Below are 144,179 nucleotides of genomic sequence, written 5' to 3'. Positions count from 1 at the left end.
CCTAAACAGGGCCCTGTTTAAGCCTTGTAAACACTAAACATAGTGGGCTGCGACCAGCGTGCTGCCATGCTGCTTGTGATTAGCATCTTACAGCAGCGTGATCAGAGAGGAACCACGTGAACGGAAACCAGACAATGTGTTTTATGTGGAACTTATTTTAGCATATACTTCCCAGAATTAGCTCCACTGTGGCGGGGCTAATTTCAGACGCTGGGAATGTAAATGTTAAATATAATGCAGCAAACATCCGACAGATGCAAAGACACAAAACTAATAAAATGCAGCTTTGCATGTAAACATACATATAAGTAGACGCGTACTCGCTTCACGCCGCAGACGCCGTGTGCTATATGTGCTTCCTATAAAGGCGTCCTTGAAAAGCAACGTCTAAAATAATCAACATCATAAACACAAACAAGACGCCCAGAACGCCGCTGTGTGTGCGGAATGCGGACGCGCTATTTGTGTCTCAACATCCATTTTAGCCAAAGGTCCGCTGCGTCTCATTATCGACATCAGAGAGCAGATGTGTTTGTTCGTGACACTTCCTCGCATGCCGAGGTGCTAACTGAGGTGGCGTGAAGGGATCAAAAGATGTCCGGTCCAAGAAACCCACTACCCTCATAAACAACCCATGCTGCTCCGCGACCGCGAGGCCCCCCGCCACCCTTTGTGCTCTTGTGGCCCCGTTGTCGATGTCTGTCAGTGACATCACCTACACATATTGCCGTGCACGCCGGCAGAGCAGGAGCAGCGGCTTAGAAGAAGTCAAAATAAAGCAGTCTGGAGAGAAAAACATGCGCGCAGTGATATCGCAGGAAGGGAAGGATGAAAGAGAGGGAGAGGTTTTATCTGTGGCCATCAGCAGGAGAGAGGAGGTGTTGAAAGGAGGAAGATGAAAATCCTGGTTGTCTATCTGTGGCAAAGCCAGTGGGGAAGGAAAAGCATTAAGACTAACATCAAGTGTGTTAAGGTACAAAAAAACAAAACAAAACAAAAAAACATTGTTGGTAATTACAAGTTGGAGCTAGTGGCGTGTTTGCAGCAGCACTCAGTGAGGCGTGGAGGTGACACCACACAATCTGGATCAGTGATCTATACACAAACACGGAAACCAAAACCGCGACAGATCTCAGAACACTTCAGACATGGTCCCGCACCCACGTGACAGATTTGATTTTATAAGTGTGTAATATGACGAGGTGTTGGGGAATGTGTCCGAGGCAGGGGCGCAGGTAGAATTATGATCAAATATAAAAATAAAAGAACTGCAAACAACGATTACATTCATAATCAATTCATCAGGTGATTGACAGGGGTGTGCTGATCAAACATTTTGGATCAGTGTCGGTCGAATACTGGCCATTGTTGGATTGGATATCAGAAATCTGGAAAAAGCAAAAAATAAAACTTTGATCCAATTAAAGACTGATTTCTTTCCATGAGCGGAGTACAATATAGGTTTCAGTTTGAGATCATGTTTTGTTAGATGAATAGGTTAGTAAAGTCCATCCATACAAATGTATTTATTACAAATAAATTATTTTAAGACTAAGATTATATAGAAATGTAAAAAAATAAATACATAAACTTGAATAAAAATGATAGGATAAGATATAATATTTCATAAATATTTTAAAAGTATTACTATACGTATTATTACTTTAATTGCAAAACCCCATTTTCAAAGTTGAATTATTTCAATAATACAAACATACGTGGTAGTGTGTGATGGCTGTGCATCAAGTGTCGCCTTTAAATACGAGCTTCAAAACTTGATATGGATACACATTCCTAAACTGTCCAGCAGGTGGCAGTGCATTCATTGATGGCTTCCTTTTCATGCACACACACAAAACACTCGTTTTACAAGCTTGCAAAATATTTCAGAGCAGTGTTTTGGGTTTGCCATGAGGAGTTAAAGTAAAACGTTGGTATCGTCCGTAGTTGTGGGCTTTATGTTTTTCTCCAGTGTCTCATCGTAGCTTCGGGATGAGGTGTTGAATTTGCAAACAGATTTACTAACCTCCTAAACTAACCTGTCCTATCTGGTCTATAATTTCTTCATGTTCTACCAGAATCAGTGCCAACAAGAAGAAGGCAGTATAAAAAAAAACACAAACAAAAACACATTTTGAAGGGGTTCATAACTATTAAATATATTAACGAAGTTGTAGTTGTGGCGCAAATTTGGTTGAGACAGCGGCAACACTATGGATTAGCGCCGCAGTGGCCGTGGCCCGCGTGAGTCAGGTCAGACTCCAACCGCGCTGAATAAAAACCATCAGAGGTCGTGTCATTAAAGGCCACTTAAAGAGGGTGAGGGCAAGAAAAGGAGGAAATGAGTTGAAGGGTCTAATAGGAGCCGCGTGAGGGCGGGGCGGGGGGGGGGGGTGACGGCATGTTGGAAACACCTTCAGAATTAACACCTTATTATTCACGCATACATCACTGAGATCTGAGCGTGTGCTTTTTGAGGTTGTGTTATAACAGAGGAGGGAGTGTGGCTAAAATATGGGTCATTATTGGTGGAAGATTTAGGAAACCTTTTCTACAGGCATCGAGCGTGAAACCATAAAAATGAAGGCAGGAAAAAAAAAAAGGGAAATAAAGTCTGTGAGAGTGACAAAGGTGATGAACTGGTGCGTTTAATCCACAGACTGCAAATGTGGACGGTAGAACCACTAAGTGAAGCTAAAATGCCTCTAGCACCCCCTATTGGATGGTTGAAACACAAGCCCTTAACTAATAAAGTCCAAATAATTAAAATAAAATAAAGCTGCAGTCTTGCATTCTGGGTGCAGAGTGGGTCTTTACTACCCTTGACCTGTCTGTGGCGCTGTACCTTCTACACCTTCTGCAGCTGTGCAGACGTCAATAAAGATTAGCCGCATCATTCGCTTGACTACATTCATTCCAATTATTTTGGACTTACATGCACTTTTCTCACCACCCCAGATCCTGTATGCCAACCGACCAGACAGCCCACTGGTCTTTCCGGTCTGTCCACACCTCTTGAAATTAGCATCTGTCCGCAGCAGCCAGGTGAGATCTGGGCGTTCCTTTGGTCTTTTCTAGTTGTTGGGGTCCTTCAGCACTGAGGCACGTGTGTGCTGGATTATTCGCAGAGAAATGCGCCATGTGGTCAAAATGTCCTAGTTGATGTACCCTCACAATACATCGGAATCTCCCAAAATAACTTTCGTTTGACATCAAGTCATTCCAGTGATACTCAAAGATCTTCTGCAGAAACCTAATACCAAAGACATCAAGCTGCCACCAGTAAGAGGACAAGTCTCACAACCATAGAGTAAGACAGGAAGCACCAGCAGCACCCTAAAGACTTGGACCTTCATTCTCCTGCAAAGATCTCACCATCTCCAAACGCCTCTGTCCAGTAATCTCATGACTCCATAAGGTGTTCATGGGCATCTCTGCTGAGATAAGTGAGTGTTTCTGCAGGTTCCACACCTTCACTGCACACAGAAACACTTCTGCTCGTTGAGATCAGGAAGTCATTAAAAGGCTGGATCTTAGTCCTGATCCAAGACTACGGTCATAACTCCAGACACTCCATCTCCTCATTCATCAATCCTGCATCCATCGTTTCTGCAAAGATCACAGCATCAACTGCAAAGTCCAGGTCTGAAAACCGTTCCTCGCTGACAAACAAGAGCAGATTTAGATTCAGGTGAAGTGGGGGCATGCCCCCCTCAGCCTGTGGAAATTTTTACAAATCTATAACTTTTTTCCTGCATTTTTCGGCCATCTGGGAAGCTAAATACTGACCCTCCAGTCATTGTTTTAATACACAATTATTAATTTAAAGAGGTGAAATCTTCTCATTCTGCATGCAGCAGCGTTCATCAGTCATTCTTTGTTTGTGCAGGACCTTTAGCGTATTTTATCACATCTTTCATCAGCGGCTTGGTGAAGAGGGGAGGTTTCCAACCCCTTCAACTCCAGATCCACCACTGAAGAAACCAAAGTTGCTGAACTTCACAGTAACGAGCTGGCAAACAAAACAGACGTCTCGGACATTTCCACAGGCAGGTTTGTGTTTTTACTGATTTGTTGCTGCACAGATACTTGAAGCACCCGCGTCATTCACCACTCTGCACCTATCCATGACAGAAGGTCAGTAAATTTGAATTTTTCTTGCAGCATGCTTCCATAGGATGTGTTGCATTCCTCCACTCAAAATTTACTCATGATATCGATTCTAACATAAATAAAGACTACAAAGTGGTTGTCAGCATTACTGATATTTGCACCCCTTGTGCCAAGTCACAAACTCTAGGAGGTGATGCGTTATAAACATCTAGAACGCCGTGATACAACCATCAAAATCACATCATACGCGGATGCACGACTTTGTGACAACAGCAGGAATCAAACACACCAACGGAGATTTAACACCAGAGTCCTGCTTCTAAACGCTTTGATTTACGCCGATCAGGTGACTGTAATAATCGTATTACGGAACGTTGCGCTGAGATATTTGTAGAGTTGCCAAACTGTCACACCGGCTGCTATCTGGGATCATAGGATAAAGTTCCAACCTACTCCCAACTTCCTCTCATCCTGAAAGTCATAAATAACAGCAACTCAACAGTTCTGCAACTCCTCTGCTCCCGCTCGTCTCCCCGCCGCCCCCCTTCTGTCCATCTCCTCTCCTCCTCTGCCCTATCGCTTCCTCTCCTCCTCCCCGTCCGACCTCAGTCTTCCTAGGCTGAGAAGATAAGTGATAAGTGTGCGTTTGTGTGTATAATTAATGAGCTTGCGGGGGTGAGGACATTCCATCAGACGGCTGACTCCGTGTGCAATCAGTCGTCGCCTTGGAAACGTAAAGAAAAGAACACACATACACAAGAAGGGAGGCAGGAAAAAAAAACGACACCCATCAAAATCCAGTCTTTTTTCCTATCTGACCTTTTAATTACACACCATTATAGAGACTAATACACACATTTATCTTCTTCTTGGCTTTGCTCCGCCATCCGCAGTCATAACTTAATGCAATCACGTTTTGTCTTTGTACTCATTTGGCTCTGTCCGGTTTCTGTCCCGTTGACAAGGTCGCCGTTATTTATCGCCTGGCGGTGAAGCACAAGGGGGCTCGCCAGGCGCCCGGGCCTTATTAGTGAGATTTACAGTGTGCAGGAAAGGCTCCCATGAGGAACGCTCTGCCATAAGCACCATCAGCTGTTCATCAGATAACACCCACATGGCTCAAGTGGCCACGTGCACGGTCCACACACATGCACAACATCTCATGCACGTGCACAAAGGTACAGCAGAAACATGGCGGTTTTCCATTCCATTCCATTCCAGGCTTCATACATGCACATGCACACACAGGAGGGATCGTGCACACTGTGCATGTTGGGTACTAGTGAAAGCGTGATTAACCAAACTTACAAAAATGTTATGAATGCTAGAAAATAAGCAAAACTTCCTTCAGGTTTGCATAAAACCCATTATTTCAATTACACATCTGCCACAATGTGAAGCAGAAATAGTTCTGCAAAGTTTGAAGTACACCTGGTCGTCGCTGAGGGTGAGTACTTTTTAGTCGCTGTATATTATACGCTAGTCATTATCTGTTTATTGTTACAGAAACAAATCCTATATGAAAATGCTTAAACTGCTCTGATGAAGTGTTTGTGTGCATTTTCCTAGCGCTTTTCTGCAAGAAAGAAAAAACTTTTATGGAGATGGGGCCAAATAGCTTCAGTCAACCGATTTATAACTTTAAAAATCTGACTGCTGGCTGGTTCATAGTGCATTTAGATTGATCCAGTGGTCCACAAATCAATGTAGTCTAATTGTTTCCTGTAAAATATATTTTTGATTCATATCACTGAATTGTTAAACACCTATTAAAATAGTTAGGCCTTATAACCTCCACATATACTGAAAAAAAAGTCTGCTGAATTTAAAAATCTAATTGAGAAACATAAGAAAATTATGTAATTTGGACATATTCTGATCATGTGCGACCAATGAACAAATTTAAGACATGTTTCCTTTTTTCAGTGTAGTACCTATGGTGTAAGGATCAAGTGTATACGAGGTCTGTGAGAAAAGAATCTGACCTTTTTATTTTATGCAAAAAATATATGGATTTGATTCATATGTTTTTACATCAGCCAAGCTTGAACCTTCGTGCGCATGCGTGAGTTTTTTCACGCCTGTCGGTTGCGTCATTCGCCTGTGGGCAGGCTTTGAGTGAACACTGCTCCACCCCTCTCATCGTTGTTTCATTGCGAGGAAATGGCAGACTGATTTGGACTTTTTTTCCATCAGAATTTTTTCAGAAACTGTTAGAGACAGGCAGCTGGAAACCATTCAAAAAATTTATCTGGCTTTCGGTGAAAATTTTACAGGCTTCACAGAGAATAAGGAGTGTTACTACAGCTTTAAGGACTGCCCACAATGGCACATGGCGCGCCGCGCTCCAAGCCGCCATCGAGAGGCAGAAACCACCACATCATTTCTAAACGGATCGCTGTGTTGAGCCGGGACCGTCATGTGCAATTTCTCTGGTTATCACAAGAGCTGGACATCAGCCATTTTCCGGCAGATTTCACTTTTAACAAGAGATTTTGTCATGGAAAGCCACACGGAGGCTTCATGCGTCACGACCGATTCGCTGATGAAGCGAGACAAAGGAACACCTCCGTTTCGGAGTGTTAAAGGACAAGTTGGGACAAGCCCAGCTCTCCACAATTTCTCTTATACTCACTGGGCTGGTAAGCATTGAAAGCCGAGATAGGCATGTCCCAACTTGTCCTTTAACACTCCGAAACGGAGGTGTTCCTTTGTCTCGCTTCATTACTCATCACTTTAGAAATGATGTGGTGGTTTCTGCCTCTCGATGGCGGCTCGGAGCACGGCATGCCGTGCGCCATTGTGGGATGTCCTTAAAGCTGTAGTAACACTCCTTATTCTCTGTGAAGCCCGTAAAATTTTCACCGAAAGCCAGATAAATTTTTCAAATGGTTTCCAGCTGCCTGTCTCTAACAGTTTCTGAAAAAATTTGGATGGAAAAAAAGCCCAAATCATTCCGCCATTTCCTCGCAATGAAATAACGACGAGAGGGGTGGACCACTGCTCACTCAAAGCCTGCCCACAGGTGAATGACGCAACCGACAGGCGTGAAAAAACTCATGCATGCGCACGAAGGTTCAAGCTTGGCTGACGTAAAAACATATGAATCAAATCCATATATTTTTTGCATAAAATAAAAAGGTCGGATACTTTTCTCACAGACCTCGTATGTATTATGTAATTATTTTGCTCAACAAAAATGTGTCCACAAACACCAGCCCCAGGGTCGAGGACCCCACCCCAACCACTGGACCTGGACACAAACCAACAACATATCCCATTCATTTCAAGGCACACAAAGTGCATTTTAAATCACCGATCAAATATAATCTAAAGCTAAATGAAAATAACTCTTCACACACATCTTCTTGTAGAAACCACGGTTTCCTGGCTGGTTTCACGTTGGTCGCTGTCTTTGCAGTTTACTGCCGTCATGTTCACACCTCATGATGCCTCTGTAGTTCCTGTTGAACACAAGCTGGCCTGTGCGCGCTTATCGAGCCTCTAAGTGCTGGAGTGGGTGACAAAAGCGGGACAGAGTCTCTGTCGTGCGTCTCCGTCGCGGCCTCGGGGTTCGGGATGTGGTCTGATAGCAGCAAAGTATCTGGGACCCGTCACTTATCACGTACTGCAGAAGTGCTGCTTGACAAACTGACATGCCGACAAAAGCGGTCGCACGTTTGTCTATTGATGTTTACACTTTTACCCACAAACCACTGCTGCTTCCTACGACATCGCAGCAGATTCTCAAACCACGTGCATCCATCCGATGAGGCTTTTAAGTGTGATTGTGATGATAATTCGTTCCCGATGAGTTGAAAATGTGTGTATCCTGTCAACAACGTTCCAGATGGCTCCATAATTCCAGTCTGTCAGGAAAACATTCTTCATCAGACAGTCAATCAAACTGGGAGATTCCAACTCTGGCACCTGGTACGTCTTTACATCAGCTGTGACATCACTGTGATGCTGTGATCATGTGATGAGAAAAAAATGAATAATAATAGATACTGTGACAAAAACAGCCTGTTTTTCACAGATTCTAATAAGAAATATGGTGAATAACTGAAACCACTTCATGAGAATACGCTGCATGTTGTAATATGCTTTAAATTTTCATGCAAGACTAGTAGAAAATACACATTTTTATCCCCAACAGTGGAATGAACAGATCTGTGGACCCGTTTGTACAGACAAGCTTTTAGTTCTTTACCCAAGACCAAAATATGGCCAATGGGTATAACGAAGACTTTACGTCCATTTGTCTGTCCGTCTGTCTGTCTGTGCTCAGCAGAACACCAGTCCTACTACTGACAGGGTATGTATTCTATTTTAACAGGGAACATTATTGAGACACAGATCCTGAACAACTTCAAAAATGAGTAATCTTGACCTATTCTAACGGGCCCAAAGGTCACATTCTTTCTACAAACTCTTTCATTGATTACGTGCTCATATGGCCGAGGGTATTTTAGCATTGCGTTATATTTTTATGTTACTGTGGTGTTTCAGTTACCCCAACAAGAACTAATTTTTATGACTTCTCTGACATGAAAATTCAGTAGGTATCTTATATATTATATTCCAATTCTAAGGTGGAACTATGCTGGTATACTATGGTATATCTAAATATCTAAAAAGGAAGTGTAAAATAGAAGAGTAGAGTTGAGCCACTTAGGTGTCTGGTCTTGAGAACCAGGGATGGTAGGTTAAAAAGCTTTGTTATCCCATAGGAACTCTCCCTACCCACCCAAGCAGCTCAAGAAAAAAGATATATATAATAATAAATAATTTGTAAATCCTCTTTTTCCCCTCTTCCCCCCAGTAGGCTCTCCATTGTTGTTTATAGTTCTCATTTCATTTTGATCTTTCTTGAAAACTGTTATTTTTTTTTACTCCTCCCCATTATGTATGTATGGAGGTATATGTGTATATGCACATATTCATATTAATATGGAGATGGGTAGTTTTTGCACCAATGGGCGAGTGAAAAAAGAGTGTAGTTGTAAGGGAGGTAACACTGTTAGTTTGGTCAAAAATGTCCCTTAAAAAATTCTAAAAAATGGAAGAATGCTGTCTTTATATATATATATATATATATATATATATATATATATATATATATATATATATATATATATATATATATATATATATATATATATATATATATATATATATATATATATATATATATATATATGGAGACATGTATGTATGCTTAATTTTGTTTTTCTTCTAAATAAAAATAAAATGAGAAAAAAAGTAAAGCAGTTTGTTATTTTATTTTGAAACTTGCTATATAAATAAAATTTACTTACTACTTACTGAGTTTTATAAATTTCTAATGGACCGAAATTGAAGTGTTCAAAATAAAAATAGTAATAATAATAATAATAATAATAATAATAACTTAAAATTCACTGATCACTTAGATCTCAGTAACCACTGGAAACAGAACAAATTTGGGGGGATTCTACTGGATTTGATGGAAACTAGAAACTTACAATTTACCATTTCCGACTCAGAAAAAAATCTGTGAAAATGTCACCAGAAGGCAGATTTACTCTCAGCTACAAGCTCTGCATTGTATTCTTGAAAAGATGTTGATTAATCATAGATTAAATTTTTTATTTTTTTGAAGACCATTGTACCACAGAGGTTGCTTGAGATGAAAAATTAATAACTCAACATAATGAGTTGTAATTAAAAGACCGTATTTGCTAAATTAGCTCAGTGCAACACACACACACACACACACACACACCACACACACCAAAAACAAACAAAAAGCCAGAACTGCAGTTTAACTGGAGTAAGACTGAAGAACAAAACTCAAATGCTCACAATCACTCAGACTTTTCAATGACATCTCTGGTTTGGGACATGTTCACTGTCGGACGCAGAATCTTTCTTTCACCGACGGACTGGAACCTTCTGGCAAACTCCGGCCCATTTCTTCAGATGTTTTCTTGCCCTCTGCTTCAAGTACAAATGTTAAGGTCTTTTTTTTGTTGTTTTTTTTTTTAAATGCGAGTTTGTGTGTGTTCATGTGTCTTTGTCTTTGCATGTTTGTGTGTGAATATGATAAATATAATGTGGTTATTTTAGATTCAGTTCCTCAGAGGCCGACAAAGACAGCGAGGCCGGATAAAAGGCCGGGGAGAGAAACCGCAGAGGAAGAACCCAGCCAGATTTACATGGCAAAAGTTCACGCCAGAGCTTTGAAGCGGGAAGTATCGGTGTCTAAAGAAAACACGGCGAGGAAAGTCCAGCTGACTGCGTGTTTGTGGGTGTGAGGAAACAGAAATGAAACCATTAATAACGCCTTTATCACAGAGGTCCCTCTTTGCCTTCATCCCCTTCTCATCCTCCCTTCATCCTTCTTTTGCAATCTCTCAATCCCTCCGTCAGCCTCTCTTTCACTACTTGCCTCATATCAGCAGACTGATGGGACTCGGTGACTCCGGTCCGCAGAACGCTGATGATGATGAACCTCTTGGTTAATGTGATTCTAACTCTTCCCATCTCTCCTCAGCCGTATCTACTGTGCCGGCAAAAAGGCCAAATCTCCTTGGAAAGGGGAGAGATGATGCGCTCGGAAAACAGTTGGAAGGCCAAAGAGGGCGGAAGAGGAATGAGGATGATAAAAGTAACCTCGTCTCCTCATCAGACAGGAGACGAGGTGAGTAGTGGAATGCAGAGTTCTGCAGGTTTTAGCAGGCTGGTTGAAGAACATCATGACCTACGTGCCGTTCTCACGGACATGCAAACCGGCGTGTTAAGACCGCCGCTTCCCCTGAGTGTGATCTAGCACAGTTTGATGAAGTAACACACTAGACTTGTACGATGGCACGTGTGCACAATTTTGACAACTTCAGAACAGATCTTTGGCACCCTCCTAAGATAGGATTGTCTATTTTTCCTTCTCTTGGTTTGCCATGTTGAGGTGTTTGTGTTTGCCTTCTATTTGCACATTTTACCCTCTGGTGCTTCCAGAAAACCTCCTGCTGATGAACATGGAAACATGAGGAACTGCTAAAGTATGTCAAAGTTTGTGACAGAATATGGTCATTTTCAAACATCTTCAAAGTCTTAAAGACGATGGCACAAGGACAAAATGTCCCGGTTTTCCGTGAACACCTTCGACCTTTATTGACACACCAAGTTGGGCAAAAATCAGCAAAAGCATGTGGGAGGGGTCAGCCAACAAACAGGCATGAAGGTGTCCCCAATGATTGACCTATGGCTAATCTGACCTTAAAACATTTACCTTTGTTCCAATGACTTAGACCCCATGGCTGACCTTTGCTAAATTTGATTTCCCTTGTGCAATACCAGAACCATGTGTGTGCCACATTCGAGAATGCACAAAAAATGACAGTAATTAAGAATAAATAAAAAGTTTAATTTTGACATTTGACCCCACTGATCTTGACCTTTGCTGAAATGAACCCTTTAAGGGTAATTCTGGTATCAAACCATCTGTACATCAAGTTTAGTGGAACTCACTTGAGGACCTCGGTGGAGTAATGTAACAAACTGACAAAAATTGGTCAAATTATAGTATGATTCTCTAAAAATAGTTACTTTATCCACTCTTTTTTTGTTGAATATCTCTAATTCTAATGTACAAATTTTCATTCCAGACATGTTTCTTAAACAATCCATTCCAGTGCCTGTCTATCCCAATCACGACCTTTCGATTTCACCCCGTCACCCCGTGACCTTCGCGTCATACCTAAAGATTGTCCATAAAATTTTGACCGGCAGCCATGCAACCCCCCTCAGATGGCGTTACCGCACCATCATGTTTTCTTACCATCAAACACACACTTGTGTGTGCACACCGACACAGCCTGAGTGTTTTACTAACTTTAAGGAGCCTCGTAATAGTTTTATGAAAAGCCAGCGAGGGGCAGACAGATGGAGACGGAGAAGCGGAGTCCGCGCTCCATCGCCACCGCGTCTAGAGGAGTCGATATCTGCAGATAAAATAATCTGGTTCTTCTCAGCAGCAGTGGGAGGAGACATGCCTTTAGCGTGGCATGGTTGTGTGTTAACTACACCCACAGGGAACAGATGCAGCATGACACCAGAACGTTATTATTCTGACTGGAAAACTACATTAAAGACAAGGTAATATTTCTAAAAAAGACATCTAACCACTTTAGCCAACATGGAAATATATATATATATATATATATATATATATATATATATATATATATATATATAGATAGATAGATAGATAGATAGATATAAAAAAAATTGTACATTTATTGTTATTAACATTAATTATTAAGCTCCTACTGTCTTACTTACAATATGTACATGTTCAATAAAGCAACTCAATTAATCAATCAATCAGTCATAAACAATATTTGCATTTATGAGCTTTTGACAAGAGTGGAAGTTAGCTTTGAGTTAGCGGAAGTTAGCGTGCATGCTGACATATACGAAATGTAAATCAGTCCAGAGATGTTATCAGGTTACAAAAACAGCATTTTCAGATTTAAAAGTGCTTATTTCTCGCTAGATTTTACATAATATATGGCAAAGATGTAATATTTACACCCAAACGAAACAGAATTTGCAGCTAGCTACCAGCCTGTGACGTCACCAGGCTAACGTCTGCTAAATGTCTTGTAAATCACTTCAGAGGTATTATTAGGTTCCAAAAACAGAGTATTCAGTTTTAGAAGTGTTTATTTCGTGCTAGCTTTTACATAATATATGACAAAGACTTTATATTTACACGCAAACAAAACAGAGTTTGCAGCTAGCTACCAGCCTGTGATGTCACCGGGCTAGCGTCTGCTAAATGTCTTGTAAATCACTTCAGAGGTATTATTAGGTTCCAAAAACAGCGTATTCAGTTTTAGAAGTGTTTATTTCTTGCTAGCTTTTACATAATATATGACAAATATGTTATATTTACACACAAACAAAACAGAGTTTGTAGCTAGCTACCAGCCTGTGATGTCACTGGGCTAACGTCTGCTAAATGTCTTGTAAATCACTTCATAGGTATTATTAGGTTACAAAAACGGCGTATTCAGTTCTAGAAGTGTTTATTTCTCGCTAGCTTTTACAGAATACATGAGAAGCATGGTATATAAACACATAAATGAAGCATTTTTTTTAGAGAGACCAACCACTTGCTTCACGGTGCCATGCTACTCTGATTGGCTATCACCTGCAACGCTAAAAGAAAAAAAACATAACAGAATGAAACAGAATGTGACTTTTTAACCGCTTACACTACTTCTTAAAATGGGTCAAGGTTAGCCATCTTTGAACTTCTCCAAGGACTGTGTCCCAAGAATGGTCCCTGTGAATTTGAAGACTCTGGCGGGAATATGACTGGAGTTATGCTGAGCACAGACAGATGGATGGACGGACGGATGCAAAGTCTTTGCAGTACCTGATGGCCATATTTGATGGACTTGTGTAAAAACCAAAAATGTGAAACAATATAAACTGAATAGAAAAACACTGCACTAGTCATATTGCAATAAAAACCTTCTTTAAAGCTACAGTGTGCAGGATTTATTCATAGTAGGCATGTGTATTAGCAGAAATGGAAAAATCAGAAATCTATATGTTCATGAGTGTATAATCACAATGCAACAACAAACCAATGAGCTTAGAATACCCTACTTCACTCCAACAGGTAACCCTATTTTATCCATTACCCAGGTGCCACAATGCAGACGAGGGGTTGGATTTTGACACCCACATTGCTAATCGCATCAGAAGGCAAAGAAGCATGAATCCTCATCACCAAAAAAGCTTGGGAATGTCTGGTTTATAGGACATGGATGAAAGTCCCTTTGGAACTTCTACTTTCTTGATTACAGCAATATGGACACGAGGGGCAGCACAGTGGTCTTCGGAGTGAGATTGCATCAGAATTTTGGCTCTCTGTTGGGACTGTTTACACAGAGACTGCTACCTGCTGCTTTGGACTTGAATTAACAGTCTTTTTCAAGACTTTTTTACCTTTTTACTTTTTTTTTTTTTTTTTTTTTTTACTTTTTTACTGTGCTCCAACGCCTAAGGAAGACCTCTAACGGTCGAAACATCGCGACGGAGCACTTTTATCAGCTAACTTTCATCAGCGTTGGCAAGCTAACTAGCTTGCTAACGCTTTCGTTTTTATTTTTTTTATTTATTTTTTTTTTTAGCACTGTTGTCGTGCGTTATCTGTGCTGCTCCACAGCGTGTTTAGTCGATTTTTATTTTATTTTAGCACCGTTGTCGTGCGTTCGCTGTTGTCGTGCATTGCCTGTGCTGCTTCATGGCCTGTTTGGTGCCTTGATTGGGGCACTCCTTCTGCTGAATCACCTCTAAATTATTTACACATTATTCACTTTGTGTGTTTTTAGGAATCCGCTAGGTTGCGTAGCTACTAGCTCTTAGCCGATTTAGCATGGCGGCTTCTCCTGTCTCTCCCGTACTTTTCTGCTCTGGGTGTGAAATGTTTAGTTATTCCTCGGCCTCCTTTAGCAGTAACGGTACTTGTAATAAGTGCAGCTTATTCGTAGCTTTGGAGGCCAGGCTGGGCGAATTGGAGACTCGGCTCCGCACCGTGGAAAATTCTACAGCTAGCCAGGCCCCTGTAGTCGGTGCGGACCAAGGTAGCTTAGCCGCCGTTAGTTCCCCCCTGGCAGACCCCGTGCAGTCGGGAAGGCAGGCTGACTGGGTGACTGTGAGGAGGAAGCGTAGCCCTAAACAGAAGCCCCGTGTACACCGTCAACCCGTTCACATCTCTAACCGTTTTTCCCCACTCGACGATACACTCGCCGAGGATCAAACTCTGGTTATTGGCGACTCTGTTTTGAGAAATGTGAAGTTAGCGACACCAGCAACCATTGTCAATTGTCTTCCGGGGGCCAGAGCAGGCGACATCGAAGGACATTTGAAATTGCTGGCTAAGGCTAAGCGTAAATTTGGTAAGATTGTAATTCACGTCGGCAGTAGTGACACTCGGTTACGCCAATCGGAGGTCACTAAAATTAACATTAAATCGGTGTGTAACTTTGCAAAAACAATGTCGGACTCTGTTGTTTTCTCTGGGCCCCTCCCCAATCAGACCGGGAGTGACATGTTTAGCCGCATGTTCTCCTTGAATTGCTGGCTGTCTGAGTGGTGTCCAAAAAATGAGGTGGGCTTCATTGATAATTGGCAAAGCTTCTGGGGAAAACCTGGTCTTGTTAGGAGAGACGGCATCCATCCCACTTTAGAGGGAGCAGCTCTCATTTCTAGAAATCTGGCCAATTTTCTTGGATCCTCCAAACTGTGACTGTCCAGCGTTGGGACCAGGAGGCAGAGCTGTGGTCTAATACACCTCTCTGCAGCTTCTCTCCCCCTGCCATCCCCTCATTACCCCATCCCCGTAGAGACGGTGCCTGCTCCCAGACCACCAATAACCAGCAAAAATCTATTTAAGCATAAAAATTCAAAAAGAAAAAATAATATAGCACCTTCAATTGCACCACAGACTAAAACAGTTAAATGTGGTCTATTAAACATTAGGTCTCTCTCTTCTAAGTCCCTGTTGGTAAATGATATAATAATTGATCAACGTATTGATTTATTCTGCCTAACAGAAACCTGGTTACAGCAGGATGAATATGTTAGTTTAAATGAGTCAACACCCCCGAGTCACACTAACTGTCAGAATGCTCGTAGCACGGGCCGTGGCGGAGGATTAGCAGCAATCTTCCATTCCAGCTTATTAATTAATCAAAAACCTAGACAGAGCTTTAATTCATTTGAAAGCTTGTCTCTTAGTCTTGTCCATCCAAATTGGAAGTCCCAAAAACCAGTTTTATTTGTTATTATCTATCGTCCACCTGGTCGTTACTGTGAGTTTCTCTGTGAATTTTCAGACCTTTTGTCTGACTTAGTGCTTAGCTCAGATAAGATAATTATAGTGGGCGATTTTAACATCCACACTGATGCTGAGAATGACAGCCTCAACACTGCATTTAATCTATTATTAGACTCTATCGGCTTTGCTCAAAAAGTAAATGAGTCCACCCACCACTTTAATCATATCTTAGATCTTGTTCTGACTTATGGTATGGAAATAGAAGACTTAACAGTATTCCCTGAAAACTCCCTTCTGTCTGATCATTTTTTAATAACATTTACATTTACCCTGATGGACTACCCTGCAGTGGGGAATAAGTTTCATTACACTAGAAGTCTTTCAGAAAGCGCTGTAACTAGGTTTAAGGATATGATTCCTTCTTTATGTTCTCTAATGTCATATACCAACACAGAGCAGAGTAGCTACCTAAACTCTGTAAGGGAGTTAGAGTATCTCGTCAATAGTTTTACATCCTCTTTGAAGACAACTTTGGATGCTGTAGCTCCTCTGAAAAAGAGAGCTTTAAATCAGAAGTGTCTGACTCCGTGGTATAACTCACAAACTCGTAGCTTAAAGCAGATAACCCGTAAGTTGGAGAGGAAATGGCGTCTCACTAATTTAGAAGATCTTCACTTAGCCTGGAAAAAGAGTTTGTTGCTCTATAAAAAAGCCCTCCGTAAAGCTAGGACATCTTTCTACTCATCACTGATTGAAGAAAATAAGAATAACCTCAGGTTTCCTTTCAGCACTGTAGCCAGGCTGACAAAGAGTCAGAGCTCTATTGAGCTGAGTATTCCATTAACTTTAACTAGTAATGACTTCATGACTTTCTTTGCTAACAAAATTTTGACTATTAGAGAAAAAATTACTCATAACCATCCCAAAGATGTATCGTTATCTTTGGCTGCTTTCAGTGATGCCGGTATTTGGTTAGACTCTTTCTCTCCGATTGTTCTGTCTGAGTTATTTTCATTAGTTACTTCATCCAAACCATCAACATGTTTATTAGACCCCATTCCTGCCAGGCTGCTCAAGGAAGTCCTACCATTATTTAATGCTTCAATCTTAAATATGATCAATCTATCTTTGTTAGTTGGTTATGTACCACAGGCCTTTAAGGTGGCAGTAATTAAACCATTACTTAAAAAGCCATCACTTGACCCAGCTATCTTAGCTAATTATAGGCCAATCTCCAACCTTCCTTTTCTCTCAAAGATTCTTGAGAGGGTAGTTGTAAAACAGCTAACTGATCACCTGCAGAGGAATGGTCTATTTGAAGAGTTTCAGTCAGGTTTTAGAATTCATCATAGTACAGAAACAGCATTAGTGAAGGTTACAAATGATCTTCTTATGGCTTTGGACAGTGGACTTATCTCTGTGCTTGTTCTGTTGGACCTCAGTGCTGCTTTTGATACTGTTGACCATAAAATTTTATTACAGAGATTAGAGCATGTCATAGGTATTAAAGGCACTGCGCTGCGGTGGTTTGAATCATATTTGTCTAATAGATTACAGTTTGTTCATGTAAATGGGAATCTTCTTCACAGACTAAAGTTAATTATGGAGTTCCACAAGGTTCTGTGCTAGGACCAATTTTATTCACTTTATACATGCTTCCCTTGGGCAGTATTATTAGACAGTATTGCTTAAATTTTCATTGTTACGCAGATGATACCCAGCTTTATCTATCCATGAAGCCAGAGGATACACACCAATTAGCTAAACTGCAGGATTGTCTTACAGACATAAAGACATGGATGACCTCTAATTTCCTGCTTTTAAACTCAGATAAAACTGAAGTTATTGTACTTGGCCCCACAAATCTTAGAAGCATGGTGTCTAACCAGATCATTACTCTGGATGGCATTTCCCTGATCTCTAGTAATACTGTGAGAAATCTTGGAGTCATTTTTGATCAGGATATGTCATTCAAAGCGCATATTAAACAAATATGTAGGACTGCCTTTTTGCATTTACGCAATATCTCTAAAATCAGAAAGGTCTTGTCTCAGAGTGATGCTGAAAAACTAATTCATGCATTTATTTCCTCTAGGCTGGACTATTGTAATTCATTATTATCAGGTTGTCCTAAAAGTTCCCTAAAAAGCCTTCAGTTGGTTCAGAATGCTGCAGCTAGAGTACTGACGGGGACTAGCAGGAGAGAGCATATCTCACCCGTGTTGGCCTCTCTTCATTGGCTTCCTGTTAATTCTAGAATAGAATTTAAAATTCTTCTTCTTACTTATAAGGTTTTGAATAATCAGGTCCCATCTTATCTTAGGGACCTCGTAGTACCATATTACCCCATTAGAGCACTTCGCTCTCAGACTGCGGGCTTACTTGTAGTTCCTAGGGTTTGTAAGAGTAGAATGGGAGGCAGAGCCTTCAGCTTTCAGGCTCCTCTCCTGTGGAACCAGCTCCCAATTCAGATCAGGGAGACAGATACCCTCGCTACTTTTAAGATTAGGCTTAAAACTTTCCTTTTCGCTAAGGCTTATAGTTAGGGCTGGATCGGGTGACCCTGGACCATCCCTTGGTTATGCTGCTTTAGACGTAGATTGTGGGGGGGTTCCCATGATGCACTGTTTCTTTCTCTTTTTGCTCCGTATGCATCACTCTGCATTTAATCATTAGTGATCGATCTCTGCCCCCCTTCACGGCATGTCTTTTTCCTGTTTTTTTCCCTCAGCCCCAACCAGTCTCAGCAGAAGACTGCCCCTCCCTGAGCCTGGTTCTGCTGGAGGTTTCTTCCTGTTAAAAGGGAGTTTTTCCTTCCCACTGTGGCCAAGTGCTTGCTCATAGGGGGTCGTTTTGACCGTTGGGGTTTTTCATAATTATTGTATGGCCTTGCCTTACAATATGGAGCGCCTTGGGGCAACTGTTTGTTGTGATTTGGCGCTATATAAGAAAAAAGTTGATTGATTGATTGATTGATTGCTTCCAAAACAAAACATTCTGAATCGAGGGACCTCATTCCCTATGTAAATGTGGAGTTGCGTCATGAAGGGCATCCAGCAGAAAACATGTCCCAAATCAACATACGGATCCATTGCTGGGATGCAATTTGACAAACATTACATCTGACATCCTTTTGCTTCTGCTCCAGTTTCCTCCTGCTAACACATTTTCAATGACATTCAGATGATCTAAAGACGCCATTTCAAGGTTTCCGTTTGCTTGTGACCCAAATGAGACTTTGGCCAACATGTCGCTGGAGGCCAACCAGCAAAAAGGCCTGTAACTTATTGTGGGCGCAGAGTCGCATAAATAACCAGTAACAGCCTTCTATAAATCTATTTCCAACTCCAACTTTCACTGCCCCACTGCAAACACATTCTGTGGTTAATGCCAGAAAACTCAGTCATACTTTGGAAGTTGCATCCAGTCATGATAGAAAGTTCTCAAGTTCTCCAAGTGCCACTTCTGGTGACATAACATAGATGCAAGTCTCAAACAGACCAGGGTTATTAGTTCTAAGAACTGTTCTGCAGGATCACATTTATGTTGCAACAAGTGGACCTTCAAACTGGGCACGTGGGGGGAACCTTCTTCCTAATTGCTATTTTATTTGGCGCCCCGTGATGTATGCGAGAGGCATCCCTTGGGTTCTGAGGCAACGTGTGGGGAGATGTTTGGCATACGTCTGCAAATGCAGCTAAAACGAACCCAACCCTGAAACCCTTATCCAAACCCTAAACAATGGAGTCGTAAAATGAGCAGCACATAATTACTTCAGACATTTCGCAAAAAGACCAATCGTCCGCGTTCCACCTCGCGGCTATGAAGGACAGCCCGATGGTCACAGCGGCGGTACTGGCATTTGTATCTACAGTCCAATTTAAATACCGCAGTGACATACTGGAGCCCCAAGACACCGAGATGAAGACGGAAAAAGGAAAACTGTGTGAATTTCCATTAGAAAATGTTATATTGCTTCATGAACCCACAGAATTAAATGGTAGCAGGCGCAAAGGCATTGAAAAGTGAAGATGACTAATTTTTCTGACCTCAAACGTGTCCTGGTCTTTCCTTCAAAAGAACTACACACATGCGCACGAACACCAGTCTTTCACACACCTACAGGTTCAGGTCCTCAAGCTTTAAAACGCATTAACTTCTCCAAAATGGACGCGTGGGATAGAAACAGAAAACCAGGCCTCAAATACTTTAAAGTCATCCATTTATTTGTTTGAAATATGTATTACATTATCCGCCTCATAAGATTTAAGATGTCACAAATAAAGAGGAAAGTACAGGACCTGCAAAGTGACTTTATTTTAAACCACATAATCACATTTGTGAATTCGTGATGAAAAAATTGATAGTTCATCTTACGCCAGATACATCCAGCAGGAATTTTCAGTGGGAAAAAAAAAGGAGGAGGAAGAGATGAGGAGCAAGAGAAAGGAAGACAAGAAGAAGAATAGCAAGAAGAACAAGTAAGTAAAGTATTTCAAAAGCAATTACTGATTGGAAAAGTATATCCGGAGTGTCCTGCAACTGCAAACGTTAAACATAAAGTTGGTTGTAAGACCACCAATATGACATTAGGTTGAGACGTGGGCACTGAAGGGAGTGCAGGAGAAAAAAACAAATAGTGTGGAGACCATTAAGAAAGCAAATATGGAAGTTTGGACATCCAAAGTTATACGGAGCGAGTAATAAGACAAGAAAAGTAAGAGAAAAATCCAGAAAAGCAGGTTGAGATGGTTGGATGTGATGGGAAGAAGTGTTAAATGCTCATAAAAGATTGATGAGAATGGGAGCACAGGTGAGGAGAGAGCTGAAGGGAAGGAAAGGAAAAGGAGTTGAGTGGAGAAGAAGTGACGGGTGAGACTGTATGGAGAAGACTGATCAGATGTATCAAGTCCACAAAGACGTGAGAAAAGATGAATAGCAGCGTTTGCTGAACCCGTCATACACCAAACCATCCCTGAGTAAACTCGCCGTAGACTGCTGTAAACTGTGCGAGGCTGCATACATTTCATGCCACTTGCGTGAATGCTGCGCAACCTATTTGCAAACACTGCGTGTCAACGAGTGTCATTGTACGCAGGGCAGTTTACGAAGAGTTTGGAACGGAAGATTGCGTGTCAGTGCGGGGATCAAATTCGTTGAAGTGTCAAGGTGGCTTTAGACTGGTGTCCTGTCCAGGGTGCACCCCGCCTCACACACCCCCCCCCCCCCCCATCCCCTCACGACAATTAATTGGAGTAGGCGGGTGTAGAAAATGGATGGACGGACGGAGATGATGATGACGATGATGAAGAATGATGGATGCTGCTGCAGGCTGCAACTAAAGAAGAAGAATGTCTGTCGTCACATGCCTTTGAGCACATCCTTGGCGGTGTCCGGTGGGCGTTGTGTTGCGTTCCTGACTGCATGTTGCTTTTTTGCCCCACACGTATGACCAAGATCAATCATGCCTCAGCAAAACGCTGCCACGACATCACGAGAAGATGCCCGATATCATCCACACGACTCACGTTACATTTAACATCATAAAATTGGAGGTCAGCCTTGTTCGTGCACTCCGCGGTAACTCTTGAGATTACACGCAGAATAGTTTGTGGATAGCACCCAACAGACGGGCACAACTTCATCGTGCGACCGTGACGGGTTCGGTGTCAGGGCGGCGCTATGAGCAGAAGAATGCACCCTCGCATTGTTTAATTCTTTAGTAACAAAGTCTGTAAAATAAACAGATTTAAAGTTGATACGAGTAAAAAGGGGCAATCATCACGTTGGTTGAACCGCATCGAGCAGTAAAGTTGTTCTCCTTCCCTCTTCAAGCCCGTTGAGCCTGTTCCTTGTTCCTTCGTTGGGTGAAGCGGCGCTGAAATGTGCTGACAATCAGAATAGCATTTGGTTTGTTTTCTCTCCTCAATATACATGAACATAAAACACGCCGAGCAACGACTGCATGCGCGTTTTCCCTCCGCTGGCTTTCAGGTTTATCTTGATCGTTTCCGTCCTCGTCTCCTCAAAAACGTTTCATGTTCCTCGTGGGTGAAACTTTATGTCGATTGTGGTCCCAGGGTTTGGCTATTTTTGAAGTCGAACGCAGAGGAAATATCTCAACCATTTTAATGGGTGTTCTTCAAAACAAACTCGACTTTGTTGAATTTAATTAACAGACAGAATTTAGATTGGCTTTAAATAGCTCGGCTTTTCTTTACGAGGCATTTCAAAACTGAAAACATCAAACCACATTTAGCAGTCATCAAGTCTGCCCATCACCACCTCGGTTTATTTAAATACAAAATTAGGCTAAGATGAGAGAAATCTTTACAAACAAGAGAGGACGCTTTTTGGGAAATGCTTAATTTGGGTTCGGCGATTCAAACCACATCTACTGCTTTATCCTGAAAAGTTTCATATGGAAGACATGAAATTACAAACTAATTAATAGTAATTAATACAGTGTTTTTCAGAAGTGCATGCAAACCAACAGAACAAATGATTTGATATGAAATTGAATTATTAGAATATAATGTTTAAAACTCGTGCACATCAATAAAATATCTCCAGATTTACTTTTTCTGTCTTGTACACAATAAACCACATAGAGGACAGAAGTGAGAGAGCGAATCTGTGCAAGAACACCAGCAGACCTCTTTTCAAGATGAGAAACAGCGCCACCCAGAGACCACTGTCAGTACTGCAAGGCCAGAGGAAATAGGTATGTCTGGATGCATAGTAAAGGGAAGAAAAGGAGGAAGTGAGCGACAGAGAAAGGAAGGAAGGAAGGAAGGAAAGAAAAAGAAGAGAAGAAGGAAGGAAAAGAAATGGACAAAAGGAAGGCAGAAGAAAGGAAAAGTGAATGGAGGGAGACAAGAAGGAAGGAAGGAAAGAAAAGAAAGTAGGCGAAAGAAATGGAGGAAGGGAGACAAAGGAAGGAAGGAGAGGAAGAAGGAAAGAAATTGAAGATAAATAGAAATGATAGAAGGGTGGAAGGATGTGAAGAACGAATTTTAAAGGATCAAAGGAAGAAATACATTGAAGCACAAAAGAAAGGGAGAAAAGCCAAAACTAGAAAGGACAGAAGGAAAAAGAAAAACAGAAAGGAAGAAAATGAAATTACAGAAGGAAAGGAAAAAGAGTGAAAGAAAGAAGGTGGGAAGGAAGGAAGGAAAAGAACGGGACACAAGGAAGGTAGAATAAAGGAAAGGGAAAAGAAAAGTAATAAAGGAGAAAGAAGAGGGAAGAAATGAGGAAGGGAGACAAAGGATGAAAAGGAAGAGAGGAAAAGAAGGAGAAATAAATAGAAATTATGTAAGAGTGGAACAAATTATAGAAGGAAAGAAAAGGAGTGAAGGAAAGAAAGAAGGAAAAAGAATGGGACAAAAAGAAAGCAGAAGAAAGGGAAAGGAGAACAAAAAGAAGGGAGGAAGCAAATAAAAAGAAAGGAAAGAAGGAAGGAAGGAAAGTAGAAAGAAATGCAGGAAGGGAGACAAAGGAAGGAAGAACAGTAAGAAAGGATGAAAGAAATAGAAGAAAAGATAAATAGAAATGATAGAAGAGTGGAAGAATGCAAGTAAGGGAGAAAAGACAAAACTAGAATGGACAGAAAAATAGAAAAAAAAATTAAGAAAAATTACAGAAAGAAAGAAAATGAGTGAAGGAAGGAAGGAAGTAGTCAGAAATTCAGGCGTGTCATAAAGTGAATGCTTTAAAGGAAGTGATGTCATCATGTGATTCCTTCGGATGCAGTGGGCAGAGTCTTGATGTTTGTCCAGACGGGCGTCGATTTTAACATCGCGCGGATCATGATTATGGCTCCTCGGAGGGAGAACGATGAGAAGAGACCAGCGGTGCTGTCGTGCACGCACACATCACTGTGCACACACATCTGCTTTGTCCTTTCTACCCAGCAGCTGAAATCCCCATCATGACTTCTACATCATAAAGTCTCATCACCGTCACCACCACCATCATCATCATCATCCTCTGAGCATCTCTTTATTCCTCAGTCTGATTCTCCACTCCTCTGTCTGGAGGCCACGCACTCCTTTTTTTTTTTTTTAAACGTGTTTAAAACTGCATTTGCAGCGGAATAGAATTTGAAAAATTCACATTGTTGAGTCGCTGGAAACGCACAGCAGTAAAGATGTCAGCAGGTTTGTGCGCCCGCATGTGACGGCTTCCGCACAGAGACGTCCCCTCAGGACAGCAAATCCAGCACAGCGTTAAAGTTTTATCCCTCCACATGCAAAACCCGCAAAAAACATGCACACGAAGGGGACAGATCAGAAAACAGTTTTGAATGTAATGAGCTGATGGTAAAAGGCTTTGGGCCCCTTCAGATGGTAATGTAAATGTAGCCACATGCATGTCCATTACATTTTACAAGGTTTAGATCATCGAGTGGAACGCTTTCAGGACGGCGGCTGAAGTGTAAAAATAAACACATTTTAAAATAACAGCATGGAATGAGCTGCTGTCACTCTTCTTCCGCAAAATAAATCAAGATGAAACTAATGGTATTGTAAAAAAAAAAAAAAAAAACTTGAGCGGAAAATGTGAGCCCGGAGTATAAGGTCAAAGGTCACAGGTCAGGGTTAGGGCCTAGTGACATGCCGCTGACTGCTCCTTCAGCCAATCATCAATCAGCTTCCATCGTCAGGCCGCGTAACTGCGGCGACCAACTCTGTCAGCAGTTGGTCGAGGGGCAAAAGGGAAGACGTGTGCATTCCAAATACTGAACTGGTGCAAAGGGTCAAAGGTCAGCTGCATGCCGCTGCTCATCCTTGGGGGGATGGGGGGGGGGGGCAGTTCTCACAAAACACATGTAGGCACACTTGTTGACCACTCACTCTGTCCGAGTGACATGAGAGATCCAAGGATGGAGTGACGGCAACATGCATGACCCACGTTATCAGCAGCAAGAGCTTGACAGATGTTAACCAATCACAGTGCGTGCTTTTAGCTAGGGTTCGGGGTCGGTAATTCTTCCACTTTATAGGAAATTATTGGTGGACATTGACTGCAGTGAAAGTAGGCAGCTATAAAAAGCTGTAGAGTGCTTCCTGCAATAACTTGGTTTCTATTTGTGCAGGCAAACAATTAGATCCAAACATATTGGGGGGGCGGGGGCAAATGCCTAAAATTCTGAAGGCAAAATCTGCGTTTTCGTGCTGAAGACCCAACCAGCCTGAGTCTTAATGCCCAAAGACATGCACGTAGAAGGTCAGGGTTTTAAACCTTGTCCATACCTTGGAAACCCAGAGCTTCCAGGATGAATCCGGATATTCTATCCATTACGCTATCTTGTTTTAACCACCACGGGATTTTCAAGATGTTTGAAAATTCTTTTTTATTCCCCTGTCATGAGCTTTGACATACTTAACCTGGTGTGTTTCTGTGCTGTCCGTAGTGTTATTGTTCAACCCGTGACATCACTAGGAGGCTTTCTGGAAAACCACAAAGCTGTGACGAAGTGACACCACAGGCATGTTACGGTTGTTTTTGCATGTCACATGGTACAATCTCAGTGTGTAACATCACCAAAACTGTGCACGAGACCACCTTTGTGCCCTTCTGGGATGTATATTTGTAAAAGCGAAAACAAGTCTGTCCCCCGAAAAAAGGGCCCACCTGCACTTTTTTCCCTCCCTGCTCCTTCATTCAATTGACTTTTTGCTCTCACTGTTCCTCCTTTCATCCTGCACTGACAGTGCGAGTGTGCACGCTGGCTCACGTGCACGCGGTCCGCTTTAAAGTGCAGCCTATCCAAACAGGAAGGTGGCCTCTGCCCCGGCAGCAGTCCGGGGCACAGCGGTGGAGATTTCATTAGTCACAGCTAACAGGCTAATTATCCGCTTCAGCGCACCTGTAAAACTTTACTGTGTGTCAATCTCACACAGTCACAGACATCGCACGTAGGTGTGGGCGGGGCGGACCCACCCACAGACACGCCTCTGTGAGCAGTTCGTGTGCAAATCCACAACTTTTTGATTTAATGTCGACCGATAGCTTCGGTACTGCAGGAGAGTTTTGCGCTAAAATGTCTCTCAAAGTTTCGTAAAAGAGATGCAACAAGAGAAACAACGTAACAGAGTGATAAAGTGACAAAAATTGGGAAAAAAAACAGAAGGTGCATTTAAATCAAAACCACATTCTGCTTGGATAACATACACTTTAACCTCTAATGACACCAGTATATACATATAAATAAGCAACCGGACAAATAAGTATATGAATTATTGTCAGTAGAAATGGATTTCCAAGTCATTAAATATGTTTTTGATTTCATTTAAATTAATCATTGAGAAATGGTACTATAGGGTAAATCTGTCTGCAGTTGGCAGCTCTCTAAAACTGAACAAATGCAAAGTGAGGGAAGCCACCAAGACCCCCATAACAAGACCCCCATAACAACTCTAAATCAAATCAAATCAATTTTATTTATATAGCGCCAAATCATAACAAACAGTTGCCCCAAGGTGCCTTATATTGTAAGGCAAGGCCATACAATAATTACGGAAAAACCCCAACGGTCAAAACGACCCCCTGTGAGCAAGCACTTGGCAACAGTGGAAAGGAAAAACTCCCTTTTAACAGGAAGAAACCTCCAGCAGAACTCTAAAGGGGTTACAGGCTTCTGTGCAGGGTGCAACAAATTCATAGAGGAATGGAGACGAGAAGAATTTCAATCTGAAGAAATAGATCAAACGTAGGCTCAAATCACCCATGTGCCTTCTAGCAAACGAGCTGAAATGTCACAACTTCCTTTGAAGAAAATCCTTTTTTGTCGTGATGCACAGAGGCAAGATTACAAAAAAAGGGGTCACTTTCCAACTACTTCTGCATATGACTGAAAATATAAAATAAAGAAATAATGCAGATTTGATTATTATCAATCAGCAAGTCCAGATCAGCCAGATGTGATGCAGTAACAGACTCTCACCATGTCGCTGATACTGATTTTTTTTTTTTTTTTTTTTTTTTTTGTGGTGCGGAAAGACACTTAAATTTAACGCCAATTAATCAGTGTTCTGCTCTTTAAGAATGACCTACAAATTAACCTTACTGCTCAGCAACTGCAGCCACAATAGTTTGCTTCAAAAGCAGACGGACATTTTCAGCATCTGGCGACTCCACATGAAGATTTTTTTTTTATATCTTTTGATCTGGCGAGATTTGCCTTTGCAGGAGAAGAAAGATGAGAATACAGAACAGCTACAGATACACCTGACTAATCACACGCAATACAATAATAACAGTATTTTCCCAGATAGGGGGTTTAGAGTTTCTTAAATAGAGAGTTGGGGGTGGGGGTGGGGGGGGTTAGTGAAGAGTAGAAACGTCTGTGACATTAAGAGGTTTTCTCACCAAAAACCCACATCCTGTCCTGTGAACACACACACATACACACCGGTACCCCCCGGCCGGCGGCAGCTTTGTAGCCGTGTTGTGATTGTATCAGATGTAGAGCGATGGAGGCTCGGCGTGCTGATGGGGGGGTCGGTGGGGGGGGATGTGTGAATTTGTAATGTGCTTATGCTGGAACCACAAAAGTCAGAGGAAAGGGGCACTAAAGCGGGGTTGTCCTATAAACGCACACACAGCGTGGCATAGACGGACATAAGCGTAGAGTTCCATGGAAGTTTCATACTGAGACTGTCCACTCTTCGGCAGAAATCACTGATTCTGCCGGCGTCTGTCATCGTGAGACATTTTACCGATGTCTCCTGAATGCAACTTGGTCAAATCAATACCAGAAAACAAAGAAATATTCAGGAAGTCAAATTTGGATGTGATATGGGAACAACAATAAAAACGCACTTTTTAATAAAATGCTATTTGTTTAATTTTATACATGACATGTTTAAAATGCAAGCATTTGTATTTTTACAGACCACATTTTCTGGACTATAAGTGACACTTTTTTTTCTTTTTACTTGTTTGGACATTCTTGCAACTTATACTCCGAAGTGACATATACAGTATGTGTAAAAGCTACTGCATTATCATCTACAGCCACAAGGTGGCTAGTAAGTAAGTCCCACACCAAGGAGCAGAAAGTGGCAGTAATGCACCATTAAGCTGGATGCAAACCACTGCAAAACAAAAAGAACATGACCTGAATGATGTGCTGCATCTTGGAGAATGAGTAAAATTAATAAATCATGCTCTCAAACTGAAAGACCATGCTCTTGAATAATGGGAATAGCCTTCATACTACTCAGCACTCCGCTTGTTTGCATTTTGTGGAATGCTGGAGAACAATGAGAAGGATAGAGGATAGGGTAAGGTAAAGATCACTATAAGGATTTTAAATGTATAATCAATTCAAACATTCATCACCTTTTGCTTAGTGAAGTAAACATGCACACATTTTGCTCTGCTTTGATGTTTTTGTCTTCAGTGGGGACAAGAAGCAGTTTACTTTTAAGTTCTTTGTGACTTGTCCAATAACATAAATTATCCCATTAGCTTCTGCTTGCTAACCTGGTGTTTGCATTAATAATAATGCACAGATTAAATTCATTTTAATTCTTGCTGTATGAAGCAGTAGCACTAAATTTCTAAAATAAATCCAACTCTATCATAGATTACTTCCCCAGCTAAGGTCAGTACCCATTTACAGGTGGGTGGACTGAGAATATGCAGACGAAGAGACTTCCAAGAAACTCAGAAGCCCAACTCCTACCTGCTCTGTCCTCACCTAAACTAAACAGGGTTTTTCCCGTGGATGACATCACGTCAAACAAGGACAGTTTCCTGTTGTGTGCTACGTGTGTGAAAGGACAATTCCAGACAGTTTAATTTATACCATCAAGGTGACGCCATAAATCTGTGCATGAAGTTACAACTCAAGACAAACAGAAACTTAAAAGGCTGCTACAATTTTGTTTTTCTTGGAAATGAAATATCTGCACCAACAGCAGAGGCAGTGCAAAGAAAAATACCCCCCCATAACAACAAGTGACATCATGAGTCAGACATGACGCCGCACTAATCTGCCCCCTGGTGGATAAAACTACAGATACATCGTCACACAAGATATGCATCCAAAGATGACACGTACAACTGTGGCATCTCTGTGTGTGGTGGCTGCTAAGGTCCTTCAGGGTCACCAGAGGCTCCGGCCTGTGCAGCAAATGGTGCCCCTTCACTGACCGCCAGGTTAAAGGTCAAAGAGATGACATACAGTCCTTCCAGCACACCGAGTCCCATCAAAGAAGGTTTCTCACAAACGCATTTGCTGTTTCGATAACTGACTGAACTGATGATGTGTGTTGATTTTTGTGTGTGTGTATTTTTCCTCCCGGTAACGATTTCCTCCATAACATTTAGCCACTCCCTCCCTGAGGTTTGGTGGCGATTTTGTGCATTCAGTGGACCGTGACACACCCACAGCCCCGTGCGCGTCCAAACGCACACATGTGGGCGTGCCTCAAATGAAGGGCATGCAACACGACTGTTAACAGCATTTATTGTTGTTGTGACTGTAGGTGCTCGACTGTGCACGCCACGTCAAACAAACGGCAACGTTTGAATCATTTCTATACCAACTTTTTTAACGCGACTGCCAACGTCTGAGCAAGACGAACAAAAACAATGCGCACTTATTTGTGCTGAAAAATGCAACACTGCTAGATTTGACATGTGGATGAAGCCCAGAATTGCCCTTAACAGGTTTGTTTGGGCATTAGTCAAGGTCATTGGGTCAAAGGTCAAAATTGTGACACATATACAGACATGTACGTGATAAGATCAGAGGACGTCCTGCTGCTGGGCATAGCTGCATGCTGTGTACGCGAGGGCAGCTTGTGGTACGGTGCCAACACCGGACAGCATGGGGGGTAAGAGGAGTGTTTATACACACACACACTCACGCTGCTGGGTCCGGCTCCCGTCCCCCTCTGCTTCTCCATATAAAATATCAAAGCGTCCCTGTGTTGTCGAAGGATCTCAGAAATTCCGCCCTCACTTCCTCGACCTGCATACTCAATTCTTTGTCGTCGCCTCTCTCGCGCACGTGTGGACACACTTTGAAGGTGATGAAGGATGGGACCGCACCTCTGTCCGGTCTCCAGCTGGTAGACACACATTGTCCGTGGCAAAACACCTGCAATAACACCACAAACTCGTACGCAAACGGTGGCTCGAGACTCTCCAACGAGTCTAAGCCTCTGACCTTATGCTAATGAGGTATCGCTATGGAAATAAATTAAAACGATACCTGCACATGAGATTGGGAGATGCTTGAAAAGAGCCTATGGAATCACGAGGTTGCTGGACAGAGGTGTTTGGAGATGCAGATGTCTTAGAAAAACAAAGGTCCAAGTCTTTAAGGTGACTCCAGTCTGCAGCTTTTTAGATAAATTCTGCACAACAGTTATCTCCTTCTTTCTATACAGTGCATGAACACCAGCGTGCATTTGTGCACATGTGTGGGTGTAAAGACACAGTTTATCTCCGTCTGCTTCCTGGTCACAGAGAGGAGGAAGAGGAGTTGGAGGAAGAAGAACAGTTGAGATTAAACGTGGTGATTGATACCTAGAAAAACACAGTTTGTGGGAGAAATGAGAAGAAACTCCAGATTTGTCCAAAACTGGTACCAGCAGAGCGTGTGAGAGCGACGTGCGCAGAACGCCACGCGTGTGGTCTTGTCTTCTCATCCTGTGTGGGAACCAGAGGGACCCCCTGTTTCCTCTGCCTCTGAAGTCTCTGGTGTGCCTCCATCACGACGCAGAAACTTACAAGTCCTTCAAAACATAAAGCCGACACGAACATTCCTTTGGAAGCGAAAATGAGTAATTTCAGCTGCTGCGTTTCTGCCTTTTTCATAACTGTTGATCACCCAAGAAAATAAGTGAATGATTTATCAAATAAGTTGACATAATTAAATAAATAAACAACTGAAGGCTCAACTCGTCAATATCAAAATGTTGTCACTTTAATATAAAAAGAGGAAACACACTTGGCATTTAAACAAAAAAGCAGTCGTGCCAATATATATTTAGAGCTTTAAAACCTCACTAATCAAAATAGCAATTGGTCAATTGAGCAATAAAAAAAATTTAAATAAAGTCCACATGTTTATATGAAAAACTTCATTTTGCTCGTGGGCGGATAGCTTCCGTGGAAGGCCTGGGATGTGCCCCACCACCACCACCAAAAAAATAAAATAATTAAAATCTATAGCCTTTTATTTTGCATTAAACTGCAAACCAGGAAGCCCAATACTGACTCTCGTCATCATTTTTAATACATAATTTTTTTTTATTTGAAATACTATAATTCTGCATGCAGCAGTGTTCATCACTCAGCCTTTGTTTATGCAAATTTTAATCACATCTTTGCTCGGCAGCTCAAGGAGAGGGTTGCAACCTAATCAACTCCACCCCCCACCCCAACAAAAAAAACTTACTTTTTGCTGTCTATCATTAGGCTTATATTGTTTTAACTAAATCTGTTTGCAATTTTTACTTACAGTTGACATTTAATTTGAACTGTTCTTATGAATGCAGAATTTTGTTTTATAGTTGTGTTTTGATGGTTTATTATGTTGAACACTCTCCAAAGTGCTGTGCAAATAAAATATTAAATATTTGGGAGATGAAATCCTTGAACAACGACAGGAGCAGTATTTTTTTGTTGTTGTCGTTGTTTTTGCAGCGCATACAGGGATTATTAATATTATTTTTATTTACTACTACTACTTTTTTTATCGTCCAAGCAAAATAAGTCAATGAGTTTTTATTTGAGTTGCACCAAATTTGGGGAAATAAATGAGGGTCAGCCAGGGACAAAGTGGTTCTATTTCAAGGGGGGATCCATTAAAACTCAAGGTCAAAGGCCAGTATTAGTTCAAATCTTGGCCAAATCCTTCTATACAGGGGATCTGTAGGTGAGGTATTTTAAGGAACTGGTTAAAGATGCGCCCATGGTGACCATGGGGCATTGATATGAAGTCATACATATATCACCTGACTGTTGGTCCCATGATCTTTGACCTTGTAAAGTCAGGCTCAAGGTCATAACAGTGTAATTCAAACAGTTTGGAGCTAATATGGATTCATCACGGTGGAAGGGTTGTGCATTAGACAAAGATGAAGCGGCTTGAATTTGGACCCAATGAATCAAATGTCAAAGCCACACAGAAAGATAAATCATAACATCAGCGAATCACACGCAAGGTGTGGGTTTAAGTCTCGTTTCTTAGATACGATCACTTACGAAGAAAAAGAATAACACCTTTGTCTTATAACCAAACATACACTTATAGATTTGACATGAGAATCTTTCCAGAAAACCTTGAGCGAATTTGTGAACATTTATTTAAAATATTTAGACCCGATTCCACCAATCCCAGCTGACCGTCGATAAATCCGCCAAACAGACAGGCGAGGGCGCCATCGCAAACAAGCCATTACACGCATGTGCACGGCAAACCAAACATCCTTCCCCCCAGGAGGTCCAGATACGGCAATCCTGGACGATGCAAGTGCGTGACCCTGACTGCCAGCTATCTGGGATGTGTGTGTCCACAAGAATGAGTATAAAAACCTCGTAACAACACAAAAATCAGGACAGTGAGACCGGGAATTGAGTGGAAAACAAGTGGACCCAAAACTAAACACAGACAACAATTAATACAATCTGCACATCAGATCAATTCCACCAAGACGGAACCGGATCTGTTCTGGTTCAAGAGGAGAGTTTTCAAACAAACCGTCTCCATTCTGCACATTTCAAACTGCTGCAGGACCCCCAAAGTTTAATTTCCTCAGAAACCCAAAAATACCGGGACTGAAGGAAGGGGACGATAATGAAACCATGAGGGTGAGTATTTTTCTTACCAGTGTGAAGAAAAACAACGTCGCAGCATATTGGACTAAGTGGTTTCTGCAAGAAGACCAAATTGTTAAAAAACAAGCCTAAAAAGAGAATTTATTAAATGTTGATGGTGGACAGAGTGTTGGACAGGTTGATGGAGTCCTTGGATGGCGTCCAGTGGAATGACTGAGATACTTAAAAGCTGCAGAGAGCAACATGTTACTGGCCGACTGCAGCACTGATCATCTTTACACAAAAAGCATTTGTAATCACGTTGCATGCACATGTTGGTTTACAAGGCGGTTCTACTGCAAAGTGTTCCCAAAAATAAAAACTGGCCTCATGCCAGTTATCCAAGATGGCGTCCAAGATGACCGCCAAAATAGGGGTTTTTTTTCACTTAAACACCAATGATTTCTGTCATTATTAAGTCTATTGTTTGTTCCTACTATGTATTTTAATGATAGGGGTCTATTGGTGGCCATTTTGGACGCCATTTTGAATCTTAAACCCATGAATGAATTTACCCTTACCAAAAAATAGTACTTATAAGTATATAAAAAGTAAACTAGACGTATACTTGAAACATACTTATGTATATACTACTTTTTGGTAAGGGTAGTTTAGGCACAAATGAGTTTGCTGTGACCTGCAATGGTCTTCCAATTGAATCTCTGTGATATTTATGTTGTTTATATGTTGTTTAAGGGTGTTTTAGTGAAAAACCCTATTTTGGCAGCCATCTTGGATAACTGGTCTCAAGCCAGTTATCCAAGATGGTGTCCAAGATGGCCGCCAAAATAGGGTTTTTTTTTTTCCACTTAAACACCAATGATTTCTGTCATTATTAAGTCTACTGTTTGTTCCTACTATGTGTTTTAACGATAAGGGTCTATTGGTGGCCATTTTGGACACCATTTTGAATCTTAAACCCATGAATGAATTTAGTTTAGGCACAAATGAGTTTGCTGTAAACCTGCAATGGTCTTCCCATCGAATCTCTGTGATATTTAAGTTGTTTAGATGTTGTTTAAAGGTGTTTTAGTGGGGAAAAAAAAAAACTATTTTGGTGGCCATCTTGGACGCTATCTTGGATAACTGGCTTGAGGCCAGTTTTTATTTTTGGGAAGATCCTGATTGTGTCTTGGGTCATCTAAGGAACCTAAAATAGTTGGATTGGTTTAGTCCTGGGGGCGTGCAAAGGTAGTGGTTGTAGCTCCCCTAGTATTAACAGACTGTGCAGGTAACATGATCTCACCAAACTCTGTCTGGCAGCTGGTACAGAGATTTACCTCATAAAGCAGGAATATAAATGCCAAATGTAAGATATTGCCATAAAAAGGACAATTTCATCTCTTCCTTCCTCTTTCTGTGTGCATGGGGGGGAGGGGGGGCAGGAGGAGCACAGCCAGCTGTGCAGGGTGAGAGGGCGGGGCAAGCAGAGAGCAAATGCAACACATCATCAGCATAAAGCAATCGTATGAATTGGGCGAACATGACGAGGTTCGTTTATGGGCCGTGTCCTGGAGGGAGTAAAAGCAGGCGACATGCAAAAATACACAAAAAGCGAAGCGCCGTCTGTTCTACAGAACTTCTACACTTCATTTAACAATACAGATGATGCTCCTTGAACATATTTCAAGCTGCAGATGCCTTTTCCCCACTTTCCTCTTATTAAGATGATACAAACGCGAGCTAACGCGGTTCCAGCCTCCATAACTGCGCTGACTGTTCTCCTCAGAGTCCAAACCTGCTTTCACACATCATCAGGACTCGGGAGTTCTTTCAAAGGCCCCTGGAAGCAACAATTCACTCCTTTGGCTTCTGTATTTAGAACGCGGTTTTAAAACCGTGTTATAAAACCGCGTGGCTGCTGGAGAAGCGATTTCCTGAAGGTTGTTGGATTGCGCTCGGCAAACGGTGCTTTTTACACTACCACGTGGAAACATGAGGCGCTCGGCGCCGATCGCCTCCGTTTAAGTGCGTTCGCTCTGGAATCCGTTTTGGTGGTGGCTCGTCTTTTTTCACAGAGGTGCAGTTGACAGGAGTCCAAACGGTAACCAAAGCGTTTTCCAACCTCCTCCTCCGCTCTGGAATTCTACTCTCTCCGTTCTAATAAATCTGAAGCGGCCATTTCTACTTTTACAGGAACAGCAACTCATTAAATGGTTGATTTCAGATGGCAGAGTGTGAATGTTTTGAGTTAACTTTATTGATCTGTGAGCAGGTCTGCAGGCCAGAGAGGAATGAGCGTCCCGTAAATTTACACCTCTGCCACATACATACAGCCCCAAAACCCTCATCTGCCCCCCAGCAGGGACGCAGCAGCCACCTCTGCTGCGCACACGCTTAAAACACTCAAGAAGAGAAGATTTTGTTCACTTACCAGAACACACATCCAGCTCAGGGATCCACTTCAGGCCAAAGTGGACTGAAGTGACGCCAAACAGTTCATGGCGAGTTTTTGTTTCAGCTTTTTCTACTCAACTGCAACACAACAGAAGGTTTTACAGTAAAGAACAAAGTTAACAACATGTCACAATGTAACAAACATCTTACTGTGATGATCACTGTGCCTTTACTGTATGTGTCTGACATACACACACACACATCGGGCAGGTTTTTGTTAGTATATATAATAATGTACTTGTAGTTATTATTTTGTCGGAGATGCTTCAGCATTAAGTCAGCGGTGTGAAACTGACTTTTTACTTTAAACATGACACAATTATGAACATCTGCAAATAAAGAATGAAATACTGAGTGTGAATGTTGGTCCCAAACCTGCAGAGTCAGAGGGTCCATATGGAGCGGGTTCTGATCACAACCGCCGCCAGGCTGAATAATTTACACTCTGTGGCGCAAACATGTTTTTAACTGACGATGTCCTGAATGAGGAATTTTTCGAACAAAACAAGAAACGGGTTCTTGAATCAGTCCTGTTCACGGTTATCTGAGTCTTTCTGCAATCGAGAAAACTCCCACGTTCCCGCGTTTGTAATCAAGAAAGTCATGATCCTTGACATTATAACCAGTTTCCTCCACAAGCAGCCATGATGATCTGTGCTGTTTCCAGAAAGGTGCAGGTGCCACGAAAAAAATAATATTACAGTCAGCAAAAATCTGACGAACATGCAGAGGGTTACATAACAGCTACTTCTGCATTGTAACTATTTAACTGTGAATTTGTAATTTATGTGTTGCACCACATGTGCGTGCATGTGCATGTTGCACCACACTCCAAAACTATTTTCTCATTTGTATTTTTCTTCTCTGCACAAATGTTACTTGTGTTTAATTGTTAAAAGTGCATGGGCGTGCCTTTCACTAACAATCGTGGAGAAAAGCCTTTCAGATCCTGATTTCTGGAAGTCTTACATTTTACTGAGTTTGATCAGACAGAATTTAAGGCCCCATGAGATCCAAGCTCAGAGGAACCTGAGGGAGAATTAAGCGTCTGGCGGTTGAGGTCATGCAGCTCCTCCCTTCACCGTATCAGCCAGGAGGCGTTTGGTCTGTCTCATTGGGCTGACATCACTCCCGTTTCCCACAAACCTTTGCGGTCCCCAGCGATCACATCAGAATTACTTTGCATCTTGTCTGATAATTCGGAGTCGAGCCACTGTGAGAGCCAGACGCGTGAAAGATTTTTGCAATAGTTCTGACTCTCATCCTGGCGTTGTGTCTCCTGGCTGCGGACGGTGCTGATGCATTTAAGCTCCTCTCTCTGTTTCACACTGCAAAATTCCCCCCTCAGGGAGAAAAGCTGCGAGTGTGTGGAAGGTCTTCTTCTTCCCACAATCACTCAGCTGTCAATCACCTCAACATCAGACCCACGCTGAGCACATCGACCCCGCTGGCACAGGCAGCCGAAAGGAAAGAGAAAAAAAAAGAAAGAAAGGAGTGTGTGTGTGTGGGGGGGGGCTCTGTCAGCACCTGCTGGCCTCACTGGAGAATCCGTGCACACACACACACACATGCACACCGCAGGGCACTGGTTGTGAAGGTACCCCTTTAATTTAGGCCTTATTTACTCAGCCTCCCTGACATGGCCTGCAGACGTGCCTCAACGTGAGACCCTCTGAGGCCCCTTTAACTACATGAACCAGAAACATGTCACCAAAAAACACAATAATAATAAACCTGCATGGTAACATGCACCATAACGTGCACGTACAATAAGTGAAGGGAAATCCGGGGTCGGCCGATACCTACGAGTGACACAACCTCAGTGAAAATCCTTTCCAGCCTCCTGATTAGAATTTCATCTGTTTCTGCCCAAAACCACATGGGTGCATGCGCACGTACATGCACACGCACACACAGTCCATTAGGCTCGTGCGTTAGGCTCAAACCGCCGGCCCGGAGCGCTCTTTCATGGCTCCATCATTACATCAATAAGTCTTCACATTAATCTCGCAGAGTCAAACCGGAGCGGCCGTGCACTGCAGAGCGGGGCCGTGCACGGCTGTTTGTCTCCTCCGGCGGCGAGTGGACGTGTCGAATTCGAGGCCTTTTCGAAAGCGAAGCATAGATGGCGTCTTCCTGCGGCGGTAATCGTATCTGGATAAACGTATCGGCCGGCGTTTGCTCAGAATAGCTCTCAAGGAAACACTTAACTTGCAGACATTTTTTATTTTCTTGCTGGACTTCTGATTTAATACAGAACCCGAAATTATTCTTGGGGAACTAATGAGAATCTTCAGCCAAAGCTTTTTAAAAAGCCATGTAATGTAAGATCGTGCAGTTTTAATAAAGCTCTTGAGAGCACTGAAGGGGGAAAAAAATTAAAGATGGTGATTTTTCAAAGATTTGCGGTCGGATCCTCAGTCACTGGATTTGGTTAAAGGAGTCGTATTGTGTTAAATCTGTTTTGATCCACCCTCTTTAGTTACACATGGTCGGGGAGTCATGTTGAATATCATCAAAGTGTCACATTTGTGTGTGTATTTGCAGAATAAACACTCATAAGTAAAATTCTGGCCTGAAACAGTTCATTTTACATTTGTGTGACGTATGTCACAGATGTCCATACCTCACTGGGAGACTATCACACTGCAGTCCGTGTGATACGCCGACACACGATCTGTGAGAGAGATACAGATGCACACTGAAACAAAAAGGGGGCGTGGCCTTTGTGTTCTAGAAGACACTCTTACAAAACTATACTTAACTATAACTAATACTTAACTACACTTAATAAACTACAATATCTGATTTTAAAGACACCTGGTGAGCAATATTGTTTTGCTGCAAAGTGCCCACTTTAATAATTATTAAAGCTACCGTTTACAGGATTTAGCATCATTTAATGGTGAGGTTGCAGATTGCGTCATGCCATCGCTAGTCACGATTTCAATTCCCTTCACATTTTTGCCTCCTTTGTGAAAGATATTCATGCTCGTGCAGCTATGCTGTAAAATGCAAAAGGTGACACCCCCTTTTACTCCACCAACATGGCAGCATTGATGAGGGGAGCAAATATAAACAGCTAATCTAAGCTCATGAAAACTTATCAAGTCATTACTGCAGATAATTATACAGTAATGAACAGATGATTAGCAATGCTATATTCCACTTCTGTTAACATCTCTAAATCATGCAGACTGTAGCTTTAATTTGAAGCCTTCTATCCCAAACACAGTATCAATCACATTCTCCCAAAACCTCATTTTTCTTGACTTCAAAGAAAGAAAAAAGAGGAAGAGGAAAAATGAGGAAGAAAAAATGAGTAACGGGCGGTGTCGAGTCCTCCTCTGCCAGGACAGGAAATGCAGTTCTTTAAACCTTGACCCAGGCCCGCCGGTCTCCGTGTGCACGTTTATCCTCCTGCATGCGCTTCAGAACACGTTAACAGGTTCTTCCAGGCACCGGTGGGGCAGATGGCGGTTTATGCAGGTGTGCGTGTGCAGCATTTCCTGAATCAAAGTGCAGGAGGGGGAGGGAGGTGGTGTGTTTATTACCCACAGTGTCAATGGGTTGCAGGATCCTGATGCACCCAAGAGCAACAAGAGCAAAAAAAGCAATGAAGGCAAAAGTGGAGGCGGGGGGGAACGTAGAGGGTGACAAGCTGAAAAACACTGGAGGAGCGTCCACTTTTATCGCCCTGGATTTGTTCTCGGGTGAAAAAAAAAAAGCTGTGAAGTATGTTTTTCACTCCGGCCTCATTCTCTGCAGTCATAAAAGAATCAAAGAATACGGGCTCAGAAAGCCTTCCCGGAAAGGCCGCGTCAGTGCCCATGACCTCAGATATTGTCCCGCCGTATTCTTTTATTCTCTTTACAACGTTTTTTGGGCCGCAAATGTGAGACGGCTGGGGGGGGGGGGTCAGAGCCGAGGGTCACTGCTGGAGATTCTGGCCTAGAGGCAAATCCTCTGCAAACGGGGTAATAATAAACGCTGCTCGTTTCGAGTTACTGAGTTAGCCCTCCCATCCCGAAGGCCGACGAGCTTCAGCCGGCGCTCAGTCCTCACATTTATTATCGAAAACTAGATCAACGTCAAAACCACGTTCTGTGAGCTGAAAATAAGAGGAAAATAAACTCTGCTTGGACCACATTTGGTCCCAATCCAAAGAGTTAAATCAACTCTACCACTGTATAAATGATGCTTATAAGAGTTCTACTGTTTGATTGGGGCACATTTTACCTCGACTTCAGCGAGGCAAAATCCCGCCGTGTGCTGGTTTCTACCTGTGCAACTGAAACAGGCGATTTCACCGATTCATCCGGCTACTTGCCTGAAGAGTTGAACTAGTTAGAATGAGCTGGTTTACTGAATCCGGGATTAACACCTCTGTGTTTTACTCCAACGTTTAACTCTGTCTGGACCAAAAATCGACTCTGCTTTCATCACGATTCATCTTACTCCAAAGAGAGTACAATAAACTCTAGAATAGTGTAAGTGAACTCCTACTACAGTTGATCAACTTCACTTAACACTCTGATAGAGTTGATTTAACACTTCCTGGAGTAGGACTAAATGTGTCTATTTTACTCTGCAAAAATATTTACAGTATCAATCTCAGTTTTAAACCCATCCTGACATCAACGCAGTAACAAGAGAAGCAAAACATTGTGATACTTCAAACCGAATTAACATACTGCCTCAGAAAATGACTCATGGGATTAAACTGCACAAAATTACATGTTTCACATGTTTTGAAAGGCTTAAAAAAATGCTTCAGAAAACAATCAACTGTTTTGCAAGGATGAAACTATAAATTTCTGATACCGCGCTCACAATAATAAACAACTTTCTAAAATTACTGTTTTAAAATGATAGAAATGCTACAATAGTGACACTTTGTGGTGAGTTACGATTCCACAGGTAAAATAATTATAATAATTCTACATATGTCACACCTTTCAGGCAGCCATCAAAGTGATTTACAATAAAAAAAAAGTATTTTACAAAGGAGAAATAAAAGCAGCTAAATTAGTCACTCTTCCAAAAAACAAAAAACAAAAAAAAAACTAATCACTTAAATTAACTAACTTTGCTTAAAAAATAACTCCGTGTTCAGAAACATTCATAACACAACACTGCAACCACAGCTTGACAAAAAAATAAATAAAAAGTTTAATTTGTGATAACATGAACGGTGCCCCCCTGCCCACCCCAAGAAAAGAAATCCCTGCTTACACCTCTGAATTAAGAGAAAGGGCATTTTATTATTATTATTATTATTATTCAGAAAAAAATGTATATACCGTGAATATACACAATTTGCATATCGGAAGAAAACTGTTCTGAATTTTTTTTTTTAATTATCAACAAATTGGGGAGGTGATGGTCTAGTGGTTAAGCGTCGGGCTTGAGACCAGAGGATCCTCAGTTCAAATCCCAGCCTGACCAGAAAATTACTAAGGGCCCTTGGGCAAGGTCCTTAATCCCCTAGCTGCTCCCGGTGTGTAGTGAGCACCTTGTATGGCAGCACCCTGACATTGGGGTGAATGTGAGGCATTACTGTAAAGCACTTTGAGCATCTGATGCAGATGGAAAAGTGCTATATAAATGCAGTCCATTTACCAAATTCAAAACAAGACCTTTTTGTTGATTTTTTTCAGCAGTGTGCATTTAATTACACTTCTGGCATCAATCCATTCATGTCACATTTTTCTCATTTCTACATGTAATTCAGCAAAGGGCGGTAAGAACAGGGTTGGTGAGAGATGTGGCCATTTGATTGTAATATTTAAACAAAGCTCGTTCATCTGTGAGGAACGCTGGCTGGGAGAAAGAAGAGAAAGAAACGAGGGAACAAACAGGGCCGGAGCGCTGAAAGGGCTGTTTAAGCGCGTGATAGATCTCTGGCACTCAAAAAGACACGAGTCGTGCAGTAACTTTGTGGGGAATCGTCCTGACAGACTCATGAGGGAAACATGTGTGGCTTTGTGTGCACATGTATTTTTGTGTGCACACTGGTGCACTCATTAGTGAAAAGCCTCGGTGCAGACTAGCTCCAGTTACAGTAGTAAACGCTGCCTTTGAACTTTTAATAGAGCCCTGAAACCCAAGCAGGCCTTAAAAAGCACAGAGCTGCAGGAAAAGACAAAAACCGAGAGAAAGAACAGAGAGAAGAGTGAATTAAAAACTGCATTCTCTTTGCAATTAAAACAAAACAAAACAAATGTGTCGATGCAGGATGTAATGATTTTTAATAAATGTGCACAACTTTCTTCATGTGTGGGCATTTAAGTGTTTTGTTATTATTTAAGCGTTGCAGAATTTTCAGGCATGTGTTGCAATAAACTGATGTTGAGTCTTTATGAGGTCTTTACAACAGGTTCAGCGGTGTCTCAGGCGTTGTCAGGCATAAACCATGGAAACCTCTCATCGCCCGACCGTAAAAGAAAACACAAATGGAAATGGACGGGAACAATGCAACACGCTTCCATACGCGCCTCAACGACAAATTTACGAGTTTCACTTTCACATCTTTAATTGTAACTCCAGAATACTTGGGGGGGCATGCATACACCTGCTGAAGCCAAAATGTTAGTGCGTCCATCTACAATTCTAGGTGGGGAAAATGTAGCATTTTGGCAAACTCTATATTAGCAGTGGTGGCCGCCAGACCTCATCTTTATAAATTTCAAGCTACATGTAATATCAAATGACGTACAACTCCTCACTCGGGGGGAGGAAGAGTAACAGGAAGACAGAGGAAGGGAAGGAGAGGAACAGTAGTAGCCAGGAAACCAGTAGCAAGCAGTATTTCTGGTATTTGTATTTGCAAATTGTTTTTTTTTTTTTTGCTTTCACTTTTGATAGTCTGTGTGCTTCTTACCCTGTGTGCTGCTATACAATACTGCTGGAACCTCAACTTCACTGAGGGAGTCTTCCCATGGGATTAATAAAATTCTATCTCATCTAATCTAATGTAAAACATATATTGAGAGACAAGGAAGACATGTCTGCTTCACCTATATTCATACAAAATCCTTTCTCCAGGATTGTGTGAACTTGACTGTTTGATTTTATGATGTAACCAAATGTGAAATAATCAGGAAAATAACCTGATGATTTCTCAAATTTAGTCTACTTCTGTGCAAAATCTCTCTCTCTCACAGAACCCATTCACTGCATACCTCACTCAACCGTCTTCCTCTGTGTGTATTTTATTATGGTTAAATTCATACAAATTCCTTTCTGCAGTCCTGTGTGGAGGTATAACTGTGTTGAATTTAAGAATATAAGCACTGTTTAAGAAATAAATAAAAATAAATTAATAAAATCAACAAAATAATAATGATAATATGAACTTTGTATATTTCAGTGTGATAGCAGTGTGTCTCCCTCAACAGGTTGGTTTCTACTACTCTTAAAACTGCAAAATTTGAAATAAATTGAAAATACTCTTAATGGAAACAGGAGTCTTTTGAAAAAAATTTAAATATTGCCAAAACAAAAAAAGAAAAAGAATTTTACTCTCACTCGAGGTGGTTGCTCAAGCAATTCGAAAAAGTCATATTTCATAAAACTGCAATAAAAAAAATACTTTCCACAGGTCACACGGCGTACAAAGTCATGTGACATTCCAAAGTACATGGCACTGTACATATGGATGGACGAAGAGAGCAGGAGCATCTTAAATCTTATAGGAAATGATGTTATGGCAATATTAGATTAGAAAATGTCAATACTGAGCATGATTTGCACATCCATCGCTATGCCTATTGGAATGACGATAACTCCAAGAGGAAAACCCTAGTAATTACATAACATCACTCAATAGAAACGTTTCATTATTTCATCATTTCACAATTGTGTTTTGTCGGCATCCTGAAAATAAATCACTTAATTTTTTTGCATATCTATAACGGAAATCGGTCTACTTAGAGACACACCTGCTCCTAATTCCCCACCAATCCCACATTCACTAACCATCCAGCAGGTGGCAGGCATGCATATGCAACATTACATAGTCAAAACAAAGTGGTTTTTTGGACTGATTTGGAGCATCAGATTTCACCAAATTTTAATGAGTTTGCCTTCATTATGTGACTTTTTTAAATTGGTGAGTTATAGGATTATGGTTTTTGCTGTTTTTGGGTTGTGTTAAAAAGTTGGCGGGACTGGACTCTGTCCACTCACAATACATGCCACGGCATTTCCCAAAGCCTTGGAATTAGAAGCATGTCAATGAGAAAAAAAAGTGAGGGTTAGTGAGAAAAGACTGTTTAACAGCAGACTCGTGTAAAGCATGTACTATAAAGTATTCAATATTGCAGCTTCAGCATTCATAAGAAGAAAAAGGTAAATTAGTCAAATATTAGATTGTGAAAAAAACAAGTCTGACGAAGTGGTCACACTGAAAAAAAGAGAATTGTTGGACCAACTTTTAAAAAGTGCTTTGATTGGGAAAACTCAAATGAAGTTGATTCCTACTATTTTTCTCAACTTATTAACTTGGTTTACACTAACTTAATCCATTTGTTACCAAGTAAAGTAATTTCTTTACATTTTGTCTTTTCTCACCGCACCCCCTGAATGACAACTCAGGTTATTTTGTGATGAAATAAAGAGTCAAGAGGTAAACAGAAAAAAAGAAAAAAAAAATTACAAATGTCATCAGCATCTGTTTCTAAATGGGCAGTAAGATTTGTGCAGGGACATAAAAATGAAACATCTTTTCTTTTTTACAGATGACAGCTGTGGACACATGGAGTGAACGCTGCATGTTTTATCGCCTTCTACTATAATAGACTCCCCCCCCCCAAAAAAAAGCATCGCGGAAGAAATGCAGTCAAAACATGAGATTTACTGCAATAGGCGCAGGAGGGAGTCTGGAGATTTCTCTTTTTTTTTTTTTTTGACAATAAGAAACTAAAACTGCAATAAAACTGCACGGACCTTGATTGTGGTCTATGGAGGGCCTCCAACTCGGCTAACTTTATTACTTCATCTAAAAGAGCAAGAAAGACATCCAGAGATTCAGAAACCATTAGAGTTAAATTGTTTTCCCCTAAGTGGCCCCAGTCCTCATTGAAGGACCCCAGACCCTTTTTAGTCGACAACTGAGGACACGGTGGAAGGGAACTCTCCTTGGGCTGCTTTAAACTTTTTTTTAGTATTATATAAATCTTTACAACACAATTTCATAGCTAGCATCACTTTAAGTAGCGTTAAATTGATGGCTGTTGTATAAACAAGAGGGAGAACAGTCAAATCGATTATCGGTAATCAGATTACAACCATTAAATCAACTATGGTTGCAGCATTTTCAGTCACCCAGCATTTGCACCCACTGTTGCAATCTGGTTGCTATGGAGAAACAAAAAGGTTAATTACACCTTTGTATTGTCTGTCACGAAAATAGGCCACTGGAGCACACTGCTTCTTTTTTTGGATCAGATCTGGCAACAATAGCAGCAACAACAAATACAGTCATGCATTTTTAGGTGGTGATTATTAAATTATTCTTAATGCACCAGGGAAACAGGAAACTATTTATGCAGCAGTTTCTTTTGGGGAAATCATCCCAGAAATAGTTCAATTCTCAAAAATCAGTGTGTTAAAGGAAAATGAATTACTGTACACAGAATATTAAAACTATGGCTTTCAAAATTTGTTAATTCGTATTTCATGTGCTACTTGACAATACAGAAAAAGTGCAATAATAATAATTGTAATAATCTGAATATTTGTTTAAGAAACCCTGAAATTTACACTGAAAACTGATTAAATCCACTTTTCACTACAGAATATTTACTCTGTACTATTGACTCGTCATGAAATGCTGCTTTAAACATCCTTTAACATAAATAAGTTGACATACCTGCAAAAATTGTATTATTTTTAATAAAATAACGTATGATGGAGACTATTGAACAAATGAAATTACAATACGTTTTTTATTATTAAAAAACAGTATTACTTTTATTAAACGTTACACCAACTGTCAGTCATTCTAGCAGCTAGACGTACTTAACATATTTTAAACGATTTGAATAATCCCGTATTTTTTTAAAATTGTCAGACTGTAGGCTCGTAATGCAATTTGTAGTTGTGCTATACTGCCATCTACTGGCCATTCCATTTAACCCAAATAATCCTCTACATTTTAATTAGTTTTAATTCATACGGAATATTTACCACCCTGGCGATTTAAGGGAGTTGAAGGGAGCTTGTCGTTCTTGTTTGTTTATAATAATAATAATAATAATAATAATAATATTATTATTATTATTAAGAATGATTATTTTCAATAGTCAAAGCCAGAAAATGAGGCTGGCTTTAAAAAAAAGGTATAATTTTATTATTTGTCAATGAACAACAGTGTTATAAACCTTAAAACAACAACAACAAAAAGAAAGAAATAAAAATATATTTGGTGCAACTACCCCACAATATTTCACGAAATCAGCGTGTGTTTGTTGTTGTTTTTTTTTTTTTTTTATGAATGAACATTCAAAACTAGTGAGCAAGAAAACAACTTTACCCAGCAGTGGACAGTTCAAGTTCGACAAAAAACAAACAAAAAAACTTCCATAATTTGCTCACAAATTGTTCTGACACTCCGTGAAAACGTAACTTTTTAAAGAACACTGGAAACAAAACTGAGCTGTACGCAGCTGCAGATGATTAGCCAGCAGCTAAATCCGCTCATAAGAATTAATAAAAAAAATTGAATTTACCTGCGATAAGAAGCATGTCGAGGACCTATAATAGAGATATAAATTATTTATTGCGAGACTACTTTAGTGATGAAAACATTACTAGCCGTAATAGTTTTGGTTTAGACTGTTTTGGTTTTCACGTGTGGTAAACGCTACTTTTGTAGTTCCTCGGCTCACGCAGACTACAAATCCCGACGTGCACCTCGCCTTTTCGTTACCACAGCAGCGCTGCGCGCAAAGTTTCCGTCTTCAACATGAATTTCGTGCCGTCTTCTGACGAGCAGCCGCTCCAACAGCGGACGGTTACACGAGAAAGTGCCGGTCAAAGTAGCAGGACCAGCGAGGTCCAGGTTACAGGGACAGCAGAGGTTTGCTTCCCGGCGGACCGTGTGTCCGTGCGCGTCAGCGTGCGCAGCAGCAAGGAGTCAGTGAGTGACGTCAGCAGCAGCGTCTCACGGCGGATCCAGTACATCGTCCAAGTCCTCAGGTAAAAAAAAAAAAAAAAAAAAAATCAACCATCTGTCAGTTTCTGCAATAAAATAATAAATAAACAAGCGCATTAAATTAAACTATAATTTTAAAAAAAGGTTCATTGCTTTTGTTTCTAATGAATAAAAATTGACAGGGGCGGAGTCAGAATTTCTGTTGGGCGGGAGGAGGGTGGCACTTGAATTTAAATGCAGAATCCACGGGTGGACACTTCTGAAATTTGACCTGGACTATATTAGAACTCTGTTCCTACTCGTAATTTCTAGATGTTTGTGAAGTTGTTGCACAGATATGGAAGTGCGCCCCCCCACACCAAATTTTTAGACTCTATATACATTTCAAAGAACTTAAATATTCCAAAAAGGAAAAGCATTTGCAAGGATCCCGGAGACCTGAGCCTGCTTGCAGCAGTCTTCTGGAAATGGTCAATTTTTATAAAGGCAAAAATCACCCCACCCACCTTATATATGTATATGCAAATTCTAGTAAATGTTGACCCCCCCCGCCCCCTGTTAAATAAAATTGAAATGTGCAGCCTTCCAATTCCAATCAAAATTAAGAAATGTATTTCTTGAAATATAAAGCGCACTTAATTTTTGAATCTGCAGTTAGCAAGTTGACAAAGATGGTTGGTAACCACTGTATAATTACCAAGAGTGCTCTGAGGGCTGGCAAATGCTGCTTTGGTTTACGTACTTGCTGATTTCAGAATGCAGACACCAAGTCCTGAAACTGATGGAGTCTACATTTGTTAATCAAGGGTCATAACTCTGGTAAAATGGGCCCAACATGAACAGTATGATAATATGCGTATTACCAACCTATAACAAGGACTTGTACCAAGTTTCACAAAATTCCTTCGGAAAGTGTGAGAGGATTTGATTTCATAACGCTTACATCCAGTCCACTCTGATCCCATGATTCCTTCATTCTGTTTAGACAGCATGGCGTGAAGGATGAAGATACTTCAATCAGGAAGTTCCTGAACCAAGAGTCAGACGTCTACCGCATGGATGCTGAGGTTGAGTACACGGTCAAACATTAATCAGTGTGCTGGTTTTTTAGGGTACATCATGATTTGGTGGTGTTGTGGTTTGTTTCTGGCAGGTCACAGTCATGTTCACGAACTTTGAGAAGATGGAAGAAGTGTGTTGCGTCCTCTTGGATAAGCTGGACAAGAGCGTGTGCATGGGGAAGCCTCAGTTCTTCCACAGTGCCGAGTGCCTCAACCGAATGAGGTAAAGTCTTCTTTATACCAGCTGAATTAATTTAAAGTGGCTGATGCTGCAGCGGTTTTGTTCTGGATTTTGGGGTTTCCAGGTGGCGTGCGTGTGTGTTGGCAGTTGAAAACGCACAGCAGAAAGCCAGCGAGGTCAGTCAGCTTCTGGGGCAAAGTTTGGGTCCCCCGTTACTGGTCAGAGAGGAGGAAACAAAGGAGTGGAGAAATGAGGAGGATGGGAGCAGAGCTGTCCTCCATCCTCAGTGCGCCTTTATTCCCACCGTCTCCATCTGTTCCCGAGTGTCCGCGTCCTTCAGCCTCAGAGCCACGAACAGGAAAAACCTCTGAAGACTTTTGTCACAAACTCACCCAGTTCATATTTTAGTCAGAACATTTTATTGTGCCATTTTTACGCCTCAAAAGTGCAACAATAACCTTCAAATACAGAAGCCACAACAGTCATTAGTTAAGAAAAAAGATAAAACTTACGTTTTAAAGAGGTTTTTCACAGTTCTTAATTTAGAACATTTTTTCAGAAGGTCAGTGTAACTTATTTATAATATTTTTCATCTCACTCCAGTTTATACAGATTCAAATTAAAACAAGGATTTGTACAAGTCAAAGATTTAATGTTTGGACAGTTACAGTCACGAGAGAGTAAAGCCGTCAGAGTGAAATTATACAGTTTTGTAAATATCCTGAAAAGACCTCAGGTCACCCTGGAACTGGAGCTGTGGATTTGGAAGTTATGACCAGTAGGCCTCTGGAACAACCTCAAGAAAATTTTATTTCTTAAAACATGAAATATCTTAGTGAGACATGATTCTGACAGCAGGGGGCGCCTTTGGGTCAGGAAAATACTTCTTTCCAGTTTCTCCAGGTATAGTTTGGGCCTTGACATCCCATGATGCTTCACTGCCAGCATGCTCTGTGTGTGTGTTCCCGATTCAGGAATCCTACAGAAGCAAAAATGTGTTCTTGCCACTTGTCCAAACAGTTGGTGTGTAATTTTGCTGCATTTTTCTCAGCTGATTTCAACAAGTTCATGCTTTCAGCTGCTGTGCTTTTCTTGATGCAAATTAATGTTATTCACATAATTTATGAAAAACTTTTTGTAGGTACTGCAAAGTACTATTGCAAAAACTAACTATTGTCTGAACATTGCAGTTCCAGAGTCTATGAAAATGATGTGCTGTGCTGCTGAACGCTGCCACCTGGTGGATGGCTCATGAATGTTCATCCGTATAAAACCGTTTCATTTTCAGAGGTCAGTTTAAGAGGTCCACGTGGAAATCACAGCATCGACTCCACCTATCTGCAGTAACACTCCTGGAGAACACACATCTTCACTCTGGGGGTTTCTAGCAGTGAAGCATCATGGGATGCCAGCTTTGGCGATACACAGTAGAACACTCAGGACTCATCGTCCTCGTCTTCAGGGAAGATCTCCCTGAGCCAGGGCTGCATGATGAAGCGTTCTCCATCAAAATGTGTGAAGTACTTCTCTAAAGTGGGGATTTCCGGCTGCAAAAACGAAAAAATGCTGAGCACAAAACACGCAGCGAGTCGCAGCACTGTGGCTTTCAGCACTCACCTTCATTCCGGTGATGCGCTCCAGTTGCGTCTGAGGCAAGTATGCAACGAGAAGAGAGGAGGGGCCGGGCCCGCTGAACAGCACCTTGTAATGAGGTGTCATCACAGCTTTTAATTCCTATATGCACACGGACAAAACATCACAAAGACCTCAGGTCGCCAATTTGTCCAGCAGCAACGTTAGCAATCAAGGATGTCTGAAAAGGACAGACTTTGGTGTTTGCGCACAAAGTGGCCACCAACCTCTGAGTTAGAGTACATCCTTTCAACCCACTCTTGTGGAGCTTTCATTTCGGAATCCCAGCTCACCACCACCCCGACCATATGACCTTTCCTCTCAAGCACCACCTCTCCAACCCGCAGGAACACATAGGGCGGCCTCGGCCTGCGCACTGCCTTGGAAGCTGCAGCGATACAGAACGTGAAGGGGTGTGGCTTCACGTCAGATCTGGTCCAGGTGAATATACAACTGGTGCGAGAGCATCGGCTTGCATCACCTACTTCAAGAAACCTTTTGGGTCCTGACTGGGGCTATGGTAAACAAGTTCCCCCCCACCCCCACTAAAAGCTGTGTGTATGGACACAAACCTCCAAAGAATCCTTGGTCATTGTCATACATCATAGTTTCTATGGGAGGCAACTCTCCAGTCGCTTGGTCCTCCTGTTCTACACCAAATAAAGATCTTTAAGCACAAAGAAAAATGCAGTCAGGACAGTTGTTACTATTAAAATGTAATCAGTCAGTAAAGAGGATGCTTTCACAAACCAGACTGAAACAGGAGTCCTTACAGTTTGTAGCAGATAAACCAAAAGGGGTGATGTCATGAAATGCAGATGACATAAGGCATGGCTGTAATTCCTTCAGAATATGATCAAAATTTGTATTGTCTAGAAAATAAGCAGTTCCCCTGAAGAGGAAAATTACAAAAAAAAAAAACAACAAAAAAATAGATGACATGGAACTACTTAAGGGAGGGAACCATACAGTCTATGACAGCAACGCCATAGATCATGTGGGGTTTACCCCAATGTCTGTAAAGGATGCTGGGAAACACAGCAACAGCCAGTCAGAGTAGAGAGCCATGGTGACAATTGTTAACTGCTCTTGAATAAAATCATCCAAGAAGACAGAAAAATGCTCAGAAACATCTTATTTCTGTAAAAATCTAATATGTTTCTCATATTTTGTAGACGTTAGAGAGAAATAATCACTTCCAACTCTAAAAACACTTTCTGTAACCAGATAACACCTCTGAAGTGACTTACAAGACATCTTACAGATGTTAGGGTGCGCGCCCCATCTATGCGCATCAGAGGAGGTCAAAGGTAACTTCCAGTCATGCATGTGCACGTCCTCCTCCAGGCAGTGTTAAAAGGAAAATAAAATTTTTGCTATGGAATTCCCCTCAGGTAAAGGTTTCTTTTCATTCAAATAAGCTGTAATTTTGCAACACATTTCAAAAATAAACTGACATTATAATGCTTGGATTTCAGCAGAAACAAAATTGTATTAGTTTAGTGAAATTGGAAAGCCTGTACAGATTTAATGGTTATGTTCTTGTTAAAATTTCCCTATAAATATCCTCACTGTGGGACTATTAAAGGATTATCTTATGTTAAAAATGTCTTTAATTCAAATTGAAAGTTTAAAATGACAAACTTCTTCTAATTTCATGTGATGGGATAAAGATGTGAAATTACAAAAACTGTTGCACTCAGAACTGATAACAGTTGCTAGTTACCATGTGAATCAGTACAAACTACGAGGTCTATTAGAAAAGTATCCGACCTTATTATTTAAAAAAAAAAAACCATATGGATTTGAATCACGTGTGATTACATCACCCAAGCTTGAACCCTCGTGGGCATGCGAGAGTTTTTTCACGCCTGTCGGTGATGTCATTCGCCTGTGAGCACGCCTTGTGGGAGGAGTGGTCCAGCTCCCTCGTCGGAATTCCTTTGTCTGAGAACACTGATAGACTGGTGCTGTGCTTCATCAAAATTTTTTCAAAAACTGTGAGGCACATCCGAGTGGACACCATTCGAGAAATTCAGCTGGTTTTCGGTGAAAATTTTAACGGCTGATGAGATTTTGGATTGTTTCTATCGCTGTAAGGACTTCCCACGGAGCAGGACGTCGTCATCCTGTTTCAAGCTGAAAACCTCCAAATTTAATCCTCTGTTGACCCAGGACGTCGTGAGAAAACAGAGAACTTTCAGAAGAGGTCAGAATCAGCAGTTTATCCGGACATTCCACTGTTAAAGGAGATTTTTTTAATGAAAGACGTGCGGACGGATTGGCGCGTTGGCTCGCAGCTGGCGCTACGCAGCTGGCTCTGCGCACCCGCCACAGGAAAAACACCTCCGTGTTGATAACCATTTGTAAAATCCAGGCGGCTTTTGGTGGCTTTCAGTTGAGTGAGTATCTGAGAAATTGTTTAACAGCAGGACATGTTCCAACTTGTCCTTAAGGCTTCCAACGGAGGTGTTTTTCCTGTGGCGGGCGCGCTGCACCGGCTGCGAGCCGACACGCCAATCCGTCCGCACGTCTTTCATTAAAAAAAATCTCCTTTAACAGTGGAATGTCCGGATAAACTGCTGATTCCGACCTCTTCTGAAAGTTCTCTGTTCTCTCACGACGTCCTGGGTCAGAGGCTTAAATTTGGAGGTTTTCAGCTTGAAACAGGACGACGACGTCACCTCGGAGCGCTGCGCGACGTCCCGCTCCGTGGGAAGTCCTTACAGCGATAGAAACAATCCAAAATCTCTCATCAGCCGTTAAAATTTTCACCGAAAACCAGCTTAATTTGTCGAATGGTATCCACTCGGATGTGCCTCACAGTTTTGGAAAAAATTTTGATGAAGCACAGCGCCAGTTTCTCAGCAACTTCTCAGACAAAGGAATTCCGACGAGGGAGCTGGACCACTCTTCCCACAAGGCGTGCTCACAGGCGAATGATGTCACCGACAGGCGTGAAAAAACTCACGCATGCGCACGAAGGTTCAAGCTTGGCTGACGTAAAAACATATCAAATCCATATAGTTTTTTAAAAAAATAAAACGGTTGGTTTCTTTTCTAATAGACCTCGTAGAGCTGCAATGATTAACTGATTATTGACCAATGATTGACTTAATCAACAATTATGATATTTGATCATTTTAAGTAATTTTTTTTTTTTTTTAAGTAACACCCAGATTCCTTGATGTCAGGTTCTTAAGTGTGAACCTCTGAGTTACACAGAAAACATTTGAAGGAATAATCTTGGGCAATGGATAACACAGATCAACCTTTCAAACATTTTGGGGCAGATTATGGAACAAATAACTAATTGAGAAAAGGATCAGTTGATTAATTATGAAAATAATTGTTGCAGCCTGAGCACAAACTGAATTTATTGGTTTTTTTTTTTGCATACATCCATTTCCAGAACACAGCTTTGTGCACTTACACAAGTCAAATAAGGATTCCAATATGTTCCAGATTCAACTGAAAAATATTTCAGGGAAATATCTGCACTTAAGACTTTTTTTTTTTTTTTGTACCAACTTCTGCTCACTTTACTTTGGACATCTGCTGGCTTGTCCAGTCCATCCACACCGTTACGTTCAGGTAAGATCTCCATTCTTTCCAAATCCTGAGCAACCTGAAACACAGCCCATGCAATAAATAAATAAATCCAGATTTAAACCCACATCACGAAGAAGTCTGTGCACACTCCTACCGCGTGGTGGCGTGGTAGCGATGCGCCGCCGTGGAGCCGCTCCATCTGGAGATGAAGTACTGTGCGGGCACGGCGGAGAGCAGCAGCACCACCTGGAGGAGCGCTGAGGTATTGATCTGAGGCATGAGCGCGCGGACCTGGGGAGGGACACGCGCGTCAGCTGCATTTTAGCCCAACTTCCTCAAAAAAAATTCGAAGGCAGCGTGTTTGTATGTTTGACCAAAACAATCTTATGACTATTTTAATTCCAGCGATTATACAGGAAGTAAAACCGACACACGGAAAATCAACAAAAAATAAAAACGCTGCTGTAAATTTTAGGCAGGTTCCTCTTACCTCGTGTCAAAAAAGCCAAAGTCCGACTAGCTGCCGAACATGTCGTCTGAACGCGTCTGTGTAGCAGAGTGACACAAGTTTCGCTTCTGTTTTATTTACATAAAGGCACAAACTCACCCATTGCGCTGGATTTACATTTGGAGGCAAACAAACACGTCGTGTCCAATCGAGACGATCCACGAGGGAGCGGCCGACCTTTAGCCGCGCGCCACGTCAGAGCCGAGCGCGAGAACCCCGGGCTTCCACGCAGTAACGGCTGAACGACGCCAGGTGGCGGTGTTTCCCTTCTTTTAAAGCGGTCGTCAGGGGGAAAAAAAATTGGAAGAAGTGTTCAGCTTTGTTATAGTAACAAGCACAAAAACACAACAGTAGATAGCTTTTTTTTTTCTTTTTTTTTTTTAAAGGAAAAAAGTATTTTTGGTGTTGATGTTTGCTGTTGGAGGTGAAATGAGTCACCACAATGTATTATTATTATTATATTATTATTATTATGTCACAAATTTGAATACTTTGTTTTTCAGAGACCTACTGACAAAGAGAAATTTGTAACTTTAATTTGAGGAACCTGAATGGAAGTGAGAAATTTGTAACTTTAATTTGAGGAACCTGAATGGAAGTTGTGTATTGCTGTATCAATTTGGTATGTTTATTGCCGATAAACATATTTATAAATTTCCTGATCCACTCCTAAATTTGATAATAATAATAAAATTTACTTAATTAAATGATGTTACTGGCCCATGTTTAAATTCTCCACACAAGTTTCATGAAATTTGGTTTGGCATTTTGTTTTGTCCCCCCCAATCTTGGAAACAATGGAAATGAGAGAAAACATAATGTTCTCAGCAAAGGCATGATAAAAAATGTATTTGTTCATATGACAAATACACAGTAGCTTATTAACCCGTTTGTGCAGTTTATCTTTCCGTTCTGCTTTTTGTCAATAGATCCAACAGAAGTAGAGCAGACATAATTTAGTAAGTCCCTTCGGCTGCTCCCTTGTTTTGCACTTGGGGTCGCCACAGCAAATCCAAGGTGGATCTGCATGTTGAACTGGCACAGGTTTTACGCCAGATGCCCTTCCTGACGCAGCTCCACATTACATGGAGAAATGTGGCAGGGGTGGGATTTGAACCCAGAACCTTCTGCACTGAAACCAAGCGCTTTAACCACTTGGCCACCACCCCTGCCAGATCAGACATAATTTGCTCTGACAAATATGGTAAAAACATCACACAGAAAAAAAAATGTATGTATAATTCTCCATAAAATAATCCAGTTGATAAGAATTAAACACTAGGAAGTAAAGTGGATCTGGAAACACAAGTTTATTTACTTAAAATATTGGCATGAACTAACAGGACAACAGGACCCCCCCACCAACACATACATTCTAGCTTTATGCATCTTTTTGCATTTAACCATTTGTGTTTATAAAAAAGGATCCAAATTAATAAAGACACCCTCTTTAATCAGTTTACATAAAAATGGGAAACCTTCCCTTTGTTTCTTTTCCCCATACCCTTAAAACTGAAATAGTTCCAGAACATCTCCTTGTGGCTCACCAATTCTACAACCTGCCGGACTCTGGGTCAGATTTCTGGATATAAGCTCCCCGCCATGTGGAACATCACAGTAAGAAAGTTAATCTGAGCTGTCAACTTTAGACTGAACGTGACTAAAAGCTCATTACAATCAAAAATGGTGCACCAGTTCTAGCCAGAAAACCAAATGAGGTCCATGTAAAGCAGGAAATGTGAGTCATGTCTGAAATAAATGAATACTGGTAATTTCTTTTTTAAGGAATCTTTTAAATGATTTGGGTTTTTTGTTTTGTTTTAATTCCTAAAATATGCTTATTGTAAATAGGAAATTAATAGAAACATGTAATACAAAATAAAATGTAGAAACCTTTGAGATTCTCACCCCCCCCCCAGTAAACATGTTTTTAAAATGAGCTCCTAGCTTAAATTTGAGACTTCTGAATCTATTCTGATCTAGAATTATTTGTGCCTGTGAAGGTTGTTGATCTATTTTGTTTATTTTAAATTATTGTTTGGCCCTGTGATAGACTGGCACCTTGTCCTGTACCCTGCCTTTTACCCAGTTACCGTTGGAACAGGCACCAGCTTAATTGGAGCCCTTTATCCTCTTAATTGGAATAAGTGGGCATATAAAATGAATGGAATGTTATTAGTTTTATTTTGATTCAAAGTTATGAAATATTTCAGTAGAGGTTTTTTCAAATACTTAATTTTTTGGGGGGGGATGTTTTCCCTAAGCGTTGAGAAAGCTTAGCAATGGACAGCATAAAATGCAATGAGTGAATGAATGAATAAATAGTATATTATTGAATGAGTCTAGTTTAAACAATAACTATCACCTTATAAGTCTTGATACATCAGATCAATGCAAAATGCAAGTTTGTTTTGCATATGTATAATATGCATAGACCTGCCTGCCCCCTGCTGTTTGAGTGGATGATGAAAATTAGGAGCAGGCGTGATTGAAGGTGCATGTAGTTTGAACTGAGCTTGTTGGTCAGTTTCTTTCTAAAGTCTTGGTGTGGTGGCCATCAAGGCCAGCAATGCTTGTTTTCATAGAAACCTTAATGACATTTAATTTCCTCTTCAGTCACTTAAAGAGGGAGGTCTCAGATTGAATTTGGAATAAAACTCTTCATATACACAACATACAGCCATTTGCTCAACGGGGAGATCCACCTTTAAAACTGTATAAAACCACATTGGAACAACATAACTGCACAAATCCAGCAGCTGAAAACAGCTGTGTATGGCTGGAACAGGAAAAAAAAAAAAAGGTACAATACATGTAAAGGAGTTCAACGCTTTCATTGTGGCTACAGTCAACAGACTCAGAAAATAAACACATTCAAAAGCCGTGTTATAAAACTTCAGTGCCCAACAACAAAATTTTGGCATTAAAAATCCAGACACACTAACGTAAAAAGCTTTAAAATGATAAACAAATATATGTTCAGTATTATGTGACACCAAGAAAAAAAAAAGAACCGATGACACGAGCATAGAGGTGGTACCACCAAAGACCGCCTTCACTCAGTCGCTCCCACAATGCAAGGCATTTAGTTCCGAGAAGAGAAATGACGCAGTGAATACAGACCATTATGGTGTGAGTGCAGAGAGAGCGACATATCTGTTTTTAGTCGAGACCCCAGGTGAGGTCCAAGTCCAGTTCAACAAGTCACCAACAGAACCAGGACAACAACAACAACAACAACAACAACAACAAAAGGAGAAGCTGAAAAGGACTCAATATGCCAAAGTTGTGAAGGCACACAATAAGAAAGAGGATTACGCGCCCTGTGTCTCTGTTCGTCCAAATTCAGTCCACTTGTTTTCTGTGGTTCCATCCTCCGCTTCAGGCATGAGAAAGTGCATGCGAGACTGAACTGTGTGAGTGTGTGGTCACCATAGAAACAGTTAAAAAGTTTATGTTAACTGATTTAAAAAGCTGTATTTTACTGCCTATTCCTGCACTAAAAACCTGTCTGTGGTAAGTGCTTCTCAAAGCTATGACCACCCAACGCTCCAGCCGCCGTACCTAATGTATAAACCGACAAAAGGTTGGTTATAGGATAATATATCGACAAGAAGAATGGTACGTTTACAACTGTAAATTAGGTTTTTTATCTGCTATAAATACATTTCTTTGAGAAGTTTCACAATGATCAGTGTGTTTTGCCACTGTTTGTACGCTGAAACAACAACCGCACTCGCATTCAAAAAACCCACTCACACAAGCGCTCACTACATGAGGTTCATACAGGCACATGTACTTTGCAGTGCACGTGTACACACGCACGCACGCACACAGACAAAAAGGCACAAGGTATTGCTAATGTTGAGGACACTGAAATGTTTGAGAAGTAAAAAAATTTACCCTTTCACTCAGTCACAACACTTTCATCCCCACACTAAAAACAAAAAGAGCGTCGCCTCTTTCTGATGGGAACTTGTTTCCGCTGTGGGAGGTTAAAAAAAAAAATACAATTATAGAATGGTAGAATAAAAATCACAGAAGTTGAAATCATGAGATAAAATTGAAGGTTTGATTTTCAAAGTCAAAATTATGATACCAAGTCGAAATTGCTGAGCCATAAGTATGATGAAGGAAACTTTAAAAAGTCAAAATTCAATTGATTAAAAATTCAACTGAGTCAATTACGAGATAAGTCAAATTTTAACTCTTCAAATAATAAATAATTTATGAGAATAATAAATATTAATTTATTATCTCCAACTCAGTTATGAGATTAAAAAGGTGAAAGTCAGATTTTGAATGCTAAACAAATCATGAGATTAAAAAGTCAAGTTAAACATTTCAAATGTCAATTATAATAAGTAATAAATTAGTAATAAATAATGAATGTTTATGTTTCTAAATCAATTAAAAAATAAAAAGCAAAAGCCATGACCTTTTCTAAATGAATAGTGTAAGATATTAAAAGACACTATTTCAACAATCTACATCAGTCACACAATTATTTAATTCATAACTGCAAGTTGGACATTTGGATTTCTAAATGGAACGTTCGATTAAAAAGTCGTAATTATGAAGGGGAGAAAGGCAAAGGTTTGACATTTGTAATTTGCAATGGTGAAATAAGTTAACGTTTACTTTCTAAAATAAATATGTCATATATTAATTAAGTCATTCGGATAACTTGAAATTTTGACTGTCATTTATAAGAGGATTTAACATTTTGACCTGAAGTTATGATTCTCAATTTAACATTTGAGTTTGTAAGTCAATTACAAGATTAAAATATCAAAATATAAGACCATCCAAGTTATAAATACACAGAAGGGAACAGTTGAAAACCAACTTTTTAAAGCCCTAATTATTATTATCATTACCAAAGCAGGAATTATTCACCTTCTATTTCATTCCACTTTCTACGTCAATTATGAGATAATTTCAATTATAGGATAATTGACATTTTGAATTTGGTACGTCCATTACAATCATTCAAAAATTGAAAATTTCCACTCACAATTATGGGTGACTAAGTCAAAATAATGGCTTTGTAATTTATAATTATGACATAATATGTTGAAATTTTAAACTCAGCTTTCTGTGGTATTTTTATTTACTCTATCGTCCCATAACTGACATATTTTTTCCTCCCGTTGGTTGAAACTGGCCTCTAAACTTCCTAACTGGCATGCAAAAACAAGCACACACATCCACACATATTGAGTAAAACCTACACGTCTACAGTACCGGTGAAGGTACGACATTTGGTATTTTAGCACAGACAGACACACTCAGGCGCCCCAACTTGTAAGACGTCCAAAACCTCATCACCAAGTAGAAATCCTAGAAAAAGCAGTGTTTGTTTTTGTTTTTTTGTGGGAACGATGAAGAAAGCGGAAAGACGTCGGCTGTCTGTAGTCGAGCTACAGTCGGTCACAGAACTCAACCGGGGGGAAGATGTCCACACAACTTAAGTTCGATGGACATATTTGACCTACACATCCAGACGCTCCTCCAAAATACAAAGCAACATCCAGCTCTCCTCATTTTTTCAAGTACTAAAAGTGTTTCCGACTGACACCAGAACTCTTTAAGGTGAGACAGAAGACGAAAATAAAAACACCACCAAGACTGGAGTCTCTAAGCGTCCATGGGATCCAACATGGACCAATAAAGTAGGAGGTGGCCATGGACATGCTGTGTTGTCAGACAGCCATCAGTGACGTGCTTACTGGAGTAAGACACAGGTGGCGTCTGGAAGAAGCCCCGCCCTCCTCCTAAGTGGATAAAAACTTCTCATATCTGTCGAGGCAGCGTGACAGGAGGCGTCTCTGCTCCTCTCGTCCTCCGTGTCTGTTACCAGCCGATAAGATTGGCTTTGGCTTTCTCGGTCAGTTTGCGGACACGTCCCTTTGAGGAGGTGCCAAAGGTGATTGATGAGTCCTCAAACAGCAGCTGCCTCTGCTCCTCCTCAGAGTCCTCTTCCATGTACCAGGCGGACCGTCGTCCTTGGTTACGTGTGCGCATCAACCCTCCTGCCCCGTCCCCTACGTCTTCTTTTGGAGAGTCCCTCCGAACGGAGCGCTGAGGAACCGACTGTGTAGGAGGCGTGACCTCCTCGTTGGCTCGCCTGCTGCTCCTCCTCAGTGGAGAAGGCTCAGGTGACTCCGTTGGAGGAGCACTCTCTTCAGTTCTTACAGCTCGGGGCCGACCGCGCCGTCTCGGCGTAGACGCCACGCCAGAGTCTGACAGCATGGATGTTTCCTGCGCTGAGGATGTCCCGCCTTCGTCGCCTGTGGATTGGTCGAGCTCCTCCTCAGGAGTGGAGCTCCTGTTGTTGCTGCTCCTCTGCTCCTCCAGCTCCTGCTTACTTTTTCTGCCTCTCTTCTTACCAGGAGGGCGGCCTCTGGGTCGGGAGGGGCTCGGTGGGGTTGTGACCCCCGGAGGGCTCACCAGTTGGTCCACCTTGGATTTCCGGCCCCTCCTCCCTATACTGAGGGTCACATGACTACTGTGGCCATTCAGGTGTGCTGTGCTCTGAAGAGAAGGGCTGACGGGAGAAGCTGAGAGGAGGGACAAGAAAAAGAGGAGGACTGAAATCTGGCAACATTAAGAAACTATTTTTTGAGCTGATCTGACTTTTTTGTGTTCGGTCGTTCATACCGGCTGTGTGCCGAACTGGAGTCCTGTGTTTCCGCCTGGCGCTTCCTCCACTGTTACCCTCCGAAGAAAGCGAACTATCAACGGCTGCGGGAGTCGAAGCTGGCGCAGAGTTGTGTGCTCGCAGCGAGCGCGTTATCTCTGATTGACAGAGAGAATTTTAATTTTACGAGACGGTTTTTACTAAAAACAGAGATCAGATGTGCTGTGACCTCACCTGTGGTGTTCTGCGTGTTGGCTGTGGAGTTATGAGACGAAGATGAGGAGGAGGAGGGTGGAAAGTGCGCAGAGTGGCGCGCGGCGCTACGTGTACGCCCTGCAGCTGCAGTTTCTGCCTTCCCGTTGACCAGGTGAGCGGGGTGTTTGAGGGGGATGGTCTGTCTCAGGGAGGCGTGGCGAGGAGGAGGTGGCGGTGATGGCTCCCTTTTCCCCGTCCCTCTGGATGATACACGTCTCTTCCTGTCTGGACTAAAAGCAGGGACAGGAAATGTTGGGATTATGTCACCAAAATCTGAGTTTATCTCTTACACAGGTATAAATGAATACACAGAATTTATTTCACTTGACTGAAAGAAAAGGAAATTTCCAGTCGTGTTTCCAGCCCCATTTGTTTATCAGACTCTTTAAAAAAAAAAATGCATGAACAGATGTCAACAAATTCACTGAAGCCATATGTGCTGAATTAAGGAAAGGGTGATTAGATTTTTTGGTAGATCGACACTGAGGATTTTGTTTTTATAACTCTGAAACACCCCTGCTGACGGTTATGTTATTTGTCCTTTGGTTAAACAGCACCCTCCCTGTACTCCACCTCAGTTAGGCACAGATAACCAGTGTTAGCAGAGGGAGTGTAAAGAATGATTCAGGTCAACAGTCTTCATTCTACAAAATAACCAAAATCATCCACTTTACCTAGATGCAGTGCTGCTGGTGGGAGATTCACTCCTCCTCCTCCGCCTCTTCATGGCGTGCCGTGTCTGTCTGTCTGTTGTGTGTCGTGTCTGTCTGTCTGTGCCCTGCCTGGTCAGTTTTTCTGTCAGGCCGTGGATGGCCTTGTAGTCAGCCAGGATGGAGCCGATGTGCTCCTCAAACAGTGCAGACAGCCGCAGACTCATACTGTAGATCTGAAGATGCAACGACATGAAACTCGCAGTTTTAGGTTCTCAGATAAAAGGAGCAACACTGGACACGATGACAGTAAGAGCTGATATGTTTGCACGTCTGGTTAGTGTTTGTGAACATCTCTCACCCGTGACTTCTTACTGGGCGTGTAAGCTTTGGAGTTACTGAAAATGAGCCGGACATCCTTGCAGAGATCAATGGGAGACTGGTACTTTCCTTTTGTTAATGTGTTGAGAACGGTACCAAAGTCCATGGGTGAGTCGACTATTTGGAGATAATCCTGAGAGAAAAGCAGAGACGTGAGCTGGAAGACACCAAGTAGAAATCTTATAAGAATAAAAGACCCTATTTCCCATAAAATTAATAAAGAAGTCCTGGCTTTGTTCCTTTTATGAAACAAGCTGAATTTATTTGACTCTACTCCAGTATGTTCAGCAGGTTTTGAGCAAATTGAGTGAATATAATGATGCATGATGCCACAAGCTGAAATAAAATGTTCGCTTGCATAAACAAGCACGCAAAGTACCGGGTACTCGTGGAGGTCCACAGGTTCTCTGAAAGGCTCAGAGTCTTCACACTGAAAGATCAGGTCCAGCAGCTCCTTACAGCGAGCTTTCCATGCATGAGGGTCGTACGAATGAGGTCGAGTCCTCAGTTGGCGCTGTGCAGGTCGACGACCCTACACAAAAACCGCAAGAATGAAGACTGACCTAACCTAAAATAAGCTTCTCCGAGCATATGCTGAATTACAGAATTGACTTCTGCATTTACTGGGTTCTGTTTGATTGATTCAATCTGGCAGCAACAATAAGCACAAACTTGTGGCTCTGAGATCTGTTACCTTGTGGTTTTGTGTAGATGTTCCTGGGGTACTGGTGTCTTCCTCATCTTCATCTTCATCCTGTATAAAAAAAACATAGATTATTCCCAGCTCCATTTTAGGTGCATTTAAGGCTTCATGAGTACAAATGTTTGGGCCTCGCAGGGAAAATCAACATTTTTATATCATAGGAAAAAAGAAAAGGTTGTTTAAAAAAAAAAATGCAAAAATGATTAAAAACGTGCCATTTGATTCTAAAATGACAATCTCAAAATTCTAGATTCTATGTGATGGCCACGGGACATCTGAATCCAAACTTGGTACTTTAACCACATTTTGGTCAAAACAGCAGCCGTGCTACTCTGTGTGCATCTGATCCAGTCAGATCCAAGATCCTAATCAAAGTAGGTCCTGATTAGCACTTTGCTGGAATACTGCTTATTAACACCAGGAACTGCACACATTTCTCCATGTAGAACTGGGTCTTGAGTATACAAGTTTAAAATGTTTCTATGTATAACATTAAAACAAACCTCATCTTCAGTGTCAGAGAAAGTGGCTTTCTTCATAGTTTTGTAAAGGGGCATGAGGTCTGTCAGACTTTGATCCCTGAGGATAGAAGATACAATCAGGATAAATGCAAAGCGTCATTTCTAATCCTGTTGATCTTTGGTCATTTTTTTGGTGGCAAAATTGTTGTTAAGCATATAATCTGTGTGTTTTAACAGGTTAAAGTAAATTCTCTTGACATATGGCCAACAATTCACATTTTCCAAGGATAACGCATCATGACACGCTTAACATACTCACTTAATGAACTGCAGCATGAGGTCAGAGACAAACTTGGCAGTGGTGACGATGAATGCCCCCGGCTCGTTGAAGGTTTGTGCGTTGTGTTCAATGTAACGAACCTCCCACATCAGAGACGACAGTCGCCTGAAAGAAAAAAAATCAAATAAAAATCACGTGTACTGTGCGTGAAATTCTTTCACAATGACGCACGCTTATATCCTAGCATACTAATCCAAGCTGACATACCTGTAGAATCGGTTGACGAGCCTCTGGCGTATGGTGCTGAGGTCGGTGACATAGGCTACCGCTGTGCAGTACGTGGGGTATGCTTGGAGGTCCACGGGAAATGCAAACGGCGCTGCCACATCTGACAGCAGTGCGTTTGATTGGGGAATAAAAGAGATAAGAGACAAATGGGATAATCACCTGCACCGGTCACACGTAAAATATTCATTTGTAAAAACCTGCTAAACATGATGACCTGCTCATGCTCTTACAAATTAAGAGATATGATGACACAAAGTTCATGGTCTTTGCCTTGTATGAATGAAGGCTGTTGTGTATTTGTTTCCACTATAAAAACAAAATGTTTTTCCCCCTCAGACAGTCTCTGCTGACCCACACTTTACTTGTTTCTCTAAGATATTTAAAAAGACCGTACAGTGATTTGACATCGTGTCCTGTGAGCTAAAATGATGTTTGTCCACAAGCTGTCACTAGATGGAGCCCTCAGACTAAATCCCCACCCCCAACAGCACATTGCAGTGATACAGTCTGTGCCGAATGTGACATTACGCCATTTACAAAGACTCCAAGCCACATCTCAGTATCTGGCAGAACGTGTTTTCAGCTTGTTCCTGAAATGTTATGATCGGTGGCGTTTCTCCACGCTCATGCACGATGAGCTCAGAGTGATTCACGCTGCTCCTTTATTACAAACAGACCCTCACGGGCAAACTTTGCTACAATATCCTGAACAACAAAAGTTAGCGTGATGTCATACCGAGTGTGCAAAGCTGGTCGATAGCGCTGATGATGCGTTCGCACTCCTCTGCGCGGGTGCGGCAACCCCATTCGCCATCCAGAGGCACATACAGCAGCTCCTTCTGCTCCTCCTCTGTCAGCGGTACACTCAAGCCCAACTCATCCGGGAACATTGCTACACAGAGGGAGAGATGAGGAGCAACCAAAAAAAATAATAATTATACAGAAAACAGACTGGTCAAACGACAAAAAAACGAGTGTTTGTACACATCTGTCCTCGACGACGCACTCTCAGCAGGTAAAATTCTATCAATCTTTTGCAGAGAATTTTTGGAATGATGCAGTCGCCCCTTCCAGAGAATTCCACAGACATTCAAGTGAAAAAGCACTGAAGCCATTGTTACAAAGACAATTTATGTTCTTCTAATTCGATGTGTAATATGACAGGTGAGTGTGCGGTGTTAGCCACACCCACCATCGTCAGGGATGGGCTCCATATCCCAAGGACTCATCTTCTCCGTGTCTCCGTTATCCCAGCTGGAAGGGAGACACAGCAGTGCTACAATTATTAGCATTTTTTTTTTACATCCATTTGTTATTACAGAACTGCTGTTCAAATAAGAAAATTTTGAGATTGAAGCCAAAGATTTTAACAAAATGAAATTATAAGAAAAATACTGCGTTTGGAATAAAAACTGCCCCAGTTTGAAAAATAAAATTGTAATGCAGTTAAAGGTGTAATCACTTCAACATTTCCTCCAAGACCATATGGTTCTTTCTTTTAAAAAAAAGTTTTTGCATAACACTGAAACAAGCTGTTTACAACAAATTGATAAAAATTCTTTAAAAAAAAAATTGAGGTTGAAAGTAATGTTTTTAACTAAATCTTTGCTTTGCATAAATTCCTTTAACTGATTATAGTCAGTAATAAAACTGTTGTGTTTCTTTTTCTATCAGTGCTGTATAGAAACACAGGATGAATCAAATCTGTGGCTTCAGTGATACACCCTTTTTACCAAGAGAACACACTGCAAGTACACAAAGTACTCTGTGGAAACAGAGTCTGAGGCCAAAGTGTAGCATGTAAATTATTTTTCTCGGACACAGAGTTACATCCAAGACACTGCTGGTACACTACAGCATGACAATCACACAAAAATTGTTGTTTTCTTCTGTGATTTTGAGGGAAGCATTTTAACCTTTTTGTATTCCATTTGCAAGAAACAGATCTGTTATGCTCCTTTATGGAGTTCACATTGTGGGTGTTTGTGTGGTTGCACAGAAAAGATTTGTAATTCACTTACAACATTTTACTTTTTCAGGTCATTTCAGCTGTTTTAACATTATTGTCCCCTAGTGCTGCCTGGTTGGATGCAGCAGATATTCTTACTAATTTAGGCTTCAACTTTAAGCATTTTACAACATTTCTGAAAAAGGACTCATCGTACACTTGTAATTTTTTTTTAAATGACAACAAGACACAGCACCAAAGGTATAATCTTCACATTGACAAAGTTTCCATCTGAGTATCCTTTCTATCTGGTAATGAACAATAAAGACTGTAATAACATTTGTTGTTACACAAAAATTGTGTTAGGCTTGTAATATGTGGTAATAGTAAATTTGATATACACTGTTTGGCCAGTAGATGTCAGTAGTTTATAAAGAGCTGTAAATAATAAAAAACTGGCTTGGAGGCTCCAAGTATCAAGGCTTTGACATTAAACAAAGCTTCATCTTGCTATCATTGTATGTTGTTTAACCCGAGAACACCAACAATGGGAGATTTCCACTCACGCCATGGGTGGTCACACAACATAAACTAAGGGTTAATGTTCTAGGGTTCACAGAAAGTATTTGTGGAAATTCCATCTTCCAAGAGATCCTACAAGCACATACTCCACCAGCAGGTTCGTACATATGAAATGGTTTGGATTTTTGTCCTTTGTTGGATGGAACAGTGGCCCAAAAATTACAGGAGAAAGCTGAAGGCAAAGTAGTGTTGTTGGGAGATAAGAAGTAGAATGCCATTATCCATCAGTAGGTTCTGTGTTGATGATGCAAAGAAAAAGTGCTTCAACCGTTTAAACAATAAATTAATGCTTCTCTTATTTGGACACCTGTTCTCCAAACAGCTTTTCTACTAATCCCAGGCAATCGGGTAAATGTTAAGATCAAGACCTGAAACAGACTAACTCGAGTCACTGTCATGTAGCTTAATTTATATTTTTATGATGTTTAACCACACAGGCTTTAATCAAATATAATAAATCCAAGCTCTGATCATACCAGACATTGTAGCATTGAAACAAGCTGTCAGGATACTGGAGCTGGTAGGGTTCCTGGCTCTCAATGGTCCCAAACCACCAGGCATCATCGATCACCGACCGAAACCTGTCACCTTCAAAAAGATCACACAACGATTAGGATCTTTACAGACAAGAAGAAAAGCTCATTCGACTCGCACACCTGAATTTGTAAATGCATTTGTCAGATTTTGGACTGGCTAACCGATACTCCACTGCCTCTTTCTGGCATTGTCAAACTGCTGCCGCAAAACCAGGAAGTCGATAACATCAGGCATATCATGGTACCTGCAACAAGAAAAAAATTAAATAAAAATGACAAATAATGAGCCAGAATATAACAACCACATGACAATGAATCAGGTGAGGGTACGCAAATAAACTGCTTTGTCAAATTTGTTCAAACATTAGAGACCATCTGAAGCAGTGCAAAGTGAGTTGCATACTTCATTGAGAAGGATCCTCCTGTCAGTTTTCCAGTGTCAGGATCCAAGAAGGAAAGCTTCAGACAGCACAGTGTGGGCAAGCCCACCTCGTACTTAATTCCAACGATCTTCATCAACTCCTGCTCCTAAACCCAACAGGAAAACAGAAATGTAACTCTCACCATCATCACATGACTTCACTGCAGCTAAGCATCAGTGGGCAGAAATAAAGACATTTTTTAATCCGTCTCTGTCACACTACTCCTTACCCGTAGCTCCATCTTGTGCCAGGGCTGCTTCTTCGGATTGATGCTGTAAATCTTCTTTTGTTTGGCCATCTCCACGTAGGCTTCGTGGCCCTGCCTGAAGTAATATACCTGTAAACCCGCATAGAAGAATCACACTAAGAAACAAATCAACATGGCACAAAGACTGTACACAGCACAATATGACAACTCCTATTTTATTAACTCTGCATAGGGCTCTCCCGGTGTGATCGTGGCTTTACTATCAAGAACTGGTTTTTGTACTGCTAAAAAAAAAAAAAAAAAAAAAAAACTATAAATGCTCTTCTGAATGCTCCCACTGGCGTGCTCCACAGTACCATGACTGCTTTTCTGTCAGGAAGCAAACACTATTTAAACCTGGGGTTTCCACAACTCAGAACCCAAAACTTTAAACCTACGGTGGTAAATGTACCAAACAAACAACTCTCATGCAGCCATGAAATGACGGTGTGATAAGAGTGTAATGTTACAAGATGAAGAGCACAAAGACATCTTCAAAATGCTAACGGTCAGAAAAGCATGCCATTATCCAAAAAGCAGTGCTTCCAAAATATTAACAGGTGAGTGTGTTCGTACAGTATGTGCTTGAAAATATGAATTAGGAGATTATAAAATGAGCTTTATTGGCATTCTTTTAAACTAAGAGCATTTTCTTTATTGCAAAACAAGAAAGACGTTTCAAAAATATGTCTTGAGAAGGGGTTGTCATATTAAAAAATACAGTTATAGGAAAGATTATCAGAAAACATGCCTTGAGTGGAAACCATTGGAAGTGAAACCAAGTCAGAAAATTTGAGAATATTGCTTGTTTTATCAATGCAAGAAGGGGAGTTTTTACAAATAGACCTGATTTTCAAGAAAATTTGTGAAACAATTTATTCCATCCTGGGAAAGAAACCACTGATGTCTGGTATGGAGACACAATTTTTTTTTTTGTTTTTTATATCAATCGGAAATCATTGTGAGCTTTTTGCACACCAGTGAGAATCATGTACCTCGTCTCCCATCTGGGGTATGTAGGGACATCGCCGAGGAACTGTGTCTGTGATCCAGGCCGAGGGAAGCCACTCTTCCAGAGTTAGCCCTTGCTCCTGAAATTCGGTCCTCTAAAAGACAATAAAAGGTTCACAATGTAAAACAGATTTGCATCTGTGATATATTCTGGTTACATTTGTTATTTCTGCTCCATGCAGCCGCCCATATCGAAAACCTATATTTTAATGACAAACCTTCCTCTTCTCCTTTGGCTGCTTTTTCTTTGGTAATGCACCATCTTTGTCTGCTTTTTCTTTCTTTCTTTCTTTCTTCCCCTCCCTCTTCTTCTCTCCATCCTCCTCAGAGCCGCTGCTTTTCTTTTTCACTTTCACGCTCTTTTTGGGAGGCTCCAGGTTGATTCCAGCATCTGCTGTCCAATCAGAATAATCGCTGGAGTACTCGCTGCAAGCAAAACCCACAAAGATGACTGAATAATGCGCCTGATGCTTTGATCTGAACGTAGTATCTGTGGGAGAAATGCTGCATTTATATTCACACCTTGAACTACTGTGGTCATCTGGCCAGGGTTCTTTTTCCTCCTCCTCCTTCTCCTCCTCCTCTGAGGAGTGTCCATTAATTTGCCTTACTTCCACCTCTCCCTGAAAATGCACATCGTTTTATGTTAGCACGCTAATGCGCACAAACGGAAGAACACAAAATCAATGGTAGTCTATAATTAAGACTACAAGCTGCATTTATCTTCTGCATTTGACAGTACAGCAGCTGCTATCAAGAGCCAATTATGGTTTGAGTAAAATAACTTGGAAAAATGATGAGAGAAAGAAGCAGAGACAACATCTTTTACATCTGAAATCTACTACAGTGCAAACCTAAGAGTTTGCAAAATATTGCATTTTCAGAAATGCACTGATCAATTTAAACATCTGGTACTGGATCGACCTCAGACGTGCTCTCGTCGTCATCGGCGACCTCAGCACTCTGACGACTCGTCTCCTCCATGGCAGCACGAGTGTGGTAACCGTGGTTACCCTGGCTACGCCTTCCCTCGTCAACAACACACTCTGATGTAGGATGAGCCTGGAACCGCAGAGAACAGCGCTGAGAGTTAGACTGCTGGCTCGATGACATATAAATACACAATCTGTGGTGAGTCATGGTGCACATAAATCAAGCGAATTTTGCGCTTTGTGTGATGTGTGATGTATTTATTTAAACGAAGTTGAAATATGGTTATATGTAAAACTACTATACAAAGCACGCGGAGCAGCTGTTGAAGCCGTATCGTGTAAAAGCTTAAGTAGAGAAATTCTGCCAGGGTGTCCACCATGTGGGCCATTACCTAATGAGGTCAAGAGGACAACGGCGGCACAAATCATTCATGAGATTTTAACATGAATGGCACGTGATAAGTAATACTCAAATAAGAACCTGAACCATGTTCAATGCTTAAAGGTTTGGGGGGGGAAGAAAATTCTGGATGTTACTGTAGATGAAGTCTCTCTCTCTGTGTGTGTGTGTGTGTGTGTGTGTGTGTGTGTGTGTGTGTGTGTGTGTGTGTGTGTGTGTGTGTGTGTGTGTGTGTGTGTGTGTGTGTGTGTGTGTGTGTGTGTGTGAGTGATCATTTACATACTCTGCTCTCTTTGGGGAGGGAGTGGATGGTGCGTCTCCTCCTTTCTGACTGATAAATATTGATCTCCTCCTCCCCTTTAGCCTCACGCCAGTTCACCTGTCTCCTACACAATGAAAGCATGGTGACGAGATGCAGAAATACTGGTTTTATTTGTGTGTGTGTGTTTAAATCTCTAAGTGTATTTGTGTGTGTCACCTGACTGAGGCATCCTCCAGCTCTGGGACCAACACTCTGCGGCTCCAAGCCACCAGATCTCCCTCCGTAGCCATCTGGCTGCGGGGAGCATTGCTGTGCATTTGGCGGACACCCTCGATCTGCCCGCTACGTCGAAGACCCACGTTGGGTGGTGAGTGGACCTCTGTGGGTGAACCCACTGATCCTGTGGATGAGAAAGTAGTTTACTGTTACATTCACAGACTGCAAGTTACTGCTGCGCTTCAGGGTGAAACTGGGTAAAAAAAACTTGCAGCCAGATAAGCAGGAACAAAAGGAAAACATTAAGTTGTGAATTCCCTGTCATTTCTGAGTCGTACCTCTGTTGGACCTGGTGTTTGGAACAGTAGCAGCAACATCATTGGCTCCCAATCTTTGGTCTTGTTCCTGCTGCAGCCTCTGGATCATAGTGTCCAGAGGACTTGGGCCATCTACCGCCTGCTCACTGACCACCTGGTTCAGCCCTGATACAGACACAAACGGTTTCAGAGGGAAGAGAAACCTGTCGTGAGCCTGCCATGGTCACCACAGTGGTTTAATGAAGTAAGAAAGGGTGACAAGGAGCTCCTGCATTTCAGTAAACATCAAGAGGAGAAGTGCAAAAATGGTGGAAAAGTAATAATAATTGATCTAAACACTCACATTATCAAAATCAAACTCGCCTACAAGCGTGTTCTAGGACTGAAAGTCCACCATACTTCCTGTCAGGCAGTTTCTAGTCTCACTTTTCTTCACTGTGTGGACTACTTCTGTTGCTTTAACTAGTTTGTTATCTCAGCCAGGTTAATGCCTTCATCGTGCATGTTTTCCTGTTTGTTTACAGAATTATTCGAAAGGTTCTGAGCCTTCCTCTATTATACTGAATGAAGCCCAGTGATGCATTCTAGGCCACTGTAAGGTACAGATTTTCTCGTGATCATCTCGTGACCAGCAACCAGAATGCACAGGTATCAACAAAGGTGCAAGAAGAACAAACACTGCTGAACAGCTGTATGTGAAAACTTCAGACATCCACTGACCACATTATCTCAAGCTCAACAGCTGGTAGAATTGTTCTGTCTCACAAACACTGTAATTGTAGAGCTGGGAGCCCTCCAAAGTGCCCTATAGTTTCTGATTTGGTTTCATACTGCAGTTTTTCTGAAAGCCATTTAACAAACCTGATAACATACTTGTTAAGTAACAGACTACAAGAGGAGTGCGATCATCTTGACAAAAGCATCTTTGATTAGTACACAGACAGGCTTTGATTAGAGAGAAGACAGAGTCACCTCCAGCTAAAGATCAAATACAAGCAGAGTTCGTGTTACTTTGCCCTCAGTCTGTGCAGAGAAGAGGCTTTTCTGTACCTGAGGAAGTGACTCCCATCTGTGGGATTAGCTGCTCCTCTCTGCAGTCTTCTCTGCCAGGAACCAGCCGCTGGTATCTCGGGGGGTGAGGGTTCCCATCCACGTCCACCAAAAAGGGAGGGGGCATTAGATGTGGTGCCTGCTGAGTCTGCTCATCCAACACGTAATTGTTGGCGTCCCGTATCAACGGCCGGTAGTCAGTATGAAAGAACATCTGATCTGCTATCTGGAGCAGAAAAGCAACATCAAGTCATCAATTCAAGGGCTTTGCATTTTGGAAGAAACAACATATTTGTATTTTGAACATGATGCATTTTTGTGGATTAAAGCTGAGACCAGTGGCATTTGTGACTGCTGTACCTTGTCATACTTGCTGCTGGAGCCAAAACCAAAGATGAGCAAGTGTCCATGGGAGTCAGTTGCTGCAAAATGCTGCCCGTCTGGACTGCATTTGCAGTCAAACAAAGCTCCGTGGCCCTGACCCTCGATCTAGTCACAAAGAGAAGAAAATGACACCAAAGAACAGGATTTCTACATGAGCTCAGCAGTTGCAAAATGTCAAAACTACAATTGTAAATGCAGAATGCAATTAACTACTGACAAATAATCCAGAAAATAAATTTGTGATCTATACTGAGAGCAGGTTGAGATGAGCCTGTTGAGGTGGAGATATGCTCTGGAGAGAAGGGGAATGAAAGTCAGTGGGACCAAGACTGAGTACGTACATGTGTGCCTGGTGGAATAAGGGTTTCAAGAAGCAGAGGTGGTAAAGGTAGGTGACCTTAAATCGTTGGGGTCATTTGTCCAAAGTAATGGAGTTGTATGGAGGAGTGACAAACAGAGTACGAGCGTGGATTAAAGTGGTAGGAGTGATTTACGACAAAAAGGACATCTACAGTTGTGACTTACAAAGTTTACAAGATGGTAGTGAGACAAGCTGTTGTACAGCTAGGAGTGACAGAAATTAAAAGACAGGAGGCAGAGCTGAAGATGTTGAGATTTTATTTGTGTGTGAAGAGGATGAACAGGACTGAGAATAAACATAACCAAAGGACAGTGCAGGTAGGACTGTTTGCAGACAAAGTCAGAGAGTTGAAACTGAGTTGTTTTGGTCATGTGTAGAGGTGGGACACAAGGTATTTTAGGGAGATGGATGCTGAGACTACAGCTGCCAAGCAAAAGGAGAAGAGGGAGGCCAAGGAGGAGGTTTATGGATATGTTGAGGGTGGACATTAGTGGTGTAAGAGAAGACAATGAAGAAGAAGTAGTAGAGCAGTACCAGTAGTACTTCCATCAGCAGGACACTCTTTGTGACTGCAAACCCGCTGCCAAGGTTAAATCAGTGACATATTTTGAAAGCCATATGGCTTCCAATTCATGTTCAACAGGAGCTATGGGTCTATTTAGCATCTTTAAGCCACCATAAATCATTAAAGTATAAATCATATTTATTTTGGGCCTTCAATTCAAATTCCATGGTATATTTTGAAAGCCTATGGTGACTTCCTACTCATGCCTGATCACAACGATAGGTCTCTCACCTCTGATGGAGGAATCAGAAGCCTTGGAAAAATGTCTCCCATTAGCATATCTGCCATATTTGCATTGGGCAAAAATTCTGACCTTCTGGCACTGTGACCTTGACCTTTGACATGCCTGAGACGTGCACACAAATATGTGTGCAAGAAATAAGCAATGAGATTTTAATGAGCTAAATGCAACACCTAGTGTTCAGAATAATAGTCGTGCTATGTGACTAAAAAGATTAATTCAGGTTTTGAGTATATTTCTTATTGTTACATGGGAAACAAGGTACCAGTAGATTCAGTAGATTCTCACAAATCCAACAAGACCAAGCATTCATGATATGCACACTCTTAAGGCTATGAAATTGGGCTATTAGTAAAAAAAAAAAAAGTAGAAAAGGGGGTGTTAACAATAATAGTAGCATCTGCTGTTGACGCTACAAACTCAAAACTATTATGTTCAAACTGCTTTTTTAGCAATCCTGTGAATCACTAAACTAGTATTTAGTTGTATAACCACGGTTTTTCATGATTTCTTTACATCCGCGAGGCATTAATTTTGTTGGTTTGGAACCAAGATTTTGCTCATTTACTAGTGTGCTTGGGGTCATTGTCTTGTTGAAACACCCATTTCAAGGGCATGTCCTCTTCAAGTATTTTGACATATCCAAACTGATCCGTGATACCTGGTATGCGATATATAGGCCCAACACCATAGTAGGAGAAACATGCCCATATCATATCTTGTACCACCATGCTTCACTGTCTTCACTGTGAACTGTGGCTTGAATTCAGAGTTTGGGGGTCATCTCACAAACTGTCTGCGGCCCTTGGACCCAAAAAGAACAATTTTACTCTCATCAGTCCACAAAATATTTCCCCATTTCTCTTTAGGCCAGTTGATGTGTTCTTTGGCAAATTGTAACCTCTTCTGCACATGTCTTTTATTTAACACAGGGACTTTGCGGGGGATTCTTGCAAATAAATTGGCTTCACACAGGCGTCTTCTAACTGTCACAGCACTTACAGGTAACTCCAGACTGTCTTTGATCATCCTGGAGCTGATCAATGGGTGAGCCTTTGCCATTCTGGTTATTCTTCTATCCATTTTGATGGTTGTTTTCGGTTTTCTTCCACACATCTTTGGTTTTTTGTTCATTTTAAAGCATTGGAGATCATTGTAGATGAACAGCCTGTTGTGTGGCTGGGGGGGCCTGGCTGCCTTTTGTTTCTGTTTTCTGTCCTGTCTTTTGTTTTTCCTTCCAGGTGGCTTGCATTTGGGACTGAGTGGCTGTGTAGCTGAGTTTATCAGGACCTCACCCTGATCACCTGAGGCTGATCACCTGCGGCTTGTCAGGACTCACAGCTGTGGTGCATCTACATGGATTGGAACATGGTGGCATTTAAGACTGGAGTACACAGTGTGTATTTGCCAGAGACTCGACCTTGTGACCAGACGGGTGAGATCGTCGTCTCGGGAGCCATCTCATCATCAGTGGATGCAGAGAACGTCCAGGTTTGATGCATGGTCTGTGAAAGAGGAGGGGGTGAGGTCTCACGCTCGTCAGCACACTTCCTGAGGTACGTTAGCTTTTGTGACTAACATTTATACAGTCAGTAAATGTGGTGTCCCTCACACCTTATTATATTGAGCTGTATGTTGGTTGTGTAATCAGCTTCCACTGCAGTGGAGTTTTGTGAACTGGATGTTCCATGCCTGCAGGGTGGGAAGCTGATTAGTAATTAAGCCAGGAAGTGTTTGCTGTTTGTGCACCTTTGAGCGTTCTCTCTGTGTGTTGAGTGTGGACTCACATAATGATTCCTTCTTTCACAGACTCGGTTTGTCGCGGCCACCTGGGGGGTGTCGGCGGGGTCCTTGGGTCCGAATTGGTTCTGGCTCCGGACCGTTGGCGCTGCTGGGAGCGCACCGCAAAACCACCACGCCAGACCGCGCACTTTTATATTTTTTCACATCACTGTTATGTTCATTAAACTCTGTTATCCTTTGTACCGTGCTCTGCTTATTTTATACTGGGTCCTTCAAATGCTGGTCGGTTCTCCGGGCTGCGTCCGACACATAACACAGCCTATAATTTTTTGCACCTGCGTATAGGTTTTCCCCTCTCCAATCAACTTTTTAATCAAACTACGCTGTTCTTCTGAACAATGTCTTGAACGTCCCATTTTCCTCAGGCTTTCAAAGAGAAAAGCATGTTCAACAGGTGCTGGCTTCATCCTTAAATAGGCGACACCTTCACACCTGTTTGTTCCACAAAACTGACGAACTCACTGAATGAATGCCACACTACTATTACTGTGAACACCCCCTTTTCTACATTTTTTTTTTTTTACTAATAGCCCAATTTCATAGCCTTAAGAGTGTGCATATCATGAATGCTTGGTCTTGTTGGATTTGTGAGAATCTACTGAATCTACTGGTACCTTTTTAGTCACACAGCACTACTATTATTCTGAACACTACTGTACAGTTAGCATCAGCATCACGTGCAAGAACAGAAACATTATCAACAGGAATAGAAAGAAGTTACTCCAGTAACAGGTTCTTTTTATTTAGTTCTGAGTGTTAAAAAGGAAAAAAGAAGAGAGAAAGGAATTCCTTTGTAGTTTGTGTGTCTTTGTCACTGTTATTTAGTGTGACACATGAGCTCTTTTCACCTCAGATGAACCGACAAAGTTTGGTTTCCACTGCCCCTACGTGGGAATTCACGTATTGACAAGAAAAGCCTTCAAAATAGAAGCAGACTCTCAGAGTTCTCCAAAGGGCTACAATGCATTCTCCTCTGACAGGTTTAGTCCATTCAGTCATGCTTTCACAAGACAGCAACAACATGCTGTCGTAATTTTGTCAAATGTGATATAAACCTTCACAGAAAATGTCTTAACTACAAGGTGTCACCTTAATATGAAGCCTATACATCAGCCGGGTCAGAGAGAGAAAAACACAAAAAAAAAAAAACAAAGGTTGTCCAAGCAACAACAAAGCAAACTATTAAAAAAAAAAAAAAAGTTTAACAATAAAAGCATGTTATCCTGCAGTCAATAATCTAGTTATCATGCATGAATCAGGGTTTGGAATATGCACCCGTTCACCACGACAGACGTGCATCAAAAACGATCTCCACTGTCTACGATAACCACCACAAGTGGCCAAATGATCAGATCAGTGAGTGACTCATTTCTCCTGTGACTGTGGTTAATGTTAAACCTCGTCACTATAGTGATGCAATCAGAAAATAAAACTGAGATCATGCAAAACACGCACATCAGTCATGTATCGTGATTTTACTCTCTGCACGGCTCACGTGCCCGGACAAAATCCATGAAATGGCAGAGGAAGAATGGAGATTAGACAAAAACTAGCAGTGAGAGGGAAAGCATGTGACAAGATGTGAAAGACAAATGACGAAAATGGAGGAAAGGAAATGATTTAAATGAATCTAATAATGTGACACAACTATGTACCCCATTACAGCAATATTAACAATTTACTTCTGCAAAATGATACTCATAACTGATGCTGCTTTGCCTCCTCTGTGGGGGGAGATTATTAATATTATTATTATTATTATTAGCTGCAGCCAATGTAAAGGAATTCTTAAATGAAAACTTCAAATATCTATCTCAAAATTTAACAAGAGTTATATGCAAAAAATGAAAAGGGCTGTGCAGATGGTGCATTCTTTTATTTGTATGACATTAAATCAAAATATCACACACATTATGTTTTTAATTTCAAACTAAACACAATCATCTGCAACATTACTGAAGTTGAATAAAAACAAAACCGAATTTGGCTCGGAAATGTTCTTGTATCCATCTCCCTGAATCATCTAAAACTATCAAGCTGTAAAAGTGATGGTTTAATTAACAAAGAGTCTGTTTTCTAACATTTAAATATACAGTATTTAAACCTGCACTCTATATTGTTTTCAATCCTGTGTGTCTGTTCAAATGTGTCTGAATAAAATAGTGTTACAGCTGATTTGGAACAAACTCGATGGAATGACTGAGGGTCAGCCAAGGCCAAAATAATTAGACCTTGAGAAAAATTGGGTAAAAGTCACAGGTAAAGGTTAAAATATGAGCCGATTCTTCTATGTTGTATGGAGGATCTTTAGAATGGCTATTTCAAGGAACCTACACTCATTAGTCAACACTAAGTCATGCATTATCTGACTACTGGCAATATAACCTTTGACCTCGGATGGCCTTGAAATGTCGAAGTTATAACCGTTTAACTCAAACAGCTGAATGCAATACAGATTAAATGTGGTCGAAGGTATAAAGTGGTCTCACCATGTTGAAATAGGAACGGATCTTGACTCCTCTGGCCAGGTCCCACACAATGCAGTTCCCATCATGTCCGGCTGAGAAAAGGATCCGTGGATCAAAAGGATGTGGCTCCAGAACAAATACTTCGTCCTCATGACCCTGTTATAATATGGACGCAAAATATAAATTCCAATAATAAGAAATACATACTGAAAGTTACAGAAAGTGTTTTGTGTGTGTGTGTGTGTGTGTGTGTGTGTGTGTGTGTGTGTGTGTGTGTGTGTGTGTGTGTGTGTGTGTGTGTGTGTGTGTGTGTGTTAAATCGTGCATACCATCAGGACATGGACCAAGTTTCCGGTGATGGAGTTCCACACTTTCAGGGTGAGATTATTGGCTGCTGTAATCACTGTGCTGTCATGGCGGTCCCATGCTACCATGGTAACTTTTAGCTTGGTCACCTTGTCTTCCAGAGGAGGAGGGTTGTACTTCCTACATGAAGGAATAGCAAACTAATTCACCTTCTTAGAGCCCTGAACCATAGTCCTTATTATTTGCACCAACAAGGAGCTTGCCTGTTTGCTTGCTAGCAGCTAACTGGTACTGTGGAAAATAGCACATATAAACCATAACTTTAAACCATAACTCCAAAGATAGACACAAATGATGGAAGATTAGAACCTTTACCAAATCCTGATTTTGAGATCTGATGGTGTTTTCTTCAATAGGCAGGAGCAACTTTTGAATTTTTCTTTACATCCTGGTTTCCACTTACACTGGGTGCTGTTGTGTTTTGAATTGTTTATTATAATATATGAAGTGCTTTTAGTACAAACTTAAAATAAGAAATAAATAACTTTTTAGAGCCGATTACTTATTTTCCTTGCTGTGTCGTGTTGACTCTGGTGTTGAATGCAATAAACAGGCCATCTTTGAGGATCCTCCATTCATTCACACTCTGCAGCGCCTGCAGTAAATCTATAATCTCTCTGGCAGTCAGAGGAAAAACAAAAATCAATCACCGTGTCACACTTTATGACACAGGTTTGAAGGTATTTGCTCTTTAAATTATTACTTCGCTGGTGATTTCAATTTCACTGATCTACCTCTGCTATGAAACTAAAGTCTTCAAACGGGTTCAGCTGCAACCCAAATCACAGTCTTTGACATGTGGATGAGCAAAGATCCTGAACTTGCCATGTTCAGAAACCTGTGTGTGTGTGTGTGTGTGTGTGTGTGTGTGTGTGTGTGTGTGTGTGTGTGTGTGTGTGTGTGTGTGTGTGTGTGTGTGTGTGTGTGTGTGTGTGTGTGTGTGTGTAACCTGAAGAAACCAGAGTATTTAATCATTTGAACTTTAAAATATGTTATGAAAAAAAATAGTATAACAATGTAAAAATTTAACTGTGTAAAAAATATTTATCTGCCTTAAAGCAAAAATGCTGGCCTTCTTTTAACTTATTAAAATACATGTAATTAAGGCTATGAACAATCATAAATTATTTTGGCAGGGCAGAAAACATCTCAAATGGTAGTAGAGGTAGATTTGCAGTTAGAAATGACATGCACTTTGACGTGCAAGCCAAAGTCGCGCTGTGTCGATATCGTGTTCTGTTGTGACAGAAAAGCACTGAGGGCGTCAAGAAACACTTTATCCCCATGCCTCACCTCAGCACTTTCTTAAAAATAAAAACACTCCTCGTCAGATTTGTTTCCATAACTATAAACCAGGAATGACTATCTTACAATGTGTACGATGATAAAAGCACTCACTCTCAGCAGGAACAATGTGTCTGCCCAATCTGCTATTACAGATGAACTTTGCTGTTGCTGTCGTTGTCATCGTTGTCTACTGTGACAGATTTTCATGAAACTGAAAAAACAAGCTTCTCCTTCTGTGATGTGACAAGTTTTGCTCCATTGTCTTAGTTGCCTGACAAGGTACTATAGTGACGACACAGCAGCTTTCTGCAAAGTTCAGATTTATTTATTTTATGTATTTTGTTTCAAAATAAAGTGCTCTAATTGGTCACGCAAAAAAATAAAATAAAATAAGTCGAAGGTCTGAAAATTGACCCAGGGTGCAACGCTTTTTTCTCTCAATGGCCGCATGCATTCCTTTCTCATTAAGAGAAAGAAAGAAAAAAATGGACACAGAGTATGAGACAGGCTGTTAGATGTATCCATATTGATTCCAAGATGGCTGCCAAAATAGGGTTTTTCACTAAAACACCTTTAAACAACATATAAACAACTTAAATATCACAGAGATTCAAGGGTCTATTGGTGGCCATTTTGGATGCCATTTTGAATCTTAAACCCATGAATGAATTTAGTTTAGGCACACGAGTTTGCTGTGACCTGCAATGGGCTTCCCATTGAATCGCTGTGATATTTAAGTTGTTTATACGTTGTCTGAAGGTGTTTTAGTGAAAAACACTATTTTGGCAGCCATCTTGGATAACTGGCTTGAGGCCATTTTTTATTTTTGGGAACATCCTGATTCTGTTTTGGGGTCACCTAAGGAACCTAGAAAAGGGGGGGGGGGGGGTCAAGGTTGTGGTTGTACCTCCCCTAGTAGTGGCACGTACTTATATGAACGAATCTCAGGTTCTGTGCACGCGGATTTGAAAAAAAAAATAAAAAAAAACTGGCTTATTTTTTTGTTTTTTTAGTCCATGTCCCACCTCTCCACCAAGAATTATGAAAATAATAAATATGTCTTTCTGTAAATGTGATGACAAACTATTCAACAAACAGACACTGGTGAAAACACTGCTTCCTTAATGGATGTAAAAAAGTGCCAGAAATACAGCAACTGACATTGTTCCAATTGCCTATTTTTCTGCCCTCCTCTTATCACAGCACAGCTTTTACTACTTTGAACAATCTTCATGTGCTATAAGTTCTCTTCCTTTCCACATGACATGAAAGATTTGCAAATTTAAAATGACCTAATCGACCACAGCTCAGCCAAACTGTGACAGCCGTACGTGAAAACACATACCCGGGTAATTTGGTCTGCATGTCCAGCAGAATGCTCCTCCAGCCCTGAGGCTGCAGCTGCCAGATTCGTGCAGTACCATCCCTGCTGCCACTCACAAACCTACAACACATGCGCGCGCGCGCGCGCGCGCGCACACACACACACACACACACACACACACACACACACACACACACACACACACACACACACACACACACACACACAGTGAGACAGAGAGGGGGAAAAGTGGTGGGGGAATTGAAGATTCATGCAGCAGCTAAACTGTAAACATAATAATAGATTGGTTGCCTTCGAGCTGCCTGCAGCACAAAGTATGCTTCATCTCCAAGCACCGGCGTGCGCTATTTGCACATGTGCGACAAACAAACTGCATCCTCCTCCATCTCCATCTCCTCCCTTTTGAACACAGTCCAACTCCCTCACTGCTGAGATTACAGCAACCAAAGGGAATTAGATCTGAGCTTGTTTTCTGTAAACTCCACATGTGCACGCACAACGTAGCACTCAGCAGAGTGCACGAAAGGTGCTTGTGCACATGTATTAGAACAGGTATTAGACAGGAAGTGATGGTGGTGGTATCTGCTGACACCATCAAATCCTCTTACAGCACCCTGAGGTTCCATTAAAAACAAGCAGCTGTGCACACTCAAAAAAAATTAACACAACAGTTCGGTAGCTTAAACACACAAACTTACCTGTCGCTGCAGTGTGAAAACTGGATGCTGTCCACTTTGTCCTAAGTGAGAAAAATATGGAACAATCAACACAATCCAGAGTAAATACTGTACCATTTGTTCTTCTATTTCCAGAAACAGTAAAAACATTCTAAAAAAAGGTGCAGACGCCAGTGGAAAAGAACCATAGAAGAGGCCCTTCAGACACACAAAGTCTTTGTTCAATAAAACAAAAGTGTGGAAAACTATGTGTGCTGCTTACGGAACTTTAAACTGGAAAACAAAGCAGAATTTCAGTCTAACTCTAAGCGAGTGTTGCAAGTTCTTTTTTATACATAAATATTTGGGCTTTGTTTCTTCTGTTTTGATGGGTTCATTTGCTGAATGCTTCTCTATAAACCCAAAATCAAGGGAGCACAAACTTTTCCAACATATATTTTCATTAACCAGCCACAGTCCAACTTCCAAATATAGCTTCTTAAAATAGGTGAAAGAAAGTAGATGAAAATACTTTAAATTTTGAGATCAAGTCACAACTGTTCATTGAATGACCTTAAAATAATAAGTTTTTTTTGTTTTGTTTTGTTTTTTTTTACTATTTATGGTATTGCATGATGTTTTAATTCTATCCTCACACGTCAGGGTCGGAGCATTTTGACACTGACAACAACTTTTAGCCATGGTTTCTATACATCACACCTTCTTTGCACTAATCTTATTTGAGATTGTTTAACTAATGTCTGCTTTATCTTCTTAAACACATACTTGATCTTTATAATTTGGTTTGTATGCAGTGACAGGCTCCACCTACACCACAACCATTAATAGGACAAGCAGCAGGAAACAGACTGAACAATAAATGGTATAATAAATATCCCACATGTGTTTGTCGGGTGATTGAGGCTCCCGTCATAAACCAGGTACAACACCCGTCTGCCAAAATGCCTTTAAGCAAGGCGCTAAATCCCAAACCACACCTGGTCCAAATATTGTAAGAATCACAGTAAGTTCATGTCCAAAAAAAAGGCATTAAAATTAACTGCAATGCCACAGAATGTGTTTTTCAACAAACTTACTATTTTAAGTTCACTGAACTAGCATCTGTGAGTTGATATGAATCAAAGTGTTAAAGTTGGTAAAAAAAAAATAACAGGAATTTGCATTTTAAAAAGTAATTTAAATTGATGCATCTAATATCTTTAAGTTGAGAAAACTCAAAATGCCTAATCGGTTGCGTTATATTTTCTCAATTTCAACTTTTTTCTTTTTTTTTTTAGAATGTACCATTTGCACATCAGGAAATAGAAAACACAGCAGACAAACAAATCTAGCAAATTCTATGTTTCTGCATAGAGGAAATAACTGAACTCACTGTGTGAGACTCCAGTTCGGAGATCTTCTCTGGCTGGCCTGAACCGAAGTAATAAACCCTGATGATGTGATCGGTGCTTCCTGTGGCCAGGAACATACCACCTGCCCACATATAGGTAGCAAACGCAAGTATTTATTGTGTAGTTTTCTGAAAATATGTGATGCAAACAGCAGCAACAGCTCTCTGCATGCATGATTGTCTCTTTGGTGAATGCTGGATCATTTGTTAGTTTTGCTCCAAGTCTTGAGGCCACAGTGAGCCATGCTCACCTGCACTGAAGGATGAGCAGATCATCTGGACACCCGGTCTGGAGCGCTCTGTGAACTTACTGGGTCTGTGACTGTCGGCACACGCACACATAATAATGAACGTATTAACCAAAGTGCTCCATCACATAATGCAGTAGTTACACATCATCCTTGAGTCCATTTCAGATAAGACATTCAGCAAAACTATCAAATCTGATTACAGACCTGAAGCTAAGTGTGGAGGCGCTCTATTAAGTACACTAACACACTGTATTTCACTCAAACAAACTACAGAATAACACACAGTGGTTTCAAAGTACAGATTTCTAGTCCTACCAATCAAATCAACACTTTAAATGCCAAGTGCTCTGCCCCTTTCCAATGAGAGCTATAGCCTCTGTTGTAATTCAGTAACCACTTGCAGTGGAAGACGGCACAGAAAGCTTCACGTGTCACAGAAATATTTACTACGTTGCTATGGCAGCTGAAAGTAATCCATTAAACTTTACATCAACACCATGTTTGCAGAATGTGAGAAAGTGGAAACAGAACTCCTCCTTAGGTTCATTCTTCGCTCCTCTGTGCAGAGGAGCCAAAATGATCCATTAGTTTTGAAGCAATTCTTGCGAAAACAATTAAAATCCCACAAAATCACAAAAATAAAAATACAAGATCGTTAACGGAGTGAAGGTTTTTCTGGCTCAGAAACATTTTCTTTTTTAACCCACAGGGCATAGTGACATGCCCTGAGGTGCATGGCGGTTGCTGACAACCTGCACCTTCACAGCACTTCAGGGGGAGGTGATGATCTAGTAGTTAAGGTGTTGGGCTTGAGTCCAGAAGATCATGGGTTCAAATCCCCGCCTGACTGGTAAATCACTAAGGGCCCTTGGGCAAGGCCTTTAATCCCCTATTGCTTCCGGTGGTGAGCGCCTTGTATGGCAGCACCCTGACATCGGGGTGAATGTGAGGCATAATTGCAAAGCGCTTTGAGCGTCTGATGCAGATGGAAAAGCGCTATATAAATGCAGTCCATTTACTTCATTAAACAGCGTGGAGCCCATCAGTAAGATATTTGTTAAAAAAATATATATATATATAACTATGAACTCTGTTCAGTTTTTAAATCAGATATCACACTATATTATATGATCTATAGAGGACATTTTACCATCAATAAATCAATCAATCAATTTTTTTATATAGCGCCAAATCACAACAAACAGAACTTTTAGGACAACCTGATAATAATGAATTACAATAGTCCAGCCTAGAGGAAATAAATGCATGAATTAGTTTTTCAGCATCACTCTGAGACAAGACCTTTCTGATTTTAGAGATATTGCGTAAATGCAAAAAAGCCGTCCTACATATTTGTTTAATATGTGCTTTGAATGACATATCCTGATCAAAAATGACTCCAAGATTTCTCACAGTATTACTAGAGGTCAGGGTAATGCCATCCAGAGTAAGGATCTGGTTAGACACCATGTTTCTAAGATTTGTGGGGCCAAGTACAATAACTTCAGTTTTATCTGAGTTTAAAAGCAGGAAATTAGAGGTCATCCATGTCTTTATGTCTGTAAGACAGTCCTGCAGTTTAGCTAATTGGTGTGTGTCCTCTGGCTTCATGGATAGATAAAGCTGGGTATCATCTGCGTAACAATGAAAATTTAAGCAATACCGTCTAATAATACTGCCTAAGGGAAGCATGTATAAAGTGAATAAAATTGGTCCTAGCACAGAACCTTGTGGAACTCCATAATTAACTTTAGTCTGTGAAGAAGATTCCCCATTTACATGAACAAATTGTAATCTATTAGACAAATATGATTCAAACCACCGCAGCGCAGTGTCTTTAATACCTATGGCATGCTCTAATCTCTGTAATAAAATTTTATGGTCAACAGTATCAAAAGCAGTACTGAGGTCTAACAGAACAAGCAGAGATGAGTCCACTGTCCGAGGCCATAAGAAGATCATTTGTAACCTTCACTAATGCTGTTTCTGTACTATGATGAATTCTAAAACCTGACTGAAACTCTTCAAATAGACCATTCCTCTGCAGATGATCAGTTAACTGTTTTACAACTACCCTTTCAAGAATTTTTGAGAGAAAAGGAAGGTTGGAGACTGGCCTATAATTAGCTAAGATAGCTGGGTCAAGTGATGGCTTTTTAAGTAATGGTTTAATTACTGCCACCTTAAAAGCCTGTGGTACATAGCCAACTAACAAAGATAGATTGATCATATTTAAGATCGAAGCATTAAATAATGGTAGGGCTTCCTTGAGCAGCCTGGTAGGAATGGGGTCTAATAAACATGTTGATGGTTTGGATGAAGTAACTAATGAAAATAACTCAGACAGAACAATCGGAGAGAAAGAGTCTAACCAAATACCAGCAACACTGAAAGCAGCCAAAGATAATGATACGTCTTTGGGATGGTTATGAGTAATTTTTTCTCTAATAGTTAAAATTTTGTTAGCAAAGAAAGTCATGAAGTCATTACTAGTTAAAGTTAATGGAATACTCAGCTCAATAGAGCTCTGACTCTTTGTCAGCCTGGCTACAGTGCTGAAAAGAAACCTGGGGTTGTTCTTATTTTCTTCAATTAGTGATGAGTAGAAACATGTCCTAGCTTTACGGAGGGCTTTTTTATAGAGCAACAGACTCTTTTTCCAGGCTAAGTGAAGATCTTCTAAATTAGTGAGACGCCATTTCCTCTCCAACTTACGGGTTATCTGCTTTAAGCTACGAGTTTGTGAGTTATACCACGGAGTCAGGCACTTCTGATTTAAAGCTCTCTTTTTCAGAGGAGCTACAGAATCCAAAGTTGTCTTCAATGAGAATGTAAAACTATTGACGAGATACTCTATCTCACTTACAGAGTTTAGGTAGCTACTCTGCACTGTGTTGGTATATGGCATTAGAGAACATAAAGAAGGAATCATATCCTTAAACCTAGTTACAGCGCTTTCTGAAAGACTTCTAGTGTAATGAAACTTATTCCCCACTGCTGGGTAGTCCATCAGAGTAAATGTAAATGTTATTAAGAAATGATCAGACAGAAGGGAGTTTTCAGGGAATACTGTTAAGTCTTCTATTTCCATACCATAAGTCAGAACAAGATCTAAGATATGATTAAAGTGGTGGGTGGACTCATTTACTTTTTGAGCAAAGCCAATAGAGTCTAATAATAGATTAAATGCAGTGTTGAGGCTGTCATTCTCAGCATCTGTGTGGATGTTAAAATCGCCCACTATAATTATCTTATCTGAGCTAAGCACTAAGTCAGACAAAAGGTCTGAAAATTCACAGAGAAACTCACAGTAACGACCAGGTGGACGATAGATAATAACAAATAAAACTGGTTTTTGGGACTTCCAATTTGGATGGACAAGACTAAGAGTCAAGCTTTCAAATGAATTAAAGCTCTGTCTGGGTTTTTGATTAATTAATAAACTGGAATGGAAGATTGCTGCTAATCCTCCACCCCGGCCCGTGCTACGAGCATTCTGACAGTTAGTGTGACTCGGGGGTGTTGACTCATTTAAACTAACATATTCATCCTGCTGTAACCAGGTTTCTGTAAGGCAGAATAAATCAATATGTTGATCAATTATTATATCATTTACCAACAGGGACTTAGAAGAGAGAGACCTAATGTTTAATAGACCACATTTAACTGTTTTAGTCTGTGGTGCAGTTGAAGGTGCTATATTATTTTTTCTTTTTGAATTTTTATGCTTAAATAGATTTTTGCTGGTTATTGGTGGTCTGGGAGCAGACACCGTCTCTACCATCATGCTAGAAAAATGTGAGAGCACCACTATGTGCCCCATCTTGACAATCTATTAAACCGCAATCTAAATCACATGGTCCAGGAAGGTTGGGCATAGTGCATAAGGGGTTTGTGTTGAGTCAATTAGTCAAGGGTGTGTTTTAGGCATAACATGGATTAAACCAAACAGATCAGGGTGATGTCTGCCCCTGTCCTGTCCAGGGTGTACCCTGCCTCACGCCCTATGACTGCTGGGATAGGCTCCAGCCCCCTGTGACCGTTAATTGGAGTAAGCGGTTGAAGATGAATGAGTGAGACTGTCATGTCATCACATCGAAGAGTTGGGTGCACCAGAACGTGGTGTACTGATATTTAGATTCTGGACTAAAGTAAGAGGTTTTCCAGCTGAGTAACAAACAAACAAATGTCTGCAAATCTTTAAAGCGTGCAGGCAGATTGTTTACTGCAGCAGCCACCAAAGCTCCCTCAGGTGAAGCATCTATATGTCTCCTTACTGCAACACCTCCACCTCTATCTCCGTCCACCCAACACCCCACCATCCCCCAAAAAACAGATACGCAGAGTATGAAATCCAAAGTTTTTATAAATTTGTACATTTCCCTTAGTTTTTATTTTTTTGAGTGTGTATTCCATTTCGTTGTAGTAGGATGCTCTAAAGCGCATCGGTTGCTTCACAATACCAATGCACCCACATGGTGCCTGACCACACCTCATGTTATGACCAACATGCCTCTGGATGCACATTTGTTACTTGCACATTGTCGTCACTGGACTTGAAAAGGAAACCAACGCTGGTTGAAGACTAGCAATAACACTAACAATTGCACCAAACAGATAGGGCCCTACCGTATGTACAGTTTATAGTGTAGCTGTGTTTCTTACCCAAACTTCAGCGTCCTTGCATCCCACTGCCAGAAGCAGATGGTCCCATCAGCTCCAGTGGACGACAGGTAGCGCTTGGAGCCGCTACAAAGAGGAGAAAACTGCAAAACACACCAAATTTAAAGTGACACCTCTGAGTAAAATTACATCCCTAATACTACAGTGGGAAATGACAGAAAGTGAACAAGACTTTATTTCACAAAGTGAAAGCATAAAATTACTGAGAAAGGATTGGCAATATCTTAAAGAGCATATATGCATATATTGTGCTAAAACACCAATTATTTTAGTTAGATAGCAGTTTTCAAAGCAATCATACAACATATAACATAATAAAAAACATTATAGTAATATTAATTTGAAACAAGTGCTTCAATCACAAAACATTTAATTACATATAAAAATAAATACTGCAGAGAACAAAATATAACAACAGCAGTGATTAAAGTGTAAAGGGCAGCCTGTAAAATGGGTCTTGGACAGCAATTTGAAAAAGGACAAGTTCCAGTGTTTATCTTTTCAGAGGAGTCATTCCAGAGGTTTGACCAGATAAACTCGGGCACGTTCAATACTTAACTTTGCTTTTGTAATGACTAATACGACTCTCTTTGGATAGCTGAGACTTTCCTCGAGGTTGTATGGGGTGAATTCTGCGCAAGATTATAAATATTCTTCAATTCTTAAAGCAAATCTTGCATTTAACATGGTGCCAGTGAAGAGACCCAAAGATGTGTGGTCTTTCTGGAAGAGACTCTATATACATGACCATAACACACAATCCTGCAACTTTGTGACTGTGAACTCAATGAGCCTGCAGCTGGAGCCAATGTTAACTTCATATTAATATAATTATCAGACATTATGTAGCCAGTATTGTCATCAACTGTGAACATGCAGCAGGTTTAACCATGACCTCATCTAGTAATCATTTATAGTACTATTTGTCTTCAATAATACGTGGGGTGATGATAAGGTGTATGGAATCAGCAGGTCCACTGGCTGGGACCTTTTCAGTTTTCATCATAATGCACTGTACGAAATACTTACACAGTAACCCCACAGGGGCAGTTAAATGATATTAATGATTTTTATTTTTTAGAGACAGTTTAAAATGTGCATTATCCAGCAAAACCAGTGCAAAAAAAGTCAAGCGCACACCATGACAGTCCTCATACCTGTAGTGAGGTGATGGAGGCCGCATGTCCCTCCAGCACAGCCAAAGGGGCGCAAGTCTGTAAGCACCACACTCTGATGGTCTTATCGCACGAACCAGCAGCAATCATGGTGTTTTCATAGCTGACGGCCATGTCAGAAATCTCAGCAGCGTGGCCGCGCAGCGTGGCCAGCAAACGCCCGTCATCTGTTCCCCAGATCTTCACCAGGCAGTCGTCAGAGCCCTGAGGAAGAAAGAAAATACAGGCAACACGGCAGACGCACAAATAAGTTGATTTTAGATGGGCACGCCATGTTGTGTGTCGGCTTCGTAGGCACAGTTTTAGAAAAACAAATTAAACATGTTGAATTCAAGAAGAGTTTTTAAAATATATCTTGGCACACGTCAGCACAGTGGCAAACATTGAATACAAAGAAGAAATAAGGTGGTTAAGATGCAACATTGAGAGATTCTTCTACACACTGAGAAATGACTAAAACTGAGTGCATTACAAGACAGCAGACATGTACTATTAAATACATACATAACCTATTAACTATGCCATTATAGAAAGTCACCAAAAACGTAAAAAAGATCAGATGCAGTATTGTTTCTATAAGCCAAAAGATGACAGACTTGTAACTGTAAAAATGAACCATAGGTTTCTGCTCAGAAATACAATAAATTAATTAACATCACAATCACTGATCAAAAAAATCTCTCATGTGCCTGTGATCGTGCATGCACTAACCGCATAATCACAATGATCAGGTTACACTGAACACAAAGTGACTCACTCACTCTCTGGATAGTTTCTTACACTGAAATGTGATGAACAGTCCTGTTCTATGAGCAGAATTAAACTATACTGCAGTGAAGAAGAGTAATCTCACACTGTAGAGAAACACTGCTGATGTGTCGGGCTGAAGGTGCACTAATACAGTAACTCAGGATGTTTCATTTTCAACAAAAACCTCTGTGCTCCCGGAGACCTGAATACAAGCCACAGTGAAGCTGTCGTCCCAGGGTACATTTTAAATTTTAAAGCAAAGACAGTGTTTTACAATAAGTAATGCATTAAAATGAATGTCAGGGAAAATTAACAGATAGTAATCTGGAACAAAAAATAAAAAATGATTTGACAGATGAGAATTCTTTAGCTACTGTGTCAAGTGCAGACTCTTACATTGTATTTATTCTGGATTAAAAGAGCCTTCATACACCCAAACAAGTCTTTACCATGTCATCTGTAAGTGGTTAATAATCATCACTAATATAATTTATTTATGAACATAGCACTTTAATAACACCGACACATACTGCTTCAGAAATGACGTTCAATGTATTTATTTATTTTAGAGCTAGTGGCCAACACGTATGGGCTTCTATGTGCGATGGTGATTTTTAGCAAATATTTTGAATTATTTATTTATTTACCTTTGCATACAACACAATAAAACAATATTAACAAATAAGACATAAAATGGATGTATCCTGCATTATACTGGAAATCTCCAGTGCCATGTTGAGTCAAAATGTAATTAGTTGAAGCCACATCCAGCATTTTCAACAATTTTCATAAAAAAGATGTTTAATTCATAATATAGTCTATCTTGCAATGTTAAAATAAATTGAATAAATAATCTTCCAAAGCAGTGTGGCTCTGTTTATCCAGATCCAGCCAAAATGTAATAACATAGATTACAGTAATTGTTTCACAATGTCTGGAAAAAGTGGTTCTACTAAAATACCATATAATCACAATTTTAAATAAAACACTAATAAGACTAACTACAAATTTCTGGTTCCACGACTTGTGAATCCACCTCAAAATCTGAAGCCTTCTACATTAAAACAATATTGGAAGCTGAAATTAACCTTTTCAAAAAGGAAATACATTTTTTTTTTAATCTACCAATTAAAAGAAGCAAGCAAAAGCTTAATCTTAAAATATTTTAAACCAACAGTTAGTGCAAATATGGTTTAAAAAAGTGGTTTTGTGTTTGTAATTAAATAAAATAACCATAGCTTATGCATGTTTGGACAAGGAGGAGATAAAGATTTGACACAGGAAACCATAATAAAATTCATGAAATATGATTATTAAACAGCAATGTTTTGTGGAAAGCAAAGTGGAACATTAGAAGAATAGGTGATGTTTTATTATTAAATGCCCTAATTAAGACTGGTACCATTCTACTAATGTGATCACCTTTATTCATAGTCTAATCACAAATTAAACTATCAGACAAATTTTCCAGGTCGGCTCCAAATGACAACATCTGATTTGACTACAGTTGATTATTCAACATAGAGCCCCTGAAATCAGCAATTTTTCTGACAGGCAACACAAGCATAGAATTTAGAGGAAATGTGAGATGAAAACTCCATCACCCTCCTTTGAATAAAACATAATCAGTTGGTCCATCGCCATTCGAACAGAATCTGACGGGAGCAAGCATTCCCGCAGTGATTTAGAGGGAGAGAGAGGGAGGTGGGAAGAGGAAGAAGGGAAAAAAAGGCTCAAGGACAAATTACGGCTGTAACAAGATGGAGCAGTAAAGTAGGGTTCATAATTTGAAAGTGCCAGAGACTGGACAAAAGCTTTGCTGTTCCTAAATGAAAAGTTATCGCAGCCGCAATGACATGGACAAACAACTCCTCCTGGCTAATCCAGTTTAATTTTATCATGATAATCAGCTCCCTTATAGTTCTATGTAAGGAAGCTTCGCAATTAGTTTCATAATAGATTAATTAATCAAATATCTGCAAGTTCATAAAATGAGAAAATGCTACAAAATGTCCATTGTGGTGTCAAGAACCCCGAAAAGATGTTTTCAAATTACCTGCTGGGATAAGCAAGAATCCAAACTCCATCATAGTAAATTTTGCAGAGTTAAATTTACTCTGCAGTGCGCACATGGTCCCAGTACAAACCGTATAAACTGGAGTTGACTTAACGCTGTTTGGACTGGAATCATATGTACTAACTGCAGATTCCAGTTCCAGTTAGGAACCAGTTCCAAATTTTTAAAATCCTCTTATCAAAGCTGGCATGTTTTCTGACAGTTCCACTTTGCAAAAACGCATGCATTGTAATGTCAAGTTCTACGAGGGCTGTCAATAAAGTATAGGTCCTTTTATTTTTTTCAAAAACATATGAATGAAATCCATATAGTTTTTGAAAAAAATAAAAAGGACCTATACTTTATTGACAGACCTTGTATGTCTAGCAACAAAGAAAACAGCTGCATTAATGCTGAAAACCTGTATGTATGCTACATTTATCCACACTGAAAACTGATCATGATTTTCCATGAGTTGAGTTCCCATGGGATAAAAAAAAAAGCTTTTCAACCTACCATCCCTGGTTCTCAAGACCAGGCACCTAAGTGGCTCTACTCTACTCTTCTAGTCTACTCTTCTTTTTTTTTTTTTTTAGATATACCTTAGTATACACTAGTAGAGTTCTACTTTAGAATTGGAATATATTATAGAAGACATACCTTACTGAATTTTCATGAATCAATAAGGGATCAATACAGAATCAGTCTGATAAGGTGACAATGGCATTGATATAGATAAAGCCTTATTAATTCTCATCCCCATTTTCCACATGGAATGATGTACTCTGATCAAGCAATAGTTCAACGATATTCAATTTAACTGGTGAAAAAAACAGCTTATCCTATGGAGACCTGACCAGTTTAAATCAAAAACATCACTAAATTAAAGCAGGTTAAACCACATCAAAAATAGCAAACATCTGGTAATATTTTTCAAATCCTTTTTAAAACAAGTCTGTCCTCAGTGGAACAGTTTAAAGCCGGATCATCTCCAACGTCACCCAAAAAGCATGTATCAAATTTTTGTTACATTTTATTTCATGATACTCTTCATCAAGCAAATGAAATAAATTACCCACATTATCATGTTGACAGATATTTGTTTGTGAGCCAGCTAAACATTTCACTTTTTGACATGTGCTCACGGACTGACAATAATCACTCCGTATCGGCTAATAGCTCATCCAAAGAAAACATCAACTGCCCATCACTGCAGCAAAGACCAAAAAAGAAGAATCATCAGTGAGCAGATCCAAAAATAAGAAAATATATGAATAAAAATCATCTTGTGATGAAAAGATATAGCAAGCAGGAGGGAAAAGTGAGCACAGAGGAAGAGAGAGAAGAAGAAAGTGAGAGACAGAGAATGAATTTTAATTCTGGCACTTAGCCAGCGCCTGAGAGAAAACCTTTTCTCCAGTTTATGATGAGAAAAAAAGCAAGAAGCGGGAAAGAGACGGGAGAAAGGAACAAAGAAGCGGCACCGCAAGATGACAGAGGGAGAGCAAAAGAGTAAAAATGGTTTAAAAAAGAAAGAAGAGAGTGTATAGAAGCCCCCTCCCTCTCAGCAGCCAGCCATTTTTAGAGATTTAAGAAGTGAAAGCTGAAAATGGTGTGTGGCAGCAGGCCGTGTCTCACTGAGACAGCCATTGTCTCGCTATTAGTTTACCGTTCAACACATTACCTACACAGCTCTCGTTACAGAGTCACAAACACAAAACAACCACTAAACACAGGGGGCATCCAAAGGGCAAAGGTCAGCTTTCATTTTATACCATGCTAATGCCTGCTCAGTGAATGCTAATTACAATGTTATCTGCAAAATGTGACAATTTTATCTTTGTAACCTACTGCGGAATTTACCCGTAGCTGTGAGTCATCTGGTTAAAACAGCCCCACCACAGCAAGAAAATCAGTATTTACCTCCAACTACAACTCAAACACAAGGCTTGATCCGACCGCCATACAAAAGACAGCTTGTAACAATCAAACAAGCAGACTCACAGATGAAACACAAAATAATTGCAAAGAAAATGCAGCCATACAATGTCAATAAACTCACCATAAGCATGCACATTACAAAGCAAACATGCACACGCAGAGTGAACAACAGCATTCTCAGACTTCCAACTCCTGACCTGTTCACCTTGTTCCAATGTCGCTACACCTCCATTAGCAGTATATACACCACACACACGCGCGCACACACACACACACACACACACACACACACACACACACATAGTTGGGTACCTAAGTATTTGGACAGTGAGTGAACTTTTGTATTTTAGCTACTGCATATGATGACAGTGGCTCTGAAATGAAGCATTCAAGATGTGCTTGCCATGTAGCTACACTTTCTGCGTTAATTCAAGGGATATAACAGATACATAGCATGCTGAAATAACTCATAAATAAAGGGACAGTTATTGGGCAAGCAGTTCTGTGGACAAGTCTGGCGTGTTCCCTTTTTATTTCATGGCAAATTATCAGACAAAAAGGCTTGGAATTGATTCCATTTGGTAGCCTATCATAAGAACTCTCAATCAAAGAGGTGCTGATGTAAATTAAGGAAGTCACAAATGGAATCAAACATTTAAACATGTGGCACATAATTACAGAGAAGAAGAGATTTTAACAAAATTCTCTACCAACTGAAACATGATTGAAACTGTGGAAAATTTCTGTGTTCACCTGAGTGTTCCACTCCTGCTCAAATTTTAGCAGCCAACAGATTTTAGCTCACATTAGCGAAATGTCAAATTACAAACAGTCATACTGAACAATGACACTGAATTTCACAGTTAATGTTTCTCGCCCTGCTTTCATGTTAAAATGATTTTACTGTGAAGTGCATTTTGGAGCCTCAGATACCATTCAACTCACTCACTCATCTTAATCCGCTTATCTGGGATCGGATCGCGGGGGCAACAGATCCAGTAGGGGATCCCAAACTTCTCTTTCCTGGGCCACATTTACCACCTCTGACTGGAGGATCCTAAGGTGTTCCCAGGCCAATGTGGCGATATAATCTCTCCACCTAGTCCTGGGTCTTCCCCGGTGTCTCCTCTAAGCTGGACATGCCTGGAACACCTCTCTGAGGAGGCATCCTTACCAGATGGTCGAACCACCTCGGCTGGCTCTGCTCAACGCGAAGGAGTAGGGGCTCTACTCCAAGCTCATCACGAATGACTGAGCTTCTCACCCTATCTCTAAGGGAAACCCCAGCCACCCTCCTGAGGAAACCCATTTCAGCCGCTTGTACCCGCGATTTAGCTCTTTCGGTCATGACCCAACCCTCGTGACCATAGGTGAGTGGAGGAACAAAGACTGACCAATAGATCGAGAGCTTCGCCTTTCGGCTCAACTCCGTTTTCCATCAAAACTGTATGGTAAAGCGAATGCAACACCGCCCCTGCTGCGCCGATTCTCCGGCCAATCTCATGCTCCATTGTCCCCTCACTCGTTAACAAGACTCCGAGGTACTTGAACTCTGTTTTACTTTCTACCTAAAATTCTGATTTAATTAACTTTCTTTACTTTATTAAAATTTGAATTTTAGTAAGAGGGTGCAAGCCAAAAGTAAGAGGATGCAACCAACATTACCCAGTTTATAAAAACCCCCTGACAGACAGACAGGTTTATGAAATATACATAAAGCGTAATTTGTAAATAAATCTAAACTACTGTGTCTGTTGTTTAACAAATTTCTAAACACAAATATACAATGACGCCATATAAACCAAAAGAGCAAAATAACTGCCCGACGTATGCTGCCATAAAATTGTAACATTTCATTTGTTTTGATTGCTTATGAGGAACGTATTACGATACACATATTTTATTTAGGAGGTGTCAGTATTTTTGCATAACTCTTGTGGCTCTTTCTGTGCATATTTTTTTTCTAAATGTCAAAAACAAAAGGGCCCCCTGGGGGATAACAAAGATTTACTCCTGCTAACCTGCACGTCTTTGTGCTGTGTGAGGAAGCCCTGAAAAGAATATGCAAATGAAAAAAAGGCCCCAGGGATGTCCCTTCGTTATTTAAATTTCAGGATTAAGCTTTGTAGAAGCCATCTTCATTATATTTAAATTTGTAAAGCCACTTTGGATGCCTCGTTTAGGTTCACTTTGACTTGTGTTCCATAATTAAATCCAAACTTATTTTGAACTAAATTCCACATGAAGTTGAATAGTTCATAACCATTTAATTAAGATCTCTCAAGGATATAATCATTCCAAAGCAGAACAGGTGCTTGCTACAAAAACAGGCTGCTGTATCAGAAAATTGTGCACTACCAACTTGCTTTATAATCCTTTATGACACACATTAAATTGTATAATTATATACAAACACACCAAAAACCGTAATAATTAGTCTTCAATTCTGCATTAAAATAAAAACATCATAGTAAAAAAGAAAAACATGTTTGACCAATGTAAAACTTTGATTCATATCAACTCCCAATTGCTTGTTCAATGAACTTAGAAATGTAAACAGGGGGAGGTCATGGGATCGATTCCACCCTGTGGCCTTCCTGTGGAGAATTTGCATGTTCTCCCTGTGTTTGCATGGGTTCCCTCCAGGTGCTCCAGCTTCCTCCCACATCCAAAGACATGCAGGTTAGGTGGACTGGAAACTTTAAATTATCCATAGGTGTGGGTGCAGCTGTGAATGTGTTTCTTTGTCTATATGTAATCCTGCCTCTCACCCTATGACTGCTGGGATAGGCTCCAGCCCTCCCGTGACCCTTAACTGGAGTAAGTGGGTATAGAAAATGGATGAATGGACAGGGTTTTTTCCTAGTTTGGAAGGTCCTGCGACATACTTTGGTGCGACTTCTGCTCCGAAAAATATGGTAAATAAATAAATCAAAACATTTTTATAGCATTGCAGATTGTTTTAGTCCCTTCTCTAATTTAATCTGATTTGTGTCAAATTTGGACCATTAGCAATTTGAGGGTTAGTGCCAGGGCATTTGCACAGATAGATTGAGTCACCAACCTTTCACCTGTGGGCTAACCTGCTGAAGTACTTGAGCCACAATCATCTGACAAACCACTGTGGAATATCCATTACACCATTTATCCATCCATTCAATTCTTACTGCTTTGCCTATCCCAGTAAGGGTCATGGTGTGGGTGGAGCCTGTGCCTCTATTCAAGGCAAATTATGAAGTTGAATGCATTTTTCACCTCAATAAAAGACAATCAAACAGGCTCACACAAGATTACTGTAAAGAAGATATACTGTGAAGCAACCATGGAGATCAACTTCTATATAAACCAAAAGGTTGGTAGTTCAAATGCCAACTACTTTTACATGTCAAAACATCTCAGACTGCTCACAGTCCTACCTGATGTGTAAGGACAGAGTTAATACAATCTTCAATATCATAAAATGCTTATTTTTCTGAACTTAATTTAGTTCATTGAAAAAAGAGTGATTGCTGTGTGTTTGTCTTCAAATTTGACATTGGTCAAAAGTAATATAGCAGTTTTGAGCGAAGTTTTAAAATCTAAACTGATACAACTAACATCTTAAATTGAGAAAATTCAAAAAGAAGCATAAAAACCCTTAAAAAAAAAATTCTTAGTCATCACTGGAAAAGCACCAAGCCACAATCACACTACACTTAGTGTAAAATTTAAAGTCTGTCGGAACAGAAATGTTCTCAGACATAATCATAATAATATATTTCCACCATAATGAAGCAAAAAGAAGCATTGCTGCCTTCTTGGGCAACCAAAACAACAAGCTACATCCCCACTTCATTCCAGAAATGTGAAACAGCCTGTACGAGAAAGCAGGCACTGAAAAAGCCACACACATACAAAGACCATAGGCCTTACGGTAAAGATGCGTCGTCCTGTCCTGTCGAAGGTGACACAGTAGACAGACGACAGGTGTCCCAAAATCCTCTTGTGCATCTTCATATGCTGGTACACCGCGGTAGGCACCAGCTGTCGGAGACGATAGGAACCATTCAATCGACGGCCGTAGCTCGTCTCCACTGAAGGGCAAAGCAAAGAGGTGTCGCGTAAGGAGACAATCTTATGATGAAAACAAAAGTAATTACTCTGAGAAATCATACTCGATTAATAATTTGAAAGAATCTGAATATTCCTAGCGGTGATGTCAAAATACTCCAGGAAAATTATGTCACTATTCAGAAAGACATATTCAATTTCAATTCAATTTATTCTTTTTATATAGCACCAAATCACAATAGAGTCGCCTCAAGGCGCTTCACACACAACAAAAATAAAAAATAAAAAAATAACTAAATAACATGAATTAAAAGATCAAAAAGGCAAGAATTTGGATGGAAAGTTATGATTAGATTTTTAGGACCCCCACTATCACATTTGGTTTTGATAAAAATAAATCAAATTTATGTTGGAGAAACTGCAGACAGATTGGTGATCATACACATATGTTTTAGGATTGCCCAGTATTGGGACCATTTTGGCAGGGGGTTTTGAGCGAGGTTGAAACTATTTTGAAGTAGAGACTGTCTCTGGAAATAATCAATTGTGTAATAGGAATATCCCCAAAAGTGGAGACATATAAGCATGCCAAATTGATACAAATACTACTATTAGTGGCAAAAAAAATTATAACAATCTTGGCTTAAAGTCCAACCCCATACACTTAAGCAATGGAAAGAGGGTCTAAAATCAGTGTATCACATGGAAAAAAATACAGCTCAACTTCATTTGAAATTTGATCAATTTACAGATCAATTTAAAGAAATTTATGGGATCCAGTAAGCAAATATTATGGCTGGACGCAATGATGCTATAATGTTATGGTATAACATAGTACTAGTATTATTGTACACGCCTTCATCCATGTCCTTTTGCTTTTGTTCTCTTTTTTGGGATATTCTAACTGAAACTTTGAAAGCTGTATTTTGTGACAATTGCTCATTACCACTGAGATGCCACTTGTTTACATATGTTCCTATTTGTGATAAAGTTTATTGAACTAACTATGAAAAGATGTAAAAATTTTGTAAACTGAGATACATTTTTGAAATAAAAATTGTTAAAAAAAAAAAAGATTAAAAGGCACAATAAAGGGGTAAAAAAGTAAAAAGCATAGTAACATAAAATTCAAAATATTCCAATATGCTAGCCATACGAAAGGGAAAACAAGTGTGTCTTAAGTCTGGACTTGAAAGTCTCCAGAATCTGGCTGCTTTATTGACGCAGGAAGATCATTCCACAGAACAGGGGCACGATAAGAGAAAGCTCTATGACCCGCAGACTTTTTATTCACTCTAGGGACACAAAGTAGTCCTGCATCCTGCTAATGCAAAGCCTGGGCCAGTACGTATGGTTTAACTAGATCAGCTAGGATGTGCTAGTCTGTGAAAAATTTTATAGGCTAATAGCAGAACCTTAAAATCCTATCTCACAGAGACAGGAAGCCAGTGAAGAGATGACAAAATGGGTGTAATATGGTCAAACTTTCTGCTTCGTGTCAAAAGTCTGGCAGCAGCATTTTGAACCAACTGGAGACCCCTAATGCTGGACTGCGGCAAACCAGAAAATAGAACATTGCAATAATCCAATCTAGAAGAGACAAATGCATGAGTCAGAGTGTCAGCATCAGCCATAGACAGGATGGGAAGAATCTTCGCTATATTTCGCAGATGGGAGAAAGCAGTCTTCGTAATGTCGTTAATGTGGAGGTCAAAGGACAACATAGGATCAAAAATTACCCCAAGGTTCCTCCAATAAGACCTAATTTGTCTTATTGTATGTTTGACTACAAATCCTTCAGCATTTAGTGTTGTGTTGTTTGTTGGTTTTTCAAAAAGAAAATGTTCTATTTACCAATATTTGGTGGGCTCCCATAGATAATTGGTGGCTCTGGGGGCCGTCCACAGTGTAGCGCTGCCAGTGCTGAGCCTTTCCACACAACATGTTTGCAACCTAGACAAATACAAACATACATATGAAGTAAAACAGATGCAGAAACACACATTCACCATATATGATTATAAGGCTGGTCAGGCTGAGTGGTTATGTACTGACGTGTGTTTGTGTCTGCGCTAGCAGATGAAACAATAAATGCGAGTGAGTTCTGTTGGACACAACCGTGTGGCAAGAGGAGTGCTGCTGTGTGGACATGTGCATGGATATCTACTTACTTTTGTCGGTCCGGAGGAGATTCTGCCTGCCAGCCCCAAGTAGGCTACTGAGTCCGAGCACGCTGGCAGGAACTTCCTTTTCCAGCAGCGGGCAAACTCTGGAGCAGATCTGGAGAAGGTGGTCTGCACCAATGTGCCGGTATAACTTCACCTGAATCCAAACACACACACAAAGCTTTGATTAGCTCCATTCATGCTGACCAGCAACCATAAAATACCAGTCAAAAGAGGAACACTGTGGCATTAAAATAGGTAAATAAGTAAATAAAAACAAAAGATGCACATTAAACTGGTGGTTCTTGAAGTCAGTCCTCACGGGTCAGAGCCTTGTGTGTTTTCCATTCCTGATTTTCTGGATCAGTTACACTGAGCAAATACACCACTGGGACAGTTGAGCATAGAGCAAAGGGAAAAAAAACAGATAACACTCCTGGCTCTCACCCATGAGGACCATGTTTCAGAACAGCTGCAAGAAAAATCCACTCTGTGTCCAAATACCAATGTGTTGTTATGCAACACATTAACCACCTAATAGCTGGAGAGGCGCTGTTCAGGAGTTCACTTCTAGCATGAAAAATGGTAAGAATAATCCTCCAAAACATCCTGCTGTGTCAAAGGTTTATGAGATAATAAAAGTATGCATGTGTTCAGTATGTCCTGATCTACCCCCCAAAAAGGCCACAAAATGTCAAAGCAGCAAAAGCTAAGATTAGTAAACAGCTGTGTTCAGTTTACTACTAATATCAAGCTCATATCCACACAGAAAATATATACAGATGAGACCCAGCCCCCGCACCAAAAAACCCATAGCAACACTTCTGTTATCTTGTGGTTTGCACCAAACTTTTAGAATCAGGCGTTTCCTTGAATTAACAATTTAAATAAATAAAAAAGTATTTTCTCTGTAATTACATTTCTTGACAGAAGAAAAATAATGAGGCTGAAGATGAAAACTGACAGCCCAATAAAACACATGTAGGGTTGCATGTAATATATTATTAACTAATTAGCGCTTTTAAATAATTATTTGGCTAATAAAGAAAATCACATAAGACACAAAAACGCCCAATTTCTTGGAGCAAAACCACCACTAAAAATTTGTTTGTCTTCAGCCATCCAAAATGCAAACAACTCATTTTACGAACATAAAAAACAACAACATAAGGGAGGAAAAATCCTCACATTTAAAATTGTGTCAAACATAAATGTACAGCATTTCTGGGATGAACAAGGAAGCAGCTTTAATGATGCATTAAATGCTCACTTACGTATATGCTGTTAAATTGCATTCAATTCAAAAATGTGAGAGTCAACATTTCTAATGCATGACATCCACTGAACAAAGCAAAATGAGCACATCATACTTCTTAATAAATAGCCAGCATCATATATAAAGAGCCAATATGCCAAAATGATAAACTGACAAAAAAAAATATGTGCAATTGTGAACTGCCTTTATCCAAAGAAACTTAAAAAAAAATACAATTTCAGTTGGGCTTCCATGCAACATACTGCACCTGCACACCAGGAACAATTGGTGATTTGGTAGCTTGCTCAAGGACACTTCAACACACAGAGGAGCAGCTGACCCTTCACTTCTTGGATAATACCATCTGCCGACTGAGCTGCAGTCATCTTAATTGAAAAATGACTGAAAATTTTTCCTCATGTGGAATTCAGATTGTTACACTGATTGCTTTACATCAGTGTTGAGCCCACTCAAAAACTTTGGAGAGTTAAGAAAGACTGGACTATTGTAGTGAAAACTGGCACTTTCTGAATGTTATTTATATTCATGCGACATTTTTGTTGGAGGGACTGACTGAGAAAATGAAACTAAACAGTTTACAATATGGTTTAACATATACAAACTATGTATATAAAATGCACGTTCCTTTATTTCATGAATTAAAAAATAAGAATTTAGCAATTATTTAGGTACCTTGCCACTTTCATTCATAACAAAAATTTCAAATATTATTTGTTTCTAGCTACAAACAATGCAAAAACAACAACAGTAGTCTTATATCTTTGCAATTAGCAAAGAGACATGCCCACTGATCCAACATTGCCTTTTAAACAATTAATGCATATTATTATGTAAAAATATGCCAACATGGCCCAAAACAGGACGTTCACTGGTGCTCACTTACATCTATCAGAACCTAAAATTTCTGCCAAAATAAGGGAGACCCATTCACCCACTGACTCAGTTAATCCAACACACACTCTTTTAATAGCAAATAGCAGAGAATAATAGTCTTAGAATTGAATAATTAGCTACTTAAGAATAATAACAAATAGTATTTGGGTTCAGCCTCCAATAAATAATAACAATAATAATCTTATTAGGCACTTTAACACTGATCAAAAATGACAAATATTATTTGGTTGCAACAATCAAACGTGATAATTTCCCTTTTTTTCTATTTGTTATGTGAGTGACTTGAATATTCTTGAATTTTAGAGTGTGGGCCAGACAACAAAAAAAAAAAAAAACATTTTTAAGATGACACTCCACATGCTGATAAATTGCAACTGGCAGTAATTCAACATTTTCTGACAAGATTACACAGTAATCAATCAGCCATAAATAAATTAAATGACACAGAAAATAGTGCTACATACATTTTTAAAGTGTAAAGTGTAACAAAATTAAAATGTAAGCTCAAGTTTTTCCTCCAATTTGACTTCTGCTCAAAATGGATTTGACACTGTGGATTTGTAGTCCAGCAGTACCGAAAGTGGGCGCAGCATGTGAAAATAGCTGCGAAGCAGAAAACAGAGCTGCAGTCAGATGTGTCTCTAATGCCACTGACACATGGAGACAAATCCTGCATGGCCTAATTCTGAACAAACAGAGCCCGTGCAAGGCCGGGAGAATGAAACATCGCTGCAACTGGTGTAGCATGCAGGATGCAGTCTTAATCCAGACCCTGTGACACGTTTAATTTAAATATATCAGTGAAGATAAACATGATTTTTCTCTGAATCTTAAAAAAAAAATCTGTTACTTTCTTTTATATTTTATTTAATAATGTTCTAAAATTTCTGCAAATTATTTTAACATTTGGTCATTTCAAAATTGGTCTTTTATTGACATACCAATGAAGAAAAACAGATCAAAATACATTTATAACCTTTTGTACAGTACTACATGTAACCTAACAGCAATCCAGGTTCTTCCTGATGGATGTCAATTTGTCCTTATATTTCACGTCACTGCTCACAAATAATCAATAGGATCAATACATTCTCATCAAAAAAGATGTCATCACGCATTAGTTACATGTAAATCCAATAATTATTGGAAAGTTGAAATTAATTCTATTTAGTAAATAATGCTTTATAATAGGTAAACATGTCATCAAGAGCATATATGTAAATGTTGGTTGTGCATTGTTTTTAAAACTAAAATAATCACATCTAATTAATTATCCTAAATTAATTAGACACAATTAACGCTGTTAATTACAACAGTATCACAGAAATCAGCGTTGATTCCTGCCCAACCCCCTTTTGTCAAAAGCGCAAACAGCAAAATACGCAATAATAATAATAATAATAATAATCAAACGCAAACAGAGATCCAGCATTCAGGCTTCAAAACATTCTGCTCCAATCTGCTCAAACAATTAAAAACCGTCCGCAGCATTCCTTTTTAAACAGAGGGAATTATGCACAATAGACAGGAGGAAGGCTAAACGACTGGGGATGGGAGGAGGGGGACGAGAAGAAGGACGCAGAGCCAAGCAGGAAGAGCGAAAAAAAAAATCAGACGCAGGCAGAAAAACAGTCAATAATTTCTTTAAAGCAAAGATTTACACCTCGTTCGACGTTCACCTCATGTGATCTGAGCTGATTTTCTGTCTGTCAGTACGTAAAACACGACTTCTCCAAAAGCTTCGGCGCGTTTGGATGAAGCAAACCGAAATGCTGTTCTAATTAAGTAGAAATAAAACCGATAAAATCACATAAAAATGAGAACACACTCTCAACCAGCAGCCTGGCACAGAAACAAACGTGAAAGCGTGATTAATTCTCTCCACGCCCCCATGCGTAAAAGCGCGCAGAGCCGAGCCCGGTCTGTTTACATGACAATTACGCACGTCAATTAATAAAACGGTTACAAAATAACATTTACCTCCGGCTGGGCACACAATGAGAATCTTCGTGCTCAAAATCGCTGCTGCACAAAAAATAATAAAAAAAAAAACCTGAACCAACACCATTCTCAAGCAGACGCTCCTACTCCAGCTTTACTGAGATATACTCCTATAATCTAAAGGAAAAAAGGAAAAGAAAGTGCTGTTTTCTAACTCTTAACCCCCCTGTCATTTCAAGCCATGCACACAAATTATCTTGCAGGACAAGAGCGCCTCCATCGCTCCTGCGTGGCGCACGGAGTCCCTCCTCCGGATCCTGGCGCTCCTACACCACAACACTCATGACGTATCAACATTTCAGACTATTTTTTTTACAGCTATTACAACCTTTTTGGACATGCATGTCACCAAAGTTACACCCAGCTGCACAGTAAGGACTCGAACCCTCTGTGCAATCCCCAAAAAACAGCCCCGATCAGCAGCCAGCTCGCCTTCCAAAGTCCTATTTCTTCCACTCTCGCCACCTGATTTAAAAATTGCGGGAAATTCAATTTTTATTTTGCTCTCTAAAAACTTTTTCCTCAGTTATAGAGCCGCCTTACCAAATTTTTGTACGTCCCGGGGTGCTCCTGCCCGGTCCAGTCCAGCCTTTGGGGGAGCAGCTGAGATGGAGGGAAAACAATGCAGATTTCAATCAATCCGGTGGTATTTATTTTAAAAAAGAATTAAACGATAAATGATAGTAAAAGCGACAAAGTGTAACCAGGGAGCAGCATCTCCCTCACTGCCGACTGCTTACCTCCTTCTCCTCCACCTCCTTTATCAGGGTCTGAAAACAGCGTTAAAAACACAAAATTACACCTCGGGACGATTTGGGATACATTATAAATTAGTACTGAATATTTAAAAACCAACCTCGGCCGCGATTTTACACGGTCCAGCTTCGAGAAAGCGGGCTATTAGGAAGTACAGTTCTGGTTGAAGGGGGAGAAGAGCAGCCTGCGTTAGAAGGGCGCCGAGCTCATTTTGTGGGGCTGTTAAAACAAGCCGCGTGACGTGTTTTTTGCGTTCTCGTTTACTCACCAGAAGTCAACTGCGCGATGTGAGCAGTGTCTGGAGCCATTTCGGCGTTGTGGGCCAGGGCAGCGGCGGCAGAGCCGAGGTGGCTGCCCTGTAGCTGTCACTGTTTATCCACCAGGAAGAAGCTGCCTCCATTCAGCTCCGCGCGACGACAGAGAGTCCCGGCCGCGCTGTGGAGAGTGTTCCTCCGCGCTGCGGAAAGTAGTGCGCACTCACTCTCACACACTGACACAAAAAAAAAAAAAAAAAGCACGCACGCACACATTCGGTGCTTCCGTTTACACAGATATAAGCCACACGCGAGAAATTCGCACGTTTTGTTTTTTGGTGGTGGTCGTCCAGTTTTGTGTAAAAGAGAAAAAGCGCAAGCTCACTCTGCGGAAGAATACCAAGTGGTGTGCTCACCGCACGCCACAGGAGAGAGAGAGAGAGAGAGAGAGAGAGAGAGAGAGAGAGAGAGAGAGAGAGAGAGAGAGAGAGAGAAATGGCAGCCTGCGAAGAGGTTGCAGGGCTTCAAATTTTTTTAAACAAATGGCGTTTAACTCCTTTTTTATCGCCTTATATTTGCTTTCACATCACTCTCCCGCGGATTAATACCGCTTACGTCTCTGTCTGTTTTGCTGTCTTCACACACGGATGTACAACATGGCTCCCGGGCGGATTTACAGCGGTTTCAGCGCCATTAAATAACATTAATGTCCGTTTTAGCTCGTTTATTTTTTCGCTGGCCGGTTGTTATTAGTGTTTTGTTTTGTTTTTTTCCTGTGTGTGTCAGACCGCCTCAATGCGCCCGGTCACGGTCTCTTTCTGAGGCAGCCGTTTGGTGGAGAAGTCGTCCATTTCTCTTCCAAATAGTGCCAGGCAGTAAAATGGGGGAAGGGTTGGACTAGAAGGGAATTACAGCTTAATGAATGAAACCTCATGAGTTACAAGAATTTAATAGGCATCAGCTAGTTTGAGATCTACCTATGATGGTTAGAATCAGGCATGTAAGTGGTATACAATAATTGTAAAAAGAAAACAGATCAAACCTAAGCTTCTCCCATGTGCCTTCTGTCAAAATGTAGCTGAAATTTCACAGCTTCTTTTGAAAACCTTTTTCTGCACTTTATAACTTGGAGTGCAAAAGATAAAAGTTTCCTTTTCCCCAATTAGCTCCCTGAAGCCTGTAACTGCTTCACAAATGTCTTGGTGGCTTCCCTCACTTGTCTCTTTGTTGCACAAACACTCCGTTGTTGAGACCTACCTACCCCAGAGAGATTTAAAACACAGTACCATGGTGTTTATATGTAAAGAAAATGGGATTTTCTTACAAGAAAACATCAACTCTAGGCTTGAGTCTCCCATATCACTTCTGCCAAAGTGTGGCCAAAAATTCACAACTTCTTTTTAAGTAAATTCTTCTGTGTACTGTATAACTGACCATGTAGCAGACAAACGTTGCACTCTGCAGTTTCCCCAATGAGCCGTAGAAGGCATTAACACCGCAGTGTCTTGGTGGCTTCCCTCACTTGTGTTTTTCTTGCACTGTCACTCAGTTTTTGAGAACTGCAGACAGAATACCACACATACTAAGGCTGGAGTTTCTTTTTAAAGATCCTTGAGGTCCAGCTGAAGCAGGCCAATGTTCCGTCCATCCAGTAATTTCCTGTACCTACTTCTGTGCATGTAAAACGTGCCCAGTCCATTTGACCTCCCTTCCTTTAATGTGTATCTTTTGTGATTATAACTGTTGCACTAGAAATATGACCCTACAGCATAGATCTCAAGATTAAAATTTCAGTGTCAAAAGACAAATGTATACTGGTTAGTGTGATCACATAAATGTATGAAGCTTTTAATTTCTAAGACTTTACTCTTGTTTCCATGCCGTTGTATTAATTTATTATTATTTTATGACTAAGTTTGAGCTCATGTTATATTGCTTTTTGACATTTGCTTGGAAAGTGTTATACAAGTATAAATGCAACATTAATAATATGGTGTATTTTGTAAGTTGCACCTTATCACCACTGCCTTCTCTGCACACAACCTACTGTATTGCACATTTTATATGATTTTTTTTTTCCCCCAGTTGTATATGTGCATGTCTTATGCACGTTTTATATTGTTTCCCGTTCTGTGAAGGTATTACTTTAATATCTGCAAATACAATCTTGTGTGATCACAAAATACATGTAACCAATCCAGTTATATACATGTATACATGTGTATAAGGCAACTAAAATTCTTGATAATACTTAAATCATTTTTTCTACACTGGGGCTGAAGTACACACTCTCTAAGACTCCTTCTAGTTTCATGTACACTGCAAATGTTTAATTTTAATTTCATGCAAACATGGTATGACTGTAAAACAAACTATGAATATGTAACTGTAATTATAGCTACATGATTTAGGGGTGTTCATTAACAGAAATAGGATAAAGCTTCTTTTTTTAATATTTCGGGCACATTTTTAAGTAATTTGAAACCATACCTGTATTACATACCTGAGGATCACACTTCAGACAATTTTCATTTCTAGATTAATCCAAGAATTTTTAATCTCTTGCATGACAGGTCATATAGTATAAATGCTAGAAGTACACACAGGATGACTGCATGCAGTTGCACTTGCACCGTATTGTGTCAGAGCATTTAAGGTGAGTCACGAACACCATTTGGAAGCAGGAGACACATTCTGCACTTTGTATATCCAGTAATGCCTTCTGACACACCACTGATGGAGTTTAACGGGTCAGTGGTGCCAAATCTGTCCATCACGTCAGGCTGAATTTGGTCGCTTACTGCCTTTACTCAAATTTAGTTTGGGGCATTTGTCCCAGCAGAAGACTGCCCCTCCCTGAGCCTGGTTCTGCTGGAGGTTTCTTCCTGTTAAAAGGGAGTTTTTCCTTCCCACTGTAGCCAAGTGCTTGCTCACAGGGGGTCGTTTTGACCGTTGGGGTTTTACATAATTATTGTATGGCCTTGCCTTACAATATAAAGCGCCTTGGGGCAACTGTTTGTTGTGATTTGGCGCTATATAAAAAAATTGATTGATTGATTTGCAGCTTTTCAATGCTAAGTTTCAATTAAATCTACATTCTGATCATGATGATGTGACATCCATCTAATTTTTAAACCGTCATTACCCAGCAGGTCATGGGCCTGTGGAAATAAGTGTGACCTCTCAAGTATTGCTGGCCCAGTTGGCCACAAGGAGGCAACCTCACCCTGTGCTCGCCAGCCAAGTCAAAGGTTGTAGGAGCAGTAATACACACACAGGAAGTAAATGACTAAGTGAGCCAACAGAAATTGTTAAGGGTTTGGTGGCAGTCGTTAGCATTAAGGGTTCCCAGTTGACTCAAATTTACATTTTTCATTGTCATATTTACGTTGCATTAATCTTAATCAATGACAAGCTCATAAAAGGTAGTTAAACTTTGATACACCAGAGCACTCCAAAAAGCAGCTTTATTAACTAATATCCCATATATGTGTCTTTAACTTCCTGGATTCTTAGTGGATGTAGGATTGATGATGGATTAGGAGCAGGTGGGGTTATCAGCAAGACCACATAAATCAGAGATGGAGATGTAGTTTAACTTTGGCTGTACACCAAATCATTAAATGAAATCCACATCCAATCCATACAACCCCACAGGAAGGATTTTGTACGAAGCCCACACAACCCTGTGGAAAATATTTTGCATGAATGTAGCTGAAGTAGATCTTCATTCTTGCTCAACATATTTGTGGTTTTAAAGTTGCATGTTGCTTGAAATCTGCTTGTCAGTTTCTCTCATTTCTAAAGCCTGGGTCTGAAGGCCCGTCCATCTTGTTAAATGTTTTTTGTTGTTGTCATGTTTTTGTCACAAATGCTTTGTTTTACATCTTTTATTATCAGTACTATACCATGGAAAGGTTACCCTTAAAAAGCTAATACTAAGAGTACTTTAATGCAGTAGTAATAAGCATTAACAGTAAATTAAGACTGATCTATATTTAGAAATATTAACATTGTTCACACTAATGTGTTGATTTATATATTTAACAATTTATAAAACCCCAATAAACATATTAGTGAATTCTTGCTGGATGTCCTTCCTGATGTGACTTTGTGGTTTGAACCAAGAACCTTCTACACTGAAACCAAGCTCATTAACCACTTGGCCACCAACTGTGCTACCTAATGTAGTGGTAAACATTAACTATTAGTGAATATACATTTAATGTTTAGTAATTATTTAATAGTGTTCATGTTAGTAAATGCAGTAATAAGCATTAATAGTGAGTTTACACTTAATGTTTAGTAATTATTTAAGCGTTTGTTAGTTAATGCAGTAATAGCACCTGAAACAGGTTCATATTCCCGATTTTACATGTCTGATCCGTTTTAAAAGTTCACCTTAAGTCACATGCTCCACACCATTAATCCAAAGGTTTGATTGACAACTTGCCCTCCAATGAAGATGCTGATTTCATTGCTGCTACAGTTCTGGCAAATGCTGACCTTTCACTTCCTGACACAGCATTTGTATTTAACCCAGCCATGTGGCCCCGTGCCCTCACTATCTCACTCTGCAGGCTTTGTGTTGCTTTAAAAGGTAACGCTAAACATAAACATTCAAAAGGAGCCATGCAACAAGAGGCTAACGTGTGCAGCTACACGACTTTACAGCAGTTTCGTAAAATACTTGCAAGTTAAAGAAATGCAACACAGCTGTTTTTCCTAAAATGGAGCTAAATACAAGAGACACATCAATCCTGTTTCTTTGGAAACAAGATTGTTCTCGTTAGCGAGGCTGTCAAGCAGGGGCGGAATGAGTGTATGGGCTAGCATGGGCTGAAATCCAAGAGCCCCCCATCTTTGCGTAAATCAAAAACAGTAGAGGGAGAAAAAAATATGTAAAGTGCTGAAGCTGTTTAGAATACTTTGATTTTCACCAATGCACATCATAGTCATTGTTTATTGGATTACATTTGTAGAGCCATGTTGTTTAATACATCAATTTACTGGTGTCACACCTGTCCAATTGTGCATTTTCACCAAAATTAGCATTTTAGTTTTTACTTTTATTTAATTAGAATTTTTTTTTAGTAAATATCAGACATATAATTTCCCGTAATACATCAAAGACCTGACACCAACACAGCTTACCAGCTAAAAATATATTCAAATAAATGTTTATTTACACACATGTATTAATATTTGCCCCCCCAAAACAATTTGAGCCACATCAGAGAAAACAAAATGCAAACTTCTATGTGACAACATCATTTTCCTTTTATTTCAAAATATTCTCCCAACAAGATGAAACTCAAGAGAAGCCCAAAGGGTCTGAAGCCAAAAGAGAAGTCTAGAACAGAAGCACCACTCATTATTGCTATGTCACTGCTGCAGGACGATGCGTTTGCAAAAATTAAAAAAGGCAGGCGAGGAACAAAGTGAAGTCAAAACACGGAGACCGATAAAACACTCACCTCAGCACACGTACAAAAACAACTATGCCAAATACAGTGGCAGTGATTCTAGAAGCTAAGTCGGGTTTCTAAAAAAGAAAAGAAAAACAAAAGCCGCACATGTTCTCCATGGTTTCTACGAACCTGTCTCAAGCCTGATTTTTTTTTTTTTTTTTGAGCCCAGACTTCAAACTGGTGATATCTCAGCTCAATGCACGGACAAATCGCCACCCCGTCCATTAAGTGGGAAAACCGCAAAGTTTACCTGCGTTCCTTCATTTCATACTGAGGTCCATCAACTATGAAGATCTCGTCTGCAGAACGCATACAAAGCAGAGCTGCTTTTGACAGCCTATCCGTCGTATTTGTAACCGCCTTCAGGCGAGATGGAGAACATCTGCAGCCATTTTGATCGAAACATACCACCTCATCATGTCTTTCAGCTTCTCAGAGGCGTGTGGAAATACAGAACGGAGAGCAGAGGAGGAGAATCGAGCAAAAACACAGCTAGAGGAAGGGAAAGGAGTGTGAACAAGGGACGGGACCGCTGGCTGTCCACCTGTACTACCACAAGTTTAAAAACAAACAAAAAAATTTTAAATGAGGGGAGGAAAAAGGGAAAGAAAAAAAATCTGCATGATACAAAATTGTCAGTTAAAAAATAAAAATAAAAAAAGGTGTTTTGCTGTCATGGTGGACGCACACTTGTCTTTATGCCTTCTCCTCGGTTGCCTCCTCAGTTGTTTCAGTTACCTGGAGGGGAAGAGTTAAAGAGTTTGATAAATTACTTCGGCCACACTAGAGATGGGAAAAGTGAATTTTACGGTGACTTAAGACTCACTAATACCAGGTCCAGTCAGATATTGTGATGCTCATATAATGTTAATCATCACACACACACCAAATGTCAGAAAAAGTTCTGTAATCTTGAATTTTGTGAAACACTTTAGCTACATGTCAACTATAAGTCACAAGTCCTAATACACCCAGTCAAGCTTACTAACTTGGAACTTGTCCTGAGACGTGAGAGTGACTTTGACTCACCTCTGCTAACTAGCCAAGGTAGCTGCTTTGGTACTAAAAGCCACCGTAGTAACTGGGCTAGACGAGCTAATGCAGGAGCTATGCAGAAAAGGTGGGCCAACTTGCACCTCGGCACAACGGAACTATCACTGCTAAGAGATGTGCTCAGGTACTTAGTTGGTACTTTGCTCTCATGAGGTAACATGAAGATTGCACCAGTTTTTTTTTTTGCAGTGCAATACTCAGACACACCATCCATAGGTGGGTTCATGATGTGTACACACTGAAAACAAATATTAAAAGCAAAATAGTCAAAACTCTGAGTTTTAGACCACAGGCTATCGATTATAAAGATAGGGCCCTGTAAGGTAACAGCTACTTAAAGGGAAATATCTTTGTACAATCTGATTTTGTGTTACAAATGACTGCAAACTATTTCAAGCTGCTTTCGTAGGATTTCAGATGACACGTTTAGATCATGTGACAACTAACTCCTTATTGGACACCGCTTACTTCTACTTCCTAAAAAAGTTAGAAGCAAATTCCGACAGGTTCCATTTGTACCTTAACCATAATTTCTCGAACTTTGTATCCCATACACAACCTCGTCTTCTGCTGAACAAGCAAAGACACACAGCACTGCAAAGCACGCTGGGTAAATCATTACTCAACTAATGTGGCTGTTATTCATGGGTTAGTGCACAATCACACCACAAAAAAGATTAGAAACACTGTTGTACCCTTAACTCTGACTGTCTCACTCTGCCCTCGCACCGACATCAAGGAGGGAACCGTATTTCTGATGGACGACACACTGACGCACGGACGAGACACATAGATCTGCATATGTGTGTGTTATGGGGGTATATATAGGTGTGGTTTGTGCATGAATGTGCAGTGAGTTTGTAATTTCATACACAAATGTAGAAAATATTGTAACACATTATTTATTATTTTTTTGTTTTCCTTCTTTCACAGACCCCACCCCAACCAATGTTGCCTCAGTCATACCTCATTGGTCTTGGTGTCTCCATTTTGGGCAGGGCCATCGTCCTTCTTCCCCTTAGCTTTCTTTGTTTTTGGCTTTTCACTTGCCTGCTTCTGCACCAAAGAAATGAGAAGAATTTGCCTGATCATAAAAAACATGTAAAGGTGAGGATTTTTTTTATTCTCACTCAAAAACACAAGAAGTTCTTTCTTCTTTTTTAATAAAAGTATCTTCCATCCCTTTTTGAACCTAGAAAACAGTGAGGTCACAACCACTATTAGTGTAACACTGAAACATTTCCACTTCAAAATGTGTTTTTCTACCCCCCAAAATTAGCCCTTTAACCAAACCTGGAATTCAACTTATTGTATCACCAATTTAATCACAGCCTTAATTTTACAAGGTCAATCACATGGCAACAGGGGGCAAGCTATGGTTCATTACTATTGCATGTTTCAATAAAGAAGAAAGAAAAACCTTTTTCAGCAGTTGAGTGAATAGTTTTTGTTAAACTGTGCCCCATTTTGCCCCACCTTTTTTTGGTTTTGCCTTGAATCAGGAACTTTCTGCAAGCACGCTCAAACTATTAGCAGCCTTTTTATTAAACCTCCATTCCAACCCACCACAGAAATTTCAGAAGAGCCTTGTACTGTTCAGCATTGAAAAAGCCAAATTCTTATCATTTATGTGCCACTTCTTAGTAGCCTACCCCCCCCCCCCCAGTTTATAGTAAAAATTAAATGTATATTGCTGTGACCAAATATAGAACAGGCTACTTCTGTGTGTGTACGAGTTTTACCTTTGTGGTGGTCTTCTTGGCAACGGGCTCAGGCTGGGGTGTAGTCTTTTTCTACAAATTAGACAAAACTGAGTCAGGACTGACCAATGCTCCAGAAACCATCTCAGTTTGTAATTTAAACAGAAATAGTATTTAACCTTTGTCTCTGTCTGACATATCTATCATGTGCTGACCACAACACTCCAAAATCATAAACATTACACCACAGTTGCTTTGCAAATAAGTGTAACCATGTAAAAAATTAATGAAAAATTCAGAGCATAAAAAGTCTTGTAAAGCATGTAATGTAATACTGACCAGCATAACTAGCAACAGCGTTAATTTTCAATAAAAAAATTTAAAAATAAAAATTTAAACAGCTGCTCGGGACATAACATACCAGAAAAAAATAAATAAATAAAAGCTCATTGCATTTTCTCAAAGACATCTGCTTGTTTTGTCCACAAACATTCAAAGTCCTATTGGTTTTCAACAAAACCCCACAAACCAGTTGCTCAAAACAAGTCAGTTTCAATATTTGAACTGGTGCAACATTGTTTCAAACAAAGTATTTGGTTTAAAATCCTTCTGTAGCAGCTTCTATCAATGATACTAGACAGTTTTAAACCTCAACTGTTGCTAATTCAGACAAATCAAACCAGTTTAAATGAGTTTATAACCACTGCAAAGCTTTTAAAAACTCAATTAAAAATCACTTTAAGTTACTCCATTATCCATGATGTAGCGTAAATTTCTGAGTTTATATTTGCTGGTTAAGAGGTTTTAAAATAGTTCAAAAATGTAATGTTTGGTTGAAAACCAGATTATAGGTTTGTTCAAGTATAATCAGTAACATTGTCATATCAGTTAAAACCAGCTTTAGTAAATGAAACAAAGCTAAAATCACTACCATTGGGGTAGATCTGTCCAAACCACAAAAATGTGTTTAAATTAGTTATGATTTCACATCATTATGAAAATCACTGACAAATATTTGTTTTGCCAATCAACCAACAAATAATCTGCCTGTTGTTACACCTGTATTTGTAAGTACAATTTTCACAATGCAGTTTAATGTCAAACTAAAATTATCTGACCTCAGACCAGTGCATATATCAGATAGGAGTTAAGATTCTGGCATGTTTGAGCAAGTTCACTATACTGCATTTCCAACCCACTCACAGTGGAACACGTTTACCCTGAAGGCACTAACACCGCTGTGACAAATTTAAATCATGTGAGCCTTTCTCAGAATACCCCCTATCTTTCTTCAGAAAGCAAACTCCTGCCGCTGCAAATCTCCCTACCTCGAACATGACTTCACAAACATGACACTCTAAACACAACAGTAAAAAAATCTGTTAGTGCTAGTTACAGCTTGTGAAATAATTAATTAACAGCAACAGGAAACGTGTTGAAATTCACTCATACGTTTAGGTGCTTTCCAAAAGGGCATCACAAAAAAGGCATGAAGTGCATATAGAAAATGAAGAAAGACATGCAAACTTTAAAGATGCATGATCAATGACAGAAAATGATTATTACATCATAATACTGCAGGAAGGCTAAGCAACAACACCACTCTGAGAAACTCCTTAGTTTGGAATTTGTAAAAGTCAAATCAACTGAACACAAATCTATAAAATGGATCAGGACTTTTGCACTTGTATGACATGTATCATCCCAGAAGAGTAAGGCCTCAACTGATGGGTGGGATTATTTGAGGAGAGAAGTGTAGACAGGAAGGGAGAAGGAAACTTACATTAGCAAATCTCGGCGACGATCTGGTTGGCTGCAGAGGAAGGGATGATCATCGGGAGGGAGGGAGAGAGAGATCAGTTATTTTGCACGCCTGTGATTTAATGGGGTTTTTGTGTGTGTATGTGTGTGACTGATACACATCCCCACTCATTAACTTGTATGTATGACCTCTCATACCGTGAACAGAAAATAACAGCACACAAACACATACATGCACTCCCCCCACCCTCCCAGCAAACCCACATATCTGAATCATTTACCTCTCTTGGGATTTTGTTGGCTTGACTGCCATCTCCAGGTTCTGATGTCTGTAGTGAATGCAACAACCCAGAGACTTATTAGAGCAAGAAACATGTTAAAATAAACCCATACAACATCAGTTATTTCCACCACCAATTCATATGTCAATTACTAATTGTGATTAATAAAGTTACACCCTGTGAGTGCTGGGATAGACTCCAGCGCCCCGTACTGAAAATGGATGGATTAATAAAGGTGAGGTATAATATTACCAAATAATCCTTTAAGATCTGCATGTACAGATGAGGGTGACTATATTCACAGGAAGTTATTTTTTAACTTAAGAGTTGGTGGGTCTAATCCCTGACTGCTCCAGAGTCTGTGTCCCAAGACAATGAACACTGGCACCAACCCCACACCACAGTGGGGAAACACGCACAGTGATGGTACAATCTTCTGAGTTATGACTTAGTTCTCTAGTTGTTTTCATCAACCTTCATGAAGAAAACTCAAATTTTATATTGTGAAAAAGAACTTACAATCATCCAGGCAGTGTGGTTGGTGGCCAAGCAGTCAGCGTGTTTGCTTCTAGCTCAAAAGGTTCCTGGTTCAAGAGACCAGCCCCGCCTATTTTCCATGTAATGTGGAGTTGCATCAGTTGTAAAACGTGCCACATCAACATGCAGATCCATCTCAGATCTGCTGTGGTGACCCCAGGTTGAAAAAGGGAGAAGCCAAAGGAATGCATCGTATTTTCTGGAGCATATGTAGCATTTTTTTTTTTTTTTTTGCTTTCTGGGTTTAACTAGCTTGGGAGGTCCTGCAACTTATACTGAAAAGAAAAAAAATAGCACATTTGTTATTAATAATAATTATAAGAAAAATTTATATCACACTTTCCCAGAAATCAAAGCACTAAACAAAATCTACTTCAATAACAAAGAATAAATGCCAATAATAAAAAGTACACTAAAACAAGGCACAGAATTACCAAATAAAAGAGCTGACAGTAAGTAAGTCCCTTCATCTGCTCACTTGTTTTTTTACTTAGGGTCACCACAGCAGTTCCCAGGTGGATCTGCATGATGAATTGGTACAAATTTTTACACCGGATGCCCTTCCTGACACAACTCCACATTGGATGGAGAAATACACCGGGGGGTGGGATTTGAACCAGGAACCTTCCACACTGAATCTAAGCATACAAACCACTTGGCCACCGGTGTTACATATATAGCTCGATTGCAACTGACGTCACATTTCCCAAGATCCTCCCCGATTTGCCATCTTTGATGTATATAATTGGCGGACGCTTGTAGTTATCAGTCCGGACGTCTCCTTGGAAGCAGTGCGGCAGGTCCAGGTGGTCGAGCAGGAGTCCAGCAGGCTGGGGATCAGTATTAAAGGGGGCCGGGAGAACCGCATGTCAAACATCATCTCCGAGATCTTCCCGGGACTCGCCGCCGACCAGAACCGAACTCTGTAGGTCAAGGAAGTGACCCTGTCCATCAACGGGAATGACCTCCACGAGGTGACGCACAACCTGGTGGTGCAAGTGCGGAAGAAGGCCGGCAAAGAGGTGACGCTGGAGGTGAAGTATATTCGGGAAGTTTCTCCGTTGTTTAACAAGCCAACCCCGGTGGCAGATCTGCCATGGGACAGCGTTTGCCCAGTCGCCGAGCTACAGTGGCAGCAAGGACTCTGGCTCGAGCAAACACAGCAGGTCCTTGTCCTCTTCAAAAGACAGCATATTGTGGTTCTTTGCTGTAAAGATGGACCCACTGCCCACTCCTGGCACTCGAGCCGAATTGTTAAAACACCCGACAACTGCGCATATAACTCCCATTTTGCACCTTGCTCAACGGTTCATTCATACACATGGCGGACACTAGCGAATCAGAGAGGATCGTGGGAAATCAGTGCAAGCCACCTATTCATAGCAATTCGCAGTTTGTGTATGGCACCATATTAATACCAATGGTCTCTGAATCATATGGGATTGTACCCATGTATCTAGATATGTATCAAGAGTGAGAGATGTGCATTCCTAGTAGAGGTGGGCGGATCGATCCTAATATCGACCACCCACCACCTGAAATTTTATTACAGAGATTAGAGCATGCCAAAGGTATTAAAGGCACTGCACTGCGGTGGTTTGAATCATATTTATCTAATAGATTACAGTTTGTTCATGTAAATGGGGAATCTTCTTCACAGACTAAGGTTAATTATGGAGTTTCACAAGGTTCTGTGCTAGGACCAATTTTATTCACTTTATACATGCTTCCCTTAGGCAGTATTATTAGACGGCATTGCTTAAATTTTCATTGTTACGCAGATGATACCCAGCTTTATCTATCCATGAAGCCAGAGGACACACACCAATTAGCTAAACTGCAGGAATGTCTTACAGACATAAAGACATGGATGACCTCTAATTTCCTGCTTTTAAACTCAGATAAAACTGAAGTTATTGTACTTGGCCCCACAAATCTTAGAAACATGGTGTCTAACCAGATCCTTACTCTGGATGGCATTACCCTGACCTCTAGTAATACTTTGAGAAATCTTGGAGTCATTTTTGATCAGGATATGTCATTAAAAGCGCCTATTAAACAAATATGTAGGACTGCTTTTTTGCATTTACGCAATATCTCTAAAATTAGAAAGGTCTCGTCTCAGAGTGATGCTGAAAAACTAATTCATGCATTTATTTCCTCTAGGCTGGACTATTGTAATTCATTATTATCAGGTTGTCCTAAAAGTTCCCTGAAAAGCCTTCAGTTAATTCAAAATGCTGTAGCTAGAGTACTAACGGGGACTAGAAGGAGAGAGCATATCTCACCCATATTGGCCTCTCTTCATTGGCTTCCTGTTAATTCTAGAATAGAATTTAAAATTCTTCTTCTTACTTATAAGGTTTTGAATAATCAGGTCCCATCTTATCTTAGGGACCTCATAGTACCATATCACCCCAATAGAGCGCTTCGCTCTCAGACTGCAAGCTTACTTGTAGTTCCTAGGGTTTGTAAGATTAGAATGGGAGGCAGAGCCTTCAGCTTTCAGGCTCCTCTCCTGTGGAACCAGCTCCCAATTCAGATCAGGGAGACAGACACCCTCTCTACTTTTAAGATTAGGCTTAAAACTTTCCTTTTTGCTAAAGCTTATAGTTAGGGCTGGATCAGGTGACCCTGAACCATCCCTTAGTTATGCTGCTATAGACTTAGACTGCTGGGGGGTTCCCATGATGCACTGAGTGTTTCTTTCTCTTTTTGCTCTGTATGCACCACTCTGCATTTAATCATTAGTGATTGATCTCTGCTCCCCTCCACAGCATGTCTTTTTCCTGGTTCTCTCCCTCAGCCCCAACCAGTCCCAGCAGAAGACTGCCCCTCCCTGGGCCTGGTTCTGCTGGAGGTTTCTTCCTGTTAAAAGGGAGTTTTTCCTTCCCACTGTCGCCAAGTGCTTGCTCACAGGGGGTCGTTTTGACCATTGGAGCTTTTACATAATTATTGTATGGCCTTGCCTTACAATATAAAGCACCTTGGGGCAACTGTTTGCAGTGCTGCGCTGTGTCACACAACACGGAGCAGCACACCATTGTATTGTGGTTTGTCAGCCCTCTACCTCAGGAGATTTTAAGTTGTGTTAAGTGATATTTTTTTAAACAACAATGTTGATTGTGATAAAGTATTTTGTTGTCATGTACAATGTTTGGCGAAATTCTATCCTAGGTCTTTTGGGTCCTTTGGATCTATGAAGCTTAAATATGAAAAAGTATCGGTATTGATATTGGTGATACTGGGCCTGTATTTACTTGGTATCGCCCAACTCTAATTCCTAGAGGTCTTTAGCTTTAAACCTTACATGCTCATTATTTTATTGCCATATAACAACAAATCACACGAATACCCCATTTTATCCCCCCTCCCACCACTGACTTACAAATAAAAGCTGAGCAAAAATGATTACCGTGCTACAAAGACTGACGTCATATTATGGAGGCGGTTAGTGTGCTTTGGGGCTGATTTTGCCGATGAAGACACAGGTGCGGATGAAGAGTGTGCAGGAGAGTCCACCCCACCGCGAAAAAGACGTTGGTATCGCCCGCAGGTTGCGATCGCATCATTTGCATGTGGGCGACCTCCACCCCTAGAGGCCCCCATTCTCTCTGCGCTCAAAAGCCGATCTGCGCAGACAATGGCGATTTTTTTTTTTTTGACACAGGAAAAGCCAGTTTCCACGCAGTCACGGATACAGTGCGCTAAATCTCGTCACAAGACGTCGATTTGTAACTACTCTCAGAATCCTGTGGCTTTTGTTTAAAATCCTTTACTCGACGCGTTGGCGCCTAACAGGTTAAATAAAATCAGCCAGGAAAGCGATTATTTTTAAACATGCTATTATGATTTTTTTTTTTTTTTTTTTTTTTGCGTATTAGATTCCAGATTGTTCAGAATCTATAAATGTTACTGGCACGTCGCGCGCGCATCCATCTGTCCATCAATCAACCCAGCGGGTGACATATTATTCAGCAGCGCGCGCGCAGCGGATAGGGAAGTAGCGAGGGGAAGGAAGAAGGAAAAAAAACGACCGCCAGAACGGCCATTGAGTGGCACGCGGCGATATTTACACTGTAGATACACAATAATAACACCGATACAAATAAAAAAAAATACGTCGTCGAAGAAATGGCGTTAAGGTTCGTCGTCGTGAGCGAGGAGACGCCACCTTAAAAACTTTGGCACCGTCTCACCAGCCTCTTCCTCAACGTCTCCACAAAACCGCGCTGCTTTTTTTTTCCGCCCGAACAAAAAATAAAAATAATAATAACGAAAAAAAAAAAAAATAACAGGATGAACAGAAAACTACACTGGAAAGAGACGAAGAGGGACACTCACCACTCTCTTCGGCATTTTATATGCGAATTTCTTTTCCACGACACACGGGGGAGGGGAGAAAATAAGGTCAAACCTCAAGGTCCACGAGCGGTGAATTTGAACTCGCTCGAAAAATGCAGGATCAATATACCTTCGATAATATGTTGATTATATGCACTCCCCAAAACTCTATACCTCCCGCATCCATTGGTTAGAGCGCTCAAAATCCGCTCCTGCGCCGACTACCCATTGGTTCGGCCCGTCGTTATGCAAATAAGAGAGCGGCGCTGATTGGACGAGACGAATCGAAGCGTCGCCATGATTGGTTACGCGCTCTTTGTGCGCAAATCCTCTCAGGCGCGAGCGTTGAGAGGGAAAGCACAGGCGGGCCAATGAGAGTGAGGCCGGGCCCACTCTCGGTGGATCTGGGTAATGTAGGATGTAAATAAAACACAAAGAAGTAGAAAAATGGACATAATGGCGCAATGACGGCCATGTACAAGCTTTAGAAACGCTGGCGGGTTTTGTTTCTTGTAGGATTTCCTGTACAATAAAGTACCACAGTAACGTTCCTCCCCCTCCCCCTGCACCAGTAGTCTGTCACGTACAGCAAAAGGACAAGCCTTCACAAAAAGGAAGCCATATTAAAATATGGCTAAAAGCACGAGGACACATCATGTGGTTTATGTCAAACTGTAAAGCGTATCTTGTGTGCCGCAGTGCCTTCACATCATTTATTTTACAAAAGAGAAACGTAATTATCTACCATAATAAACACAAAACATTTCAGTCAATATAACCATTTAAATACACAAAGTGTGGCAGAATTTCAACTCAGTGGACTTCATGAACTAGAAGGGCAACCAGAGCCCATATCTTTGCCAAAGATAAGCAATCTTGGGATTTTGCTTTAGAATTAGCAATGTTACTGCATGTTTACAGTGCTATTTCTGATCGTGTAACAAATTTGTGTCAAAATCAAACCCCTCGTCCTTGTCGTGACACCTGAGTAATGGATCAAGTAGGGGATTGCCTGTTAGAGTGAAGTTTGTTGGGGACCTTATGTGCCACGTGGCTGCAATGGTCTTCCTTGTGGCCTCAGTGGCGAGGAAGATTGTCTCTTGATCAATTCCCAGACAGGATGGTGGTTGTGGAGATGACCGCACAGGCCCACTCGATGTGCATTGTTTCTTACAGATGCTGCACGTATTTCCGCTGTTGGGTAGTTTCAGGTCTGGGCTTCTGCCAGGCAAGATCTTGTTCTCTCCCCTTCCTTTTTCTCATCTGTTGTTTGTCCACATTTTTTCAAAGACTTCCACGCCAATGTGGATCATTGCTTGCCAGCTGGCTCATTCCCTCGTGTGTTCTTCCCAGGTCTTCTCTATGGAGCAGTTATTGAGGTTGTAGGCCCAACAGGAACCCTGAACACAAGATGGCTAAAGAGATTCTGGTGAAACGAGAAGTCTTCAAAGGCAGATCATGTGGATGAGATGATGGCCCGTAACACAATGGCCATGAAGGCAGATGAAGGCTGCAGCTGGTCCTCAGACCCCAATCATTTGGGATTTTCCAGGCATCAAACCAGGCTAAGGAGCTGTCAAGGACCATGTGTTTGTCAGCATGCAATGACATTCCTGCGTTAAACAAACCCATGCACAGGCATCTCTGGATTGATAGTGGACAGAGATTTTCTCTGTGTCCACCATCCCATCTGGGAACTGATGAAGAGACAATCTTCCTCAACACCAAAGGATTGCCACGATGATTCTTCACTGGGTCACAATTCTTTTATTCATTTGTTCACCACTTCAGTGAACTTTCTTGTCTGCATAAACTAAGAGTTGCTGGGTCTTCCTCATGAATGAGAACAATGGTGTCTGTAAGGCTGGAAACAAAATCAGGGACTGAATGTAAAGCCTACACCCCCAAAAACAAAGTAACGAGATCTAGTGAATGACTGAAGCAGAGTGAGGATTAACTCTTCACTCACAGGTGAACAAGGATGTGTTTGTCGAGCTGTTCATAGGCCGGCCACTTGCTCTTCAATGAAATCAGAAGTCAGCCATTGATAAAACCTGAATCTAGAAGCTGGCTTGATGAAACAGCACAAAAGGAAAATCCAAGCACACGTAAAATGAATAAGATGCAAGATGGGCAGGAAACGACTGGTCTCGTTCATGAAGACACAATACTAGAAACATCTTCTTCTTTGCCCGTTCGCTCCTACATGGAGCATAGGCCACTGATGAATGTCTTCCATCCCTGAAACTAGAAACATTACCCTATATTTCACTCCCACTGATCCAAACAGATATTTCCAGCTTTGAATTAGTTACTCTTTTGGGGTGTTTGCTCCAAAGTAAGCTACGGTATGAAAGATACAGCCAGAGGTTCATACACCTTCAAAGTGAGTTAGAAAATAGATGCTCCTGCTGTGATGCAACCATGGTGCAAGTTTCACAAAATCTGTCATCATCTACACTAGTGGCACTTTTCCTCCAAACTGTTTGTTGTTGCACAGCTTCAGTGTTGCAACCTAAACATTTTGGTGTAATTTCACAATAAATGGGCAGAGAAAGAACGACTTTCCTACAACAGTTCAAGCTTTCGTGCCCAAATTAAACAAAGACTCTTCATGTCTGTGTCGCCATGAATAGTTTTGGATGTGAACCCAGAACATACAGGAGCAGGTGAAGCACCTCTCTGCTATTCTCATTCACAATGTAGAGTAAATGGAAGAGAAAACACAATGGGGACATGTGCAACACAACAAAACAAAACAAAAAAACTACATGAAAATTTATACTCAAAGGAAATGATCACAACAGAGGTCATATGACGCTATTTTGGTGGCTTGCTCAGGGACTTTTCAATTCATACACTGACTCTTGTTTTTTTAGTTTATTCATTCTTTCATTCATTCATTCATTCATTCTTATAGTATAAATTTTATTCATTTATTCCAGTGTTTTACAGTTTGATATTGTAGTAGGTGTTTACCTTCTAACCTGTAAGGATGTGAGGCCCATGACTTGAATTTTATGGAGTCCCTTTACATATTTGGAGAATTCAATCTGTGCATCAGGTTTTACAAGCTTCATGTTGATGGCTCTGTTATGTTTCGGACGCGGTCGGAGGACCGACCCAGCGTTTGAAAGGAGCCAGCATAAAATAAGCAGAGCACGGTTCAAAAGATAACAGAATTTAATAAACATAACAGTGTAGTGATGCTAAACAGCTAAACAGTCCGCGGTCTGGTGAGGTGAAAACACGGCGCGCTCTCAGCAGCGCAAACGGTCCGGAGCCACAGCAGTTCGGACCCAGGGACCCCGCCGACACCCCCCAGGTGGCCGCGACAAACCAAGTCTGTGAAGAAAGAAAACATGAGGTGAGTCCAACTCCACACAGAGAGACACAACTCAAAGGTGCACGCAATCAGCAAACACTTCCTGGCTTAAAGCTATACATCAGCTTCTCACCCTGCAGGCACGGAACAACTCAGTTCAAATCTCCACTGCAGCAGAAGCTGATTAGACAATTAGCATAACGTGACAGCTCACTAACACAAGGTGTGAGGGACACCTAATCCACTGTCATTACTTCATAAAAGTCACCAAAACCAAATTACCTCAGGAAGTGTGCTGAAGAGCGTGAGATCTCACCCAATCCTCCTTCACAGACTGTGGCGTCAAACCTGGAGCGGTCTCTGCGTCCGTGATGGTGAGATTGTTCTCCTGACGTCGATCTCACACATCTGCTCACAAGGTCGAGTCTCTGGCAATCACACACTGTGCATTCAAGGTTTAAATGCAGCAATCTCTGATTAAGACAAAATACACCACAGCTGTGAGTCCTGATGACCTGCACGTGATAACAAGCCTCAGGTGTTCAGGGTGAGGTCCTGATGCTCAGCCACTCAGTCCTGAATGCATACCACCTGGTGGGAGAAACAGAAAACAAAAACCAAGCCAGCCAAACACCCCAGCCCACAACAGGCTCAACCTGTTTCAAGTGAGAGAGGACTATAACATACACAGCGTTTATAAAATTAGACGTCTTGGTGAAATTCTCTTGTATTGGCATTAATGGTAAATGTCCACCAGGTGTAGATATTGTTCCATTTCAAGAGCCTTGAGTACAGGCTGCTGTGGCACAACAACAAAATGTTGGTTGCTACAATATAGATAGTTTATATATAAACTATATACTATATGACTGATATAGTAGTAATATAGTATATAGTTAGTAAAATATTTGATATATTTATATATTTTAAATGTACATTTGTCTAGCATGCACTCTCTCTCTTCCCCCCCCCCCCCCCCCCTCTCTCTCTCTCTCTCTCTCTCTCTCTCACACACACACACACACACACACACACACACACACACACACACTGGCCACTTTATTAGATACCACCGTTCAACTCTGTTAATTATCAGCCAATCACGGCAGCAACTCATTGCATTTAGCCATCTAGACATGGTGAAGGCGACTTGCTGAAGTTCAAACCAAGCATCAGAATGGGGAAGAAAGTGAATTTAATTGATTGAACGTGGCATGGTTGTTGGTGCCAGACGGCTGGTCCAAGTATTTCAGAAACTGCTGATTTACTGGGATTTAGTTCAGCTTGGGAGTCCGACGAGGGCGGTCGCATCTCCTCCACTCTCCCTTATCTCTCTGCCTTTAACCTTCAAGTCCCTACTTTACCAGACTGTGAATTCCTCAAAACTATATTGGATTCTGGATCTATTGGACTACTATTGGATTAACCATGAAATTGATCAGCTGATCTCTGAATGCTATTGACACCATTTTTTCTACAAGAAGGTCAGGACCAGGGGATCCTACCTGCCCAGATGGAACGTATCCTGCAGGCTATGTCCTCGACTCCTGGGGATCTTGGCGTGTTGCATGCTTGGCGCCTTTCTCCGTTGAGGATGTCAAGGATTTATTAATTTTTGGTCTCATGGCAGCAGGGCTGGTACTTTTTGGCTTATGTGCTGCCCTGATCTACCGGAAAATTGGTAAGATGGCGGCATTAAGAACCACGGGCCCTCGCTTGTCCATCATGATTAACGAGGTTGGCAAGGCAGTGCATTCTCAGACTGCGTTGACTCTTGAACTCAGATGCAAATTGGATGACACCTTGGAGCTGATGCGTGCCTTGCAGTTGAAGATGAATGTTTCGGAGGCTGGTGAATATTCTTAATTCATAATTGGGGATATTCTTAATTCATAATTGGGATTTGGTTGTTCAAGTGGAACTGTTAAAAGTGTTTTTCACTGCTCAGCTACAACACTCCAGGCTATCTAGCCTCAAGGACAAATTGCCCACTGTTTACCTCCAGAGGAATTTATTCAGGCCTTGGTGAGGTTATTTGGCTCCATTCTTATCTCAACCCACAAAGACAATAACTGACTTACACATGGCCTGAAGCATGCTCCAGCTTCTCCTTTTACCTCCTTCCTGCCCCCCCCCCCCCCCCCCGGCAGGCCCCCGTTATTCCCAAGCTGGCAGGTGGCATGACTCCAATTGCAGCGGCTACCACACACTCACATCGCCTCAATTTGGAAAACGGACTGTTTCCAGTTTAGTGCACATAAACAATGTCAAATGTATATGTGTTGTCCTAATTCTGATGTGTGCCATTATTGCTGTTTGTCTGTGGAATGTGAGTGCGGAAATCTCGTTGTTGTAATGACAATGATAATAAAAGCTATCCATATCCATCCATTTACTGGCACAACTATCGCTAGGGTGTACAGAGAATGGTCTGAAAAAGAGAAGCTATCCAGTGACCGGCAGTTGTGTGGACGAAAATGCCTTGTTGATGTCAAAGGTCAGAGGAGAATGGGCAAACTAGTTGAATGAGTGAGTGCGCGATGATATCACACAAAATATGGATCAACTTCTCTGAGGAATGTTTCCAACACCTATGCCATGAAGAATTAAGACAGTTCTAATGGCAAAAGGGCATCCAACCTGGTACTAAGTAGCTGGTGATTGTATGTAAACAGGATATAACTGACAGACTGTTGTGTGTTGGGGGGTTTGGCTGGATGTTTTTGTGTTGTTTTCTTTTCTTTGCTCTCCAGGTGCTATGCAAACTGGTTTTTGTCTGTGGAGAAGGTGCTGGCAGAAGAGTCCTTCACCCTCATCAGCATGATTTGCAGCACCTGTGGATGATGCTCACGTGCAAACTTAAAGACTTTCAGCTGAAGCAGAAAATGAGATGGCGTTCTGCATTTAAGCCATGAGTGATTCAAGCAGAATTGCCGGGAACTCGACCTTGTGACGTTCATTTGTGAGACGCTGAGGACCGCGCCTGGGTTTGACACATCGTGCCTGTGAAGGAGGACGGGTGAGGGACACATGCTGTCAGCACACATCAGAGGTGATTGATTGTCTGGAAAAAGTGTTAATAGTAATTTGGTATTTTGTTACGCAGTATATTTGAACATTGATGAGAATTGTGCAGCTCGCTTCTCACGGCCGTGGCGTGCGGACTGATGATCCTCCACCTGTTGTGAGAAGCTGCTCATTTACATAAAGCTTAAATTCAGACCTGCATGTGTTGCTGATAGTGTGTGCCTTTGAAGGATATTAGTTGTAGCTGTTGACTTACCTCACCTCTTCTATCCTTCACAGAGTCAGTTTGTCGTGTCCACCTGGGGGGTGTTTGGCGGTGAATGTGAGTCCAGAGGCGCCGGGCTTCGATCCCTTTGGGCGCTGGAGAGCGCGCTGTCCTTCACTCCGCCAGACAAACGCACTTTTATGTTGTACACTGAGTATTGCACAAGAGGGGGAAAATAAAATCGTTTGGTTTTTTTGGAACCGCTTTCTGGTTATTTAGCGCTGGGTTCAGTCAGACGCAGGTCCGCTCCTCAACCCACGTCGGCACATAACACAGAGTGCACACCAGACTGCTTGCAGAGGTAACCATACCATACCTGGGTGTGGCAGTGAACTACTAAATCTTGTTTGACTTTCAATCACCCAGTCTTATAGCATATCCAGATTTCAACAGTAATTTTGGAGCCTTGCAACATGGTAATAAACCTTCTTGTAGCCTGTCAGAGTACTGAAGGCACAAGCTGATGGGTTTCTGAAACATATAACCCAACATTTAGTGTTTACACTGAAGGGAAATTAAGCATAGCTACTTGAAATATAGAAGGAATTATAACAAAATAGTATACACTTTTAGTCTGTTGAGACAGATACTAACACTCAATTACACTTGGAAAAACAAAACAACTGAATGAGTCTTTAATTGTTTTTTTTTTGTTGTTTTTTTTGCAGAGCTGAAGCCTGGAATCTGGAATGTGACACATCCAGATCCACGATACAATAAAGCCAAGTTGTTGGAGCAGGAATTTAGCTTGAGCTAGACTTTTATGAGAGAGTATTCACAACAATATAAATGTGAATTAAGCCAGCGAGCAAACAAGAATTCTCACAGGAGACGCACAATGCATTACTGACATTTTCATTTAAAATCATTCAATTACAACAAATTGAATCTTAAGAGCTCAGAGTGATTTATCACTAGAATGTTTTCTCGCTTCAGTGGAAATACAGCAGTGAATGGAAATACCTTAGTAGGGTGAAAGGTTCAAAATAGGCTTTTCCTGTCCTTTCAGGCAGCTACTATAAATATGCAGAACAGAAATCTATATTTTATTTCTTTATTATATTTTTGAAAGATCCACAATTACAGACTTTTCCCCAGTGACTTCTGGTGTTCATCAGGGATGTGTCCTGGGTCCTACTCTGTTCATTGCTTGCACAGACTAGAGTTGTGGAGACTGGTGGTATAGGGACAATGCTGTGATCCTTGTGGAACCACTGGATGTCCTGATTGGACCATTAAGAAACCGACTCGAAAGTATTTGGATTTGCAAATCCAGGCTTTCAATGGTTTCATGGACTTGGCCATCAGAAGTGTATCTATTAGTTACCATGCAATAAAAGTGTTAAACTTGTAAAGAAATTTGCTTATCTCTGCAGTGGCATTCATATCTATGGGTGGTCTGCTTTTGAGAATGCGAGAAGAGCTTGTCCCTGAAAGAGGAGTTTGGTGATGCCAATACTTTTGCAAGAAAACTAAAGTTCCAAATCTGACTGTATGTTTGTTAGAGTTGGATGCTAACAAATAACTTAAGGTGATGACTAGATGTCCTTGGGTACCACTTGAATGATTTTTTTGTCAAACGAATAGTTACTTAGGAAGACTTAGATAAGGGTTAGCTCGTATCGTGAGCTATGACATATTTGGCATCTCTGTGCTTTTCACTGGGCATGAACCAGCATGCAGGAGGATCCCAGCAACTGGAAAGGCTCAAGGGGACGCCCACATTTCACCTGGCTGCAGCAGATCGACTGCCGCTTTCAACAGGTCTGACTGGCTGGTGGCCATCCAGAATGACCTGACCTGACCTCTGCTGCACATTTCTTGCTTTGTTTGCATGAGAAGGAATAATTTTGCTTTGGGAAAGCGCAAAAGACGAGGTTTCATGAGCAGAGACAAGCTGTAGAAGACGATGCACATAAGATCAGCAAGCAGCGACATGATTAAGACGTCATCTTTGTTTCCAGCAGAAAAACGCCAGCGGCCTGAAGACTTTTACACAGGACTTTACTGACACCTTGTGGCCAGATGCTGGTACAGACGCATGTTACGCTGCATTGTTTTTTGCATTTTACAAAAAAATGTATTAAGAAATAAATAGTCATAATGAATAACTATTTGAAAAATTGAACTCGTTGACCTTCTTAATTTTAACGGTGACTATTATCGCAAACCGCCTTCTGTAAACAGGGTTTCTACAGGCATTACGTCATCGGCTGCCGCGCACGGCCCTTTGATCGAGCAAAGCGCGCACAGCCGCGTGTCCGTGGACTTAATAGGCGGGACTTCCTTTGACATCAACGAGTCAACCGGCCGTTTATCTCGCAGCGCCCGACGGAGCCCGTGCACGATCCGATAATAAAGGTAGGTCCGGCTGCTTGCACGTTTCTGTGCCTTTTTTTTAAATGTGCATTTATTTAACCCGTGCATGTGCTAAAACAAACACGTGAAATGTGTGTTAATGCTGCACACATTTCTAGTGCTGCAGCAACAGCTAAAAGCTAATTAGTAGCCTTTTTTTTTCTTTTTTTTGTTTTGTTAATTTATTTCTAATGACATCATCACTGCTTCTCCGGATCTGTAAAGTCATGATGCGTTCATGTGACGGTGATGCGTTTGTGGTCGTCCTTCAAGTCCAAGATGCGGAGACATACGATACAACATGTTGATATAAAATGTAAAATAATCATTAATGAGCAGTGTTTTATCATAATTATGACATGAAATTAGAACATTTTAGAAAATTATCTAATGATCTAATTTAGAAAATTTGATAATTTTTTAAATCTCAAAATTAGTACGTTATAATTATGACATCCTATCTGAAAGTTATTAGTATAACTTGACTTCGTAGCTCGTAATTAATTACTACTTGTCTAGTAATTATTGCAGTTTCTTATAAATACATCATACAGTTATGACTTAATATCTCCTAATTATTATTGATTTTCAGGATTACAAATTTGTATCGCTTGATAAATTAGTATTTTGTAATTTATTAGAAATCAGTTTCACATAATTTGCCATCTCAGTTGTTACTATGTTATAACTTCATATTTCATGATTTTGACCTATAGTGTATTGTACTTACCACTTCATATCTCATAACTACACCTTATTGTCTCATAATTAATATGAAGTTTCTTATAATTACACAATTGTGTCTCAAGAATTTGACTTTGTACCGCTATAATTATTACTTTATATATATATATCATAATTTTGACTCAGTATCTCTCATAATTATATATAAATAATTACATCTTGTGTAATGTCTATCTCATAACTTTACAGTTTCTTGTCATTACAACTTTGTGTCATAATTTTGACGTAGTATCTCATATTTACAATGTATCACAATTATGACTTGGTAATTATTACCATATAATTATTATCATAATTATTACAGAATATCTCATAATTAATTACAACTTCACATCACATAATCATAAATAGTTACAACTTAGTATCAATTATTCATTAACAAGTTAGTATCGGTTATTTTCCACTTAGTATACTGTACAGGAAAATATTACAGGAAATGTACAGGAAATATTACATGGGTTTTTAATTAAACAGTCAAGTTCACATACAAAATACATGAATTGATTAAAATATAATATATATATATAGTGGTATGTTTTCATGGTCAAGGATGTCAAATATACAGGAAAGAAAAGTGTATGTATCATAGTTTTGGTTGTAACACTGAATTGTTGAATAGATCACTGTGCCAAGGAGGGAATCTCTTTAGGGTCAGTGACCCTATGGCCTTGGCGGAGGTTTGCACTCTCTGAGTGCTTCTAGTTCAAAGGACACCAAGGAAATCAAAAGGGCGTACGCTAATATAGATGTAAAGATTCAAAATAGTTCCCTTCTTATCCATATGATGTATGGATGCACTCTCAAGTCTCAATGCGAACATCAGTCATCCAGTAGAGCTTTGTGGATTAATAAAAAAAGCAACAGTTTAATCAGTATTGCTGTTCTTCTTCGTGAATAAATTGGTTAATTCTTGTTCTGTCTCTGATTTTTGTGTGTGTTTGAAGGTTGGCTCATCCTACACGGCACTATGCTGGGCGGCTTACAGAGAGGATGTTCCTGTTGCCTGCCTTGGTTTTGGGTCCTCCTCCTCCTCCTCCTCCTCCTGCCGCCTCTGGTCTCCCTCCACCGCATCAAACATCACGACCGGCGGAGCCACAGTGTGAAGGAACGACCCAAGTTACTGCTTGTGTCCTTCGACGGCTTTCGCTGGGACTACGTCAATCGAGTGCCCATGACCAACTTCCACGCCCTCCAGGAAGAGGGCGTGAAGGTGGAGAGGGTGGAGAACACTTACATCACCAAAACCTTCCCGAACCACTACAGCTTAGTGACCGGGCTCTACGCCGAGATACACGGCATTGTGGCCAACGAGATGTACGACCCCGTTTTGAACCGGTCCTTCTCCAAGGACACGGACAGTGTTTACTCTTCACAGTGGTGGGAGGACGCGGTGCCCCTCTGGGTGACCATTCAGAGAGCTGGACGGCGGAGTGGCGCAGCTATGTGGCCGGGGTCAGACGTGGAGATCCACGGAGCGCTGCCCTCTCAATATCTCCAATACAACGCCTCAGTCTCCTTTGAAACCAGAGTGCAGCGGATTATCGAATGGTTCTCTGCGCCCAAAGAAGAATCCGTCGATTTTGGAGTTCTGTACTGGGAGGAACCGGATGAGAGTGGGCACAAGTACGGACCTGAGAGTTCCTGCATGGATGAGGTCATCGCAGGGATTGATGAGAAGCTCGGGTTCCTCAGGAATGAGCTGAAGAAGGCCGGACTTTACGAGAAGGTGAACCTCATAGTGACGAGCGACCACGGGATGACGCAGCTTAACACCGATCAGATCATCGAGCTGGACGTGTACGTGAGCAGAGAACTTTACACCTGGGTGGATCAGAGTCCAGTGGTGGGGATACTACCCAAAGAAGGTATCACCTTTAAGAAGGGGTCATATTACCGTGTTTACCTTCATATAATTCTGAGAGTTTAAGCTGGAGTGAACATTTGTATGACCAATGCTTGGGTTTTATTTTGCAGGAAAGTTTGAGGACGTGTATAACAAGTTGGTGGACGCACACCCGCACATGACTGTTTACAAGAAGGAAGACATCCCAGAGCGCCTCCATTACAGACACAACATCAGGATCATGCCCCTTCTGATCGAAGCCCAAGAGGGCTGGACGGTGCTGCAGAACAAGACTGAGCACGTCATGTGTACGTATTCAAAAAATAATGGAGCGGCTCTGAGTGTGTGAGCACAAGTGTGTTCAGGCCAACTCATGTCTACATGTCAGTTATGTCGGGCCGCACTCGACATTAGACTTGTATAATAATTCACTGATCTCCATCTGTGCAAACTCGTGTTTACTCTGAAATGCTATTTCTTTAGAAAGTTGTGCTCGATGCACTAAATGAACCGATTTCTTAAAAAAGGGATCAACTGCTTCAGAAATGCTTGACACACTAAATGAATCGATTTCTTAAAAAAAGTCAACCTTTTCAAAAATGAACCATTTCTACCATCTAAAAAAATTCTCAACACACTAAATTAACAGATTTCTTCATGAAAGGGTTAATTGCTTCAAAAATGCTTGACACATTAAATGAACCAATTTCTTAAAAAAGGGATCTGTTGGGAAAATGTAGTGACACGGACCCACAACAGGGGGCGTAAATGAACGGACAATGAAAGAGTCGAATATGAACACTTTACTGTTGTGAATGAGCACAACCACAATACAGAGGACTACAGAATTTTGCAAACAGTCAATCCACAAAGATGACGTGTGGGCAGGCTCGACGATAGAAGACGTCTGTCCTGAGAAGAACCGGAACCACACGATTTCCTCCTCCACCGAACCTGGAGAATACTGGAGCCGCCAAGTCCCAAGTCCCCAGGTGGCCACCGTCTCCGAGTGTCGGATCTGGTACTGCTGGTGAGGAGCAGAAACAATAAGATGTGGGTGTGTGTACACCCAGTAACAACAATGGTGGAGATTCCACCTCCACCTCAAACACAGTAACACAGTAACGTGCAGCGCCTGAATGACTACTTATCGAGTTTCATGTGAGGAGTGAAGAGCGTCAACTCCTCCACAATCCGCAAACCCCAGCTCCAGCTGCGAGTAATCACCAGGTAAGTCTGCAAAAGTCTCAAAAACAGATTACGTGCGTTCGGCACAATAACGGCTGAGAGTTATACCTTAACAGGTCGAAGATATCTCGGCAACGAGGTGGAGATGACGTCCGGGTTTTATGGAGTAGTATGATGAAGTGAAGATGGGTGACAGCTGTCATGAGATAATGAGTGACAGCTGTCACCCCCGGCTGTGTCCGTGGCGGCAGCGCCCTCTCGTGCCTGAAGCCCGCACTTCAGGCAGGGCGCCCTCTGGTGGTGGGCCAGCAGTACCTCTTCTGGCGGCCCACACAACAGGATCAACTGCTTCAAAAATGCTTGGCACACTAAATTAACGTTTCTTTGCAAAAACATTAACTGTTTCGAAAATGCTTCACACACTAAATGAACCGATTTCTTAAAAAAAGAGTCAACCTTTTCAAAAATGAACCTTTTCTATGTCTCAAAAATTCTCAACACACTAAATTAACAGATTTCTTCATGAAAGGATTAATTGTTTCAAAAATGCTTGACACACAAAATGAACCGACTTCTTAAAAAAGTCAACCTTTTCAAAAATGAACCTTTTCTACCATTTCAAAAATTCTCATCACACTAAATTAACAGATGTCTTCACAAAATGATTAATCGTTTCAAAAATGGTCGACACACTAAATGAACATGCTTCTTTGCAAAAAGATCAACCTTTTCCAAAATGTTTGACATGCTAAATTAATGGGTTTCTTAGGAAAAGAATCAAAAACAAACTTTTTTTTTGGAAAAGAATCAACTGTCTCAAAAATGCCAGACTCACTAAATTAACAGATTTCTTTGCAAAAGGATCAACTATTTCAAAAATACTTGACACACTAAATGAAACTATTTCTTTAGAAAATGATTAACAGTTAAAAAAATTCCAACACACTATATGCAATAATTGCACCAGAAAAAATGTTAGTGTTTCAAAACACTGAAACCTTTCTGTATGCGCCCTTGGGGCAAGTGTCATAAACCACAAATAGTTTAGCTATGAATCATGGGAAGTCACAGGTATGTATATTACCATGTAATAAGCACCGCTTCAGGAGCTTAAATAAGTAAATTTGTTGTTTCTTTTTAGTGGGAAACCATGGATACGACAACTCCTTACCCAGCATGCACCCTGTGTTTGTGGCCCGTGGGCCGGCCTTTCGCCAGAATTACGTCAAGCCCACCATGCGTTCCATTGATCTTTACCCTCTCATGTGCCACATCCTTGCCATTCGGCCGGAACCCAACAACGGCTCCTTCATTAACATTCAGGACCTCCTGTTCCCCGAACCATCGCCGCCTGCACCCAGCGCACCGCCCAAAGTCCGGGGGTCATCCTATGCCCCTGCAGTGGGGTGTTTGCTGGGCATGGTGTTGGTACTAGGCTTTCTGGTGGTTTACATCAGAGAAGTGACGCTCAAACAGCTGCCTTTGCTGCCGCACAGAAGCAGGGAGATGTCACAGCCGTTACTGCAAGAGGATCTGCACCTGTAGGCCAGGAAGAGGAGAGGAAGCACGAGACACGCAAAAGGAGAGGAGGTACTTCTCCCCAAGACTGTCTGACCTGTCCAAATGCATCCCCTAAACTCCAACCTTACGTCGATACATGGTATTGCACTGATGTTTTTAGTAGCAGGGGACACGCCCCCATCTAATCTCTTCATGATGAACCGAGGAGGATCTTACAGGTACCTGCTTAAAGCGACACTCCTACATGGTACAGTATTTATTCAGACCCAAAACAGCACCCCAAAGTGTTAGCTGGAGGTTTTGTGGTGCTATTCTTCACTCATCTGTCTCTGTAAAGCTACAATGTGTAGGATTTACCGGTATTTATTAGTAGAAATAGAATATAGTATTTCATAGCCATCTGTTCTTTAGTGTATAAATTACCTTCCACAGTCAATTCATGTGTTTTCATAAGAATGAGCCCTTCATATGTACATGGGAGCGGGACAATCATGGAGGCTGCCATGTTGCATGGCCACATTGATACAGTAGCCCATAAGGGACAAACTTACTCTACATTTCACAATGCAGCGAGAAGACTGGAGAAAAAAAAATCAGAGGAATCCATGGCTCCTCTCCTACATATGGTCTACTCCTTGCTAGTGTATGCTAACATGTTTAAAAACTCTTATTTTTGTGAAGTGGAGGCTCTTATCACGAAGGGAACACAAGGTAGCACGAATCCTGGTTGTGAAAGAAGTGGAAATGTGAGGGGAAAGAAAATCATGACTGGCGACACTATAATGTAATTTGTAACATCACCACTAGATGGCACCAAATCCTACACTGCAGTTTTAATATTAAAGGGAAAAGTCTACAGTTTGCTTCTGGTGCAGGTTTAAGATTAAAATGAAAAACCTTTACATGGATTTTATAGCAGCTTTGCTTTGTGACTTTTACCAGTATCATCTCATCAATTTCATCATCACTTTATAAGTAAAAATTCCAAGCTGAAAGTGGAATTTTATTTAATTTTTTTTAAGACTCATGGAAGTGTGAATGTTGGTTGGCAAAACTGGTAACAGGCATTTTCAAGGAAAAAAAAAAAAAACAGATTTGATGGGACCGAGTAAAGATGGAATTTGGGTTTTGCCACTACAGTCTGAGCACTGAATTAGCACTTAGGGGACAGTCACACTCAATTCAGTTCTACTTATTTTATTTATATAGCTCCAAATCACAACAAAGCTGCCTCAAGGTGCTACACGAGTAATGTCTAACCTTACCAACACGACCGAGCAAGCACACAGGCGACAGGGCATACAAATCCAAAAAAAACAATTAATTTCAGTGTAATTTGCCTTTGTTCATGAATTTATGGGGATACACCTAAAGAGAGGAGACATCTTTACTTGCTGTGTAAAATAAGTCCTGTATTGGCCTTGAAACCCACTGGTACCTATCCCCGGATTCTGCCGCATAAAGTTAATGAGTATTTACGACTCACCTGGATGCAATGCCAGTCCGATGCGGGTTATTGGGTGGACTGGGACAATGCATATGAAGGGACAGGCCTCATGACTAAACCTACAGATTAGCTAAACAACCTACTCTACGGTTCCATTGAATTAAAATTCAACAAATAATGATGATTCACCATAATTAAATGGGGTTATTTTTAATTGTCACATTTCTGTAACATTACTTAACCTACTTTAGTGCAACATATATCCTACCATAAATGTAAAAACAACTTCAACATGGTCTCCTTAATACTAGGACTAGGGGACCCTAGCACTAGTGGGAAGTTCCCGCGCTACGCATCATGTGATACAATTCTGTTTCAGCCCAACTGAATTTCTAAAAGTCCATCAGTATAGTTTGCATTCAGTTTCAGGACAAGATAGCACAATACAAGGGCATTCCTCTCAAGTGTTTGTCTCATTACTTGAGTGGCACTTGAGCTAGCTAGCTAGCTAAAATTCCCCAAATCATCTTTACACATTTGCGTGGGTTGAAATAGAGCAATGTGTCCCAACAGTGAGCAGTTTAAGGTTGTAATGTCTTGCTTAGAGATATTTGGAGTGACGTAGAGTATGGTTACCTCTTTAGCTTGCCTGCTAAACTAGACCAGCTAACACAAAGGCTTGCCAAGCCAGTTAGCTTGGAAAGTTAGCATTGCTGGCTCAGAAATGGAGTTTCTGAGTTAATATCTTTTGCTAACACATGTAAATGGTTAAAAGCAAGCTGGTAATCAAATAATGATTTTACAAAATTTATAGCAGCTTTCACGGCTGCCAAAGATTAACACCACAGTTCCGCCAACGGGCGAGTTTGCACAGATTGGCACAGTTTGGGAAAAATCAGTTAACCTCATGCTGGCAGCTTGGTGTTGGTGGGCGCAACTCCGTATTCATTTTTCACTCCAAGCATGGAAAAAGTTACTCTGAGATATCCCAAATTGAGTATAAAGTGTTCATTGGAGTTTGCCTGGAGGTAAGATGAATTTTGTTTGGTCATCTCAAACTGAGGGAGAGCCGTCCAAGGCAGCCGGGAGTCTGATCAGGCTCTGGACTAAGGAACTTTTCTCAGCTTTTGCCAAGTGAAGTGCTGACTTGAGAGGACCTGATACTGAATACGGCCAGACTTGGTGCGCCTCCTCTGCTTGACTCAATCAGTGGGGATGTGCCAAGTTGTAAGATGGACCATTATGGCACTCAATGGTGCCAAACATGACCAGATGTGCAAGCGTTTGACAGATACCCAACAAACCACCACTACTCCGATTTTGATTGACTATGCTAATAAAATTACTCTATAATTTGTTATATATTACTAGTGTGACTGTTTCCTTCCGAAATGCTTTTAGGAAACTGTGTTTGGCCTGCTTGAAACAGCGTTTTTTTTGAAGCAGATGTGAGACTCAATACTGCTCAAATATGTAGTTTATTCCATAAGCCAATCACATCTCTACTCCTTATCACTCATTTACCATTTGCCCTTTAACTCTACGGAGAACATCTCTCTAATGTGTGCAGCTGTTTGTGTGTTAGTCTCTTTATGTTTTGTAAGCGTTTGTGTTGAGGGCAGATGTCCGTGTGTTGCTCTGTTGATTGTCATAAAACATTTGTTGGTGAAATGTGAAGTGCAATTGCTATTGGTCAGTATTTCATCTTTGGGATTATAAGGGTTTTGATGTTGCTTGGTTGAGAAGACTACTTGGCATGACTTGCAAAAGCTGTTCCTCTGAATTTGCACTATGGGACAGAACAAAGAGGTGGTAGGCGGTTGCTTTTTAGGTCATGTACAATTTGCACTCTTTGTTTGTAGTTGCAGTTATAAGTAACAATTAAAAAGCTAGGTGCCTCATGCCAGAAAGCTTTTTAATTAGCATCATTGTAGAAAGCAGATTTTAAATTGTGCAAATTTTCCTTTGGTGCACGACCCACTATGCTGCAAGCAGGTTGTTGAAGTAGTCTTGATTTTGTCAGGTGTTTGGCAATGCCGGTATCTTTGCAGGAGAACGAAAGTCCAAGTCTTTAAGGTCCCGGTGCTTCCTGTCTTACTGTATGGATGTGAGACATGGATGCGAACCAGAGACCTAAGGCAACAACTCAAAGTCTTTGGTACAAGGTGTCTTTGGAGGATCTTGTGAAATGTGGAACTGGACCAAATAGAAACTTGGTAATTTAACACCAATACCTGGCTTCTAGAATCAGTGGATACTGAAATCTCAATAGTAGGTGAAACTTGTTTTTGATGATTGTCGTGGTAATAATTGTGTTTGATTGACAACAAGCTCAACTTTGTTGGGCCAATACATGGGTCGTGCAGTCAGCCAATTAAAAAAAAAAAAAAAAAAAATTAATATATATTTTGGTTCAGTTATGTCTTTATGGTTTCAAAATACCTGTGCCCAAAAAATGACAGACATCACTGTGATATACATTAATTTTTACAAAATTTAAATGAATAAATTGAAAGTATTTATAAGCAAATTGTTAAATTTCTGAGAATTGTTTTATGAAATAAAGTGTTTGTTTTTCCCAGACTTGTTCACAGAGAAATTAAATATATCCACAGTATATTTACATATGAAAAAAATGTTAGCTCTAGTTAATCTCAGTTGGTTATTAACTTGTATTTTAAATATGAATATTTAATATCATTTTCAAATTGACCATCTTTGCCATGTTAATGCAATTTGAGAGTCTTCTGAAAATAAAGGGACACATGAAACAAAAGAGTTTGTGTTATGTTTGTGCACATTTTGTCATTTTGACACTTTTGTGGAGCTGTTGGCTGCAAATAAAAGGAAGTCTCGCTCAAACTGTCATACAAGCACCAAAAGTGTCACATACGGTGATCAATTGTAAAAGAATGTTTGCAAATAAAAAAAATCCAAGATGGCCACCATTTCCAATCAGAAAGACAAAAGAAAAAATGTCATATAACATGATAATAGAGCAAATTTCATGATTTTGATGTCAATATGTATGGATTTTCATGTGTATATTACAATTATTCGTGTTTCAACATGCCTATAAACATCTTTGGAGCATAATTTGCACATTATATTTGAAAATATACTTTTTTCTTTAAAAAAGCAAACAAACTAGTATGCATGAGGTGTAAGTTATTTATTTATTGGAAGTAGAATGCTCACGATATACCCAGCACTCACCTGTGGCTCCATGAAGTTGTTTATGCCCAACAGCATGAATTTAACTTGTGGAATATAAAGGTAATGTTTTTTTTTATGTCACAAATGCTATCCGGAACGGTCAAAAACATGAATTGATGCCAATATCATAAGAATGGGCTTATTCTGTTTTTAATCTCTCGGTTATCCTTGGTTTGTATTTATTTATTTTCCTGTAGCACTTTGAGATTTTTATTAATGAAAGGTGCATTACAAATAAAATTCTTATTACTATTATTATTATTTATTTAATCAAAAACTGGAAAAATTATTGGCACCAACATCAGCCATCTTGAAAAATGGCCGCCATATAAAATTTTCAGGTTGTGGACATACATAATTTGATGCTTGTATGAAAATCTGAACTTGGTTTTTTTTTGTTTTTTGTTTTAAAGTTATCTGGCCTAATACTACTGATGAAGTTGCTTGAAACTTGGGATTTTCAGAATTTAAATTAGATGTCAATATTTCACAGAATAATGGTTTATAAATCCTTGCACAGTCTGTCCTTGAGGCCACAAGTTCCTGTTTGTTCATAAATCACTTGTTAACTTGCAGGATCAAAGGTCTTTTATGAGATATCGCTGGACTTTGCTCAGGCACTCAGTCAGTCAGTCAGAGAGGCAGGCAGACTGTGTGCCACCAGGTTGACACCTCCAGCACACCTCCACGCTAAAAACCTCAGAACAAAGCCAAAAACCATGGAACACATCTATGATACTGTAGATGATAAAACCGAGGAGCCCCGCGACAGAACTGAAAGTCCAATCCAGGAGCCCAAATATGAGGATTCAGGTGATGAGAAGGAGCAGCTGTACAGCAAGGTGCAGGTCCACGCTTCTCCAGAGAGACAGAGGTCTTCACCAGATTACATGGTCACCAAAAAGAAGAACAGCAGCAGCAGAAGCAGCAGCAGCTCATCCTCCTCATCCAGCGATGAAGAAGATAAAGCTCTAGATGTTCCGGAGGGGAGAGCAGAAGAACAGGTGAAAGTTGAGCTGATACAGGGGGTGAATGGCGAAGTGCCTGGATCACCTGGGTCCAGGCGCTCATCCACCTCCTCGGAATCCTCTGCTTCCCCTGTAGACCCGTGTGACGACCTGCCGATTCACATCGAGGAAGACAATGCGGAAGATGGGATGCTTATGGCGTACTCTCACCCTACCTCCAAGCCGGAGGAGTCTATGGACTACAGTCTGAAGACTCTGGAGAACGTGACTCTGGATAAGAGCAGCGCCGCACCGGCAGACCCCAGTCAGCCCGAAATCTCTCTGTATGTCAAGGTAAAAAACATAAATTACATCTCAGGAGGTTGACATGATGGCAAAGCTTCATCTTCACTCTTCATCATGTGGTAACACCACATGCAGGAGATATTGCAAAGCAGGATTATGTTTTACTGCACTACGTATATAGAAAAGTCTTTTTGACTCCAGACAACAACCCAAAAAAAAACCTACCCCATAGGACGGATGAGGAAGCACCTAATTCTGGATCACATGTTGAGTTGACACTGTTGCATAAAATATTGTGTCAATATGTCGCACTTTGAATAAAAGGCTCATATCTGCAGCAGCTGCCCACTGCTCCTCATGGTCGAATGTTCTAATTAATTAATTACGACGGTTAAATACGGAGGACAATTTTCATTGTTTGTATCAATGGAGATACAATAACAAAGGCTCTTCTTCCTCCTCTTTTTCCTCATCCACCTCCTCTTCTTTTTCCTTTCTCTCTTCCACCTTCTCATCTTCTTCCTCCTCTGGCTCTTCTACCACCTCCTCTTCTTCCTTTTCCTTTTACACTTCCTATTTTCCCTCTTCTACCTCCTCTTCTTCATTTACCTCTTCTTTTCCTATTCTACCTCCTTCTCTTCCTCATCTACTTTTTCCTCTTCCACTTCCTCTTCTTTTTCCTCTTCCTCTTCCACCTTCTCATCTTCTTCCTCCTCTGCCTCTTCTACCACCTCCTCTTCTTACTGTTCCTTTTACACTTCCTATTTTCCTCTTCTACCTCCTTCTTTTCCTCATCTACTTTTTCCTTTTCTCTTCCGCTTCCTCTTCTTTTTCCTTTTCCTCTTCCACCTTCTCATCTTCTTCCTCCTCTGCCTCTTCCTTTTACACTTCCTATTTTCCTCTTCTACCTCCTCTTCATCATTTACCTCTTCTTTTCCTCTTCTACTTCCTCTTCATCATTTACCTCTTCTTTTCCTCTTCTACCTCCTTCTCTTCCTCATGTACTTTTTCTTTTTCCTCTTCCACTTCCTCTTCTTTTCCACATCCTCTTTTTCCTCTCTACCTCCTCCTCTTCTTCATTAACCTTCTCTTCTTCCTCCTCTTCTTTCTCTCTTGCATGTCCTCTTCTTTTTTATCTTCCACCTCTTCTTCTTTTTCCTCTTCCACCTTCTCCGCATCCTCCCCTTTTCCCCTCATCCTCTTCTTCCACCTCTTTCTTCCTTCTTACACTTCCTCTTCTACCTCCTCTTCCTTATTTACCTCCTCATCTTCTTTTCCTTTTCTACCTCCTTCTCTTCCTCATCTACATTTTCTTCTTCTTTTCCTGTTCCACCTCTTCTTGTTCCTTTTCCACCTTTTCCTCTTCTTTCTCCTTTTCTTCTTCTTTCTCCCCTTTCCTCATCCTCTTCCTCCTCCTCTTTTTTCCCATCTTCTTCCTTTTCCCTGTTTTTAATCATCCTCTCTGATCACCTCCACTTCCTCTTCTTTTCCTCTTCCACCTACTTCCTCTTCCTCCTCTAGATTTAAGAGGTGATGTATTTTTTTCCACAGCCACAGTAATTCATTTTCTTTCCATTTTGACACCCAATTAATTTTATGTAATTAATGCTGCGTATCTGCAGATTCAAAAATACAGCATTAGCTTTTAATAACTTTTAATAATATTTGTCAAATACATGAAGCAAGAACCCAATTGCAAAATCATGACATCAGACTCAGAGGTCTTGTAATTTATTGTTGATTAGTTATCATTAAATTAATTATAATAACCTCAGTGTCAGACATGAATGATGTGATATTTCCAAATTGAAGAATTTATTCACAACACAAAAGAAATCTTAAAAACTGTGTAATCATAGAAATCAGATCAACTCTGTAACTGTTCAGAAGCACGTATTGCAAGTATTCCACAAATAATGAAGCGTAGATTCACATTTTTGACCAAATTTCAACATCAAGAAGACATATTCTAATGTCTGTATCTCAGTAAATTTGTGAGTATTTCAGTCTGGAGGTAGTCTGGTGTAATAATTAACTTGATGACAGTATGACCATAGAAACCCAAGTCAACTCCATGCTTGAGTAAACCGTTGTTGGCGTCTTATATATGTGCTACCAGTACACATAGGGGTCATTTTGTTGATTGGAAACCGAGGAACTTTGCCCAAGTCCTTGTGGCAGCGACAAGACTTTCTACTAAATGTCGCAACTCTTAATCATTATTGAAGTACTTGAAAATACCAGAGGCTACACAAACACCAGAAACCTCAGCGAGCCGCAATACCAGTCGAGAGTACAGATTTTGATAAGAAGCCTTGAACAATCTGCTGTCTGTAGGTCATTATACAACAGCTGTGATAAACATGAATCACTGGTCATTACGGAAGTGAAGGCATACTCATAGCTGGGTGGATATTCCAGCACTTTAATCCTCAACAATCACCATAAAACAAACTGAGCTGTGCCATAAAAGGTGGGATGGGACTTATAAGCCGCGAGTAGTTGGGTGGTTCATCCCGTCACAGTGACAAGGCGTACGTATGTTTAACTTGTAATGTCGCAAGGTCACATTAAATTTGCCCTATGTGTTGTGTGAGCCACTGAAGAGGAGGTACTGCTGGCCCACCACCACAAGATGGCGCCCTGCTTGAAGTGCGGGCTTCAAGCACGAGAGGGCGTCGGACCGACCGGGAGTGACAGCTGTCACTCATCATCCGTACCAGCTGTCACTCATCCACTACTCACCATCACCATAAAGGCCGGACTGCAACTCCACCTCCCCGCCGAGAAATCAGCTACCAAGCAAGGTAACCTTCTCTGCTGTGACTTACTGAGACTGAATATTGTTCTTTGTGCAGCCGTTTGTCCTGTGGATACAGTCTTATGCTGGATTGGCGTATAGTGAGGGTTTGTGACGTCTTCACCTCTCACTCCTTCCAGAGAAGCGACTGACAGGAGCTGCACGAGTGTTTCTGTTTTTGGAGGTGGAGGTTCTCCCTCCCGGAGGAACTAAGTACGAAGAGATTACTGGGTGTGTCTTCACACACCCACCACTAACTGTTTCTGTTTCTGCCAGCAGTACCTGGTCTGACAGCTGGAGACGGTGGCCACCTGGGGCTCGGGACTTGGCAGCTCCGGTGTTCTTCAGATCCGCTGGCGGTGGAAGCCATGTGGGATCCGGCTCTTCTTTGGACAGACGTCTTCTATCCTCGAGCCTGCCCACACGTCACCTTGTATACAATTGACTGTACTCCTCTAGTTGTTTTTGTCTGTATTCCGTTGTGCAATTCACAACATTAAATTGTTACTTCTTGGCTTATCCATTGTCCGTTCATTAACACCCCCTGTTGTGGGTCCGTGTCACTACACCTTCCCAACAGGATTTCTCGGCCAGCGTCATGGATCCCGAGGGGCGTCAACCATCGCTTGAACAGCCAATGGAAGAGCGAGGTGAACAGGCGTCAGCAGGAGGCATGTTAGGTGAGCTGCAGCAAATCTTAACCGCTTTCACTGCTCGGTTGGACTTAGTCACTGAGCAGAATGTTATTCTCAATCGGAGGATGGAGGCTCTCACCGCCCGGGTGGAAGCGCAGGCACAGGGCGCTGCTGCAGCACCTCCTCCTGCTGACCGGAGGCCTGAATCTGACATTCCGCTGGTCGTTCAACGACCCCCTCCCCCCCCCCCCCCCCGCCATCCCCTGAAGCTTACATAAGCCCTCCGGAGCCGTACGGGGGCTGTGTTGAGACGTGCGCGGACTTCTTAATGCAGTGCTCGCTCGTCTTTTCACAGCGCCCCGTCATGTATGAGTCAGACGCCAGCCGGGTGGCTTAGGTAATAAATTTGCTTCGAGGAGAGGCACGCGCCTGGGCTACGGCGCTCTGAGAGCGGAATTCACGGCTCCTAACGATGTATACTGGGTTTGTGAGGGAGTTCAAACAGGTTTTTGATCACCCCATAGAGGCAAATCTGCTTCTAATTTGCTGCTGTCAATCAGACAGGGGCATCGGAGCGCAGCTGAGTACGCAGTCGACTTCCGCATCGTGGCAGCGAGGTCCGGCTGGAACAACGTTGCGCTCTGTGCCGCCTTTGTAAATGGACTGTCTCCGGTCCTGAAGGAGCATTTACTGGCTAAGGATTTCGATGGGCTTGTTGATCTGGTTATACGCTTAGATAACCGATTAGAGGAACACCGTCGGGAGCAGGGCGGGGGGCGTGGCCGGGCACGAGCCGTCCCTCTTCCTTCCGGGTCCGAAAAGGTGCCACCTTCCCCACGCTCCACAGCCCGGGCTGATCCGGAACTCCACCTCCCCGATGGGTGCAGGTTTCTTTTTTGTGGGCAAGAAAGACGGCGGACTCCGTCCATGCATTGATTACAGTGGGCTGAACGAGATCACGGTTCGCAATCGATACCCTTTGCCTCTGTTGGATTCAGTGTTCACACCCCTGCATGGAGCCCAAATTTTCACGAAACTGGATCTTAGAAATGCGTACCACCTGGTTCGGATCCAGAAGGGAGACGAGTGGAAGACGGCATTTAACACCCCGTTAGGTCACTTTGAGTACCTGGTCATGCCGTTCGGCCTCACCAGTGCGCCCGCTACGTTCCAAGCTTTGGTAAATGACGTCTTGCAGGACTTCCTGCATCGGTTTGTCTTCGTATATCTAGACGATATACTCATCTTTTCGACGGATCCTGAGACCCATGTCCAGCATGTACGTCAGGTCCTGCAGCGGTTATTGGGGAACCGGCTGTTTGTGAAGGGCGAGAAGTGCGAGTTCCACCGTACTTCTTTATCCTTCCTGGGGTTTATTATCTCCTCCAACTCCATCGCCCC

The 144,179-nt window shown here is 40.9% G+C and overlaps 6 protein-coding genes across 7 annotated transcripts in view; 3 read left to right on the top strand and 3 right to left on the bottom strand.

Moving 5' to 3' along the window:
- The first annotated feature begins 46,153 nt into the window (after positions 1-46,153).
- Positions 46,154-48,656, top strand: irak1bp1 (interleukin-1 receptor-associated kinase 1 binding protein 1). Its single transcript, XM_034162069.1, has 4 exons — positions 46,154-46,396; positions 47,338-47,419; positions 47,506-47,636; positions 47,719-48,656. Exons 1-4 carry the CDS (start codon positions 46,164-46,166, stop codon positions 47,963-47,965), a joined length of 693 nt encoding a protein of 230 aa, XP_034017960.1. The 5' UTR covers positions 46,154-46,163; the 3' UTR covers positions 47,966-48,656.
- A 28-nt stretch (positions 48,657-48,684) lies between these two features.
- On the bottom strand, positions 48,685-53,518 carry si:dkey-261l7.2. Of its 2 annotated transcripts, none has more exons than XM_034162068.1 (7): positions 53,386-53,518; positions 52,933-53,069; positions 52,768-52,854; positions 49,799-49,893; positions 49,454-49,614; positions 49,212-49,328; positions 48,685-49,141 (listed from the first exon to the last, which is right to left on the bottom strand). In XM_034162068.1, exons 2-7 carry the CDS (start codon positions 53,055-53,057, stop codon positions 49,031-49,033), a joined length of 696 nt encoding a protein of 231 aa, XP_034017959.1. In that variant the 5' UTR covers positions 53,058-53,069; positions 53,386-53,518; the 3' UTR covers positions 48,685-49,030. The 2 variants fall into 2 exon arrangements, with proteins under 2 accessions (XP_034017959.1, XP_034017958.1); XM_034162067.1 differs by having other exon boundaries at positions 53,269-53,429.
- A 1,056-nt stretch (positions 53,519-54,574) lies between these two features.
- phip (pleckstrin homology domain interacting protein) lies at positions 54,575-104,193 on the bottom strand. Its single transcript, XM_034162066.1, has 40 exons — positions 104,024-104,193; positions 103,856-103,914; positions 103,740-103,769; positions 103,543-103,602; positions 98,835-98,985; positions 98,518-98,616; positions 96,526-96,686; positions 87,849-88,070; positions 86,674-86,774; positions 82,009-82,079; positions 81,740-81,840; positions 80,389-80,429; positions 79,691-79,789; positions 77,022-77,178; positions 76,714-76,848; positions 71,231-71,359; positions 70,871-71,096; positions 69,842-69,985; positions 69,504-69,687; positions 69,309-69,411; positions 68,618-68,755; positions 68,216-68,316; positions 67,912-68,119; positions 67,678-67,788; positions 66,665-66,772; positions 66,417-66,541; positions 66,176-66,258; positions 65,954-66,065; positions 64,140-64,201; positions 63,684-63,839; positions 62,927-63,047; positions 62,699-62,824; positions 62,422-62,497; positions 61,910-61,969; positions 61,595-61,747; positions 61,196-61,348; positions 60,859-61,070; positions 60,164-60,414; positions 59,950-60,087; positions 54,575-59,849 (listed from the first exon to the last, which is right to left on the bottom strand). Exons 1-40 carry the CDS (start codon positions 104,061-104,063, stop codon positions 59,143-59,145), a joined length of 5,514 nt encoding a protein of 1,837 aa, XP_034017957.1. The 5' UTR covers positions 104,064-104,193; the 3' UTR covers positions 54,575-59,142.
- Positions 104,194-109,264: 5,071 nt separating this feature from the next.
- Positions 109,265-119,371, bottom strand: hmgn3 (high mobility group nucleosomal binding domain 3). Its single transcript, XM_034162070.1, has 6 exons — positions 119,157-119,371; positions 114,276-114,323; positions 114,017-114,046; positions 112,276-112,326; positions 111,500-111,589; positions 109,265-110,218 (listed from the first exon to the last, which is right to left on the bottom strand). The coding sequence occupies exons 1-6, from the start codon at positions 119,169-119,171 to the stop codon at positions 110,177-110,179; spliced, it is 276 nt and encodes a 91-aa protein (XP_034017961.1). The 5' UTR covers positions 119,172-119,371; the 3' UTR covers positions 109,265-110,176.
- An 8,629-nt stretch (positions 119,372-128,000) lies between these two features.
- Positions 128,001-133,616, top strand: enpp5 (ectonucleotide pyrophosphatase/phosphodiesterase 5). Its single transcript, XM_034161643.1, has 4 exons — positions 128,001-128,134; positions 129,820-130,740; positions 130,850-131,026; positions 133,048-133,616. The coding sequence occupies exons 2-4, from the start codon at positions 129,843-129,845 to the stop codon at positions 133,449-133,451; spliced, it is 1,479 nt and encodes a 492-aa protein (XP_034017534.1). The 5' UTR covers positions 128,001-128,134; positions 129,820-129,842; the 3' UTR covers positions 133,452-133,616.
- Positions 133,617-138,557: 4,941 nt separating this feature from the next.
- The window catches only part of clic5b (chloride intracellular channel 5b), a 24,626-nt gene continuing 19,004 nt past the window's right edge, over positions 138,558-144,179 (top strand). Inside the window, exon 1 of the mRNA XM_034161644.1 lies at positions 138,558-139,391. Coding sequence (XP_034017535.1) covers positions 138,810-139,391 — 582 coding nt within the window. The 5' untranslated portion in view covers positions 138,558-138,809. The remainder of the gene's footprint in view (positions 139,392-144,179) is intronic.

This window comes from Thalassophryne amazonica, chromosome 21, assembly GCF_902500255.1.
Source record: "Thalassophryne amazonica chromosome 21, fThaAma1.1, whole genome shotgun sequence".
NCBI classification, from domain to species: Eukaryota; Metazoa; Chordata; class Actinopteri; order Batrachoidiformes; family Batrachoididae; genus Thalassophryne; species Thalassophryne amazonica.
Note: the sequence above shows the minus strand (reverse complement) of the source record. Positions and strands in the feature narration are given on the sequence as shown.

Coding starts and splice junctions, on each gene's coding strand:
- phip (XM_034162066.1), bottom strand. CDS start 104,063: ATGGCTCCAGACACTGCTCACATCGCGCAGTTGACTTCTG. Junction 103,770..103,855: donor CGTGTAAAATCGCGGCCGAG/GTTGGTTTTTAA, acceptor CGCTGTTTTCAG/ACCCTGATAAAGGAGGTGGA. Junction 63,840..64,139: donor GGAGCCCATCCCTGACGATG/GTGGGTGTGGCT, acceptor CCCTCTGTGTAG/CAATGTTCCCGGATGAGTTG.
- enpp5 (XM_034161643.1), top strand. CDS start 129,843: ATGCTGGGCGGCTTACAGAGAGGATGTTCCTGTTGCCTGCCTTGGTTT. Junction 130,741..130,849: donor GGGGATACTACCCAAAGAAG/GTATCACCTTTA, acceptor TTTATTTTGCAG/GAAAGTTTGAGGACGTGTAT. Junction 131,027..133,047: donor CAAGACTGAGCACGTCATGT/GTACGTATTCAA, acceptor GTTTCTTTTTAG/TGGGAAACCATGGATACGAC.
- si:dkey-261l7.2 (XM_034162068.1), bottom strand. CDS start 53,057: ATGCCTCAGATCAATACCTCAGCGCTCCTCCAGGTGGTGCTGCTGCTC. Junction 49,894..52,767: donor CAGCAGATGTCCAAAGTAAA/GTGAGCAGAAGT, acceptor TTGTGCTTAAAG/ATCTTTATTTGGTGTAGAAC. Junction 49,329..49,453: donor GGATGTACTCTAACTCAGAG/GTTGGTGGCCAC, acceptor GTGTGCATATAG/GAATTAAAAGCTGTGATGAC.
- hmgn3 (XM_034162070.1), bottom strand. Junction 114,047..114,275: donor CCAACAAAATCCCAAGAGAG/GTAAATGATTCA, acceptor CTTCCTCTGCAG/CCAACCAGATCGTCGCCGAG. Junction 111,590..112,275: donor CCAAGAAGACCACCACAAAG/GTAAAACTCGTA, acceptor TCTTTGGTGCAG/AAGCAGGCAAGTGAAAAGCC.
- irak1bp1 (XM_034162069.1), top strand. CDS start 46,164: ATGAATTTCGTGCCGTCTTCTGACGAGCAGCCGCTCCAACAGCGGACG. Junction 46,397..47,337: donor TACATCGTCCAAGTCCTCAG/GTAAAAAAAAAA, acceptor CATTCTGTTTAG/ACAGCATGGCGTGAAGGATG. Junction 47,420..47,505: donor TCTACCGCATGGATGCTGAG/GTTGAGTACACG, acceptor TGTTTCTGGCAG/GTCACAGTCATGTTCACGAA.